Below are 142474 nucleotides of genomic sequence, written 5' to 3'. Positions count from 1 at the left end.
TACATATACATATACATATACAATATATGTAATTATATATAAATAATAAAATAAATAATACATAAATAACTAACTAAATAAAGAAAATTTAAAAATTATAAAAATATAAATTATACATATACATATACATATACATATACATATACATATTCATATACATATACATATACATATACAATATATGTAATTATATATAAATAATAAAATAAATAATATATAAATAACTAACTAAATAAAGAAAATTTAAAAATTATAAAAATATAAATTATACATATACATATACATATACATATACATATACATATACATATACATATACATATTCATATACATATACATATACATATACATATACAATATATGTAATTATATATAAATAATAAAATAAATAATACATAAATAACTAACTAAATAAAGAAAATTCAAAAGTTATAAAAATATAAATTATACATATACATATACATATACATATACATATACATATACATGTAATTATATATAAATAATAAAATAAATAATACATAAATAACTAACTAAATAAAGAAAATTTAAAAATTATAAAAATATAAATTATACATATACATATACATATACATATACATATACATATACATATACATATACATATACATATACAATATATGTAATTATATATAAATAATAAATAATACATAAATAACTAACTAAACAAAGAAAATTTAAAAATTATAAAAATATAAATTATACATATACATATACATATACATATACATGTAATTATATATAAATAATAAAATAAATAATACATAAATAACTAACTAAATAAAGAAAATTTAAAAATTATAAAAATATAAATTATACATATACATATACATATACATATACATATACATATACATATACATATACATATACATATACAATATATGTAATTATATATAAATAATAAATAATACATAAATAACTAACTAAATAAAGAAAATTCAAAAGTTATAAAAATATAAATTATACATATACATATACATATACATATACATATACATATACATATACATATACATATACATATACATATACAATACATGTAATTATATATAAATAATAAAATAAATAATACATAAATAACTAACTAAATAAAGAAAATTTAAAAATTATAAAAATATAAATTATACATATACATATACATATACATATACATATACATATGCATATACATATACATATACAATATATGTAATTATATATAAATAATAAAATAAATAATACATAAATAACTAACTAAATAAAGAAAATTTAAAAATTATAAAAATATAAATTATACATATACATATACATATACATATACATATACATATACATATATAACTAACTAAATAAAGAAAATTTAAAAAATTATAAAAATATAAATTATACATATACATATACATATACATATACATATACATATACATATACATATACATATGCATATGCATATACATATACAATATATGTAATTATATATAAATAATAAAATAAATAATACATAAATAACTAACTAAATAAAGAAAATTTAAAAATTATAAAAATATAAATTATACATATACATATACATATACATATACATATACATATACATATACATATACAATATATGTAATTATATATAAATAATAAAATAAATAATACATAAATAACTAACTAAATAAAGAAAATTTAAAAATTATAAAAATATAAATTATACATATACATATACATATACATATACATATACATATACATATACATATACATATACATATACAATATATGTAATTATATATAAATAATAAAATAAATAATACATAAATAACTAACTAAATAAAGAAAATTTAAAAATTATAAAAATATAAATTATACATATACATATACATATACATATACATATACATATACATATACATATACATATACATATACATATACATATACATATACATATGCAGGAAATCCCGCTGCACTCGCTGCTGCCTTCACTTGCAGCCGCAACTCCGGGAAAGTTTCTCCCGAGTTTCTCTGCCGGATTTTACTGCATTGCGTCAAAGCAGCGCCTGGACGCTCCCGGGTGACTCTGCAAGGTGAGCCGAGGGCTGGGGCAGGATCCATCCCGCAGCCCTGGGAGCACCAGCAGCTCTCCCAGCTCCTGCCTCAGCCCTGCAGGGCTGCGGGGCATTAAAAACAGCCCCGGGAGCGGCCGGAGCTCTGCACAGCGAGCTTCCCCTCCCAAACACGCAGAGAAAGGGAAAATAAGGCAAGAAGGAGGATGAAAATTTGGGGTTTGGAGAGTTCAGGCTCAGAGTGCTTGGGGGAAAGGCAGGGTTTGATAAATCGTGGAATGGGGTGGGTTGGAAGGGACCTTAAAGCTCATCCAGACTCACCTGTCGTGGGCAGGGACAGCCACTGTCCCAGGTCACTCCAAACCCTCTCCAGGGCACTGCCTGGGGTCCAGGGCAGCCTCAGCTGCTCTGGGAATTCCATCCCAGATCCCCTAAGTGAAGAATTCCTTCCCTGTATCCCATCAGTTTGAAGCCATTCCCTTTGTCCTGCCCCTCCACCCATTTTCTGTGTTCTCTGTCCAGCTCAGCTCTGCCTTTAATGGTCCTGATGGGTTTTGCCAACGGGGCTGGAAAAGGATTTTCCCCCTCAGGAGCAGCCCCTGTGTCCCAGCTGAGTGCCAGACTTTGGGGAATTGCCCAGAACCAGCTCTCATTTCTCAGAACCAGCTCTCATCTCTTATCTCTGAGCAGCAGCCCCAGCAGCACGGGGGGAGCTGGGGCTGTCACACCCCACAGGAGCAGCTCTCTCCATCCCCCTGCAGCTCTGGGAGCTCTCTGTGAAGAGCTGAAAGTTCCCCCAGCTCTCCTCAGCACTGTCCTGGAGAGGGAAAATCAAATCTCATTTCTAACAGCAGCTCTGCATAAACACAGGGAGAAAAATCTCCATTAAAAACAGGAGGGAAATGTAAAAGTAAAAAATTAAGAGGTGTTGTTGAAGAAAGTGAAAATTATTTTACTCGTTTTCCTTCTGGTTCTCAAAAGCATCAAAGTCCCAGGAAAGTAGGGAAAAAAAAATTGGGAATGATATTGGAACTCGGTTCTGGAATTCCTGCTTTTCTGGAAGGTTTGAACAAGCTTCTTTTTCTTCCTCTTGCTGCTTCTCTTGGGAATGTGGAAGAAAAGAGTAATTTTAACTGATGGCTTCACCCACCATAATTTTTTTAATCACCCTTTGAACACTGAAAAGGGAGATGCTTTTAGTCCCCCCCTAAAACTTGTATAAAAAAAGAAATTTCCTTTCTCTCTGAACAAAACTCAGAACCAACACAAACTGATACCACACCACCAGTGCATAAAATCCAAAGTTACCCCAAAATCCTGTGCAAAAACTCATCCAGACAACCTTCCTGTAATGTTCAGTGCAGCCATTAATGCCTATTTTAACTCAAATTTCTGTGGGTTTTATTTAAACTGGTTTCATTTGCAGCATTAGTACAAGGTTGAATTTTTTGTGTCAGCTTTAGTTAATTGAACACTGACAGGCTTAGAGCACAGGAGCTTGTGGAATTGCCAGGCTGGTGAGATGCTCCTTTTTTGTGCTGTCAAAATTTTAGAAGTTTTGGGAAATTCTCAGAAGAAAAGGAGCCTCTGCAGCCCAGAGAGGGTTGAGCTCAGGCAGCTCCTTCCCCCACACCATCCATCCTTCTAATTGCTCATCATGGTTTGATTTTAATGTCATTTTTTATTATATTCTTTGTTCACCCACACCCTCCATTGTTCTTCCCTCTCCTTACTGATCCCCCCCAGACACTGAACAATTTCCTGCCACAGTTTAACAGCCACATTTGCCTCTCTCCTCTGGGTTGGTTTGATAAAATTCTCATTTTTCAGAAAGGAGTTTGTGCTTCAGCCAGTGAGACCATCCCAGCCACCACCACACCCCAGGGGATTTTTATGAAATGTGTGAAATGAGATTTTTTTCCCACCACTTCTCATTCACAAGATGAGCAGGATAAACCCCTTTATTAACCCTTTAAGGGCATCAGTGACTCAGGACACACCCAAGGAATCAGTGTGAGCATTTCTGAACTTTATTGACAGCTTTATTGCACGTACTTAATGAAGCCTCCACCATTTCCCCCACCCACCGTTTCCAGAATTATTTTAAATGCAAGTTACAGTTAACCTTTCATTCCCACCACTTATTTTTTATTTTTATTTTTCCCCTCCCATTTTAAATGTTGAGGTCCTGGTCAGCCAGGCAGGAGCCCTGAACTCAGCCGTGGAACCATGCGGCACTCGGGGAGCAAGCCTTGGGTGCTCTGCAAGCAAACTCAGACTCTGCAGGGGAGAAACATCAGAAATCATGGGCTGGAGCCCCAGTGGGCCCTGGATTAATGGGTGAGGCTGCAGCTGTGCTCAGCTCAGCTGGTCAAGCTTTCTTCTTGCCTTCGCTCTCTTCCTTCCCTGCTGCTTCCTTCTCCTCCTTCTCCTCCTCAGCAGCTTCCTCAGCAGCTTCCTGGGATTCCTCCCCTTCTTCTGCTGCTGTTTCTTCCCCTTCTCCTTCCTCTTCCTCACCCTCTTTGGCTTCCTCTGACTCCTCCTTAGCACCTTTAAGGACAGAAAGATATTTCACATTCCTGATCCCAGCTCAGGGGGAATCCCTTTCAACCCCACAGGTTTTGGCAGCTGCTACAACCAAATTTCTCCTGAATTTCAAGGGGAGTGAAACAAATCATGGCCTTGAAAAATATCTGGACTCGGTGCTCAAAGTGAATAATCCTTCACAGCTCCCCAATAGCTGTAATTTCACTATAATTAAATTTTTCACTAATGGAGCCCTCACAGTTCAGGGGCCTCGCAGAGAGGGGAGGTTGCCATGCACTGAACCCACCCCACGCATCACCTGGTGCTCTCATTATCTCAGGCTGCTCTCTGGGAATTCATTTTTAGCTCAGGATGTCCTTGGTCCTGATTTTTGAGGATCTGAACATCATCTCTGGGTTTTTTGAAACCTTTAATCTGCCTGATTTGAGCACTTGACCTTACCTTATTCGATATTTAGACTTTCCTGGGAAATTCCACGTGCTTAACACCACCACCCTTTGCCTCATGGGAGCAGAAAAGGGCTTTAATAATTGATTTAGTAATTGGGATTTAATAATTGGGGTTTTTAATAATTGGGGTTTTTAATAATTAATTGGGGTTTTTAATAATTAATTGGGGTTTTTAATAATTAACTGGGATTTGATAATTGGGATTTGATAATTGGGATTTGATAATTAACTGGGATTTAATAATTGGGATTTAATAACTGGGATTTGATAATTAACTGGGATTTAATAATTGGGATCTAATAATTAACTGGGATTTAATAATTGGGATCTAATAATCAACTGGGATTTAATAACAATTGGGATTTAATAATTACTGCGATTTAATAACTGGGATTTAATAACTGGGATTTAATAATTAACTGGGATTTAATAACTAACTGGGATTTGATAATTGGGATTTGATAATTGGGATCTAATAATTAACTGGGATTTAATAACAATTGGGATTTAATAATTACTGCGATTTAATAACTCAGATTTAATAACTGGGATTTAATAATTAACTGGGATTTAATAACTGGGATTTAATAACTGGGATTTAATAACTGGGATTTGATAATTAACTGGGATTTAATAACAATTGGGATTTAATATTTAATACTGCGATTTAATAACTCAGATTTAATAATTGGGATTTAATAATTAACTGGGATTTAATAATTGGTATTTAATAACTGGAATTTAATAACTGGGATGTCTGGGGTGTAATCCCAGGGTACAGCACGAGCAGAAGAGATGTTCACGTACCTTCCTCCTCCTCTTCCCCCTCTTCCCCCTCTTCTCCCTCGCCTTCCTCCTTCTCCTCCTCCTCGCCCTCCTCTGCAGGAGCTGCCTTGGCTTCTGCTGCCTTGGCAGCCTCGATGGTCTCCTCGATCTCGACCTGCTCCTCCTGCACGTGGCTGGAGTAGTAGGAGGGGAAGGGGCGGCTGCCCAGCAGGTAGGAGCTGGCCTGGAGGCCGCTGTAGGCGCTCCTGCCGAAGCTGGCGCTGCTCTGGCTGTAGCCACTGGTGATGCTGCCCACGCTGGTGAAGCTCAGCCTGGTCTCTTCGCCTTCCAGGAGTTTCCTAGCAGCAAAAAAAAAAAAAAAAATTAAAAGTGAAAAGAGTTGGTTGTGCTGCAGCAGAGCTCGGCACTAAAAGCCCTGCAAGGTGCACGCGTGGTTATTAATTAATTAAGGGTTGGGTTTGCACTACCCTGTTTTCTTGGAATAATTTCTTCAAGCACATCCATTATTAATTAATTAATATTTTTTCTTGCTGGAGGAACAGGAAAACCTCTCTAGGCTCAGCTTTCCCTGGCAGGTGAAGCCAGAGGTGCATTTTGCCACCCTGCAGGACAAGGTTTGGAGCTGCTCTCTCACTGTTCCCCCTTGTGGCTTCTACAGAAATTCTGTTCCAGCAGGGAAATCTCTCAGTATCTGAGACAAACCATCACAGTTATTTAGCAGCAATTCTGCTGGAAAATATTTAATTTGTAGATTTGTAATTTAGAAAAAAAAAAACAAAACAAAAACAAAAACCTATTCTTGAAGGATTTCATATTTTGAGAGTGAGCCATTCTATTGAGGAATTCCATTTATCCAAATCTCTTTACAGAACAGGGATTTTATCTGTAAGGATGGACAGCTGAGATCATTTCTTGCCAAGCTAAAAATTCTGTGTGCACACAGAGAGGAACTGATTAAAGTCTGCCACAATTTCTGCTGGGGGAGTGATAAATAACCTGAATTCTCCTGAAGAGTTGTGGCTCATTAAAACATCCCCCACCGTACCTGTAGGCTGCAATTTCGATGTCCAGGGCCATTTTCACATTGAGCAGGTCCTGATACTCCTTCAGGTACCGAGCCATCTCACTCTTGGTGGTTCTCAGCTCATTCTCCAGTTTGTTGATTGTATCCTGTTGGATGGAATGATAATGACAGCATAAAATTCTGTTCTCTCAAATCCAGCAATAACCACAAGGAATTTCTCCAATCCTTTTAATTTAATCCCGCTCTAGCAGACAGAAATTGCTCAGCTCCCACTCCAGCCTCAGCCAAAAAGCATCACTTAACACCTTTAAAACCTGGCAGGTTTTCTACTCCACATTATTCCAGCCCTATTTAACACACAGAGACCAATTTTCTGGTACCCAAGTGCCAAAGCATCCGTGAAATTTGTGCATTGTTTCATTTTGATTTTGGCTTTTATGTGCTTTTTCTAATTTTAGCTTAGGGATATCCATTGGTGATCCTTGTGGGTCCCTTCCAGCTCGGGATATTCTATGATTCTGTGATTTTTTAAATTTTTTTTTTGTATCAGGCTGTATCAGTACATGGACACATGATATTGGGCTTTATCAGGGGCATTTTGAATTCTGATTTTATAACTCCTCACGCTTTAGATAAGCAGGACCAGAAGCAGTGTCCCCATTTCTGGGATGATTTTGGTAATCCAGATGTGGGTCTGTATTTACACACCACACCCTGTACAGCTCTGTGCCATTCTGCACTGTGATTTCAGGGTGAGTTATCTGCAGCCCAGGCACAGCACAAACCAGGAGTGATGCTTCCAACAACCCCCCAAACCTCATCTGTGAGGGGCTGCAGAGCCCAAATCCCCTCAGCAAATCCTGAACCCCCTTTACTGCAAACCCCAATGTCCACCTCTTCACCTGCAGAGCCCAGAAAACCCCAAAATCCATCTGTTCACCTGCAGAGCCCTTCAAACCTTGAACCCCCTCACCTGCAGAACCCTTCAAACTGCAACATCCACTCCTTCACCTGCAGAACCCTTCAAACCCCAAAATCCATCTTTTCATCTGCAGACCCCAAAAAACGCTGAGACCCCTCACCTGCAGAACCCTGTAAAACCTGACCCATCACCTGCAGAACCCTCCAAACCCCAACATCTCATTTTCAGAGCCCTCCAAACCCCATCATCTCCTCATCTTCAGAACCGTCCAAACCCCAGCATCTCCTGACCTGCAGCATCCTGCACACCCCAACCTCTCCTCACCTTCAGAACCCTCCAAACCAAACCATCCCCTCATCTTCAGAACCCTTCCAACCCCAACATCGCCTCATTTTCAGAGCCCTCCAAACCCCAGCATCTCCTGACCTGCAGGACCCTCCAAACCAAACCATCCCCTCATCTTCAGAACCCTTCCAACCCCGACATCCCCTCACCCGCAGGACCCTCCAAACCCCGAAATCTCCCGACCCGCAGCATCCCGCACGCCCCATCATCCCCTCCCCGAAGGACCCCGACCCTCCTCCCCTGCAGAGCCCCTTCCACCCCCCGCCCCTCACCTGCAGCGCGGAGATATCCGCGCTCTGCTTCTCTTCCAGCTCCTGCAGCTGCTTCTCCAGCGCCTCGTTCATGCCGCGGGTGGCCTCGATCTCCAGCGTCTTGGCTTTGAGCAGGCGGCGGCTCTCGGACACCTCGTCCTTGGCGGCTCGCACGGCGTCCGTGTTCTTGGCCGCGCTCTCGCTGAGCACGGTGAAGCGGCTGCGGAACCACTCCTCGGCGTTCTGCATGTTGCGCGCCGCCAGCTTCTCGTACTGAGCGCGGATGTCGCGCAGCGCTGCCGACAGGTCGGGCTTGGCCGACACGTCCATCTCCACCGACAGGTGAGCGTACTGGATCTGCGCCTGCAGCTCGGCCAGCTCCTCCTCGTGCACCTTCTTGAGGAAGGCCAGCTCGTCCAGCAGGCTGTCCACCCGCTTCTCCAGCTCCGCCCGCGCCAGCGCCGCCTCGTCCGCGCCCTTGCGCACCTCCAGCAGCCGCGCCTCCGCATCCTCGCGGCTCAGCACCTCCTCCTCGTAGCGAGCCTGCAGCCCCCGCAGCGTCTCCTCCAGGCTCTCCCGCTCGCCCTGCAGCGCCTGCTTCTCGCTCGTCGCCTCCTCCGCGGCCAAGCGCAGCTCGCGGATCTCCTGCTCGTACAGCGCTCGGAAGCGGGAGGGCTCGGCGTGCTTCTGCCGCAGCACCAGCAGCTCGGCCTCCAGCACCTTGTTCTGCTGCTCCAGCTCGTGGACGCGCTCGATGAAGCAGGCGAAGCGGTCGTTGAGGTCCTGCAGCTGCGCTCGCTCCTGGCTGCGGATGGACTTGAGGTCGTTGCTGATGGCGGCCACCTGGCTGAGGTCCAGGCTGTCCACCGAGTGCAGCAGCGAGCCCGAGGCGCTGGAGGTGGCGTAGCTGCGGCGCACGGACACGGAGGACACGGGCGCGGACAGGCTGGAGTACGCGGAGCGCGCAGAGCCGAAGCCGCCGCCGCTGCGCACCGACACATGGATGCGCGGGCTGTCCGCGTAGCGCCGCTTGTAGGACGGGAAGAACGGGTCGTAGCCGTACGAGCTCATGGCTGCGGGGGCTCCGGCGGCTGCTCTGCGGCGGGCGCCGCCCGCACCCCGCTATTTATGCGCGGGGAGGGCGGGCGGAGCGCGCTCCGGGCGGGGACGGGGCGGGGCGCGGCGACATCGCTGCGGGGAGGTGGCGGGAGGAGCGGTCCAGGCATCCTGCGGAGGTGGCGAGAGGAGCGGTCCAGGCATCCTGCGGGAGGTGGCGGGAGGAGCGGTCCAGGCATTCCCTCACTGCTGTGATGCCCTGAGCGGCGCGGGCCGGACCTCGCCCGGTGATGCCCGCACAGCTCCGGGTATTTTGGCAGTGAGAGGATGTCTGGACAGCTCTGGGTATTTTAGCAGTGAGAGGATGCCCGCACAGCTCCGATTATTTTGGCAGTGAGAGGATGCCCGCCCAGCTCTGGGTATTTTAGCAATGAGAGGATGTACGGACAGCTCTGGGTATTTTAGCAGTGAGAGGATGCCCGCACAGCTCTGGGTATTTTAGCAGTGAGAGGATGTCTGGACAGCTCCGGGTATTTTAGCAGTGAGAGGATGCCCGCACAGCTCCGGGTATTTTAGCAGTGAGAGGATGCCCGCAGAGCTCTGAGTATTTTAGCAGTGAGAGGATGCCCGCACAGCTCCGGGTATTTTGGCAGTGAGAGGATGCCCGCACAGCTCCGGGTATTTTAGCAGTGAGAGGATGCCCGCACAGCTCCGGGTATTTTGGCAGTGAGAGGATGCCCGCCCAGCTCCGCTATCCCCGCGGGCACGGTGTCTGTGTCCTGCCCGCTCTGGAACGTCCCCGGCTCGGCCCCGCCTCGTCGCTCCTTGGGCACAGCCTCGGACCCTCCCGGGCCATCTCTCGCCCCCCTTCAGGCTCTCCTTTCAGATCCAGCTCCCCGCAGGTCTGTCTGCACCCCCCACCCGCCCAGGCTGTGTTTTACACCCTCCACAGCTGCCCCGGCAGGAGTTCCAGGAATGTGCTGCCAGCCCCAGGCTGTGGCTGAGGTCACCTCGGGGAGGTTGGGGACACCCAGCTGTGTAAATTGGATATTTCTTTCCCTTCAGTTTGCCGTTTTCACCAGGCATGGGTGCTCTTTGAGCCTCTGCATTCTCCCCACGTCCTTTGTTACAAGTGGTCCCTAATAACCAGGTAATTATGGGATCCTGGAATGATGGAATGGTTTGGGTTGGGAGGAACCTCACAGCTCATCCAGTGCCACCCCTGTCCTGGCAGTGTCACCTGTCCCAGTGCCACCCCTGCCATGGCAGGGACACTTCCCCTGTCCCAGTGCCACCCCTGTCCTGGCAGTGTCACCTCCCCTGTCCCAGTGCCACCCCTGCCGTGTCAGTGTCACCTCCCCTGTCCCAGTGCCACCCCTGTCCTGGCAGGGACACCTCCCCTGTCCCAGTGCCACCCCTGCCATGTCAATGACACTTCCCCTGTCCCAGTGCCACCCCTGTCCTGGCAGTGTCACCTCCCCTGTCCCAGTGCCACCCCTGCCCTGGCAGTGTCACCTCCCCTGTCCCAGTGTCACCCCTGTCCTGGCAGTGTCACCTCCCCTGTCCCAGTGCCACCCCTGCCATGTCAATGACACTTCCCCTGTCCCAGTGCCACCCCTGTCCTGGCAGTGTCACCTCCCCTGTCCCAGTGCCACCCCTGCCATGGCAGTCACCTCCCCTGTCCCAGTGCCACCCCTGTCCTGGCAGGGACACCTCCCCTGTCCCAGTGCCACCCCTGCCGTGTCAGGGACACCTCCCCTGTCCCAGTGCCACCCCTGCCCTGGCAGTGTCACCTCCCCTGTCCCAGTGCCACCCCTGTCCTGGCAGGGACACCTCCCCTGTCCCAGTGTCACCCCTGCCGTGTCAGGGACACCTCCCCTGTCCCAGTGCCACCCCTGCCATGGCAATGTCACCTCCCCTGTCCCAGTGTCACCCCTGCCATGGCAATGTCACCTCCCCTGTCCCAGTGCCACCCCTGTCCTGGCAGTGTCACCTCCCCTGTCCCCCCCAGCCTGGCCTTGGCCCTTCAGGGGAAGCCTGGCAGTTTGTTTTGTGTCATGGCACAAAAGCAGCAGCAGCAGGCACAGGGTGGTTCCATCCTGGCAGGGCACACTGGTACCTGGATACTGGAGATTCCCTGGAGCCAAGTCTGCCTGAGACATGGATCACAGGCACAGGATATTTATCCTTGTCTAGTCTGGCTGATGCAGAGATTAAATTGGACAGCTGCATTGCAGCTACCCCTGGGCCAGGCTGTTGCCACTGGTGGATTAAAGCAAAGCAGGTTTTATGTAGGAGAGATTTATCAGAGGTAAATTAGAGATGTGTTGAGCACAGACTGCATGGGAGGTTTAGATAGACAATGAGAATTCACCCATTGGAGTCAGAAGGGCAAATATATCACAAAACAGACTCTTCAAAGCTTTCTCAAGGAAGGAATGACAGTCAGTACAGACATTTAATGGACAGATAAAATGCTGAGGGGCTTCCCAGAGAAAGGAGAAGGACTTAGTAATGTGCATTAATTAATGTTCCTGTCACTAATTGCAGTGCTGTTGGGTATTTCTGGCACAAATAAATGTTTGTTTAATGGCAGCATTTTTAGGGAAGGCAGAGCAGGGTGCATTTGCTGTATTTCCTCACACTGAGCATCACCTGTGGTGTGACAGCTCCTCCTTAGGTCTCGGGGTGTGCAAATATGGGGATCACTGGGCTGTGAAGGGCAGAGGCACAGAGCTGCAGTCCCTGCTCCTCTGAGCTCCTTCTGCATGGAGAGAGCTGCACCCAGAGCTCATAAAGGCTGGAGTGTCCCACACATCCCAGCAGAGCTTTACTGTGCAGATCTGCAAGTCCTGCTGAGGATCAGTGCAGCTGCTCTCACTGCAAACCCATCTGGATTCACCATTTCTTCCTTAAATTTGAGCTGTGGCTGCACTCAGGCATGCCAGAGCAGCCATCCATTATTCAGAACGTGCAAAGAGCAGCACAGGTGGAGTTTTCTGTGCTAATCTGTTTTATCTTGAGCAGGGATTGGGCTTGAAAGGGGAAGGAATGAGGAATAGAGTCGCTGTGGGTTCCCAGCATGCTGGTCAGGGATTCAGGGAGATGATATTTCTGGGATACTCAGCTCCTGCAAACTGCAATACCTCATTCCATGCCAGTGGATTTATGCAAATCTGCCCTACAGCAACCTGAGCACAGGATTTAATTATTAATGCTGCCATTATTTTAATGCCATGTGCTAATAAAGGAATGTACAGCTTGTAAAAACCACTGAGCTTCAGATCCCAGCAAAACCAGCCTGGTAACTGCAGGCTGTTAAAATTCCTGCTCACTTGTTTTAGGGGTGGGAAACATTTTTTTTTCTGTGTGCCAGGAGGATGAGGAGGAGGAGATGGGTGTCTGCTCCCCGAATTGTGTTTGCAGACAGATCCCACCCCTCCCTTTGTGTCCTTTGTGCTGCTTTCTGCCATAATGCAGAGGGTAGCCAAGCCCTGGGTGTGCTGCTGTTGGAAAAATCAATATTGTGAGCAGAGGAGAGGGATGGAGTGGTGCCACTGGTGTCACCTGCACAGCTCAGCACTGTCCCCCTTTGCCCCTGCTGGAGCTGGAGCTGCTCCTTACTGGTTTAACTGGGTGTGAGCATCCCCAGCCCATCAGCACTTCAGGCAGAAAACCCCAAACCCACCTTGGGAACGTGAGCTGAATAAAGCAAATTATTCTAAAAGGCAGCAGTGCCCATCCCTGGCAGGGTCCCTGGGAGGTCCCTCCCCACCCAAACCATTCCATCAATCCAAACCCCACTGGTTTGGGAAAGCAGCAAAACAAACATCCCTGCTCCTCCCTTTTCCTCTGCTGCAGCCATAAATCATAAATCACAAATCCTGACCTGCAGCTGGTGTTTCCTCAGGGGAAAACCCCCCTGAAAATTCTGAAACCCAGAAATTATCTGAATGCACCCTGTAAACTCTTTTTTTTTTTTTTTTTATTTTTCATTTTTTAATCAAAGAATTTCCCATCAGAAACTGCAACGGGGTGGAGCCTTCACTGTCTGCTGCTGCTTTTATTGCAGAAGCACAGAAGGAGCTGCTTAGTTGGGATTTACACAGAAATCAAGCAGTCCTGAGTTAAAAAAAAAAAAGCAAAAACATCGGTTTTCTTTAAAAAAAAAAGATTTTTACCTCAGCTCTGGGGGAGTGGGGAATTGGGCACTCCCATTGCTAAAAATATTCAATAGCTCTGATGTCAGGTCTTATGTATTTCTCTAAAATTATATCAAAGTCTCTGGATGAGTTGAATTAAACCAGGCAAAAAGAAAAATGCTCTGATCTATTTTGATGAACTGCAACAAAATCTCACATTTTAGGAATTCCTCTCCCTGCATTCCAAACAGTCCTTTTGATATGAGGCAACACTCCCAGGAATTCCCAAACCAAAGCAAAATTTTGTCTGCAAGGACTGAACTACAATGTCTGGGAGACTCAGAAAAATGCAAATAAAGTTTAATTTATCTCCTTTGAAGCACTGTTTGCTTTGTTGGTGCCACTGCCTGGGCAGCTTTCATGATTTTATTATTATTTACACCAATTTCTGGGAATAAAAAATAAAAAATAAAAAATATTTCTGCCCACAGTAGCAGCAGTTTGCTCCCTTTGAGTTTGTCCTGTCTCTTGATTACAGGAGCTGCAGGGAGCAGGCAGCCAATTCTTTCATCTCAGCTCTATCAGGGAATGCTTAATTAGAAGATTCATTAATTAGCTTTGTTTAATTCTTGGTTCAGGCCTCCAAACTGGGCTGCAACATCTGATGGCAGATCCCAGGCTTGGTTCTTAATCTCAATTAAAATCAATTAAATTCGTGTTCTGCTTTTGGATCCAGCAATTAAACAACTGAGAGGGTTTGGGGCCAAATCTTGGAGTGGTTTGGGTGGAAGGAACCTTAAAAAAATTTATTTTTCCACCCCTACCATGAGCACCTTCCTCTGGTGCTCCAGCCTGGCCTTGGGCACTTCCAGGGATGGGGCAGCTTCTCCTAAATCAAATAAAACTCCTGAAAAAAACCCTCCCAGCCCATTTGGAACGAGATAATTAATCAATTATTGCTTTAATTGGCTTCCTGCCCATGTGATGAGCAAGGGTTGGACCCACCAGCCCCACACTGAGCTGGGTTCAGCTGGTCCTGACTTTAGGCCTCACTGCAGTCCCCAGTTTAAGGCAATCTCAGTTAAGCTGAGCTTTGTTGCCCTAAAAAGCTGCTCTGGGGACCAGCCCCATCCCTGCTGCAAAGATTTAATTGGCCTCTAGCATTAATTCTATTTTTGTGCTGTTGGTTGAGGGCTGGGTGCTGAAGGAACATGAAGTGCAGCAGGAAAAATTGAATTTCCCTCAAGTTTTGGGATTTTGGATCCTCATAGCAGCAGCAGCATCCAGAGGGAAGCACTGGGATATTTCCCTTTTTGCCCATTTTTGCTGTGCCAGTCCTGCTGGTGACAGAGTGAAGAGAGAAAATTGCATTTACAGCACAGCTGAGAGCACATGAAACTCACAATGCAGCAATTTCCTCCCCAAAATTGTCCAGTATGAATGAAAATAAAAATAAAACACGGGTCCAAACAAGCATTTGTGGGCTGGGTGGACAATTAACAAGCAGAGAGATTTTAGAGTTGTGCTTTTATCTGCAGGGAGCTGAAGAGGAGAATTCCAGGATTTGCTTCCTTTGCTCACAGAGAGAATGAGCTGAGGAATTATTTTTCTATAATTCAGTCATTTCAATCTCTGCAATATTTTTTTCTCCCCTTTGCTGCAGAGGCAGCAATAAAATCCAGGTGGGATATTTAGAAATCCACCCTGCAGTGAGTGAATCATCTCCCCACACATACAAATGAAAAGAATTTTTTGGGAAGGTGTAAAAATCTCTTTTATTTCCCAGTCTGGCAGGAGCTGCTGCCCATAAAACACAAATAAAGAATTAAAGCTGTGCTGCAGTGAGGTGGCTCAGGGCAGCTGAATGTGCTCAGCTCTGCAGTCTGGGAATAAAAAATTAAAATTAAATTTATAAAAAAAAATGCCTGAATTCTGCAGCCAGAGCAGCCCTGCAGGAGCATCCTTAGGGGTGGAGCAGAAGCTCCCCCATCACTCTGGATTGATTTTAATTTGGAAGGTTTGCAGCAGAATCCTCCTCTCCATCTCAGCTCTGCCATCCCTGGCATTCCTCCTCCTGCAGAGAAAAGGGCTTTGCACCACTCTGAGGCAGAGTTATCAATTAATTATTCATTTCCCAACCTCTCATGGAGGGAAAATCTGATTTTTTTATTGCTGATCACTGAAGTTGCTTCTTTTAATTTTATTGCTTGTTTTAATTTTATTTTTTTTTACAGAAATATTTATTTATATTTTTTCTCCATGCAATTTTTTGACAAATATTTCCATTTAAACTGCAGTTGGGTTTTCCCCTTTTTTCCCTCTTTAACATCTCTTTGTCCTTTCTATAACCCTTGATAAAACCTTAAATGGTAAAAAATTTAAGTATTAAAACTTCTGTTTCAGACATTTTATTTGGATCCTTTAATCATGAATAAATCTTTACCAATTCTTTTCTTGATCATCAGAATCATAATTTTCTGGTTTGTTAAATGTACATTCATTATTCTTCCCACAATATTTCCTTCTGTCCAATCCCATTCCCAGGGTTTTATTTAATTAATTATTTAATTTTATTTATTTAATTTAATTAATTTAATTAATGCCAAAATGAGTTCAGAGCCTGTTTGGTTGCCTGGTTGCCAAAAAGGGCCATGAGAACTGCCTGGGAATGGCTTTAATTCTGCTTTTCCTAGGGAAAAAAAATTTAATTCTGCTTTTCCTGGAGAAAAAAACTTTAATTCTGCTTTTCCAGAACAACCTTTAACTCTGCTCTTCCTGGAGAAAAAAAAAAATTAGTTCTGCTTTTCCTGGACAAAACACTTTAATTCTGCTTTTCCTGGACAAAAAAACTTTAATTCTGCTTTTCCTGGAGAAAAAAACTTTAATTCTGCTTTTTCAGAACAACCTTTAACTCTGCTCTTCCTGGAGAAAAAAAAATTAATTCTGCTTTTCCTGGAGAAAAAAAAAACTTTAATTCTGCTTTTCCTGGAGAAAAAAACTTTAATTCTGATTTTTCTGGAGAAAAAAACTTTAATTCTGCTTTTCCAGAACAACCTTTAACTCTGCTCTTCCTGGAGAAAAAAAAATTAATTCTGCTTTTCCTGGAGAAAAAAAAAAACTTTAATTCTGCTTTTCCAGAATGACCCTTGAATTTACTTTTCCAGAACAATCTTTAATTCTGCTTTTCCAGGAGAAAAAAAACTTTAATTCTGATTTTCCAGAACAACCCTTGAATTTACTTTTCCAGCAAAATTAACTCTGCAGAGTTACCAGGCAGGGGATTGGGAAGGATGAATCAGATTTCATCCTTTATTTCCCATTTTCCTGTTTCTCCCCTTGGGATCCATGAGAGGCTGTGAAAAGGACATTTCAAAGGCTGAAGGATTTTTAAATTTCAGAAAAAAAGATGCTTTGCTTTTAACACCCACTTCACATCATGGAAAGCAATTTCTTCAATACTTTTTGAGGCTTGTTTCATTTTTTTTTTTTTTTTTTAATTTAGCTACAAGCATTTTCCTTTTTTTTTTTTTTTTTGGTTTTTTTTTTTTTTTTTTTGAGTGTGCAGCTGAAGAGAGAAAAGAGGAATTTTTCCCATTCTCCAGGGACATCTCTGTGAGGCTGTGATGCTCCTTCTGCTGGATTTATTGAAAATCACCTTAAATTTTGGGAACACCTGAATATTTGTTTTAAGAGCACAAAAAACCACACCAAAAAAAAAAAATTTAACAACCTAACAAAAATCCCCCCCTCAAAAAAAAAACACAAAAAAAACCACAAAAAAATCACACCATAAAAAAAACAAAACAAAACAAAACAAAACAAAACAAAACAAAACAAAACAAAACAAAAAAACCCACCCAAACAAAAAATAATAATAAATAAAAAAAAAAAAAAAAAAAATCCCAAAAAAACAAAACAAAAAAACCCAAAACTAACCAAAAACCTCCTGCAGATTTCATTTGGGCTGGGCAAGAACATCCAAACCCCTGGGGGAAAATTTGGGGAATTTGGGGCTCCTCCAGCGCCTCCTTCTGGGAATTCTCCCCCCAGGCAGCTGCGATTTGGGGGATGGGGGAGGGCAGAGAGAGAGCAGAAAATCCTTGTGCTGGAATTTTTTGAGGGGGAAATCTCCTGCAGGAAATCCTGGATGTCAGGAGAGCAAACCAGGGCTGAGTGTCTGTGCATCCTTAGGGAGGAATGGGATGGAAAAAGGGATTTGTTTTTTTTTTAATGGGAATATGGGGGGAAATTCCCCTACAGGAAATCCTGGATGTCAGGAGAACAAACCAGGGCTGAGTGTGTGTGCATCCTTAGGGAGGAATGGGATGGAAAAGGGGAATTTGGATTTTTTTCCATGGGAAAATGGGGGGAAACTCTGCAGGAAAACAAACCTGGGCTGAGAGTCTGGAGGAATTGGATGGAAAAGGGGAATTTGGATTTTTTTTAAAGGGAAAAGGAGGGGAAACTGGAGGAGAGCAAACCAGGGCTGAGTGTCTGTACATCTTTAGGAAGGAATTGGATGGAAAAAGGGATTTGGATTTTTTTCCATGGGAAAAGGAGGGGAAACTCTGCAGGAAAACAAACCTGGGCTGAGTGTCTGTGCATCCTTAGGAAGGAATGGGATGGAAAAAGGGATTTGGATTTTTTTCCATGGGAAAATGGGGGGAAACTCTGCAGAAGAGCAAACCAGGGCTGAGTGTCTGGAGGAATGGGATGGAAAAGGGGATTTGGATTTTTTTTAATGGGAAAAGGAGGGGAAACTGCAGGAAAACAAACCAGGGCTGAGTGTCTGTGCATCCTTAGGAAGGAATGGGATGGAAAAGGGGATTTGGATTTTTTTAATGGGAAAATGAGGGGAAACTCTGCAGGAAAACAAACCTGGGCTGAGTGTCTGTGCATCCTTAGGAAGGAATGGGATGGAAAAGGTGATTTGGCTTTTTTTCCATGGGAAAATGGGGGGAAACTCCCCTGCAGGAGCCCTTGGCAGTGCCCGTTGCAAACCCCAGGGAGGTTTGGAGCTGTGGGGAGAAGGGGCTGTGCCAGCCCAGCCCAGGGACAGCAGCTTCTCCTCCCGCCTGTCCCCTCCTCCCTCCGTGGAGCTGCTGCTGCTGCAGGTCCAGCTCCTGGCAGAAGTTCAACGCTGCAGCAGCCTGGAAGGGAGGAGAGTCCTGCAGAAAGGAGGAGCTCTGCTGTTCCAGGAAAAAGCTGCAAAAAAATTCCCCTTCTCCACCAGCAATTCCTGCTCTGCCCCACCTTCCAGAGGGCTCACCCTGAGAGCTGCAGTTTGTGTTTTATATCCTGAAAAACTCACCCAAATGAGCCAAAAATGCTGCAGCGAGAGGATTGGGGTGTCCATGGCAGCAGAAGGGTTTTGTCCCAGGGAAGGTGGTTTGGTTTTTAATTAGAGAAGGGCCAGGTAAAATTGGATGAGGGGGAAAAAAAAAGTTTATTTGCACCCTAAATCAACAAGTGAGGAGGAAGGATAAGGAATAGAGAGGTAGGATGGGAACAGATGGAAAAGCAAGAGTGGGTTTGCAGCAGCCTCGGGGATTCTCTGTCTCACTCCTGACACCTTTCCCAAGCTCTGACACTCGGCAGAGCCACCAGGAGCTCCCCCACACCCCGCCCAGGCTGCAGGAACTGTGCCCTTCCCACTCCTGCTGCGGGACTGGGACCAGCTCCCACTGTGGGGCTGGGATCCCCTTATGGGACTGGGATCCCCAATATGGGACTGGGATCCCCACTGTGGGATTGGGATTCACATTGTGGGACTGGGATCCCCAATATGGGACTGGGATTCACATTGTGGGACTGGGATCCCCATTATGGGACTGGGATTCCCATTATGGGAATGGGATCCCCCTTATGGGACTGGGATCCCCTTATGGGACTGGGATCCCCACTGTGGGATTGGGATCCCCAATATGGGACTGGGATCCCCATTATAGGACTGGGATCCCCACTGTGGGATTGGGATCCCCATTGTGTGATTGTGTGATCCCCCCCAATATGGGACTGGGATCCCCGTTGTGGGACTGGGATCTCCATTATGGGACTGGGATCCCCATTGTGGGCCTGGGATCCCCATATGGAACTGGGATTCCCATTATGGGATTTGGATTCCCATTGTGGGACTGGGATTCCCATTGTGGGATTGGGATCCCCATTATGGGATTGAATTCCCCACTGTGAGACTGGGATCCTCATTATAGGATTGGGATCCCCAATATGGGATTGGGTTTCCCAATATGGGACTGGGATTCCCATTATGGGACTGGGATCCCCTTATGGGACTGGGATCCCCACTGTGGGACTGGGATCCCCACTATGGGACTGGGATCCCCTTATGGGACTGGGATTCCCATTATGGGACTGGGATCCCATTATGGGACTGGGATTCCCTTTATGGGACTGGGATCCCCACTGTGGGACTGGGATCCACACTGTGGGATTGGGATCCCCAGTCAGGGGTCCCAGGGGTGGTTTTGGGGGGCGCTGCTTTTGGGAGGGAGATTTTGGGGCTGCCACGGGAGGGGGGTTTGGTGTGGCCGGGGGAAGGTCCCGCAGGGATTGTCCCTGGAAAAGGGCAGGAGCTGCCCCGGCCACACTTTGCTGCAGGAGGAGGAGGAGAGGGATGCTGAGGGGGGGAGGATGAGGATGATGAGGAAAGGAGGAGGAGGAGGAGTAGGAGGAGGAGGAAGATGAGGAGAAGGAACAGGATGCTGAGGAGGGGGGGAGGATGATGAGGATGCTGAGGATGATGAGGAGGGGGAGGATGCTGAAGAGGAGTAGGAGGAGGAGGATGATGATGAGGAGGAGAAGGAAGATGCTGAGAAGGGGGAGGAAGATGCTGAGGAGGATGATGAGGATGCTGAGAAGGAAGAAGATGCTGAGGAGGGGGAGGAGGATGCTGAGGATGATGACGATGAGGAGGAGGAATATGCTGAGTCACTCCCGCAGCTCCCCGCCCCGCCTTTCCCGCAGTGACAATGACTGGCTGAGCTCAGCTCAGTTCAGCTCAGCTCAGCTCAGTTCAGCTCAGCTCAGCCCAGCCCAGCTCAGCTCAGCCCAGCCCAGCTCAGCTCAGCTCAGCCCAGCTCAGCCCAGCCCAGCTCAGCCCAGCTCAGCTCAGCCCAGCCCAGCTCAGCTCAGCTCAGCTCAAACCAGCTCAGCCCAGCTCAGCTCAGCTCAGCCCAGCTCAGCTCAGCTCAGCTCAGCTCAGCTCAGCCCAGCTCAGCTCAGCCCAGCTCAGCTCAGCCCAGCTCAGCTCATCTCCCGCCGCTCCCCCGACACTTCCCGCTGACTTTTCCTCCTCTCCCCTCTCTCCTCTCCCCTCTCCCTCCCCTCTCCCGGCTGGGGCTGGCAAAAACTTGATTTTTTTTTTCCATTTCTTGCAGGAATTGGCAGCAATAAAAAGCTCTGTGCTGCTGCCTGGCACTGCGTGTTGTACAAGCTGCTCTTTAACCTCTTTTTCCTCTGGGATTCCTGCAAGCAGAGCTCAGGAAAACTCTCAGAAATTATCCAGTGTGCGGCTTTGGGGGAAATAAAGGGAAAGATGCCCCGGGCTGGGAGGAGCAGCCTGGTCGGGGAAGGTTCCTGCCCAAGGCAGGGGCTGGAACGAGGATTTTGGGTCCCTTCAAACCCAAACCTGCCTCAGATTTCACTCATTGCCTCCAGCTCTGTTTTAAATCCCACTTTCATTTGTTCAGAATTTCTATATATAATTAAAACAAAAAAAAAAACCAAAAACCCCCCCCCAAAAAACCCCAAAAAACCAAACCCAAGCCTAACTTTTGCCATATAATCTCTTTTTTTTTTTTTTATTTTGAAATGCAATAATTATGAGCATTATTGCACAGTTGCCTTGTTTCCCTATGACAAAGTTTTTAATTGTGATAATACACTTTTTTTTTTAATAATTTTTCCAGAGCATTTTTAGATTTATACAATGGGCTGAAGTTTATGTATTGACTATTTAATCCTCTTTCTGTATTTTTAGATTTATACAATGGACTGAAGTTTATATATTGATTATTTTATCCTCTTTCTGTACTTTTAGATTTATACAATGGACTGAAGTTTATATATTGATTATTTTATCCTCTTTCTGTACTGTTTAACCCCATGGAGTGTTTAAAAAAACACCTTTAATTTTCCGGGTGTTTTTTCCACTGTGATAAATAATAAATAATTGTAACATGCTTAAAATGGTGAAATAGGTGCAAAAAGAAAAAAAAAAATTATAATTTGACAAACCAGTTTGTCCTCAATTTCAGGACCAGCCAAGGAATAAAGTAATAAATTGGGATTTTACCCCACGTGCAGCTGCTGCAACGTTTTTAATTCAATTTATTAAAGGATATAGACACCAGCCCTATTAAATTTCCTGCCCATGAGCAATGGGGGATGCAGGGACCATTAGCAAATGGATTTTTGACCTCAGCCTGGCCAGGGAGGATGAGTGATGAACAGAGACACATCCCCCACTTGTGGTCAGGGAATGGGCTCAGATGTGATGGATATTCCTAATTTCAGCCCCAAAAAAAACCTGAAAAAAAAAAAAAAAAAAAATCCCTCAGCTGTCCTGGCTGCAATCCTCTTCCCTCACACAGCAAAACTCTCTAGTTAATCCTTCCCTCCCAAAAGCTGGCAGTAAAATCCACATTTATTAAGATTTTTTAGATAAATCAGATTTTTTTTTTTTTAACCACACATTTTGCCTGGAGTGTTGCAGGCCTGTGCAGACCCTGACCTTGCTTTGTTCCCAGAGATCTCTGATGCTGCCCCCAATCCTTTTTATTTTTTTTTTTTTTTTAGGGATCACATCACTAATGCTGCCCCTCCCATCCATTATTTTTGGGGATCAGATCTCAGATGCACCCTCCCAATCCTTTTTTTTTTTTTTTTTTTTTTTTTTTTGGGATCAGATCTCTGATGCTGCCCCCCCAATCATTTTTATTTTTTTTTTTTTTGGGATCAGATCTCTGATGCTGCCTCCCAGTCCTTTTTATTTTATTTTGGGATCAGATCTCTGATGCTGCCCTCCCAATCCTTTCTTTTTTGGGATCACATCACTGACTCTGCCTCCCAATCCTTTTTTGTTTTTTTGGGATAACACCTCTGATGCTGCCCCCAATCAATTTTTGTTTTTTGGGATTACATCTCTGATGCTGCCCCCCCATCCATTTTTGGTTTTTGGGATCACATCACTGATGCTGCCCCCATCCATTTTTGGGGGGATCAGATCTCTGATTCTGCCTCCCAATTCTTTTTATTATTTTTTGGGGATCAGATCTCTGATGCTGCCCCCCCATCCATTATTTTGGGGCTCAGATCTCTGATTCTGCCTCCCCATCCAATTTCTTGTTTTGGGATCAGATCTCTGATTCTGCCTTCCCATCAATTTTTTGGGGGGTCAGATCTCTGATTCTGCCTCCCAATCCATTTTCTTGTTTTGGGATCAGACCTCTGATTCTGCCCCCACATCCATTTTTTTGTTTTTTCTTTGGGATCACATCACTGATGCTGCCTCCCCATTAATTTTTTGGGGGCTCAGATCTCTGATTCTGCCTCCCAATCCTTTTTTTTGAGGTCACATCACTGATTCTGCCTCCCCATCCATTTTTTGTTTTTTCTTTGGGGATCACATCACTGATGCTGCTTCCCCATGAACTTTTTGGGGATCAATCTCTGATGCTCCCTCCCCATTAATTTTTTGGGGGCTCATATCACTGATTCTATCTAACAGCCCGACCTGGGGTGCACCAAACCACTCGAAATAAATAAATCCAACCCAGGTAAAGAAATACATAAATAGATAAATAAATAAATAGATAAGTAAATAAATAAACCCCTGGTAAATAAATAAACCATAGACAGATAAATAAATAAATAAATAAATAAATAAATCCCAGATAAAGAAATAAATAAATCCCACGTAAATAAATAAAGAAATCAACCCCAGATAAATAAATAAACCCTAGATAAATAAATAAATAAATAAATCAACCCCAGATAAATAAATAAATCCCAGATAAAGAAATAAATAAATCCAAGATAGATAAAGAAATAAATAAATCCAAGATAGATAAATAAATAAATAAATAAAGCCAAGATAAATAAATAAATAAATTAATTAATTCCAGGTAAATAAATAAACCCCAGATAAATAAATAAATAAATCAACCCCAGATAAAGAAATAAACCCTAGATAAATAAATCCCAGATAAAGAAATAAATAAATCCCAGATGGATAAATAAATAAATAAATAAATCCCAGATAAAGAAATAAATAAACCCCAGATAAATAAGTAAGCAAATAAATAAATAAATAAATAAATAAATAAATAAATCTCTGGTAAATAAATAAATAAAAACCAGATAAAAAAATAATAATGGTAATGATACAATAAATCCCAGATAAATAAATAAATAAATTTCAGGTAGGTAAATAAATAAATAAATAAATAAATCCCAGATAAATAGTAATAGTAATAGCAATAGTAATAATAATAATAAATAATAGTAAATAATAATTCCCAGAAAATTAAATAAATAATAAATAATGCATTAAATCCCAGATGAATGGTACAATAAATCCCAGAAAAAAAAATTACCAGATAAATAATACAATAAACCCCAAGTAAGTAAATAAATAAATAAATAAACTCCAGACAAATAAATAAATAAATCCCAGATAAATAAATAAATAAACACCAGATAGATAGATAGATAGATAGATAGATAGATAGATAAATAAATTAATAAATCCCAGGAAAATAATAATAATACAATAAATAATAATAAAATAATGCAATAAATAATAATAAAATAATGCAATAAATAATAAAAAATACAATGAATCCCAGATAAATAAATAAATAAATCCTAGGTAAATAAATAAATAAATAAATAAATAAATAAATCCCAGATGCAAAATAATACAATAATACAACAATACAATAATACAATAATACAATAATACAATAATGCAATAAATAATAAATAACACAATAAATCCCAGATAGACAGATAAATAAATGAATCACAGGGAAATAAATAAATATATAAATAAATCACAAGTAAATAATAATAATAATACTATAATACAATAAATGATAAATAACACAATAAATCCCAGGTAAATAACACAATAAATCCCAGATAGATAGACAAAGAAATGAATCCCAGGGAAATAAATTAAAAAATAAATAAATAAATAAATCACAAATAAATAATAATACTACTATAATACAATAAATAATAAATAACACAATAAACCCCAGATAGATAAAGAAATGAATCCCAGGTATATAAATAAATAAATAAATAAATAAATAAATAAATAAATAAACAACAAATAAATAATAATAATAATACTATAATACAATAAATAATAAATAACACAATAAACCCCAGATAGATAAAGAAATGAATCCCAGGTATATAAATAAATAAATAAATAAATAAATAAATAAATCACAAATACATAATAATAATACTACTATAATACAATAAATAATAAATAACACAATAAATCCCAGATAAATAAATGAATCCCAGGTAAATAAATAAATAAATAAATAAATAAATAAATCACAAATAAATAATAATAATACTACTATAATACAATAAATGATAAATAACACAAGAAATCCCAGAGCCCCCTTAGGGTCTGTGGCACCTCCTGCACACCAGGAGTGGGAATTGCAGAATTTCCTGCTCTGGGATGTACCCAAGGAAGAGCAGCAATCCCAGGGAACGTTGGTGAGGGATAAATGGATTTATTTTGGTGATCTGACACAGATTCTTATCCTGGAAGGAAATTCAGGTCAGCTGGGGAATGAGAATCGCAGAGATTCCTTTAGGAGATGTTTGTGATTAACTCCAGCAAATTCCACTTTTGCTTCATCCTTCTGGCCAAAAGTCTTTCCTGGAGCAGAGCTGGATGTGCAAACAGCTGTTTCCTCACCTGGGAATTTTCAGTTTCCCACATAAACCAATTTTCCCACTTTTTGGGGAAATTGCAGAGTCATTCCTGCCTGGTGGAGGAGCTTGGATTCCCAAACTGGCTGCAGCAAGGAGAGAAAAATAAAAAACAAAAATCTCCTTTCCATGCTCATCTGCTGGATCTCAGAAATCTGAATTTTATGAGATTTTTTCTGCCACTGCTTTTGACCTAAAGCCTTAAAAAAATTTCTAAATTTAATTAATTAAACTAAAATCACAAGTATGGAGTTCAATAAAAGCGTGTGATTTTACATAGCAAAAAGTTTTAAGTTTAAAGTTTTTGTAATATAATAATAAATATAAAAGAAAATAAAAAATGATTTTAAAATAAATAATAAAATAAAATAAAATAAAATAAAATAAAATAAAGTAAAATAAAATAAAATAAAATAAAATAAAATAAAATAAAATAAAATAAAGTAAAATAAAATAAAATAAAATAAAATAAAATAAAATAAAATAAAATAAAATAAAGTAAAATAAAATAAAGCAAAATAAAGTAAAATAAAATAAAATAAAATAAAATAAAATAAAATAAAAATAAAATAAAATAAAATATAATATAATAAGATAAAACAAAATAAAATAAAATAAGATAAGATAAAAATAAAATAAGAATAAAATAAAATAAAATAAAATAAAATAAAATAAAATATTTTTTTCAATATTCATCTTCCATTTTTTCCCTTTTTCTCCATAAGTTTTAAATAACAGTTTCTCAATATTCATCTCTTTTTTTCCTTAGGTTTTAAATACCAATTTCTAATTAATTCATCGATATCACACTAAAAATCATAAAAAAATCTAATTATTACATTAAAAAAATAAATAATTTAGATGTTAATTTTTTATTTTTAAGAGACCTTTCTTGCCACACGCACATAAATATTGAAATTTAATTCGGAGGGAGGAGGCAGAACACAGATCTCTGCTGTTTGGAGCTGCTGCCTCAGGAGCATTTTCTTGTTCTTGATTGGAGAGCAGAGCTGAGCTCCGGGTTTGGTGCCAGCGCTGCAGCAGAGCTGAAGGGCAGCAGCGAGGACGTGCTGCAGCTTTTCCTGCTGTGCTGCAGTCCCTGCTGCAGCCAGGCCCCTGCTGCCTCACTTTTACATAGCAAAAAGTTTAAAGTTTAAAGTTTTTGTAATATAATAATAAATATAAAAGAAAATAAAAAATGATTTTAAAATAAATAATAAAATAAAATAAAATAAAATAAATAAAAATAAATAAATAAAATAAAATAAAATAAAGTAAAATAAAATAAAATAAAATAAAATAAAATAAAATAAAATAAAATAAAATAAAGTAAAATAATACCAACCAATAAACCAATAAAGTCCAATAATACCAACCAACTGCGGTCATGTCATCCCCAGACACAGAAAAATCGCTCTGGACCTTGATGGGAAACAGAAATTGTGGAGGGTGGGAAAGTTCTGCCAGCACTTCCCCAGATCTGGCAACACCCAGCCCAGGAGCTGTCCCAAATCCTGTGATTTAAGGGTTAAAAGGAGCCCAGGAGCTGATCCTGTGATTTAAGGGTTAAAAGGAGTCAGGATCTGTCCCCAATCCTGTGATTTAAGGGTTAAAAGGAGCCAGGATCTGTCTCCAATCCTGTGATTTAAGGGTTAAAAGGAGCCAGGATCTGTCCCCAATCCTGTGATTTAAGGGTTAAAAGGTGGCAGGATCTGTCCCAATCCTGTGATTTAAGGGTTAAAAGGAGCCCAAATCTTCCACGTGATTTTTTGGTGATCCAAATCTTCCATGGGATTTTTTGGTGACCCAAAACTTTCCATGGGATTTTTTGGTCACCCAAATCTTCCATGGGATTTTTTGGTGATCCAAAGCTTTCCATGGAATTTTTTTGGTCACCCAAATCTTCCATGGGATTTTTTTGGTGATCCAAAGCTTTCCATGGAATTTTTTTGGTCACCCAAATCTTCCATGGGATTTTTTGGTGACCCAAAACCTTCCATGGGATGTTTTGGTGGCCCAAACCTTCCATGGGATTTTTTGGTGATCCAAAGCTTTCCATGGAATTTTTTTGGTCACCCAAATCTTCCATGGGATTTTTTGGTGACCCAAAACCTTCCATGGGATGTTTTGGTGGCCCAAACCTTCCATGGGATTTTTTGGTGACCCAAAGCTTTCCATGGAATTTTTTTGGTCACCCAAATCTTCCCATGGGATTTTTTGGTGACTCAAAGCTTTCCCCAGTCCCCTGAGGGCTCGTTCTCTTTATATCAAACCAGCCATTTCTGACATTAAAATCCTGAGGAATTTGTTTATTCTAAACCCGGTAGACAGTGTTTGCAGTTATTTTTAGAGACATTTCCTCAGCACATTTGCAATTCCTCGCTGCTCAGACACAAAGTGCTGCTCCCAGAACAATCCCAATGTCACCAGCAGCACTCGCTGCTCCAAATCTCATCCTTTTTTAATTGGGGTTTTGATCACAAAATGCATCTGAGATTTCATCTTCTGAGAAGCTGGAGATATGTTTTTGTTTTTTTTTTTTTTTAACCTAAATCTGAGAGTGATACTTAACCACAATAAAACTGCAATTTTTTAATAGCAATGGGGATGTGTGGGATTCAGATCAAACCTCCCTGACAGGGCTGATTGTGGCACAAATCCCGAATTGGGGCAGGGCAGACCCCAAAAAGGGGCTCAGTGTCCTTTTGGCACTGGGGGAGGGAGAAGCTGTTCTGTTCCCTCTGGTGCTGTGAAAATCCCCAGTTCTGAGCCGGAGGGGGCTGCAGGAAGCAGAGATGTTTCCCCCAGGATCAGGCAGAGGAATGGCAGAGCCAGGATTGGGAGCTGGGGGCTGGGACAGAGCGAACCCAGCGAAAATCAGCAGGGAAATGTTGCTGATTCATCCCTGCTGCCTCTTCCCTTCCCTTCCAGGACGAGCTGTGGTGCCACCAAGTGCCAGGAAGCAGCCAGGAGCCAGCCCTGCCCTCCTGACTCAGCTCCCAGCTGAAAAAACTGAATTTTTTGAAACTGAAAAAGAAAAAAAAAAGACAAAAAAAACAAAAAAAAACAACCCAACTGCTGGAGCTGGTGCAATTCAGCAAAGCTCTGCAGTTCACCAAAGTTCACCATCCTTAGCCAGTGTAAAATATTCCACGTTTTTATTCAAAAGGAATCAAAGGACTGAAAAAAACTGAATTTTTTGAAACTGGGAAAAAAAAACTCCAACTGCTGGAGCTGGTGCAATTCAGCAGAGCTCTGCTGATGAGAAAAGAACAGCAGGAGTTTCTATTTCTGTATTAGCTGAGCTCTGAACCCCAGGCTCTTTTGGATTTATTTATTCCCAGAGCACAGCAGAAGGACGAGCCTGGATCACCTTGAGCAGCAGAGAACAGGAGCCAAGCAGCACAGAGAGTGCTGGCAGAGCCTCCTGGGAGCCAGGAGCGAATCCCAAAAATGTCCCAGCTCCAGCTGACGTCAGTGCTGCTCCCTGGCTCCTGACACTGCAGAAACCAGAGCATCCCCTGCGTGTGCTCACCCAGAACAGCTCTGCCACAATTTAAGGCTGTGCCTCCCCTCCTTTTCTGCTTCCATTTGGATTTTAGAGGCCAGCAGAATTCTCTTTTTTCCAGCTCTTTCCCTGGGTGTAAAATCCAGCCCAGCACCCCCAGGGCCTCGTTTGTGCTGAGCTCAGGGGAGGAGGAGGAAGGACAAGCTCAGGGATGAACATCTGGCACCTTTTTGGGTCTGAACTGTGCTGCAGGATCCACATCTGCTGTGCCAGCTCCTGAATTGTTTCTGGCATTCCAGTCACCACATCTGAGCTGAGAACGTGGCTAAATCACTTATTGATGTGGCTTATGGCTAAATCACTTATTAATGTGGTTTATGGCTAAATCACTTATAGCTGCTAATTTGCAATCAGATTTAAGGCCCTGGAAGAATCCATGGGGTCAATGCCCACTTCGAGTCTCCCTAGTGCTGTTTCAGGGTTATTTTATTTTATTTTACTTATTTTATTTATTTTATTTATTTTATTCCCACAGATCTCTGCATTCCCTGGGAAAATCCATGGGGTCAATGCCCACTTCGAGTCTCCCTAGTGCTGTTTCAGGGTTATTTTATTTATTTCATTAATTTCATTTATTTTATTTATTTCATTCATTTATTTTATTTATTTTATTCCCACAGATCTTTGCTGGGATGGGGGAATTTCCCCCCACAGTGGATTTTCTAATCACTATTTTCACTGACATTTCCCAGCTCAGTCAGGACTGGGAGCAGCCACAGGACAGACTCTCTGAATTTTCCTTTTCTGCTGAGTCCCCTCACTCTCCCCAGGAGCTCATTCTGCTCCTGCAGTGCTGAACAAAACATTTCCATGTTCACAGGGCTGGTGTGGGAGACTCCTGGATTCTGTGTAGGGTGCAGGACAAAACTCAAACTCTCTGTTATTATTATAAAAGAGCCTGTTGGGGGCTGCCCAGCACAGCCAGAGCAGGGAAAAGAGATAAAGGGGGGACAGAGAGAGAAGAGGGAGGGTAAAGAGAGAGTAAAGAGAGAGAAAAAAGGAGAGAGTAGAGAGAGTAGAGAGAGTAAAGAGAGCGACTTCCCATTTGTGATACAATAAATCTTTTTCCATGATGAATATTCTAATTTCCATTTGTAATACAATAAATCTTCTTCCATGATGAATATTCTAATTCCCACTAACCAATCTAACACAAAATACAAATTCTACAGCATTTACACGCAGAATCCTTATATTAGCACAGTGTGTTATATTTTAAACTCTAAGATCTGATCTTTGGGCCCTGGCAAGTCTTTTGTGACCTCTGGAGTTTCTCTCTGGCCGAGGGCATTGTTCAATCAAGAGGGGATTACCTTCAGGGGCCATCCCATTGTTTCATGGTAATTCAGTAATTAGGGCTTTCCTGTAACATCTTCCCTCTCCCCAACTCTTCCCCAACAGGCTGGGGATCATCAAATGCCCCCCTGCAGCATCCATGGTGGGGCTGAGCCTGAATCAGCCAGCCCTGAGCCGGGTCTGAGCCAGGTCTGAGCCTGAATCAGCCCTGAGCTGGGTCTCAGCAGGGTCTGAGCCGGGTCTGAGCCAGGTCTGAGCCTGAATCAGCCCTGAGCTGGGTCTGAACCAGGTCTGAGCCTGAATCAGCCCTGAGCCGGGTCTGAGCAGGGTCTGAGCCTGAATCAGCCCTGAGCTGGGTCTGAGCTGGGTCTGACCCTGAATCAGCCCTGAGCTGGGTCTGAGCAGGGTCTGAGCCGGGTCTGAGCCGGGTCTGAGCCTGAATCAGCCCTGAGCTGGGTCTGAGCAGGGTCTGAGCCTGAATCAGCCCTGAGCTGGGTCTGAGCTGGGTCTGACCCTGAATCAGCCCTGAGCTGGGTCTGAGCAGGGTCTGAGCCGGGTCTGAGCCGGGTCTGAGCTGGGTCTGAGCCTGAATCAGCCCTGAGCTGGGTCTGAGCAGGGTCTGAGCCTGAATCAGCCCTGAGCTGGGTCTGAGCAGGGTCTGAGCAGGGTCTGAGCTGGGTCTGAGCAGGGTCTGAGCTGGGTTTGAGCTGGGTCTGAGCAGGGTCTGAGCCGGGTCTGAGCAGGGTCTGAGCAGGGTCTGAGCTGGGTCTGAGCCGGGTCTGAGCTGGTCTGAGCTGGGTCTGAGCCGGGTCTGAGCTGGTCTGAGCAGGGTCTGAGCCGGGTCTGAGCAGGGTCTGAGCTGGGTCTGAGCAGGGTCTGAGCAGGGTCCGAGCAGGGTCTGAGCCGGGTCTGAGCTGGGTCTGAGCTGGATCTGAGCTGGGTCTGAGCCGGGTCTGAGCAGGGTCTGAGCTGGATCTGAGCAGGGTCTGAGCCGGGTCTGAGCAGGGTCTGAGCTGGATCTGAGCTGGGTCTGAGCCGGGTCTGAGCAGGGTCTGAGCTGGGTCTGAGCCGGGTCTGAGCTGGATCTGAGCAGGGTCTGAGCCGGGTCTGAGCAGGGTCTGAGCAGGGTCTGTGTCTTTGAGGAACACTCAGAGGTGTCTCCTTTCCTCTCCAGTGCCCACCTGGGGTCAGTAATTAGGGGCAATGTTATTTTCTGGTAGCACAAAAGGCTCCATCCTCTTTGTGAAGTTTTTTTCCCTATTTCTCAGCAGTGATATCAGAGTTCACACCCCAGGCTCCCATCCCTGCCCCTCTCTCACCTCACAGGCTCATTGAGGAACGTGCCAGGACCTCTCAGTCTGATCCTCCCCCTGATCTCTCCTCAGTCTGATCCTGCCCCTGATCTCTCAGTCTGATCCTGCCCCTGATCTCTCAGTCTGATCCTGCCCCTGATCTCTCAGCCTGATCCTGCCCCTGATCTCTCAGCCTGATCCTGCCCCTGATCTCTCAGTCTGATCTCTCAGTCTGATCCTCCCCCTGATCTCTCAGCCTGATCCTGCTCCTGATCTCTCAGCCTGATCCTGCCCCTGATCTCTCAGTCTGATCCTGCCCCTGATCTCTCTGTCTGATCCTGCCCCTGATCTCTGTCTGATCCTGCCCCTGATCTCTCAGCCTGATCCTGCCCCTGATCTCTCAGCCTGATCCTGCCCCTGATCTCTCAGCCTGATCCTGTCCCTGATCTCTCAGTCTGATCTCTCAGTCTGATCCTGCCCCTGATCTCCCAGTCTGATCCTCCCCCTGATCTCTCAGCCTGATCCTGCCCCTGATCTCCCAGTCTGATCCTGTCCCTGATCTCTCAGTCTGATCCTGCCCCTGATCTCTCAGTCTGATCCTCCCCCTGATCTCTCAGCCTGATCCTGCCCCTGATCTCCCAGTCTGATCCTGTCCCTGATCTCCCAGTCTGATCCTGTCCCTGATCTCTCAGTCTGATCTCTCAGTCTGATCCTCCCCCTGATCTCTCAGCCTGATCCTCCCCCTGATCTCTCAGCCTGATCCTGCCCCTGATCTCTCAGTCTGATCCTGCCCCTGATCTCTCAGTCTGATCCTGCCCCTGATCTCTCAGCCTGATCCTCCCCCTGATCTCTCAGCCTGATCCTGCCCCTGATCTCTCAGTCTGATCCTGCCCCTGATCTCTCAGTCTGATCCTGCCCCTGATCTCTCAGTCTGATCCTGCCCCTGATCTCTCAGTCTGATCCTGCCCCTGATCTCAGTCTGATCCTGCCCCTGATCTCTCTGTCTGATCCTGCCCCTGAGAGCTGCTGCTGTCGCTGTGCCTGGCACTGGTCACGCTCATTAGGAAGCAGAAATAAAACCCAGCCTTTCTCTGCAGCTCTGGTGGAATTGCTGTGCTAGAGAGAACTTCATTTGGGTGAATTACTGAATTATTGACAAGCTGCTCCTTACCTACACCAAACTCAGTCATGAAAATCCCAACAAACGTGAAGAGAAGTTTTCCTCACCCTCTACAGCGAGGTACAAGTTGCCAGAAAGTAATTCTGGTTTTTTTTTTTCACTTTCAGGTTGGTTTTTAGGAATGGAGATTTGGCAGGAATTCTCCCTCAGGCAGCTCCTGCAGGCACAGCTGGGCCCCACATTCCCTGGGTCTGGCTGGATGGGGGGTGATTAATAATTAGTGATTGATAATTGGTTTCAAAGTACATCAGACTCAAGGTTGTGAGATTTAGAGAAACAAGAAATCAGCCATAGCCAAAGTGGTCATTTCTTCATTGCAAGAAAGAAATCTTCATCTTCATCTTCTTCATCACAAGGCCATACATAACATTTTAATCCAATGTAAAGGGAAATAAAGTAAAATAAAATATAAAATATAAAATATAAAATATAAAATATAAAATATAAAATATAAAATATAAAATATAAAATATAAAACAAAATAAAACATAAAAATAAAATAAAATAAAATATAAAAATAAAATAAAATAAATAAAATAAAACGAAATAAAATTAAAAATAGAACAAAATATAAAAAATAAAATAAAATATAAAAATAAAATAAAATAAAATATAAAAATAAAATAAAAAAATAAAATAAAAATAGAACAAAATATAAAAAATAAAAAAATAAAAAAATTAAATAAAATAAAATGAAATAAAATAAAAAATAGAACAAAATATAAAAAATAAAAAATAAATAAAATAAAATTAAATAAAATGAAATAAAATAAAAAATAGAACAAAATAAAATATAAAAATAAAATAAAATATAAAAATAAAATAAATAAAATAAAATAAAAATAGAACAAAATAAAATATAAAAAATAAAATAAAATAAAAAATAAAATAAAATAAAATACTACTGCTTTTAGAAAAAGGATGGATTGATTGCCATCTGCTGAAGACACATCCCAGGAATTACTGGGAGCTCATTTCCAGCCTTGGAAAGGATGATTAAATCTGACACAGCACCCTCTGCTGAGGACACTTTCGGGAACAAGGCATTAAAGATGCAAGAGCTGCATTAAATAGAAAATAATCAATACCAGCCCCAGCTGTGATGGACGGACACCACAGGCACCTCCTAACAGGAACTTCGGAATTAGCCCGGGGTAATTAATGAAAATCCTGCGAGAATTTCATACTCTTAATCCTCCCCGTGACTGGGGAGGGAGGAAAGGACTTACCGCACAGAAAGGAAAATGGGAATTCAGGCTGGAATTCTTGTTCGGGCTGTGAGTGCTGGGGAGGAGCAAAGCTCGTTTTTAACTCTGACCCAACTAACAAACCCAAACCTGAGCGATTCCCGGGAAATTCGCCGTTCCCGGGCTCCTTTCGGCAGGAATTTGGGAAATTCGCCGTTCCAGGGCTCCCTTTGGCAGGAACCCGGGAAATTCGCTGTTCCCGGGTTCCTTTCAGCCGGAACTTGGGAAATTCTCCGTTCCCGAGCTCCTTTTGGCAGGAATTTGGGAAATTCGCCTTTCCCGGGCTCATTTCAGCAGGAACCCGGGAAATTCGCCGTTCCCGGGTTCCTTTCGGCAGAAATTTGGGAAATTCGCCGTTCCCGAGCTCCTTTCAGCAGGAATCTCGGAAATTCGCCGTTCCTGGGCTCCTTTCAGCAGGAATTTGGGAAATTCGCCATTCCCGGGTTCCTTTCAGCAGGAACCCGGGAAATTCGCCGTTCCTGAGCTCCTTTCAGCAGGAATTTGGGAAATTCGCCGTTCCCGGGTTCCTTTCGGCAGGAATTTGGGAAATTCGCCGTTCCCGAGCTCCTTTCAGCAGGAATCTCGGAAATTCGCCGTTCCTGGGTTCCTTTCAGCAGGAACCCAGGAAATTCGCCGTTCCTGGGATTCCTTTCAGCAGGAATTTGGGAAATTCACCGTTCCTGGGATTCCTTTCACCAGGAACCCGGGAAATTCGCCGTTCCTGAGCTCCTTTCAGCAGGAATTTGGGAAATTCACCGTTCCTGGGATTCCTTTCACCAGGAACCCGGGAAATTCGCCATTTCCGGGTTCCTTTCAGCAGGAACCCAGGAAATTTGCCGTTCCCGGGTTCTTTTCGTCAGGAATTTGGGAAATTCGCTGTTCCCGGGCTCCTTTCAGCAGGAACCTTGGAAATTCGCCCTTCACGGGCTCCTTTCGGGAAATTCTCCGTTCCTGGGCTCTTTTCGGCAGGAACTTGGGAAATTTTCCGTTCCCAGGCTCCTTTTGGCAGGAACTTGGGAAATTCGCCGTTCCCGGGCTCCTTTCAGCAGGAATTTGGGAAATTCGCCATTCCCGGGCTCCTTTCAGCAGGAATTTGGGAAATTCGCCGTTCCTGGGCTCCTTTTGGCAGGAATTTGGGAAATTCGCCGTTCCCGGGTTCCTTTCAGCAGGAATTTGGGAAATTCGCCATTCCCGAGCTCCTTTCAGCAGGAATTAGGGAAATTCACCGTTCCCAGGCTCCTTTCAGCAGGAATTTGGGAAATTCGCCGTTCCTGGGCTCCTTTCAGCAGAAATCTCGGAAATTCGCCGTTCCTGAGCTTCTTTCAGCAGGAATTAGGGAAATTCACCGTTCCTGGGATTCCTTTCACCAGGAACTCGGGAAATTCGCCGTTCCCGGGCTCCTTTCAGCAGGAATTTGGGAAATTCGCCATTCCTGGAATTACTTTCAGCAGGAATCTCAGAAATTCGCCGTTCCTGAGCTCCTTTCGGGAGGAACCCGGGAAATTCGCCGTTGCCGGGCTCCTTTCAGCAGGAACCCGGGAAATTCGCCGTTCCCGGGCTCCTTTCAGCAGGAACTCGGGAAATCCGCCGTTCCTGGAATTCCTTTCAGCAGGATTCCAGGAAATTCGCCATTCCCGGGCTCCTTTCAGCAGGAATTTGGGAAATTCGCCGTTCCTGGGCTTCCTTTCACCAGGAACCCGGGAAATTTGCCGTTCCCGGGTTCCTTTCACCAGGAATTTGGGAAATTCGCCGTTCCTGGAATTACTTTCAGCAGGAATCTCAGAAATTCGCCGTTCCTGAGCTCCTTTCGGGAGGAACCCGGGAAATTCGCCGTTCCTGGGTTCCTTTCGTCAGGAACCCGGGAAATTCGCCGTTCCTGAGCTCCTTTCAGCAGGAATTTGGGAAATTCGCCGTTCCCGGGCTCCTTTCAGCAGGAATTTGGGAAATTCACCGTTCCTGGGCTCCTTTCAGCAGGAATTTGGGAAATTCGCCGTTCCCAGGCTCCTTTCGGCAGGAATTTGGGAAATTCGCCGTTCCCAGGCTCCTTTCGGCAGGAATTTGGGAAATTCACCGTTCCCGGGTTCCTTTCAGCAGGAATTTGGGAAATTCGCCGTTCCTGGGCTCCTTTCAGCAGGAACTTGGGAAATTCGCCGTTCCTGGAATTCCTTTCACCAGGAACTCGGGAAATTCGCCGTTCCTGAGCTCCTTTCAGCAGGAATTTGGGAAATTCGCCGTTCCCGGGCTCCTTTCAGCAGGAATTTGGGAAATTCGCTGTTCCCGGGCTCCTTTTAGGAGGAATCTGGGGAATTCGCCGTTCCCGGGCTCCTTTCAACAGGAACCCGGGAAATTCGCCGTTCCTGGAATTCCTTTCAGCAGGATTCCAGGAAATTCACCGTTACCGTGTTCCTTTCACCGGCAATTTGGGAAATTCGCCGTTCCCGGGTTCTTTTCGTCAGGAATTTGGGAAATTCGCCGTTCCTGGGCTCCTTTCAGCAGAAATCTCGGAAATTCGCCGTTCCTGAGCTCCTTTCAGCAGGAATTTGGGAAATTCGCCGTTCCTGGAATTCCTTTCACCAGGAACTTTGGAAATTCGCCGTTCCTGAGCTCCTTTCAGCAGGAGCTTGGGAAATTCGCCGTTCCTGGTATTCCTTTCAGCAGGAATCGCGGAAATTCGCCGTTCCTGGGCTCCTTTCGGCAGGAATTTGGGAAATTCGCCGTTCCTGGGATTCCTTTCGTTAGGAACCCGGGAAATTCGCCGTTCCCGGGCTCCTTTCAGCAGGAACTCGGGAAATTCGCCGTTCCTGGGTTCCTTTCGGCAGGAATCTCGGAAATTCGCCATTCCCGGGCTCCTTTCAGCAGGAACTTGGGAAATTCACCGTTCCTGGGTTCCTTTCAGCAGGAACCTGAGCTACTTTTGAATTCCTTTCACCTTTAAGCACCTAAACCCCTTTACAGATCTGTCCCCAGCAAATCTCCTGTTTGAATCCTGCCATTTTTTTGGTAGTTTTACACAAAATCAACAACTTTTCCAGGAGCACAAATCCAATTTCCAGCTGAGATCTGTAACCCACAGCAGCTCTTGCATTGCTGCAGGATTTCTGTCTCCTGCAAAACCATTTCAAGGTTTCACCTTCCTGCAGGGATGCAAAAAAAATTATTTCTTTACTGGAAGAAACAAGAATTTTTCTCTCTGCAGATGGGAACAATTTGTCCCACCTTGGCTCCATCAGAGCTGGGTTGTGGTGCCTGTAAATTAAGCTGTAAATTCAGTTTATTTAATGAACTTTCCCTTTCTCACAGCTTGGAGGGAGCCAGGAGGGTTGGTAGCACTCAGAGAGAGGTTCTGCTGAACAAAATGTTTATAAAACACCCCAGGCACCTCCAGAGAACACAAAACGAACTGCCAAGAGGGCAATGCAAACCGAGGGACAGAACCAACATTATCAGACCATTGGGTAACAAAATGTGCAGTGGAACATTCAGACAGAGCAGATCTGGGCAATGAGGCTGTCAGATAATATCTCACACATTGTTCCATGATAAAACAAGTCCAGGCAGATGGCTTCTCCTTTTTTCTTTCTTTTTTTAAATTTTTTTTGGAGGGTATTTGCATATTTAATTACCCACCCTACTCTGCTGCTTTTTCTGGATGGTTTCTGCTGGGGATTGAAAATTAAGAGTTCAGTTCTTATCAGACCTGATCATTCATCTTCTAGAGGGACTGGCTAATTACATTAATGAGCAGATGGCTTTTGTTGTGGGAGGTTTTTTGTTGGCTTCATTATTTTATTTTTTTTTCCTCCAGTTTTCATGTCGTTTCTCTTGTTAAAATACAAACTGGTTTATTCTTTTCTGTTTGTACATGCACAGAACCTGGCTTGAGAGGATCCAGACTGATCCAGGAGAGTTCTTACGTGCTATCCCAGAAAAAAAAAAAAAAAAATCCCATTTTTTTTTTTTATTTTCCCATCATTTAGTGACACTTTAACCACCGTAGGTTTGATTTGGACACAGGAGGGCACCAGAATTCCATTCTCAAATTTCAGTTGTGCCACAAAAAAAAAAAAAAAATAAATTCAGCAAAGTCTGTCAGAACGAGGCATCTTTTTAATGATTAACTTCACATTTAGAAGCTCAGGGACATTTGGAAATTTAGAGAAAGGTTTTATTTTTGCAGCCTGATCGTTTTCTGCTCTTTCAGCCATAAAGGATCCAGGAGCAAAATGATTTTTAGAGCACTAAAAATGTGGGTGAAGCTCAGTCACCCAAATCCTCCCCAGCTCTGACCTCAGAACTGGGGGTTTGATGTGGCTGAGGGTTAATTTCTGCTGCAGCCTCAATTGGAATTCAATTATTTATCCTGCTTCTGCTCGGGGCAGAAAAAAACTGGCTCCCCATCAATGAAACAAGAGAGAAAATGAGAAGGAAAACATGGATTTGGTGATAAAAAACAAAATAAAAAACTTTCTGAAGTAACTCCACCTTCCAGTGAGAGCTGAGCTTGCTTCCTGACATTTGCAAATCCTGATATTTGCTGGAGCATCCCCCAGTTCCCCACTTGGGTAAAACCAGCACTCCAGTTGCTACTTGCCTGCCTTTCATGCTCTGCTCTGGTTTTCATTTGCTGCCAAGAATTTGTTCCACCTGGGCTGGAAAAACATTGGCACAGCTCAGGCTTATCTGAAAATCAGAATCTGACAGTAAAATCAGGGTCTGGGCTGTCAGCTCCACTCCTGAGCACTGAACTGGCAGCCAGGATTCAGCAGGCTCTGGAAAAGATCCATGAAAAGTTCATTTCTCTCCATGAAAACTTTATTTCTTTAATGATCTCAGCAGGTCTCTCCTGTCCCTTACAGCACATGAAGCTGTTTCTCCTTTTTTTGGGGGTTGTGCTGCAGAAATCAACGTGCAGGGCAAGTAAAATAGAGAAGGAAAGGAAAGGAAAGGAAAGGAAAGGAAAGGAAAGGAAAGGAAAGGAAAGGAAAGGAAAGGAAAGGAAAGGAAAGGAAAGGAAAGGAAAGGAAAGGAAAGGAAAGGAAAGGAAAGGAAAGGAAAGGAAAGGAAAGGAAAGGAGGAAGAAAGAAAGAAAGAGAGAAAGAGAAAAAGAGAGAGAGAAAGAGAAAGAAAAAGAGAGAAAGAGAAAGAAATAGAGAGAGAAAGAAAGAAAGAAAGAAAGAAAGAAAGAAAGAAAGAAAGAAAGAAAGAAAGAAAGAAAGAAAGAAACAGCTGGTTTTGTCCAACTGAGGAAAAACTTTTTAAGTGATTCTGTGTGTTTTCATTCCAAGCACTGAATTCTTTACAAGATTTAACACTTTGTGGGTTGTTCCATCAGCCTGCAGGGGTGGTGGGTGTTGGATGGAAGGGGATGCAGAGTGATCCAAAAATCCCCATCCTCTGCTTCTCTTGTTGCCACACACTGAAAAAAAAAAAAAAAAAAAGACAACATCCCAATCCTAGCAGGGAATATTTCGAAATCCAGGTGGTCCCAAATCAGACCTAGAAACTCATGGTTAAATTTACTCCCATCCCAGTGACACTGTGAAGGCCTCAAAGCCCTTTCAATATCAAATTTCCATTTATAGAGCCTGGCTGAATCTCAGATTTGCCAAACACATCCATAATTTCCCTGCACACTCTGGGATGAGCAGAGGGGACCTGGCAGGGTCTGTGCCCCCTGTGAGCCCCCTGGCACCACCCAGCCTTCAACCAGAGCACCTGGAGCTTTTAACAAGGATTTCCTGTGCCAGAACAACCTCTGAGCCTGGCTGGCTGAGCTGAGTTGTTGATTTTTATATAAATAACAAATGAGTTCAGCAGCTCCAGCTTGCAAATCTTGTTTCTTTTCCTTCTGTCCCTCCCTGCCATGCTCTGTCTGAGCCTCAGGTGCTGCAGCAGCACCTTGAGCCAAGTCCAGGGAGCATCTTGGGACCTGCAGCCCTTGGGACAAGACCCAAAGGTGGTTTCAGGGCAGGGTTTGGCTGGGTGTGAGTGTGTGTGACAAAGCCAGCTCTGTGCTGGGAGGTGACAGACCAGCAGCACTGTGACAAAAACCAGGGACTGGCTGAGTGACACTGAATGTCCTGGGTGCAGCTTTCTGCTTTGATTTGGATTTATTTGTCAGAGCAAATTGCTGGTAATTAATTCTTATTTATGCTGCTCTGCCCCTTCCAGGCAGCAGCGAAGAGGAAGGAAAACTGAACTTACTGGAAACACAGGTGAGAGAGGAGGGAGCATGGAAATCTCCTCCTGAGCACCTGAGCCAGGCTGGAATCAGAGATCCAAAGAGCTGAGCAGTAACTCTGCCCTGGTGCCTCTGTAAAATAATCACAAATGGGATGATGTCTCCAGACCTTCACACTTTAATGCAATTAAAGTGGTCAGATGTTAAAATTGTTCTCTTTATGAGACAGAGGTGTCCTGTCCATGGCAGGGGCTGGAAGGAGAGAAGATTCACTCCAGCCCCACTTTTCCAGGATTCCCTGGGCACCAAGAGACCAAACCCACTCGGGACAGCCCTGGAGGGATGGGGAGAACGCGGATCCCCCAGCCTGGCCCTAGGGCTGGGTGAACAAAGTGATTTAACAGCTCTGAGCATCGCCACACACCCAGCCAGGACCCAGCTGTGCCCAGCTCCAGGTGTTGAACCCACAGCCCAGCTCAGCCTCACCCAGAGCAGTCTCCAGAACATCGAGTCTCCTCGAGTGCAGCCCCGTGACCATTCCCAGATGCCTGGAGTGCTTTCCGAGGAACCTCCTTGTTTTCTTAGCTATTAATGAGTTACTTTGAACAGCCAGCAGCCCCGGAGCAACCCGAGCTGCTGGAGGGGGCTGGGATGAGATGAAGGTCCCTTCCAATCCGAACCATTCTGGGATTCTGGGAGGGACCCGCTGGGATCACTGAGCAAGCCCCTGGCCGTGCACAGACACCCCAAAATCCCATCCCTGGAGCAGTGTCCAATCTCTCCTGGAGCTCTGGCAGATTTGGGGATGTGCCCATTGCCTGGGGAGCCTGGGCAGTGCCCAGCACCCTCTGGGGGAAGGACTTTTCCCTAAAATCCAACCTTTCCCCAAAAATCCAAACTGTCCCTGATCCCCAAACCTTTCCCTGATCCCAGCCTGTCCCTGACCCCCAAACCTTTCCCTGATCCCAAACCTTTCCCTGATCCCAAACCTTTCCCTGATCCCAACCTGTCCCTGATCCCCAAAACTGTGCCTGATCCCCAAAATTTTGCCTGATCCCCAAAACTGTCCCTGATCCCCAAAACTGTCCCCAATCCCCAAACCTGTCCCCGATCCCAAACTTGTCCCTGATCCCAACCTTTCCCTGATCCCCAGCTTTTCCCCAAAATCCAACCTGTCCCTGATCCCAAACCTTTCCCTGATCCCAACCTGTCCCTGATCCCCAAACCTGTCCCTGATCCCAACCTGTCCCTGATCCCCAAAACTGTGCCTGATCCCCAAAATTTTGCCTTATCCCCAAACTGTCCCTGATCCCCAAACCTGTCCCCGATCCCAAACCTGTCCCTGATCCCCAAACTGTCCCCGATCCCAAACCTTTCCCTGATCCCCAACCTTTCCCTGATCCCCAAACCTGTCCCTGCTCCCCAACCTGTCCCCGATCCCAAACCTGTCCCCGATCCCCAAACCTTTTCCCGATCCCCACCCTGTCCCCGATCCCCACACCTGTCCCCGATCCCAAACCTGTCCCCGATCCCCAAACCTTTCCCCGATCCCCAACCTGTCCCCGATCCCCAACCCTGTCCCCGATCCCCAAACTGTCCCCGATCCCCAAACCTGTCCCCGATCCCCACCCTGTCCCCGATCCCAAACCTGTCCCCGATCCCCACCCTGTCCCCGATCCCAAACCTTTCCCCGATCCCCACCCTGTCCCCGATCCCCTCAGGCGGGCAGGGACCCCTCATTCCCAGCCACACCGGGGCCATTTCTGCGCGCTCACACCCGAACCTTCGAGCGCAATAACGGAACCAGGACCCGGCTCCGTCCCGGTGCCGGGCGGGGCCGTGCGGGGCAGGTGCTGCCGGCGGGGCGGGGAGGGCAGAGCCGCCTCCTTCTCCTCTTCCTCCTCCTTCTCCTCTTCCTCCTCCTTCTCCTCTTCCTCCTCCTTCTTTCTCTTCTTCCTCCTCCTCCTCCTCCTCCCCCCGCTCGGCGCGCCGGGGGAGGCTGCCGAAAGTTGGGCGTGTGCCGGGCAGTGCTGGCAGCGAGTTGGGGACGGAGTTTGGGATTGATTTTGGGAGCGGAGCATGGCTGAGCAGCCCGGGCTGCCCGGCCCGCGGGGCCGCCGCGGGGCTGCGGCGGGCGAGGGGCGGCGCTGAGCGACCCCCGGGACCCCCGGGACCCCCGAGCCGCCGGCATGGCCCGCTGGATCCCCACCAAGCGCGAGAAGTACGGGGTCGGTGAGTGAGTGCCGGGACCTGTGCGCCCTGCCCGTCCTTTCCAGAATTTCCCTCTTTCCCTTCTCTCCTCCTCCATCCCATCCCTTTCCCTTCCATCCCTTCCCTTCCCGGAGTTTTCCCCCCAGAGCTCGGGCGGTTTCGCCCCTGGTACCCCCCGGTACCCCTGAGCATCCTTTTAGGGTTCCTGTCCCCGGTGTCCCTTTAGGGTTTCTATCCCCGGTATCCCTTTAGGGTTTCTATCCCCAGTGTCCCTTTAGGGTTCCTGTCCCCGTATCCCTTTAGGGTTCCTATCCCCGGTGTCCCTTTAGGGTTCCTGTCCCCGTATCCCTTTAGGGTTCCTATCCCCGGTGTCCCTTTAGGGTTCCTGTCCCCGTATCCCTTTAGGGTTCCTATCCCCGGTGTCCCTTTAGGGTTCCTGTCCCCAGTTTCCCTTTAGGGTTTCTGTCCCCGGTATCCCTTTAGGGTTTCTATCCCCGGTGTCCCTTTAGGGTTTCTGTCCCCGGTGTCCCTTTAGGGTTTCTGTCCCCGGTGTCCCTTTAGGGTTTCTGTCCCCCGTATCCCTTTAGGGTTTCTATCCCCGGTATCCCTTTAGGGTTTCTATCCCCGGTGTCCCTTTAGGGTTTCTATCCCCGGTGTCCCTTTAGGGTTTCTGTCCCCGGTGTCCCTTTAGGGTTTCTGTCCCCGGTGTCCCTTTAGGGTTCCTGTCCCCGGTGTACCTTTAGGGTTTCTATCCCCGGTGTCCCTTTAGGGTTCCTGTCCCCGGTATCCCTTTAAGGTTTCTATCCCTGTATCCCTTCAGGGTTCCTGCCCCGTTCCCCGTTCAGCGCTGACTTTTATCATTTTGCCTCTCCGGCATGTTTTACACTGAAAAAAAAATCTCTAACACAGCAGAAAAAAAATAATTTACTGGTGTGTCTGGAGGGAGGTGTGGTTGGAAAAGGATGAGGGGGAGGTGACATCTCTGCCAGGGGCTGGAAATCCTGATTTAGGGTGAGGAATGAGGAAAGCTTGACTGGAAGTGTCCCAGCCAGGTTGGAGCAGCCTGGGACGGTGGGAGGTGTCCCTGCCATGTCCGAAGTGAAACTGGGTGAGATTTAAGCTCCTTCCAGCCCAAACCTTCGGTGATTCTGTGTCTGACACCCCTCCCCTGCTCTGTTTAAAAGGATTTTCCCGAGTGCTGGCTCGCTGCTCTCTGACAGGAACAGAGCCCTGCGGTGTTGCTGATAAAATTCCGCTTTGCTTGAGGGTTTTGCACCCGCAGTTTGGAGGTTGGCGGTGAGAACCGGGCAGGGAACAGCTGGCAGGAAGCCACTGATGACACAGAGAGCTTTCGATAATTTATTTTACTGCCAGCGATCCTCTGTGCCACTGGCGCTCAGCAGCGCGTTTCTCCACGTGTGAAAAATTTACTAATTCTGTTCTTGCAAAGTGCTCATGGCCCCGGCTCCCACTGTTTGGAGGTGACAAACCTCACCCTGCTTGATTTCCACAGCGAATCCCGCTCCGGCTCAGCGTGGCTTTGCAGGGTGCCCTCAGCTCCGAGCTGTTTCATTTTCCACCACTCAGCCTTATCTGGTTTCTCCAGGTAACAGGGTGTGGAGCGCTGCCACCATGAACTTTGTTTCTTGCTGTTTATCCATGGAAGCGTGCGCAGGGCATCCTGTAATTCCCAAACTTCGCTGGGTAAGCAGATAACCCGCGCTGGAGTTTTCTGAGCACACCTTTGAGCCCGGCTCAGCGTGGCCTTGGGCTGCAGATGAATCACGGGCACTCCTGGCTTCCCTTTCCTTTATCACCTTCCGGGGTGAGTTTTGTGTGCTGGCCTCAGCCAGCTGCTCCTTGTGACAGCTCCTCTCACACAAGAGGCTGTGAGTAAGCAGGGTGGAGGGAAAAAATGCCTCTTCCTGCGTGTTTCCACTCAAAAAGTGTCTGCTGAGACACCCTGTGACTCCTGGGTGATCAGCTGGGTGAAAAAGCTGATTTTTTAATTATTTTTTTTTTAATTTTTTTTTCCCCAAGTGTCCTACTGCAGCTCTGGGGTTTAGTTTGCAGCCAGGGTTGATAAGGTTGATCCAAAGGCAGTGGCAGAATTACTCAGGCAGTGTTTGACTCACCTGCACTGTAGTTTTGTCAGTTTGGTGTTTGCAGCCTTGCTGGGTTTATCTGCTCAAGGGCCCAGCTCTCACTGGTCTGGGGTTATTTTGGAGGGGCTGAGAGGGAGGTTTGACATTTTGGGCTGGGACTTTACCAGAGGTGAAGTGGCTGCAAGGAAGGGAATGCTCTGGTTTGTGTGGGCTTGTGGCAAGTGAAGTGCCAAGACACAACTTGTGTTCAGGAAGAAAAGAAAAAAGACTGAGAGGGGATCTCAGCAATCCATAAAAACATCTCCAGAGGGTGCCAGGAGGGTGCCAGACCCTTCCCAGGATGGCCAGAAAATAAAACACAACTTCCATGAGGAAGAATTTTTTCCTTGGAGGTGGCAGAGCCCTGCCCCAGCTCCAGGGAGGGGCTGGAATCTCCTTCTCTGGTGACATCCCAAACCCGCCTGGATGAGCTCCAGGGGTCCCTCCATCCCTAAATATTCTGGGATTCTGCAAAACAACACCCAGACTGCAGTGTGATTCAGTGTCACCTGTCTGATTTCTGCCCTGGGTTATTTTCACTCATCTGTGGATTGTGCTTGCTGGGTTTTGGTTCTCTCCTGAGCTGGTTAAAGCTCCACAGGTGACAAAGGTTTGGAGAGGCAGCAGCAGGGAGGGCAAAACTGGGAGTTAAGGTGTTTTTTGGGAAAAGCAGCTTCTCCCTGGCACTGAATTCCCAACCAAGTGACAGGTGGGGTTTGGGGGGGACAGAAACGTCTCCCCCTGAGCCACAGGTCTGGCACTGAAAGAGCATCTTCGTGGGAAGCTGGTCAGTTTTTGGGCCACACTCAACAAAATAACCTTTTCTGCTCGTGTGCTTCTCAAAAAAAAAAAGGATTTGTCACTCACAGAAATCCTTTCACAAAGATTCTGCCCAGTAAAAAAAAAACTCTGCTTTGAGAGAAATAACATCTGGATGAATTCCCAAGATTTTAAACTTTCCTTATCTATTTGTCCTAAAGTAATTAACTTAGATCACAAGGAGCCAGTAATGTAATTCCTTTCATTTTCTGCTGGATTTGCACTTTACCTCAAGTGAAACACCTGGCTTGTAAAATCAGCTCTATCTCTGCTCATCTGCTGTTCCTCACTTTTTGTCACTGGAGTGAGATCCTGAATCAATCTGTAATAAATCCATTCTGAACAACCCCCCAGGTGCCTTTTGCTGGGGCCAGGCTGGTTTTGGTGATGGATTGGCCACAGCAGGTTCTTGGGGCACCCCAACAGGATGTGAAGTGTTTGTTCATCCTCCTGCAGCCTGAGCTGAAAATGCTCCAACTGCTCAAATCTGAGCGTCCAGAGTCAGGAATTATTAACTAGGTTTGGCTGGAGGAGCTGTGAGGTGTGAAAAGCAGAATAATTTGTGTTTTGGTGGAGGTGCTGGCCTGCACTGGGAGCACTGGGGGAATCCCAGTGCCCTGGGGGAGCAGCTGGAGCTGAGCCAGGGGGTTTGGGGTTGGATTTTGGGAATTTTGGGAATGGGCAGGAGGCTGCCAGAGCTCCAGGGCAGTTTGGGCAGAGCTCCAGGAATGCTCAGGGTGGGATTTGGGACCTTTGGATCAGGGATTCTCTCCATCCATGATTCCTTGGCTCTCATTTTTGGGGCAGTCCCACAGAGTTTGTCTGGTGGGACTGGGAGATTATCCTGGAATTGCCCCTGCCAGCCTTGGTGGCCTCTCACAGCTGGGGCTGCTTGATTTAAAAATGAGCAAGAAAAAATAAAAAATCTTTCCTTTGTCAGATCCCACAGGGATCTGGGCTGCACTCAGGCTCAGCATTTCCCAAAACAATTCCTGGATGAGCAGGACCTGGGTGAGTGATGGAGCAGGGAGGAGCTGCAGGAGCAGGTTTGGATTTTGGTGGCTCCTGTGATCTCCTGGAACAGAGACTGGATAGAATTAGGGAATAAAATTATTAGGGAATAAAATTATTAGGGAATAAAATTAGGGAATAAAATTAGGGAATAAAATTGCAGAATAAAAGGAAAGGAAAGGAAATATTTCCCCAAGTGTTTTGGGACTTCAGTTTGTGACTGAACTGTCCCACAGTTCATATTTTGAACAATTAAATTCCTTTCTGGAGGTTCTAGAGAGGTTTCCAGAGCTGCTGGGCTAAAAATTTTCTGATGGCAACACCAACAAAATTCCCAGTGGGGAAAAAACAAAACCTTGGCATTAACAGCAAAGAATTAAATCTTCCAATTTCTGATTTAGGTTCTCAGATTTATTGCTGTGTCTGCAGTTGGTTTGATGTGAAATTTGGCACTGCTGCTTCTTATTCCAAAGTTCTTTCTATTTTTTTTTTAAAATCCATATCAGGGCCTGTCCTCTTATTTTTGGGGATTTCTGCTCCATTCTTTAAGTGTGAAATTAATCCTGTGGACTTCAAAGGCATCTCACTGCCAGGAGCAAGACCTGTAAATATTCCTTATTTTGCTCTTCCTTTGAAAGGAAATATTCCCCCAAGTGTTTTGTGATTCAGTTTGTGACTGAACTGTCCCTCAGTTCATATTTTGAATAATTAAATCCATTTCTGGAGGTTCTAGAGAGGTTTCCAGAGCTGCTGGGTGCTTCTGGAGCTGATGAAATGTGGATTAATTGTTCTGATCTCATAGAATTCACATCAACTCTGGATTATTCTGGTGGTTCTTCCTCTGGCACAGCTGCAAATGGGAAAACTTAAATATATTGTTCAAGAAAGAGTGATTATATTAATGTATGATATTATCATAATGTGTAATAATTATTATTATTCAGCTGTTAAAAAATGCTCACCCCTCCTACCTGCAAACTTTTAGTGAAAATCTGAATTTTTTTGCTTTTCAACTTGCATTTCACTTGCCTGGTTGGACATTTCTCTCAACTTTTAAAGGAAAAAAAAATAAAAAAAATCCTATTTCTGCCAGGACATTTAACTGAAACCCACTGCAAACCTGTGCTAATAAAACCTAAAAATCCAAATTTAAACAGCTTTTTTTGGGGCTGGCAGGCCTTCACAAAGTGATGATGTTGCAAACTTTTAGTTGGAGGAGTTGTTAAAATGATAAAAAAAAAAAATCTTTTTGGGGCAGTTCAGGCTGTTCTTCCCAGGGAGGGGGAAGTATTATTTAAATAATTAATTTAGAATAATTCTGAATTAATGTCTGGCAGTGCTGTGGGGAGGGTTCTCTGCTCCCTGGCAGAATTTTTGGGAGGTTTTGGTGCCATCCAGGTGCTCCTCATCCTGAGACAACAATTCCTGCTCTTGGGGGAAAAAAAAAAAAAAAAAGAAAAAAAAGGTGCTTTTTTTTTTTTTTTTGCTTTTTTAGCTTTTTTTGCTTTATTTCAGCTTTTTTAGCACCTGATTCTTGCAGCATTTCCATCCTCCACAGGAATTTCAACTGCAGAGAGATGGATTTTGATGGAAAGGAATAAAGTAGGAAAAGTTTCAGTGGTTAATTCTTCATTTCCTGGATTCTCAGGCAGTTTATTTAAAACTTATTGCAAATTTTGGAGCAGTTTGTTCTTCATTCTTGTTGGCAGCAAAGGATCAATTTTCTTGTTGGGATTTTTGCTTTTAGTATAAGATCCCCTCCATCCCCAGCCAAGATTTCCTGCTCCTCATTTTAATCCTGTTCCTTCATTTCTTGTAACCTGGGATAGGTGGAAAATTTGGAATTTTTTTGGAAAATTTGCATTTTTCTGGGGAAGAGGAGCTGTGAGTGTAGCAATGAGGAACAAAATGGAAATTCAGGAAAAATTTTCCATAAAAACTCCCTGGGAAGTGAATCCCAAATTTCCCCAAATGAGTTTTCCCTCAGATTGTGGGAGAGCTGCTCCATCTCCTGAAGGAGAGTATTGGAGCTTGTCACAAATCCCCAGCTCTGATTTGGGATTTATTTTATTTTATTTTATTTTATTTTATTTTATTTTATTTTAATTTTTATTTTATTTTATTTTATTTTTTGTTTATTTTGTTTTATTTATTTTATTTTATTTTTTGTGTTATTTTATTTTATTTTATTTTATTTTATTTTATTTTATTTTATTTTATTTTATTTTATTTTATTTTATTTTATTTTATTTTATTTTATTTTATTTTATTTTATTTTATTTTATTTTATTTTATTTTATTTTAATTTTTTGGCAGTTGATAAAGGGGGGTCACTCAGCTCCAGCCTGGTTTTGGTGTTAGTTGTGTTGATGGTTGTGATTTTGGGGTGATTTAGGTGAGATTTTGGGGTGGGTGTTGGGATATTTGGGTGAGATTTTGGGTGAAATTTTGGGTGGGTTTTTGGTGAGATTTTGGGTGGGATTTGGGATGATTTAGGTGAGATTTTTGGGATATTTGGGTGAGATTTTGGGGTGATTTGGATGAAATTTTGGGGTGGATTTTTGGTGAGATTTTGGGGTGGGATTTGGGATTATTTGGGTGAGATTTTGGGGTGATTGGGGATGTTTGGGATGATTTGGGTGAGATTTTGGGGTGATTTGTGTGAAATTTCAGGGTGGATTTTCGGTGAGATTTTGGGTGGGATTTGGGGGAAATTTAGGGTGGGATTTGGGATATTTGGGTGAGATTTTGGGATGATTTGGGTGAAATTTTGGGGTGGATTCTTAGTGAGATTTTGGGATGAGATTTTGGGGTGATTTGGGTGAAATTTCAGGGTGGATTTTTGGTGAGATTTTGGGTGGGATTTGGGAAATTTTGGGGTGGATTTTGGGATATTTGGGTGAGATTTTGGGGTGGAATTTGGGATTATTTGGGTGAGATTCTAGAATGATTTTTGGGATAAATTTTGGGGTGATTTAGACGAGATTTTAGGTGAGATTTAGGTAAGATTTTGGATGAATTTAGGGTGATTTTGGGGTGATTTGGGTGAAATTTTGGGGTGGATTTTTGGTGAGATTTCAGCTGGGATTTGGGATAATTAAAGTGACATTTTGGGGCAGACTGTGGGTTGAAATTTGAGCTCAGGAACCTTTCTGGCCCCTGAATTGGAACCATTTTACTCCAAAATTTCACTCCTTATCCCCCTGGAATGTGCAGAACTCATTTTGGGAGCACTCCTGGGCATTCCCCACTTTTCCCACTCCCGTTTGATCTTTTGCCCAGTGAGAACTGGGACAATAATTTCAAGCCAGTGGCAAATTCAATTAATTCTTTAATTAACTCTTTCAAGTTGGAAACGAGCTGAGCTGTCCAATTTGTGGAGTGGTGGGGTCTTGCTGTTACAAATTTAATTTGAAAAGTTTTTTGGTTTTTTTTTTGTGCTTAAGGTGTATCCAAGCACAAATTGCACTTTTAGCTCAGAGGGAAAAAGGTAATTACAGAAAAACTTGGTAAAATCCAGTTGTGGGGGTGGTGTAAACAAACTCTGCATTTTCACAGGATGTAAAAATTCAAATAAAATCAAGGGTTGTTTCTGTGGGATTTGGTTTCAGAGCTCTGCAGGGGTGTGCAGGTGTTAAATCAGAATTAATGCCACAGGGCTGTGGGGTGCAAACCCCTCCTTGGGGGGTTTGGGATATTTGGGTGAGATTTTGGGGTGGGATTTGGCATTATTTGGGTCAGATTTTGGGGTGGGATTTGGCATTATTTGGGTGAGATTCTAGAATGATTTTTGGGATGGATTTTAGGATGATTTAGGTGAGATTTGGGGGTGAACTTTGGGATATTTGGGATGATTTGGGTAAGATTGAATTGAGATTTTGGGGTGGGATTTGGGATTATTTGGGTCAGATTTTGGGGTGGGATTTGGGATGATTTGGGTGAGATTCTAGAATGATTTTTGGGATGGATTTTAGGGTGATTTGGGTGAGATTTTGAGGTGGATTTTTGTGAGAGTTTGGGGTGATTTGGGTGAAATGTTGAGGTGGATTTTTGGTGAGATTTTGGGTGGGATTTGGGATGATTTAGGTGACATTTTGGGGCAGACTGTGGGTTTATTTGGGTGAGATTTTGGGGTGGGATTTGGGATTATTTGGGATGATTTGGGTGAGATTTGGGGGGTGGGATTTGGGATGATTTAGGTGAGATTCTGGAATGATTTTTGGAATGGATTTTGGGGTGATTTAGGTGAGATTTTGGATGGATTTTAGGGTGATTTTGGGATGATTTAGGTGAGATTTTGGCATGGATTTTGGGATATTTGGGATGATTTGGGCGAGATTTTGGGTGAGATTTTGGGGTGGGATTTGGGATTATTTGGGTGAGATTCTAGAACGATTTTTGGAATGGATTTTGGGATATTTGGGATATTTGGGTAAGATTCTGGAATGATTTTTGGGATGGATTTCGGGATGATTTAGGTAAGATTTAGGTGAGATTTTAGGGTGGGATTTGGGATTATTTGGGTGAGATTCTGGAATGATTTTTGGGATAAATTTTAGGGTGATTTAGGTGAGATTTTAGATGAGATTTAGGTAAGATTTTGGGTGGATTCTAGGGTGATTTTGGGGTGATTTGGATGAGATTTTGAGGTGGATTTTTGGAGAAATTTTGGGGTTGATTTGGGATGATTTAGGTGACATTTTGGGGCAGACTGTGGGTTGATTTAGGTGAGATTTTGGAGTGGGTTTTGGGATACTTGGGATGATTTGGGGTGGGATTTGGGATGATTTGGGTGAGATTCTGAAATTATTTTTGGGATAAATTTTAGGGTGATTTAAATGAGATTTAGGTAAGATTTTGGATTTTAGGGTGATTTTGGGGTGATTTGAATGAGATTTTGGGGTGGATTTTGGGATATTTGGGATGATTTGGGTGAGATTCTAGAATGATTTTTGGGATAAATTTTAGGGTGATTTAGGTGAGATTTAGTTAAGATTTTGGGGTTGATTTGGGATGATTTAGGTGACATTTTGGGGCAGACTGTGGGTTGATTTAGGTGAGATTTTGGGGTGGATTTTGGGGTGATTTGGGTAAGATTTAGGTGAGATTTTGGGGTGGGATTTAGGATTATTTGGGTGAGATTTAGGTGAGATTTTGAGGGTGGATTTTAGGGTGATATGGGTGTAATTTTGGGGCAGATTTTGGGTGAGATTTTTGGGCTATTTAGGTGAGATTTTGGGGTGATTTGGGTAAGATTTTGAGTGGGATTTTGGACAAGGCAATTTTGGGATTACCTCAGTAAGATCTTTGAGGCAGATTTTGGGATGATTTAGGTGAAATTCTGGGGAGATTTTGGGTGGGATTTTGGGATAATTTCAGCTAAGATTTCATGGTGGGATTTCAGGATGATTCATCTGAGATTCCAGGGTTGATTTTGGGCAGTTTTGGGGTTCCCTGAGCAGCTTCTTGGGTCCCAAATCTGAGCCCAGAGCTTTGGCCACCAGCTGGGCAACCTCAGGGGGTGAAAAAAAAAAAAAATCAAATCCCAGCCTAGATCTGCTTGGGTGCTGTAAATTGAGGAGCACTGATTTATTTCTCTTTTATTTTCTCTCTGGCTCACAGCACTGCCTCTCACTCCAGACAGGAGCTGAGACAGCTCATGTAGATTAATCCCTTATCTGAGCTCAAAACCCCCAAGGGCATTTCAGAGTGAAAATAAGAAAAAGGAAATGGAGAGGCCAGTGAGGAAAATGACACAGCAGAAGGTTTGTGTGAGTGTTCCTCGGGTGGAAAATAAAGCAGAGTGTCTGTCAGGATCAGGGCATGGGGGCAGCTCAATTTTGGCTCCTTCCACCCCGAGCACACTCAGATAAAACAGTTTGTGCTGAAATCAGTGCTGGTGCCCAAATCTGGGTGTTCTGTGAGCAGTTCAGATGCACTCTGAGAACTGAATATTCTTTATTTTGACACAGATACTGTGATATAAACACTTTGCAACAAATATTTGAGGGTGAGGTGACTGGTGGGGGTTCTGGCCATGAAAATGTGGATGTTATTTTTTTTTTTTTTTTTTTTTTTTACATTACAACCAGTGTATCTTGGCTGTCCTGAGTTTGCCAGGTTTGGATCTGAGAAGCTCTAATTAAAATCCAGGGGCTGATTGGCTGCCCCAGAGCTCTGCTGGGGGAGTTTGGGGGTGTTGGAACCATCAGAGCTGTGGGATCATCCCTGTGAGTCCTTGTGTGACCCCAGAGATCCCATTCCCAGGGGCTGGGCCATGGGGATGTTTGTCCTGAAGCAATCCAGGCTTTAGGAGATTAAACCAAGCCCAGGGTCTGATCCAGCCCTGGTGGGGAGTGAGACAGGATCAGCCCAGAGATGATCAGGGCATGGCTGAAACCCTCCCCTGCTCCCAGACCAGAGAACAGAATCTGCAAAAACTCTGATTGTTTTCTGTCCCACTCCAAGATAATCCATCATTCAGAGGAAAGCAGGGAAATCTTTCAGACTTTGATCATTTGTGCATCAATTCCTTGTCCCTGGGGGTGAGCAGGGGATACCCTCAGTTGGGTTTAATCCTGGAATAATTCATTTGGGTTTAATCCTGGAGTAATCTGGGAGTGTTGGAGGGCTGTGGCTCTTCCTGCTTTTTTTTTGAGTGTAAAACCAACAGTTACAGCATCCAGATCAGAAGGGTCACATCCCATCCTGCAGAGGCAGGTGATGTCATTTCTCAGTTGATTTAATGCTCATTTTCGAGATAAAACAATTTAAAAATGGTGAGTGTGTTCATTGTGTGAGGTCAGCCTGCACCAAGGTCCTGGAAGTCCTGAAACCACAGAATTCCAGGGAGTTTGGGGTTGGAAGGGACCTTAAGATGCTGGTTAATGAGGGCTGTTAATGAAGCATTTCCAGCTGCATAATCCCCTTCACATCTGGGCTCCTGACACCCCAAATGCCCAGCACTCACTCAGAGCTCTTGGAACTGACCTGAATGGCAGCAGCCACCACCCAGGAGTGGGAATTCCTCATAGCAGTGACTAAAAGTCTGTATTTCCCACTTTTGAACCATTCATTTTATTTTTTATTTTTTTTTAAACAGAAGTAGCCTGACATCTAAATCCTAATTATGCCCTTCTCAGTTTGTCAGACATAAATTCCTGGGAAGTTACCAGAATGTTTTTTGCTCCAAACATAAAAAAAAAGACTTTGTTCCTCTGAAGAATCAACTCCTTGGGCAGTTCCTTGTTTTTTAAATCAAGGCACTGTTTTTTTGGCTGGATCTTGGCCCTGGGACCATCCCAGCCCTGCAGAAAGGCCAGTCAGATCAGCCTGGCCCTGTGCAGTGGGGCTGGAATGAGCTGGAGCTGCAGAGCCCTCAATGGGATCTTTGTTCCCCCAGAGGGAGGGCAGGAGCTGCCTTTGGATGGGGTGGTTGTGTTTTTGTGGTGGGTGGGGTTCAGAGCCAGCTCCAGAGATAATGGATCTGTTTTCCAGGCCTGTAATCCACATTTCCACACTCATGGAGGGGAAGATTCCGTTTCCTTCTGATCTGGTTGGTGTGTGGCAGCTCTCTTTTCATTTAGAGGTGTTTCAGCTCAGCTTGGCCTTCAGGGCAGTCTTGGGAAGGAGTTGGTGAACAGAAATTTGGGATCATGGGATGGTTGGGTTGGGAAGGACTCTAAAGCTCATCCATCCCACCCTGCCATGGCAGGGATTCCTTCCCCTGTCCCACATGCTCCAGCCTGGCCTTGGACACTTCAGGGATCCAGGGGCAGCCAGAAATTCTCAAGGAATTCCAGACACCCTCCCAGGGAGGATCTCCTTCCCAATATCCCATCTGAATTTCCTCTCTGTGGCTTTGGAGCCGTTCCCCCTGAAAATGCCACATCTGTCCCTGGCTCTGCTGAGCCCCACTCAGGCTCCTTCAGCTGCTCACAAGCTGAGCCTTCTCCTGCACCAAGTGGAGTTTTGGGGGTTTTAAAGTGAATTTTGGGATTTTTTTTTTTAATTTGCAGTAGAATTTTAATTCTTGTTTTGTGCCCTCTGCCTGGCACTGAGGCCGTGCTGTGTGGGTGTCACTGGGGGTGTCCCATGGCTCAGAATTAGGGTTGGGATTAACTAAGCCTGACCTGGGCTGTGTCCTGGGCAGTGCCAGAGCCAGAGCTGCTCCCTGAGCCCAGGCTGGGCCAGGTTTTTTGGGTTTTTTTGTTTGTGGGGTGAAATTGGAGCAGAGCATCCCCTGGGGTTGTGCAATGTCAGGGTTCCTCTGAGGCATCACCTCTGCCCTGCAGCAGGAGAATTGCTGCTTATCTTCCCCTTCCCTGCCATAAAATCAACTGCTGGTGGAATTACCTGCTGCCCTTTCCAATCCTGATGGATTCCACAGGCTGGGGGCACTGGGAAAACAAATTCCTCACCTTTTCACCAGCACTGAGCCAAGCACGCTGCCTGGAAGAAATGATCATTAAACAAACCCAGGCTCGTGTTTTCCACCTCTGCCTCTTCATTTGGATTACATTTCCTCAATTTCAACGCTGCTTTTCATCTGGGGGTGATAAAAGGAGCAGGACCAACACTCTGAAGTGAATTTCAAAGGACAAAATCCCAGCTGAAGTTTAGCTCGGAGCAAAATGACTTAACTTCAGATACTGCTGCAAATTTGAATACAAAAGTCTCTGTATTATTTTTCCTCCTCCCTTTCTTGCTGCTCTGTCAGGGTTGAAGTGGAGGGGGTTTTATTTTTTATTTTTCCATGTTTGTGATGTGAAGCTTCCCTTTTTCCTTTCAAGTTGGTGAGAGGTCACAAATCCCTGCAGAGGGGATGGGCTGGGGACAGCAGCAGGAAACATCACTTGGGAAAATATGCCAGCAATTTGTCTTTGATAATCTTGTACATAACCACGGGGGAGGAGGTTTCAGACAGTGACCCTCTGTTCTGGCTGAGTTCAGTCTGGCAAGGCGAGGAGTGATAAAATTGATTTTTTTTTTTTTTTTTGTTTTTTTTTTTTGTTTTTTTTTTAGTTGGTTGGTTTGGTTTTTTTTTAGATGTATTTTTTTGATGTGGGAGTTCCTCCAGGTTGTAAATGTGTTGGGATGTGAAACCTGCCTGGTGGAGCAGGGAAGGGGAGTGCAGGGTTTGGTTCTGTCTTGTGGCTGCTGTGATCTTTAGAGAGGGGAAGGGAACAGGCTGAGTCCTCCCTGCTGCTCTTTGGGCTGAATTAACTCTGTGTTCCCAGCAGAAAGGCTGAGCTGTGCCCACCCACTTTTTTTTATGGGAAAAAATGCAGCCTGGTGTTTGTATAATGAGTGATTGTCCCAGAAAAACCCGGGGAATTGTGAGTGGGAATCCCTGGGTGTGACAGGGACCTGCAGGGAATTTGGGGATGCTCTGGGGCTGGGAATGTTCAGCTGGAGAAGGGAAGGGTCCAGGGAGAGCTCAGAGCCCCTTCCAGGCCCAAAGGGCTCCAGGAGAGCTGGGGAGGAACAAGGGGTGGAGGGACAGCACACAGGGAATGGCTTCCCATGGAAAAGGGGAGATTTGGGGAGGGAATTCCTGGCTGGGATGGAATTCCCAGAGGAGCTGTGGCTGCCCCTGGATCCCTGGGAGTGCCCAAGGAGAAGTTGGAGCACCTGGGGCAGTGGGAGGTGTCCCTGGGATGGGATTGAAGCTCCATTCCCACCCAAACCATCCCAGGTTAAACCATGGGAGGCAAAGCTGTGATGGAGATTTGGGATCAGGGAGGGACAGGATGGGGGGAATGGTTTGAAATAAAAGGGGGCAGGGTTAGGTGGGATATGGGGAAGAAATCCTTCTCTGGGATGGAATTCCCAGAGCAGCTGTGGCTGCCCTGAATCCCTGGGAATGTCCAAGGCCAGTTTGGAGCACCCTGGGTTAGTGGGAGGTGTGGGACCAAATAAATTTTGGGATCCCCTCCAACCCAAATCAATCCAGGACTCCATGTGTTGGTTTGGATGGGATTTTGGGAAGGAATTCCTGGCTGGGATGGAATTCCCAGAGGAGCTGGATCCCTGGGAGTGTCCAAAACCAGTTTGGAGCACCCAGGGACAGTGGGAGGTGTCCCCATGGCAGGGGTGGCACTGATGGGATTTAAATCCCAACCCAAACCTTTCCACTCTTCCCATTCAGCTTTGACCATGAACATTATCCAGGTTTTTCTGTTAGAATGTGAATTGAATTTTTACTCCTTGGGAATTTTTAATTCTGGGCTCTTTGAGGTGTCTGAGCTGCACACCCAGCTCACCAGCCAGCTTTAAAATCCTGATTTTTACAGGAATGTGTAAAATCCCTGTAAATTTTACAGGAGGGTGCAGAAGCAGCTCTTAGGAGCAGAATTGCAGTAAAATTCCTGTGGAAATGATGGATTCAGTGTCTGTGGCATGAAGTGGAAGTTGGTGGGAACAGAGGCTGCCCTGCAGCACAGGAAGGTGTCCCTGCTTGGGATCAGGGATCCTGCAGGGGTTCACATCCCCAGCCTGCTCCTGCTGGATATTTATAGCCACAAAATTGTCAGGAAAGCTCAGACTGGAGAGAGAATTTCCTGTGGTGAAACCTCCAGGCTGTGCTGGAGCCAGGCCAGGAGCCAGAGCACCTCATCCCAACTGGAATGGGAGGCATTTTGTGGGAATTTCCTGGCAGAAGAGCTCTGATTTATTTATTTATTTATTTCATTCCCAGTCCATTTTATTTATTTATTCCATTTCCACAAACCTTGGTAAGTCCCAAGAGTTCTTCTATGTAATTATTTGGGTGATATTTTTTTTGCTTTTTTAAAAAAACAAATGTGGTTATTCCTCAGTGAATTTGCACAGGGATATGTAAATATGTGAATTTTGTGCTTGGGAAAGTTTCATTGTTGCATTTAGGATGTGATCTGTTCTTAAATCATTCAAATAAATATATTCAGAGTTTTTCAAATAAATCAGGAGGTCTGGGTTTGGTTTGCCCTGACTTTGCTGATCAATCTTTGAACCACAGCAAAGCATTTCGCTGATTTTATTATTTTTTACTCAGTTTAAAAGCAAATTTGGTTTAAATTTCCTCACCTGGTCCTGGGGAGGGCTCTGCTTTGCCCAGTGAAGTCCCAGGGAAAAGAACTCCAGGATTGTGGCTCGTGCACTTAATCCTATTCCCCCTGGAAATCCCATAATTATCCATCTTAACTTTGTCTTTGGGAGGGATTAAACTTGCCCAGAATCCCAAGTTTTGATGCTAAAATTGGTTCTTGGCTGGGCAGAGCCTTTAGCAGCAGATAAGTGTGTAATGGTTTTGAAAGCAAAACCAGTAAGAGATTCCAAGTCAGAAATACAATTTAATAGGAGAAAAAAGAGAAAAATAAAATACATGCAGTAGTACAAACGGAAAAAAAACAAACCACTGCCAGAGTCAGAATAGAACCTGACACCTGCTAGGCAGGGTGGTGGCAGCAGTGCAGATGAAGTGGCTTTGTTGAAGCAGTGATCCTGTAGAAAGCTCTGGTGCCTCTTGTCCTCTGGAATCCAGTGGAAAAGGCTGCTCTGGTGTTCCAAATCTTAGATTTTAAATTAGCAATACAATATTACACAGAACAATCCCAAACCCTGCCAGAGTCAGAATCCAAGCTGACACCCGTCAGTCAGTCAGGGTGTTGGCACAGTCCCATTCAATGGTGGCTGCATCCTCCTGCAGGGGCAGATGTGGTTCAGCTGGAGCAGTGCTCCTGGAGAAGGTGCAGTTTCCTCTGAAGCTCCAGGGATGATGTGGAAGGCTCTGGTTTTCCTCTGGAATCCAGTGGCAAAGGCTGCTCTGCTGTTCCAAATCTCAGTTTTTATCTGGGTAGGAAATGTTTGGCTCCTCCCCTGGCTGGAGCATCTCCCAGTGGGATGATGGAATTTTATCAGTCATGCCCTGGGACTCACTGGCCATGAACAGGAGATATCTCCTGGAGGGAGGATGGGCTGTGGGAAGATAAAGATGTTTGCCCAGCTGGTTTAAAGATGGCCCATTAACAGGAGATATCTCCCATGGAGATAAAGAACAGTGCCCCAGCTGGTTTAACAGCTGGTGACAGAATCCAGATTTTGGGCACAGCTTTACATTGTAACCTAGGACAAAGTGGGATTTGGTTTGGAAATGAGCGTGGCTGAGTCTGATATGGGGATATCATTTCTGATATTTCCTGGTGCTGGAGTTACTCTGCAAGTAAAGACTAAACAATGATAATCATGGAATTGATGTGCCTGAGGTGGGGGTGACCTCTTGGGCAGGATTTTGGCAAAGTGAGAACGAGCAGTTCCTCCAGAAAGTGTCACAGGCCTGTCTGGAAGGCAAAACCCCTCCTTTGTCTGTTATAATAATATTCCTATCTTATATTAATATTAATATTTAATTATTATTTAAATAATACTTTCCATTTAATTTCTATTATCTATTAATATGTCTATATAATATTTGTAATATTTCTTCATTATAAAACTTGGAAACAGATTCTTTATATCCTTTCCTAAGACAACTTAATCACTTTATTCCTTTTCCCAAACCCTCCCTCATGGCCCTTTGGAGACTCCATTCCCAAACCTCATTCCCTCATTTTTTTTCCTCTTTTTTTCCCTTTTCTCCCCATTTTTCAGCCATCTACAACTATGAGGCCACACAGGAGGTGGAGCTGTCCCTGCAGGTGGGGGACACCGTTCACATCCTGGAGATGTACGAGGGTAGGTGCAAATCAAGATTATTTTTCAAATTTTAGATCTGTATTTTCAACTTTTGTTACACCCCAAAGCACAGATTCGGTGTGTAGTGGTTGCTTGATTTTTAAAATATTAAAAATTATTATTTTTAAAATGTTAGAAATGCAGAAATGCAGAGGGTTTCTCATCTCTGTGCTGTTCCAGGCAGTTTATCAAGGTAAGGTTTCACCAATATCTCAAGGCAGCACTAAAAGAGAAAGAAACCTTTAATTCTGGTTTTAATTTTAAACATTTAATTGCTGTATTTACCCCACACCTCTTTGGGCCAGGCCAGGCACTGTGCTCATGGGATCAACTTATCCTGGAAAATAAGAATAATCATTTAAAAATGCCCATAACTTTTAACCTGAGGTTTGTTGTTTTTTTTTTTTTAATCTGAGTGGATGCCAGAAAATGAGAGGGAAGGGCTGATTAGTTCATAATTAATGATATTTTGAGTTGTAATATCAAACTGGCATTAAATGTTCTTAAAATGCTCCAGTCATGGAGCTCCCATGCCCTTTTTAGGCTGTTCCTCCCAATCCTTCCCTTGGACATTTTTTTATAATACCTTCATATAAACCACAAAGAAAACAAAATTCTTCTTTTAAAGATTAAAATGACTCTTGAGTGTTTCAAATCTCCCTATAAAATCTATCTCTTGGACAAAGATTTCAATATTAAGGCTGGACCAGAGCCATTTAATCACTTTAAGGAATGCTCTGGTCACTGATTTTTTTTTTCTCCAAAACTTAAAGGTAAAATATAAATCAAATTATTTTCACAAGCAGCATCGATTTGAAGGGAAATTCTGTGCCTGGGAACTGGGAGCTGCTTCTTCAGCAATTTGTTCTTGATTCCTTTTCCATCCTCTGGACCTGGGAGCAGCTCCCAGTCCTGGCAGATTCTGTCGTGTTTTGGGGAGAGAGGGGAAAAAGGGAAATATCCCAGTGGAAATCGCTGATTTGTGACCTGGTTCTGCACAAAGACACAGGGAAGAGGGAGGAAAACTCCTTGGGGAAAAGAAGGCATTTGTGCTTCCCAAAATTTGGGGGGTGTTTCTTCTTTCTCCCTATTTTTAATTTTTTTATCATTGTTCACTATTTCTAATTCCTATTTATTGTAATGAGCTCAACAGGAATAAATGCATAAATGGCTTTTTTTTTTTTTTTTTTTTTTTTGGCCTGAAATTTCCCAGTTTGGAGTTTTGTCAGGAGAAAATTGCCTGTGAATAGTTTGGGAAGGACGTTTTGGATGTTTTCATGTGTGAAGGGATTGTTCTCGTGAGCTGAGCCGTCAGTGGGGAACACAAATCCGTGGCTGAGGCACCTCAGAATTCCTGCAGGGCAACAAAAATCCCTCAAAAATCCCTTTTCCCAGAAGGAGCAGCCAAAAATCCAGGCCAGACAGTTGTGAGGGTGCAGGAGGAGATGGTGACTCTGCTGTGGGTCTGATTTCCCAGAAATTCACCTCAAACCCTCCCAGTTCTGATATTCTGCCTGCCTGGTGTCTTCGCAAATCTCTTTTTTTTTTTTCTTTTTTTTGGGGATTTCAGCTCACAGAGTGTTCCCAGCTCTCTGTGGGTCTGGTTTTGAGGATAAATGTTCTCACAAGAGTTTTTTTTTTTTTTCCTGCTCCTTTTCATGCTAATGCAGCCCAGCTGATAAAAACGGGTTTTGTTCTCTAATCACTGCTCTTATCTGGACACACAAGCCTCAACTTAGGAAAAGTTTCCATGGAACCAGGGCGGGGGCTCTGGGGGAGGAAGGGCTGGAGATGCCCTGTGGAGTCGTTTTTGGGGCTGGGAGATTCCCCATGAAGTCATTTTTTGTAGGGTTGGGACATGCCCTGGGGAGTAATTTTTTTGAGCTGGAAATGCCCTGTGTATTATTTTTTGGGGCTGGGAGATTGCCCATTAAGTCTTTTTTTGGGAGCTGGAGTGATTTTTTTGAGCTGGAGATGCTCTGTGGAGTCATTTTTGGGGCTGGGAGACCAATTTTTGGGGTTGGGGACCACGGAGACCATGAAGTCATTTTCTGAGCTGGGAGATTCCCCATGAAGTCGTTTTTTGGGGTTGGGACATGGCCTCTGAAGTAATTTTTTTGAGCTGAAGATGCTCTGTGGAACAGAGATGGAGACACTTCCAGGGGTGGAGACACTTCCAGGGGTGGAGACACTTCCAGGGGTGGAGACACTTCCAGGGGTGGAAACACTTCCAGAGGTGAAAACACTTCCAGAGGTGGAGACACTTCACTTCCAGGGTTGGAGACACTTCCAGGGGTGGAGACATTTCCAGGGATGGAAACACTTCCAGAGGTGAAAACACTTCCAGAGGTGGAGACAATTACTTCCAGGGGTGGAGACGCTTCCAGGGGTGGAGACACTTCCAGGGATGGAGACGCTTCCAGAGGTGGAAACGCTTCCAGGGATGGAGACACTTCCAGAGGTGGAGACACTTCCAGAGGTGGAAACGCTTCCAGGGATGGAGACACTTCCAGTCAGGAGACACGTCCAGGGATGGAGACGCTTCCAGGGATGGAGACGCTTCCAGGGATGGAGACGCTTCCGGGATGGAAACAATTCCAGGGATGGAGACACTTCCAGAGATGGAAACGCTTCTGAGGTGGAGACACTTCCAGGGATGGAGACACTTCCAGAGGTGGAAACACTTCCACTCAGGAGACGCTTCCAGGGATGGAGACGCTTCCAGGGATGGAGACACTTCCAGGGATGGAGACACTTCCAGGGATGGAGACACTTCCAGGGATGGAGACACTTCCAGGGATGGAGACACTTCCAGGGATGGAGACACTTCCAGGGATGGAGACACTCCAGGGATGGAGACACTCCAGGGATGGAGACGCTTCCAGAGATGCTCCTCTGTGCCAGTAACAATCAGTGCAGGACCCCTGCGAGCTCTCAGATCTCTCCCCGTGGATCCCTTTCCCGTTTAACCAAGCCCAGGGCTCTCAGTTCAGGCCCCACACTGCACAGAAAGGTTTTATTTCCCCTCCTCTCTGCCTGCAGAAGGACACGAGCTCTCTGTGCAGGATTCCTCCCTCCCCTGATAAGAAGAGCAGTGCCTGCTCCTCCTGCCCAGGAAAAAAAGGGAAAATTGCTGCCTCCAGGATTTTGGAGCCTGTCCTCGAGCAGGGAGCTGGGGGGACACTTTGCTGCTGAGGGAAAACTCTCCTAATCTGCAGGATTTATCCATTATTATTGTTAATTGCAGCGTTTCAGGGGAAAAGCCAAGCTGTGGGTGGAAGGAATGTGTGCACTGTGACCCCTGGCAGGTTCTGCTGCTGCTGAAAGGAATTTACCTTGAATTTGTTGTGGTTTGAGTCACCCCTGAGGAGGGTGAAGCAATGCCCTGGGTGCTGTGGGATGGGCAGGGCCCCTCAGAGGAGGAGCAGGGACCTTGTGCTCCCACATGTGACTGGCCTTGCATCACCAGGGAGAGCTTCATCATCCCTGGACTATTAGGAAAAAATATTTCTTTTCCATACTGCATAAAATCCACTTAATGAGGGGTAAAATTGAGGACTTGATCCATTAAAAAAACACAAAGCCAGCAAAATAACAACTCCAAATTTTCAGGCATTTCTTTGCAACTCTCCTTATTTTTTGGTTTCGCTCAGATTTCAGTCTGAGTGTTGGAGCAGCTGAAATTTCCCATGTCATCATCAACTGCAAAACCTTCCTCCATTTTCAGCCCATCTCAAGCATCTCTCATTCCTCTGAAGATTCAAGCAGATTTTGGAGTTGTTTTTTTTTAAAGAAAAAAAATGTTGTAATTAATCAACCCCTGCCCAAAGATTGATGTTGCTGTTCAAGTGATGGATAAATGTCATTGAAAATGGGAGCAGAATTCCCACAGAAGTTGCACGAGGTGCCTGCAGAAACATCTTTGCACAATCAGGCCCAAAATGTTTTTATGCAATGATTGCAAAATATTTGACAGGAATGGGGGGAAGGCCCAGGGGCCTCTGCAAAAGGAGGAAGTTGTGCTAGTGAGTGTCAGATGGGATCCAAATCCCTCCTGGTAAATTCAGCTCTGTCTCCCACCCTGAGGAATTTGTGCTTTCCCCTTCAATTAATGACAGCTTAGATTAAAATAGAACTTAAATCTTCTCATCCTTAATCCAGGACCTCATCCATGGCTCCATGAGCAATGGGTAATCTTGTTTTCCTCCCGTGGAAAGAAATGGAATTTCTTCTTTCCTCTGAATTTATTACTGGAGTATTGGAGTTTTTGAGTTTTTGGAGTTTTCTCCCTGTTGCTGGAGAAAGGCCCGAAACTGCATTTCAGAAAATAAATAAATGGAAATACAAACACATGCACATAAAAATCCTCAATAAAACACAAATTAAACCATTCTAAGCTCTAATTTATGGCTGAGGAGTGTCACATCCATGGTTCTTTATGGAACCTTCTTTGATAAATACAAGAATACGGGGGGAACCAACAATAAAACCACCGAAAAAAAATTTAAAAACAAACCCAAAGAAACAATTCTCCCCTCCTCTCTTCTTTGCCTGATTATTCCCTTAAACCCCTTTGGCTTCTTGATGCTGCCACTGAGCTTGACTTAATCTCCTTGGATGGGTTTAATATCCCTCCCAACCCAACCCAACCCATTCCATGGAAATCCTGGTTAAACCCCAGGTGCCCAAGAGAAGATAAAAGTTCTCTCAGAGATGTTTGATCATTGTTTCTATCTTAAAATTTTCCAATCAAAGGCAAGATTGATAAACAGGATTGTTTACAAACAGAAGTGTCTTCCCAGGAGTGGATCCCAAATGGGAAGATCAATAAATTGCTGTTGTGGAAAGGTGGTGGGGATTGCAATTTGGATTTGTTATAAATAAATAATAATTAATAATTAAACAATGGAATATTAATGTGTGTGTTTGCTTTGGCAGGCTGGTACCGAGGATACACGCTCCGAAATAAATGCAAGAAGGTACAACCTCAATTTTTGGGTTATTCCCATTTGAATTTCACACCTTGCCAGCCCCCATCTGGTGCTGAAAATTCCTGAATTTTTTTGTCTGAACATCAAGCAGGACTCCTGAGCACTCCAGAAATCAGTGACCTTGAGCTGAAAATTCAGAGAATTGTGTTGGGTATTCCTCCACTGAGGAATGCAGTTGGAAATCCAAAATTTCCTGTTCCCATCTCCATATATGTTTATTGTTTAATTGTGATGCTCTGGGATCTGTGCACATCCAGCATTAATTCTATTTAATGGCAATATCAAAATATTCCAGACATGACACATCCCTGGCTCTCAGCCAAGCTGCCTGGACATCTGGGTTCCCCCAGGAATGGGAACATCCCCACATCTGGTTTTGGGGTTAAAGAAGAGAGAAAAGGGAGCAGGAAAGGATCCCAGCAGTTCCAGAAGGTTTCTCTGTACCAACAAAAATTTGGGAATTTCTGGTGGTGGGAGCACGGGGTGGCCTGACAGAGGATTCCAGCAATATCTCATGGCAATGACTGATAATTTTCAGGAATTTTCAGCATTTCCTGCAGGAAGATGAGGGTGATCAGAGTAAAACAAGGAATCAGCTTCTCTGAACCTGCTGCTCCTCCCTGTCCTTTTTTCCTGGGATATTTCTTACTCCTTTCCCCGCTTTTTTATTAAATATCTTCTTGTCCCCTCCTATTCCACAGTAGGATTGATTTATTTCATTTCTCTCTTTATTTTCAGGGCATTTTCCCAGAAACTTACATCCATTTAAAAGAGGCCATTGTGAAGGACCGGGGGTAGGTTGGCATTTCTTGGGCAGCAAAATCCAGAAAAATTAATTCTATTTAAACCCAAAAAAACTAATTTAAGTAGCTGTGTTTTGTTGAGTAGTTGTTGTTTTTTTTTTTTTTAATTGAGTAGTTGTTATAAAGTTATTTATTGTAAAGGTACATTAGTTTTGAAAGGGAAAAGGTTTCAAGCATTAAAGTTTATATTAAAAGATTTTAATACAGAGTTTTAATAGAAGTAAAGTTTTAATTAGAAGTAGAAGCTGTTTTTTTGTGAGGCCTCAGGAGGGCTGAAGCTGTAGTTGAAGTTTTTTTTTTTTTGGGGTGTTGATGATGGTGTTGAGGAGAGAGAAGAAAGAGTGATTTTTAGATTTTTATGCACAAATTATTCAATAAGTTAAAAACATGAATTTGAATCAATGTTTTTCTTCAATGTTTAGATTTTTATACACAAATTATTCAATAAGTTAAAAACATGATTTTGTATCAGTGCTTCAATGTTTAGATTTTTATATACAAATTATTCAATAAGTTAAAAACATGAATTTGAATTGGTGTTTTTCTTCAATGTTTAGATTTTTATACATAAATTATTCAATAAGTTACATGAATTTGAATCAGCTTTTTTCTTCAGTGTTTAGATTTTTACACACAAATTATTCAATAAGTTAAAAACATGATTTTGTATCAGTGCTTTTCTTCAATGTTTAGATTTTTATACACAAATTATTCAATAAGTTAAAAACATGATTTTGAATCAGTGTTTTTCTTTAATGTTTAGATTTTAATACACAAACTATTCAATAATGTAATTATTCAACTAAAACCACAAATTTGAATCATTTTTTCTTAATCTATATAATTTTAGTTTCTTAGCATGCTAGTTTACATATAAACTATATATATAATAAATCTCTCCTATCTAAAAAATACAAGGAATATTTTTACCGTATTTTTATTGCATTTAAAACTACATTTTCACAGAGACTTATTTTCAAGACTAGTTTTCTACACTGATATCTGGGATGTTTTTCAGCTCTTACTGCAGGTTTATTTTTCTCTCTGAGGAACTCAGAGTGGTTGTCTCAAACCCAGGGTCCCTCCTGTGCTGGGCCAGCACTGCAAAATTCCATTTTTCGCAGCAGTCGGGGCAGCAGGAGATGATTTGCAGAATGAAGGAAATTCTGCTGGAGCAGAATTCAGCCCAGCTCCTTTGGGGACTCCTGCACGTCCAAACAGACTGGTGCTGGCAGCCAAGGGCCCAGCAGGAGCACGGATTCCTTCCTGTCCTGGAAAACTCTGGAGGAAACGACTCCTCCGTGGATTCCTCGAGCTGGAGCTCGTTAACTGAGAGCAAAACAGAGGAAGGAACTTTATAAAACACTATTTTTTTTTTAAACTCTTATTTTCAAGTGGCTGTTGCCATTGTGAGTGGGGATTCTTCCAAACTTCATTTCTCTCTTTGTCCTGGGTTTGGGATGGATCCACACGCGAGGAGTGAAAGGAGCTTGAGGCATTTTGCATGAAGGATGGATGGTGGATGTGTGCCTTGAGAGCAGCTCGAGGGTCTTGATATTAATTGTGTGAAATCAACTCCTCTGCAGTTTCCATTTATACATTTATAAGAAAAGGGTGTTTTCCATGCAGTGTAACCCCGAGTGTGAAACCTGTGGCTTTTCCTTGTGCCCGCAGGCAGCACGAGACGGTGATTCCCAGCGAGCTGCCGCTGGGGCAGGAGCTGGCGGCCACGCTGCGCGAGTGGGCGGTCATCTGGCACCGGCTCTACGTGGTGAGTGCTGGGCCTGGCCTGGGCCTGGGCTGGGCTTTGCTGGGCCTGGGCCAGAGCTGGGCTTTGCTGGGCTGGGCTCAGCCTAGGCTCTGCACAGGGCGACTGTTCTCTGGGGGTGGAGAATTGGTGAGTGCTGGGCCTGGGCCTAGGCCTGGGCCTGGGCCAGAGCCGGGCTTTGCTGAGCTGGGCTCAGCCCAGGCTCTTCACAGGGCGACCGTGCCCTGGGGGTGCTGAGTTGGTGAGTGCTGGGCCTGGCCTGGGCCTGGGCCTGGGCCTGGGCATTGCTGGGTTGGGCTCAGCCTGGGCTCTGCACAGGGCAATGGTGCCCTGGGGGTGCAGAGTTAGTGAGTGCTGGGCCTGGGCCCGGGCCTGGGCCTGGGCCAGAGCCGGGCTTTGCACAGGGTGTCTGTGCTCTGGGGGTGCAGAATTAGTGAGTGCTGGGCCTGGGCCTGGGCCTGCGCCAGAGCCAGAGTCGGGCTTTGCTGGGCCAGAGCCAGAGCCGGGCTTTGCTGGGCTAGGCTCAGCCCAGGCTCTGCGCAGGGCGTCTGTGCCCTAGGGGTGCAGCGTTGGTGAGGCCTGGGCCTGGCCTGGGTCTGGGCCTGAGCCGGGCTTTGCGCAGGGTGTCTGTGCTCTGGGGGTGCAGAGTTGGTGAGTGCTGGGCCTGGGCCTGGGTCTGGGCCTGAGCCTGTGCCCCAGCCTGGGCCCGGGTCTTGGCCAGAGCCGGGCTTTGCTGGGCTGGGCTCAGCCCGGGCTCTGCACAGGGTGTCTGTGCTCTGGGCGTGCAGAGTTGGGGGGTGGAATGGGGCTGTGTCACCCCAGCAATGTCACCCCCAGCAGTGTCACCTGAGCAGTGTCACCTCAAGTGTCACCCCTGCAGTGTCACCCCAGCAGTGTCACCTCAGCAGTGTCACCTCAGCAGTGTCACCCCACTAATGTCACCTGAACATTGTCACCCCAGTGTCACCCCAGCAGTGTTAACCTCAAGTGTCACCCCAGCAGTGTCACCCCAGCAGTGTCCCCTCAGCAGTGTCACCCCAGCAGTGTCACCTCAGCAATGTCACCTCAAGTGTCACCCCAGCAATGTCACCCCAGTGTCACCTGAGCAGTGTCACCTGAGCAGTGTCACCTCAAGTGTCACCCCTGCAGTGTCACCCCAGCAGTGTCACAGCCAAGGCACTGCAGGGATTTAAGGATTCTCCTCCTGTTGCTGCTCCTTGCTCAAACCACAGCGAGTTCCTTTATTTTAAAAACACTTTAAAGCATCAAACTTGATTTTTTATCCGAGCAGGAATGAGCTCAGCCTGCACAGAATGTGCTGCAGTGCTTTAATTAAGAAGAGGGAGTGAGTTTAAATGAGCTCTGATCACCCAGAGCTTGGAAATCTCACCAGTTGTGTTTGTGTGCCACAAAACCACAAGAATTTGTTCCACCCTCTCAATTTAACGAGGAGCTCTACGTGATGCTGCTGCTGTGTGAGAGTTTTGTTCTCTGCATTTTTTATTCCTGAATAACTTTCAGATCCCAGCCTCACAATCTTTTTTTTTTTTTTTAACAAGCAGAAATCTTTCATGTTCTTGTGCTTAACCACTGTAAGTCTTAAAATAGGTTTGGAAAACTCTGTGGTTTAAAATGGATTTGAGTTTATTTTATTTTCCCTGCAGTATATATTAAAAGAAATTTTAAAAGGCTAAAAGAGGAAGAAGGCATTTGAGGAGAAAAAGGAAACATGAGGGGATTTTTTATTTTGGCAGCATTTAATTTCACTTCTTTAATTTCTGTGGGTTTCATTGCAGCAGTGGCTTTATCTGTACTGCAAAATAAATACAGAAGTGGGGAGAGTTTTTAATTGGTTTGATTAAAAGGAATTAGCTGTGGAGCTAACTCAGGTCAAATTGAGGTCTGGTCTGAAAATTCAGACAAATTCCCTTTTTTTTGCAAGTGTTTTAGGTAAGAACATGCTTTTTCTTTTTATTTTTTTTTTATTAAATATGTATTTAATATCCTTTCTACAGAGCTAAAAACTCAAGCAGCTCCTGTCAGCACCTTGGTGTTCACCCAAATTAGAAGGGAGATTGTTTCCATACCTTTAAATTTGAGGGAAATACGAGTGGTTTATGGGGAAATAATTGCAATTAAGTTCTTTTTGTGCTGTGATAGAATGATAGAACTGGGATTATGGGTGTGTTGTTTGAATAGAATGTGTAATATAACATGGGGCGAAATTTAGAATTTAAAGTTTTAGAATATAGTGATATATGTGTATCAAGATGGAGGTTTTAGGGTGAAGGTTTCATTTTTCTTCACTTTCTTCTTCGTGGGTTTGGGTGATTTTGTTTAATTGGATAGAAAATTCTGCATTGAGGGTGATTGGTTATTGGGTTAAAAGTAAAAATAATTAGACAATTGTCCTTGAAAGGATTTGTAGAGACAGATACATCTCCATTTTTAGTTTGTGAGTTTGAAATGCTGTAGAGCTCACTGTAATACAGATAAGAATTAATAAACATCTAACAAACAAGAAATATCATCTGGGGCTTTGAATCCTGACCCTGGCAAAAAGAAGATAAAATGTGACCCAAACCAAACTGGGCTTTGAGCTCTCAAACCCTTCATGCAAAACCAGGCTCTGAATTAGGCTTGAATTTTTTATTTGGAGCTGAAAATCTCATCCCTGTCCCAGTAACTCCAAATTTGTGGCACTTCTTGTGAAAAGAATCAGAATTCTGCCAGGAATGAAGCTTGGGCTCCCTTTTTAATGGTTTCAATATTTTCCCTGACACTTTTAAAAACTTATTTACTTATCTGAGCACAAACAGGGTGGGTTCTAACAGATCCATGTTTAATTACAGCCTTGGAGCTGCAGGAACAAGGTGTGGGAATGTGATTTTATGGGAGTGGAACCAGTGAAGGGCAGGGGAAATGTTTTCATTAATTAGAGATGATTACAGAAGGAATGGCAGGTTTTGGTGTCTTGTTCAGTCTCCTTGATTTTCTCTGTCCCTTTTATGAAAACCTCCATCAGAGCAGTCTGGAAGTGCTGGAAAGCACCAGAGGTTTATTTTTAGTGGGTGAGGTTTTTCTGAAATAATGTCCCAGGGAAAGGTGAAGCACTTCAAGATCTTAAAGGCACTTAAACCTTGGCAGTGCCAAGTGCTGCAGAATTTCCTGCATGGCTCTGATCTTGTGCAGTCACAAAGTATTTTTATTTCAGTATTTATATTTATTCAGGTACTTTTAGTTCAGTAAAACTTTAGGGTTCTGCAGCTGCACACATTTCACAGGGGTTGCTGAGCTAAGGTTTCCAGGTTTTCCTTGATTAAAATTGAATTAAATTAGATTTTTTTTTTTTTGCCTCAGAACAACAAAACCACGCAGTTCAGGCACGTCCAGCAGCTCACCTACAGCCTGATCGAGTGGAGATCCCAAATCCTCTCTGGCACCCTGCCCAAGGATGAACTGGCTGAGCTAAAGAAAAAAGTCACTGCCAAGATTGACTATGGCAACAGGTGAGCTCCAAACTCCACCTGGAGCCCCCCAAACCCCAGGGGAGGCTCAAAGTGCAAAACCAGGCCCTGAGTTAGGGCTGAGTTTTCCCTTGGGAGGGGTGAAGTGGCAGCTTTGGGTCCCCAGGACAGGCTGGAGCAGTCGGTTCTGGATGTGCCTTGGCAGGAATTCTGCTCTCTTCATTCTGCCCAGCTCCTGGCAGGGTGGCCTTTCCTGGGAGCACAGTTTGCACCTGGGTTTGGATGCTGGGGGGGAATTCTGTGCTTTAGCAGCAGCTGAGGGCAGGATTCCATGGACTGCAGCCCTCAGTGGTTTGCAGGCTCCAGGACTCATTTCTCTGCCTCTGGGCTCTGATTCACATCCAGTAAGTGAATTAAGAAGCAGCTTGTGGCAAAGAATAACAACCAGCTGCAATCCCTGAGCTTGGTTCCATTCATCCACCTTTGGAGCAGAGCCATCTGAGCAGGAATAATGGAGATGTCACTTCAGGATTGAGTTACCTGCCTAACTCCTTCTTCCTTGAATGGGAAAATGGAGAGAGAAGTTTTTGGAGGCAGGAGAACCAGCAGTGAGTGAGGTTATTCCAAAGAGTGGGATGTTGAGCACTGCTGGCCCCAGGCAGTGATTTCCTCTTTGCTGCTCCCACATTCTGTTATTTTATTTTATTTTATTTTATTTTATTTTATTTTATTTTATTTTATTTTATTTTATTTTATTTTATTTTATTTTATTTTATTTTATTTTATTTTATTTTATTTTATTTTACTCCTATTCTATTCTATTCTATTCTATTCTATTCTATTCTATTCTATTCTATTTAATTTTATCTTATTTCATCTTATATTATCTTATTCTATTCTATTCTATTCTATTCTATTCTATTCTATTCTATTCTATTCTATTCTATTCTATTCTATTCTTTTTTGTTCTGTTTTGGTTTATTTTTTTTTCTATTTTATTCTATTCTATTTTTATTCTATTCTATTTTATTCTATTCTATTTTATTCTGTTCTATTTTATTTTTGTCTCCTGGGGCTGTCCAGGATCCTGGGTCTGGACCTGGTTGTCCGAGATGACAACGGGAACATCCTGGACCCGGATGAGACCAGCACAATCTCCCTTTTCAAGGCCCATGAAACTGCATCCAGGAGGATTGATGAGAGGATCCAGGAGGAGAAGGTACCCCTGGGTCCCTGATTTACCCTCCTCAGTCTCTGCTTTGTGCCCACGTTTTTTACAATGACATGTTCTACATTCCTCTTAGTGCTCCTTTGGCAGCATTAAATTCTCCTGTGTTTGTTCATACAAAACTGAATGGAAATGTGAAATTTTTGCAGTCCCTGCAGCAGAGTTTGGACCTCAGGGGGCAGCCAGTTTTCAACTCCACGCACACTTACAGCCTCTACGTGAACTTCAAGAACTTTGTCTGCAACATTGGGGAAGATGCAGAGCTGCTGATGAGCCTCTACGACCCTGACCTCTCCAAATTCATCAGGTTGGGGATTTTTTTTTTGGAGATCCTTAAGCAATTTAGTCATCAGGGTCATCATTCTGAAGAAGTCAGCAGGTTAGAAAGATCCAGCAAATATTTTCCAGTTCTGTTGGGTGCTGCCCCAGTGGGGGAAAATTAATTCCAATTATTCTGGAATGAATTTGAGAGAGGTAGGAAGTCCAGGCTCTCCTAAAGCTGGGTATTGATCCCACATTGTCTTTTTATATTTTTAATTTTCCCTGCTGTGGCTGCAAGCCTTGATTAGGCATTTTGTGAATTGTTTCCCAGTAAATCCTGGATTTAAATGGTGTTTGCTGTCCAGTCAGGGCCAGTTCACATCTGAAGGGTTGGGGAGGATCTGAGGAATTTATCAGGGAGGCAGTTCTGTGTCTGGAACCTTCTGTGTCCATCTCTGCAGTTATCAGGTGTGGCCATGCAGTGGGAATTGTCCAGGGCTCACCCATCCTGCCTCCAGTAAATGAGTCACTTCAGAGGCATTTTGGGATAAAAGATTGGACAAATATTCCTAAAAGATCAAAATGCTTTTGGGCTTTTGCCAGGAAATGGAGATGACAGGTGCTGATTTGTTAAAATTTACTTTTTTCTCCCTTTCTTTGCAGTGAAAATTACCTGGTTCGTTGGGGCAGCAATGGGATGCCTAAAGAAATTGAGAAACTGAACAACCTCCAGGCAGTGTTCACTGTGAGTTCAGAGAATCCCAGAACATTTTGGGTGGGGTTGGGAGGGACCTGAATCCCACCCAGAGCCAACCCTGCCATGGCAGGGACACCTCACTGTCCCAGGGTGCTGCAAACTGATTTTGGGCACTTCCAGGGATCCAGGGGCAGCCAGAGCTCCTCTGGGAATTCCATTCCAGACAGAAATTCCTTCTCAAAATCCCATCCAAACCAGCATATGGAGTCCTGGATTGATTTGGGTCGGAGAGGATCCCAAAGTTCATTTAGCCCCACCTTGGGTCCTGCACCTCCCACCACCCCAGGCTGCTCCAGCCTGGCCTTGGGCATTCCAGGGATCCAGGGTCAGCCACAGCTGCTCTGGGAATTCCATCCCAGCCATGAATTCCTTCCCAAAATGCCATCCATCCCTGCCTGTGCCAGTGGGAGCCATTCCCTGTGTCCTGGTGCTAGAAATGTCTCCATGCCCCTCGTGGTCTCCCTCTGGATCTAGAAGATCACAACTTTTATCTGTGTATATCCCAAAAACCCCCTTCTTCCTTCTCTCCTTCTGTTCCACTCAGAAAGGACATTGATGGACTTGATATTAACTCTTTTTGTATTTATTTATTTTTTTAGGACTTGAGCAGCTCTGACCTGATCCGGCCCAGGATCAGCCTGGTGTGCCAGATCGTGCGGGTGGGGCACATGGAGCTGAAGGATGGCAAGAAGCACACCTGCGGTCTGCGGCGGCCCTTCGGCGTGGCAGGTGGGCACTGGGGACACCAGCACGGCCCAAAAACCCCTGCGGGGCACTGGGACACTGTCCTGTCTGCCAATAACGGCAGAAGCTTCTCTTTGAAATGGAGAATGTAAACCCCCTAAATCCAAATTATTATTATAATTGTGAAATTAAGGGGCTCTCAGGCAAAGATATGGGAATAGGAATAACAGTTCTTTACTAGGAAAATGAAAATAGAAATGCAGTATTACACAGAACAATCCCAAACCCTGCCAGAGTCAGAATCCAAGCTGACACCCGTCAGTCAGTCAGGGTGTTGGCACAGTCCCATTCAATGGTGGCTGCATCCTCCTGCAGGGGCAGATGTGGTTCAGCTGGAGCAGTGCTCCTGGAGAAGGTGCAGTTTCCTCTGAAGCTCCAGGGATGATGTGGAAGGGTCTGGTTTTCCTCTGGGATCCAGTGGCAAAGGCTGCTCTGGTGTTCCAAATCTCAGTTTTTATCTGGGTAGGAAATGTTTGGCTCCTCCCCCTGGGTGGAGCATCTCCCAGTGGGATGATGGAATTTTATCAGTCATGCCCTGGGACTCACTGGCCATTAACAGGAGATATCTCCTGGAGGGAGGATGGGCTGTGGGAAGAAAAGATGATTGCTCAGCTGGTTTAAAGATGGCCCATTAACAGGAGATATCTCCCATGGAGATCAGGGTCACTGCCCCAGCTGGTTTAACAGCTGGTGACAGAATCCAGATTTTGGTCACATCCTGTATTGCAACCTAAGACAGACACAAGACTGGCAGCTGAGAACTGTGTGCTGGAAATGCCAGAGTGAGATTTGCCCTTCAGGACTCACAGGATAAAGCTGGAAGTTTGCTGAACCACACTCCTAATTCTTATTTTATTCCTGAGATTTTTTTCCTGCTGGAAATCCTTGGTGGAAATCAATTTCCAAAGAAGCAGCATTTGAATATAAGTGGAATATCTTTGCCTTGAAATTCCCCAGTCCCCTCTGTTTTTTCTCAGAGGTTATATTTTATCGGAGTATTTTATCAGTGTGTATTCAGTATATTCATACTCACTGCTATGGGCTGACTTGCACATGAATATAAATGTGCTTTTAAAAAAGTTTAAATGAGAGTGATGCCTCCATTGCTGTCAGAGAATCACAGATTTTTTTGGGGGGTTGGAAATAACCTTAAATCCCATCCAGCTCCACCCCTGGAGATGACCAGGACCCCTCCCACTATCCCAGGTCACTCAGAGCCCTTGTTCTGATATTGGCCCAAAATAATCCCGGGTTTCCAGGGGTTTCCAGGTTACTGATTTCCATTCTAAGAGGGAGAAGCTCTGTCTGGTTCTTGGCAGCTCTGAGTGGTGCTCTGGTGTCATTGCAGTGATGGACATCACTGACATCATCCATGGCAAGGTGGACGACGAGGAGAAGCAGCATTTTATCCCCTTCCAGCAGTGAGTACTGAACCCAAAACTCACATTTTATCCCCTTCCAGCAGTGAGTACTGAACCCAAAACTCAAATTTTATCCCCTTGAACCCCAAAACTCACATTTTGTCCCGTTCCAGCAGTGAGAACTGAAACCAAAATTCACATTTTGTCCCCTTCCAGCAGTGAGAACTGAACCCAAAACTCTCATTTTATCCCCTTCCAGCAGTGAGTACTGAACCCCAAATTTCACATATTATCCCCTTGAACCCCAAAATTCACATTTTATCCCTTTCCAGCAGTGGAAATTCACATTTTATCCCAAAAATTTTTGGGGGGTTGAAAGGCAGGATTTTCAGGGACACTTTCAGGATTTTCAGACCCAGCTTTTTGTCACTGCTGTGTTGGACCCTGTGTGCTGCCCCTCCCTTCCCACATTTCCTGGGCAGGGTCAGTCATTTGGGATTTCTCCTCTTCCTGGGGGAGGAATTCCAGCCCCAATGAGTTCTGCATTTCTGCTCTGAGAGTGGGACTTGTGTGTCTGTTCTGCTCTGATCTTTCTGGCACGTTAGAGTAACAAAAATGGAGTTTGTTTGGGTAGACCCAGCCTTGTTGTTACAGCCCTAAATAGAGCAAAGCATTGGCTGCAGCCATTTGTTATTCCAGGGTATTTTCAGGGGAGATTTGGGTTTGTTCTCCTGCCCTTTCAGGGCCTGGGAGGATTGCTTTGCACAGTAATGTTAGTCTGCTACTTTTTTTTTTTTTTTTTTTTTTTGGTGGGTTTGATTGGTTATTTTTTTATTTGTTTAGGGGTTTTTGTTTTGTTCGTTCATTTTTAATTGGTTTGGTGTTTTGGTTTTTTTTCTTGCTTGTTTGATTTGCTTTTTGTTTTGTTGGTCTGCGAGTTTTTTCCCATTTTTCTTCTGCTCTAATGAGGCTGAGTTCAGACCCCCAGCTGGACACCAGGATGTGGAGATCTCATTTCTCCCTCCTTATTGATGCTGTGGCTACAGGAGTGAAACCAGGGTCAAGATCCAAACCTCAATAGTCTTATTTGTGACTAGGGCTGGGTTCATCACTTAGATGTTTCACATCAGTCATTAATTTATATCAATTTATATTAATTTATATTAATTTATATTAATTTATATTAATATATAGTAATTTATGTTAATTTGTATGAATTTGTATTAATTTATATTAATTTGTATTAATTTGTATTGATTTATATTATTTTATATTAGTTTATATTAATTTATATTAATTTATATCCGTTTACCAATTTAATCTGCATAGGGACAGCTCTGAGGCAAACCTGAAGTCAGGGCTTGAATCCTGAGGTCAGTGTTACTTACCTTAGGCCTGAGGGATAAACTCAGGGATAAATGTGATGTAATTTCTAGTGTGAAGGTTCAAAGGGATTTTGAGCAGGTGAAGGAGCGAAAATCCCCACGGAATCCTTGAAAAAACCCACATTTATTTGGAAAACAGCAACAGCCCTCTCCTTGTACGTGGCTGGTGTTGCTCTGTCCCAGTTTCTGACCCCGTTTTTGTGTTTCTCCTGCCCAGGATTGCCATGGAAACCTACATCAGGCAGCGCCAGCTCATCATGTCCCCCCTGATCACCTCGCACGTCATCGGCGAGAACGAGCCCCTCACCTCCGTCTTCAACAAAGTCATCGCTGCCAAGGAGGTCAACCACAAAGGCCAAGGTGCAGCCTGGGGGGAGCTGGGGAATTTAGGGGTGCTGAGAGTCCTGAGATCAAGGTTTAGGGGATTTAATCCCTTCCCTGAGCCCAGTGCTGTGGTTGTCACTGTGTCCCTTCCCCAAGCCCAGCGCGTTCTTTGCCGTGGTTGTCGCTTTGTCGCTTTGTCACCCCGTCACACTCAGAGGTAAATCCAGATCAACCCAGGCCAAACCTGCATGAGAACAGCTCCTCCAGCTCCTCGCTTGCTGACCTTATGTTTAAGGTCAATATTTTTTAGCACCTTTACAATTAAAGTGTTTTATGGCTGTGAAATATTTGTGAGTGGATGCGTGTCCCAAATGGCTTTGGGGTTAAATCACATTATTCCAGAATTTTCTGGTTTTCCTTGGCTCAAAGACACTTGAGATTCATCCCTGAAAGTTTGGGGTTTACTTCAGAGAATCTTCTTGCCCAGTAAAGTCTTACTCAGGTTCAGGGACGTGGAGACTGGGCAAGAGAGAGCCAGGTGTGGACACGGAGTTTTCATGGATTTTTAGGAAGCACAGGCTTAAATTTCACCGGTTTGTGCCTTTTTGTTTTCAGTAACAAGTGTCATCTCTCTTTTCTTAGGTCTCTGGGTGTCCCTGAAGCTGCTCCCTGGGGATCTGGCTCAGGTTCAGAAGGATTTTTCCCACCTTGTAGACAGATCCACTGCAGTGGCTCGAAAAATGGGGTTCCCTGAGATCATCCTTCCTGGTAGGTCCTGTGTGCTCCTCCATTCCATGGAGTGAAAGAGACACCTGAAATTCTAGAATTTCTGTCACTTTTTTTTTTAAAAGATTTATTTTTATCTGGAAACTTCTTATTTTTATTCAAATTTCCATGTTATTTTATTTTTTTGTCACAAGAAGTTGAAAACATGAGTTTCCTTTCTTATGGCAAAGTGATGGTTTATGGAGCTTTTTTGGAAGAAAATGTCTCTTTAGTAAAATAAATTTTTGTTGCATATGGCTTTGACCCACCCGTTCAGAGTGGATTTAACACTGGAGACCTCATTAAATTAAAATAAGAAACATAAGGCTTGTAGAAAGGAAGGTGGTTCATTTTAGATGATTTTGTGTAATTTGAGATGGAGTTGAGGAGGTGTGGTGGTGGGTATTTGTTGGAACCCTGGAAACTGAGAGTTCTGAGCTTGCTGTGCTAACAAACCCACGTTGCAGGTCACAGATAATTAGTTATTAAGTTACAAGTAAAAATAATTGAAGTGGCATTTCTTAATTGGACCATTTAGCCTTAAAAGACCTTGTAAAAAGAAAAACACATCTCCATTTTTGACTTATTGACTAAAAGTACTGTAAAACTTACTGTAACATAAATAACAATTAGTGAACGTCTAAGTCTGAATAAAAAATTCCTTCTCTCGTACATTCAGTCCCGACCTTAACAAAAAAAAAAAACAAAACAAAAAACCAAAAAACAAACAAACAAACAAAAAAAACCAAAACACAAAAAAAAATATAAGAAAGAAAACCTAATGAAACAAACAAAAAAAAAAAAGCAATAAAGTGGCGCCCCATGTGAGGAACGAACTCACGACCTTCAGAGATTTTTAATTAAAGGCTAAGAGGAGAATGAGGAGAAGGTGATCCTCTGTCACTGTCTGTCTCCTGGGCTTGAGATCACCCACAGCAGGACATCTGGTGGTTTAGAGTTCAGGTTTTCCCAGATGTGCACCAAAGAAGCAGTCACAGGCTGTTTTCTGAGGTTTCCAAGGTTGTTTATTCTTTCTTATCTAAAGAATTCTTTTTCTGACTAACAGAGGTCCAATTAGCTAGTCACACTGCCTGCCCTTGGGGCAGGACTTTTATCTTTTATATATAAATTACATACCTAATATTTACAATTATTTTCCAATACATAACACATTTATTACACTGTCCAGCTTTCTCCCAAACCAATCCAGTGGTGCCATCCTGGCCCAAAGATGGATGGCATGAAGAAGAAGAAAGAAAAGACACACCACACCCAAAATCCTCCATCTTAGCTTTAAACCCCCTAATACAAACATTTCTAAAAATTCACTTTTCTAATTTATACTCTACTTATTTTTTGTGACTTTTGTCATTCTTCCTGCAATGAGGGTGATTTTTCCCGGGGGCTTCAATCCAGTTCCCAGGGGTCCTGGGTACTGTGCCAAGGCCTCTGAGACCCTGCCAGGCGGGGTCTGGAGGCATCCAGGGGAGCACCACAGGGTGTTAAATTGCAATGTGACCCCTTTTTGTGGGAGCCCAGCTGATGGAGCTCTGGGCATTGCAGGTGACGTCCGCAACGACATCTACGTCACCCTGGTGCAGGGCGAGTTCGACAAAGGCAAGAAGAAAACGCCCAAGAACGTCGAGGTCACCATGTCTGTGCACGACGAGGAGGGCAACCTGCAGGAGGTGGGACAGCCCCTGCCACCCTCAAAATTTACACCACGAAATTCTCCGTTTTTACCTTTTTTTTTTTTTCCTCCTTTTCTTGCGTTCTGCCCAAAGAAAGCCATCCACCCCGGGGCTGGCTACGAGGGAGTCTCCGAGTACAAGTCTGTGGTTTATTACCAGGTCAAGCAGCCCTGCTGGTACGAGACTGTCAAGGTACTGGTCATTAAAACCAATATTTTCACACTTTTCTGACACTCTAGGCACCATTTGTTGGGTTGTGGTGTTTTCTTTAATGCAGCTAAGCAGCTGATGATTGTTATAAAGTCGTTTATTGGAAAGGTACATCAGTTTAAAAGGCAGAGAGTTACAAGTGTTAAACTGTGTTGAGTTTTGGTAAAGAGTTTTAAATAGAGGCAGAAGCTGCTCCTGAGGGTCCCAGCAGGGCTGATGTTGCTGCAGCAGCTGTTATTTTTTTGGGTGATGATGATGATGATAAAAGAGCAGGAACAAAAGTAAAAGGCAAAGTGAAGCAGAAAAGGGTTTAGCTCTCCCCAATGGATTTTCATACAGAAACTTTCTAACAAGCTAAAGACACAAACTTGAATTATTGCTTCTTTACCTATTCAAATTCTAGTTTTTAGCACGTCAGGTTATGTATAAACTACACATATATTGTTTATCTTGTTTTATCTGAAAAATGTAAGCAATATTCTTAACAAAGTTTTATTATGTCTGAAACTGTGTTCTTGGAGCCTCCACAGGAATCTAGGATTGTGTTTTTCAATGTTCACTTGAACTTTTACTCTGGCATCTGAAACCTTTCACTCACTAAAAGCACTTAAAGCTCCTTCTAAAACTTATTTACTTACTTGCTTACTTATTTTAAAATTTAAATAAAATTATGAGTGTGTAGTTTAAGTAGAAGTGTGTGATATTACATGGTAGAGAACTTAGAATTTAAAGTTTTATAATATAATAACATACTATAAAAACTCCCAGAGTTTCAAGGCAGAAATTTGTCCTTCTTCTTCACCTCCTTTTTCACAGTAATATTTTGCAATTAAATTTGTAATAAAATTTTAAGTAATATTTTGTAATTAAATAAAAAAGTCCACATTGCAAGCCATGGATAATTAGTTATTAGGTTAAAAATAAAAATAATTTAAGTATTATTTCTTAATTCAAGTTTGCCCTTAAAAGGCCTTGTAAAAAGAAAAACACAGCTCCATTTTTAGATCATTAGCTCAAAATACTATGAAACTCACAGTTTGTGAAATAAATGAATATAAATGAATATAAATATATAAAGATAATATATAAATATATAAATGTATTATATATATATTTATATATAAATATATAAATATAAATGAAATAAATAAATAGAAATTAATAATCATCTAAGTCTGAACAAAATATACCAGGGTTGATGTAAAACCACCAGGATGTGCTGGGGAGTGGCTGGGCACAGGAGAAGTGCTGAAAATCCTGTGTTTTCATCCAGAATGTTGTGTTTTTATCCAGAATCCTGTGTTTTCATCCAGAATCCTGTGTTTTCATCCAAAATCCTGTGTTTTCATCCAGAATGTTGTGTTTTTTATCCAGAATCCTGTGTTTTCATCCAAAATGTTGTGTTTTTATCCAGAATCCTGTGTTTTCATCCAGAATGCTGTGTTTTCATCCAGAATGCTCTATTTTTATCCAGCATGTTGTGTTTTCATCCAAAATGCTGTGTTTTTATCAAAATTCTGTGTTTTCATCCAATATGCTGTGTTTTCATCCAGAATGTTGTGTTTTTATCCAGAATGTTGTGTTTTTATCCAAAATCCTGTGTTTTTATCCAGAATGTTGTGTTTTCATCCAGAATGCTGTGTTTTATCCAAAATGTTGTGTTTTTATCCAGAATGCTGTGTTTTCATCCAGAATCCTGTGTTTTTATCCAGAATGCTCTGTTTTTATCCAAAATGTTGTGTTTTTATCCAGAATCCTGTATTTTTATCCAGAATGCTCTGTTTTTATCCAGGATGCTGTGTTTTTATCCAGAATGCTGTGTTTTTATCCAGAATCCTGTGTTTTCCTCCTGGTTTGCAGGTGGCCATTGCCATAGAGGAAGTCAGTCGCTGCCACCTGAGGTTCACGTTCCGGCACCGCTCGTCCCAGGAGTGTGAGTTCCAGGAGGGGACACCTGCAGCATTTCTGGCCTTCCTCTGAGTCTAGAACCTGCATTTCTATTTATTCACAGCGTTACAGATTTTTTTCTTGCTCTGTTTGCTTATTCCCAACTTCGTGGCAAGCAAAAAACCAAAAATCGTTCTGATTTTTTGCACCCGAAGTTTTGGTGTTGGTTTTGTCCTGAGGCTGATATGGAGTAATAGTTTATCCTCACCAAAAGACAATTATCAATATTTGTTGCTGCTTTTGGCTTCTCAGTGTTGCTTTTGATTTATTTCACAAAATTCACTGCAAGGCCTGGTGGGCTTCTAATTATCTTCCTGTAGGAGGATTTAATTGGGCTAATGAAAAGCTAATGAGAGATTTGGAGCCAGAAGTTCCATGAAATCACTGCAGAGCTCTGAAATGAGATCAATAATGTGAGGTCAGCCTTTGAAAGGCTCTCAAATGTAGTGACATCCTTCCAAATCCTCAGCTCACAAACCAAAATTCCAACCAAAATATCTGCAGGATTCTATATCAGAGGATAAAATGTCAATAGAATTCTGTATCAGAGGATAAAATATCAATAGGATTCTATATCAGAGGATAAAATGTCAATAGAATTCTGTATCAGAGGATAAAATGTCAATAGAATTCTATATCAGGATAAAATATCAATAGGATTCTGTATCAGAGGATAAAATATCAATAGAATTCTATATCAGAGGATAAAATATCAATAGAATTTTATATCAGAGGATCACTGAATTGTTAAGATTAGAAATGAGCTGGAAGATCAAGGAGTCCCACCATCAATCAGACAGAACCCACTGCAGCTGTGTGTGGGACGTGCTCCAGGAGGATGTTTGTGTAGTTACCCATTAAATAATGCTGCTGCTGAGGTCAGAGGGCTGCATTTTGGACTGTGTGGGCACAAATAAGACAAGTGGTGATGAAGATTTCTCCTGTTTGCAGCCAGGGACAGGTCTGAGAGAGCTTTTGGCATGGGCTTTGTCAAGCTGATGAATGCAGACGGGACCACACTGCAGGATGGCAAACACAATTTGATTGTTTACAAGGTAACCTGGGCATTTCCAGCCTTGGCTCCTGTTTAAATCTCTCCTGGCTGATTTTCCAAGCAGTGAAAAGCTACAAAATGTGTGTGTAGGGTGGGAAATCCTAAACTCTGTGGCTTTGGAAATATCTCAGTTAATTTATCACTGAAATTAGAAACTCAAACAATGATAAAGATGAAGAAGTGTTTCAAACCATTCTGGCTGTCACTGTGGGATGCTGATCTCTTTCCCTTCTCTTTCCCTTCTCTTTCCCTTCTCTTTCCCTTCTCTTTCCCTTCTCTTTCCCTTCTCTTTCCCTTCTCTTTCCCTTCTCTTTCCCTTCTCTTTCCCTTCTCTTTCCCTTCTCTTCCTCTTCTCTCAACAGGGTGACAACAAAAAAATGGAAGATGCCAAGAGTTATTTGAGTCTTCCTTGCACCAAGATGGAGATGGAGGAGAAGGAGGCTCCCTCAGGGAAAAACCTGAACCCTCTGGGCAGCTTCACCCCCACGAAGGACAGCACAAAGGACAGCTTCCAGATTGCCACTGTCATCTGCTCCACCAAGCTCACCCAGAATGGTAGGGCTCCTGCTGGGGCTCTGAAATGCAGAGGGCATTTCCTTCAGGCAGCTTTTCCTGGGTGGGCAGAGAGCAAACTCCCAGAATGTTTGTGCAGCCCCTAGAAACCCTGTCACACAAATATTCCAGTGTTAAACCCCACAGTTTTGTTGTTTGAAAACATCACCTGCCAGTGGCAGTGTGTGTGTTGTGTCAGAATTTGAAATATTTCAATATTTGCCTTCTTCCCTCTGCCTGTTCAGAGAGCAGCAGTTGGGGCTGAGCTCCCCAGGGTGGTGATGTGAATCAACTCTGCCAGAGGCACCAAAATGAAGAGTGAGGTGTGAATGAGTGCTGGTCAATGAAGGGAGACTTCCACTGCTCTGGGAGGCTCCTGGGCTAAGTCATGCACTTCAATAAAATTCCATAAAATCCCTGCAGAGTGGTTTATCTCCAGATCAGGTTTCCATTTATAGCAGAGCTTGTCTGGCTGGCCAGGACAAAGCAGCACCTCCGGGTAGCACTCTGTACCTCAGGGTGACTTTTCCTTGTGCTGGCTCTGGAAATAAGCCCAGCCTTGCTGAGCTCTGAGCTGGGCTTGCTGATGCTCTGTGTCCTTGCAGTTGACCTGCTGGGTTTGCTGAACTGGCGCTCCAGCCCCCACAACATCAGCCACAACCTCAGGAAGCTCATGGAGGTGGAAGGAGGAGAAATTGTGAAGGTATTCCCAGTATTTGAGCATCCTTGGGGCTCAGACTCTGGTGTTGGACCCAGCAGGGTCTGGCTGCTGAGCAGTGGGACGATCATCAAATCCTAAAGTGGTTTGGCTTGGAAGGGACCTGAAAATCAGCTTTTTCCACACAGATTCCACCAGCCTTGGACACTTCCAGGGGTCCAGGAGCAGCCACAGCTCCTCTGGCAGCTCCACCTCCCTTTAGAGGAATCCACCAGAATTAGAGAAACTAAATATTACAGAATTAAATATTACAGGGCTCAGGGAGAGGGCTGTGACTTTATTTTCCCCCTATGAAATAAGAGATACATCCAAAGCCTGAATTTTAATTTTCAACTCCTTTGTGAACGAGGAGGGACTTGCTGTGAATCTGGGAGCAGAGACAGCCCAGAGACCTCATGGACCTGAAATGGGGAGAATTCCCAGAAATCAGGAATTGAAGGATTTGGGGAGATGATAATGACAAATCCTGTGTGTAGCAATGTTCTGAACAGTCTGGACCATAATCTGTAACAAATGCACCAGCCAAACTCTGTTTAGCTGCTTTTCTGCATCTTTTAGTTTAAACCAATATTTATAACAAGTACACTAAATAAACCATTTTTCAATGGAACCCAACTTGTTAAAACTCTTCAAAACTGCTAAAACATGAATTATAGTAAATAAAGAAAAAAAAAACTAACTAAAAATTAAAAAACCCAAACTAAAAGTAAACAATAAAGTTCTAAACAACAACCAATCACCACACCTAAAAAAGCACATAAACAACATAAAAACACCAATCAAAAAATACATCATCACATAAACAATAGTCTTAAAATGAATAACTAAAACTGAAAGTGAACAATAAATCAGCTTCTGCACAATCATATTAATTTATTATCCAAAAGTCAGGGCTGGGATCCCTTTCCCCACCCTTTGATTTTTTTCTTTTTCCCCTCCAGTTTTTGCCTGACACCCTCGATGCCCTTTTCAACATCATGATGGAAATGTCAGAAAATGAAACTTATGATTTCCTGGTCTTTGATGCCCTGGTGAGTGAATCTTCAGATTTTGTTTTCAGCCACGTTTCCACTCTGTTCCTGGTGATTCCAAATGAGCAGTTGGTATTTTGCTCTAGAAATAAATGCTATTTATTTAATATGAATATTGATAGTATTGATTGATAATACATGACATTTTATTTAATATTAATATCATTTATGATATATTTATGATAGGATGTGATATATTTATTATGTGATATATTTATGATACGATATATTTATGATGTGATATGTTATATTTATGATATTAAATAAGTCTCAAGGCATTTTCAGGAGGAAGGAGTGAAATAAGTAATAAACATAATAAATGAATAAAAACATCAGGTTTTTAGTAGCCATAGTAAAAATAGTAATAAACTGCACACACACAATATTTAGTGACTGTTAGAACATGAATAACTCTCTGTAGCATTAATGCTGTTGATAAAACAGCAAAATAAATGGAATTATGGACTGTTCTGTTACTGTGCATCTGGTTTTTTTTTCTGGATTTCTGGCAGGTATTTATTATTTCTTTGATTGGAGACATCAAATTCCAGCATTTCAACGCTGTGCTGGAGACCTACATCTACAAACACTTCAGTGCAACCCTGGCCTATGTGTGAGTGTTGTGTCACCCTGGGGCTGGGCTCAGCTCCTGGTGATGTTTGGTGAGGTCATTTTTGATGATGTTGATGTGATAAAGAGCAGAGTTTCATCCCTTCTCAGCTTCCAGGAGAGGAAGAATTATTCCTGTTGCTCTTTTTTGTAAAAAATTCTCTTGTGGGATTTTTTTTTTTTATGTCAGGACAGACAAAAAAACCACTTCTGTCATGGATTTTGGCTTTTCAGCCCCTTGAGCCACCAAAGGTCATCAGAAGTGAAAAGTTAAAACTGAGACAAACAGGGAGGGCAAAACCAGAAACAAAACTGCTTTTCCTCTGAGAAAAATATCTTAATTTTTACTGATCCATCAATTCCTGGTTGTCACCCTAAAGGAAACACAATTTAGGGAAAACACCCTAAAAGAAACACAATTCCCCATGGATTAATTCCTGGCTGTCACCCTAAAGGAAACACAATTTAGGGAAAACACCCTAAAAGAAACACAATTCCCCATGGATGGATTTCTGGCTGTCACCCTAAAGGAAACACAATTCCCCATGGATTAATTCCTAGCTAATACTCTAAAGAAAACATAATTTTGGGGTAACATCCCAAAAGAAACACAATTCCCCATGGATGGGGGATGGATGTGGATTCCTGGCTGTCACCCTAAAAGAAAACACAAATTAGGGGAAATACCCCAAAGGAAACCTAATTTCCCATGGATAGATTCCTGATTGTCACCCTAAAAGAAACACAATTTAGGGAAACACCCCAAAGGAAACACCCCAAAGGAAACCCAATTTCCCATGGATGGATTCCTGGCTGTCACTCTAAAGAAAACACAATTTAGGGAAACACCCCAAAGGAAACCCAATTCTTCATGGATGAATTTCTGGCTGTCACCCCAAAGGAAACCCAATTTGAAATCCTCTTCTCCTGGAATTCTTCCTTCCCTCTGCCACACAAGATTCCATTTTCTCCTGCTGCTCCACACTTGGGAATTCTCCCACGGGGATAATTCAGTCCCTTCCCTTGGGATTGGGGTTTGAGCTTCCTGCACATTTCCTTTCAGAGCAAGAGGGTGACACCTGCAGACTTTCAGCCCGGGATTTCAGGAGGAGCTGAGAGCTGTTTGTGGTTGTGCAGCTCCTCTCTGGGCTGAGGAGCACAGCAGCTGAGCCCTGCCTGCACTGGTTCCTCTTTCTGTTTTTTTTCTTTTTCCCCAAAGGAAGCTCACCAGAGTGCTGAACTGCTACGTGGGGAGTGCTGAGGACTCCAGCAAGACAGAGCTGCTGTTTGCAGCCCTGAAAGCCCTGAAATACCTGTTCAGGTTCATCGTGCAGTCACGGGTGCTGTACCTGAGGTGGGTGCCTGCCCTCCCTGGCAACCCATGCATTCCTTCCAGTAAATACCACTGGAGGGAAATTCTTCACCAAATCCTCCGTCACTGACTGATTAACAGGTTCTTTCTGTGGCCGGGACAATTAAATTGAGCAAAAATTAAAATATCACATTAGAAGGGAGGAAAGCCTTTTAGTCCCCCCTAAGCAGCACACAGTAGAGCTGGAAATGAACCCAGTGTTTATTTTTATAAAGTAAAACATGGAATTTCCTCCTCATTTTCAGAAACTTTTAAGAAATAAATACACAGATATTTAGATTACTAGATTATTCTCCAGTTGGGATAAAATCAATGACAGTGGTTTAATTGCAGCTTAAAACATCTTTCCAGAGATTCCCAGTGAGGGTTTGAAACCCTTCATTCATGTCCATTCTGGATTTTTTTTTCCTGTTTCATGCTTGGAACCCAAGCAGAATTTGCTGCAGTGGCAGCATAAAAAGTGGAGTTTTTCCCCTATAACAGGTCCCAGCAGGAAATAGCTGCAAAATCTCCAATTTCACTTTTACCCCCATGTCTGTAGAAGGAGATGACATTAAGATGTTGTTCCAGGGGATGAAACCCTTTTTCAGCTGCTGGGTTTTGTGTGTGACTGTTGTTTGCAGTGTTTATGGGAAGAGTGAGGATGGGAATGAATTCAACGATGCAATTCGCCAGCTCTTCCTCTCCTTCAACATCCTCATGGACCGGCCCCTGGAGGAGGCTGTCAAGATCAAGGTGGGCACAGTTTCCAGGGAAAAGTCAAAATCTTTAATTTGATCAGCTGGTGCAGTTGTGAAGGGGCTGGGCCGGGAAAAGGAATGAGAGAATTAATCATTAATTCCTTCTCCTCCACTTCCCCACCCTGCTCTGCAGATCTGGGCTGGCTGGAGGCTCTGTGGATGCAGAAATGTGATTTTAAACCAGTTCTCTGCACTTGTCCCCATATTTGCTTTTGACAAGAACTGGGTTTCCCATGTGCATTTCATGTCCTTGCTTTCTTTCTTCTTTCAGGGGGCAGCTCTGAAGTATTTGCCAAGCATCATCAATGATGTCAAGCTGGTGTTTGACCCTGTTGAGCTCAGGTAGCTGCTTTAAGTTTGTTTGTCCTCTAAACCCAGCTCATCTGGTGGGAGGACTGTTGGAAACTTGGCTGAAAACAGCTTTTTTTGGTTGTGATCTGGTGGTGCAGATTCTGTTCAGGGACTTGAGGAAGTCAGTGCAGTCCAAAGGATTCTCTGCATCCCAGTTTTTCATTTTGGGAGTGTCCAAGTGAGGTTGGACAGGGATTGGAGTCACATAGTGGGATGTGTCCCTGCCCATGGGTGATTTTAGGGTCCCTTCCTACCCAAATCATCCCAGGATTCTGAGATCCTTACAGCCACCCTGAGATTTTACTGAAAAGCAAAATCTGGGGGGCAGTGAAACATTGAAATCTTGTGCAAGTTCCCACCAGCTCTCCATGAATGATCCTGAAAAGTGTGGCAAAGGCAGAGCCTTGGCTGGGAAACCAAAAGCTGTGCTTATCCAGGGAATTCTCAGCCCTGTGGATTCCTCAGAGCTTTGCCCAGAGCTGCCCAGCCCTGTCTCCTTGTCCTGACACAAGTGATTTGCTGGGAAGCAGCAGACAGGCAGCAAATGCCCATGGAATTTAATTTCAGGGAATCTTGGGTTGGAGTGAGTCATCAGTGCTGATGGAAGGGGCATCTGGAAGGAGGATGTGCCCTGGCTGTTCCAAGTTTCAAAATGAATTCAGAATGAATCTTTCCCAGCTCCTGCTTTTCCCTGGCTGTGGCAGCCAGTGTGATTATCCTGGCACTGGAGGGACACAGCAGTGCCTGTCTGGGGGTTGTGATGGACCTGCTGTGTCCTGGAATAAATAAAAGTCTCATTTCAAAAAGTTCAAGCCTGCAGTTCCTGAGCACTGCTGGGTTTTACTTCAAATCCTGTGCTCAGTTTGTTGGAAATAAGTCAGAGCTCTGTAGTAATTTGCCTGTTGGATGGAGTTCCCAGAGAAGCTGTGGCTGTCCTGATACGCAGAAAAAACTCTGAAACTCGTGAGAAATGAGAGTTACAAAGGAGGTGTGCATTTATTCAGAGCTGAGGTGCAGGGGGATAATTCCTCCCAAAGCATGCACAGCAAAACTTCAAATTACTGCTCTGTTTATTCCCTAAAAACCTGGGATTACACAATAATACATATTCATGATACATATTCATGTCCTAGTCCCACCTACCCATGCTTTGGATTCAAAGAACCATCTCAGCCCCATCCCTGGGAGTGTTCCAGGGCAGGTTGGACACCCTGGAGCAGTGAGAGTGTCCCTGCCATGGCAGGGGTGGCACTGATGGGATTTGAGTCCCTCCCAACCCAAACCATTCCATGATTCCATATTGAGATGGGATTTTGGGAAGAAATATTGAGAAAGGGGCTGGGATGGAATTCCCAGAGAAGCTGTGGCTGCCCCTGGATCTGTGGAGATGTCCTAGGGCAGGTTGGACACCCTGGGGCAGTGGGAGCTGTCCCTGCCATGGCAGGGGTGCTGTTAATGAGCTTTAATTCCCTTCCAGCCCATCCCATCGTGGGATGCTGGCTCCATGTCCAGCCCAGCACAGTGTCCATGTGGGGTGGGTGGGAGGTGCTGCTGGCACTGCTGACCCCCTGCTCCCTCTGGGCTGCACACAGTGTCCTCTTCAGCAAGTTCATCCAGAGCATCCCTGACAACCAGCTGGTCCGGCAGAAGCTGAACTGCCTGACCAAGATCGTGGAGAGTGACCTGTTCAAGCAGGCTGGTGAGTGGCAGCCCTCCAAATGAATTCCCCTGCCAGTCACCATTAAACCCACCCCTACATCCAGCTCTAGGAACATTTCTTGCCCTGGAAGGACTGGAAGAGTTTGTTTTTTTTTTTTGCTGCTCAGTCCTTATGCAATGTGCAAAATGTGGGATGCTGAGCCAGGGTGGTGATGTGGGAGGAGGGAGAGGTTGTGTGCTGTTAGATGGGATATGCAGGATTTATAAATGAAAGGGGGGGTTGGGTGGGATGTTGGGGTGGAAGGGTCTGAGGGGCTGGGATGGAATTCCCAGAGGAGCTGGGAATTCCAAGGCCAGGTTGGGATAATCTGGGACAGTGGGAGGAGTCCCTGCCTGGGGATGAGAGGATCTTTCTGGTCCCACCCAACCCACGCTGGGATTCCATGCCCCAAACCAGAGCTCATTTATCACTCTCTGCAGTGGGTTTGTTGTCACTCCAGTGCCTTTACCGAGTCCTGGAGCCCGTGCTGAGGCTCTGCTCTGTCCCTGTGTCCCCTTGCAGAGTGCAGAGATGCCCTCCTGCCCCTGCTCATCGACCAGCTCAGCGGGCAGCTGGATGACAACTCCAGCAGGCCTGACCACGAGGCCAGCTCCCAGCTGCTGAGCAGTGTCCTGGAGGTCCTGGACCGCAAGGATGTGGTGAGCACGAGCTCTCAGGGCTGCCAGCCCAGCTCAGCTCTTCCTCTGAGAGCTCCCAGCAAAGAAACATCCTCATCTTGTGCTTTAATGAGTCAGAATTATGGTGTTTGTAGCAGCTGTGATGCTTTGCTGGGCAGCTCTTCGGAGTGGATCTGTCTGAAAAGGAGCCAGGAAAGGTTGAATTGGTTGTTATCAGTACTAGGAGCATTTATTTCCCTTTCCAGACAGCAAAATGTCATCCCAGCTGCTTTGGTGGCTTGTTCAGTAATTTGGAGCAAGTCAAAGAAGGATTAAATGGTATAAAACTGCACTTCCCACTCTGGCCATGGGAATTGTTCTGAGTGAACAGAGTGGTTTGAACTGTTCAGAGAAAACAAATCCAAGCCCCAGGATGAGTGGCATTGAGAAAAAGCATTTTTTAATGGATGAAAAAAATGTTTGATTTGAGTCAGGAGCCAGAAGAGGGAATGAAGATGGAAAAGAAAATCATTTATCCTTGTCTGGCTCTCACTTTGTCTTTATCTAATTCTTTCCCCTCCTTTGAAGTTTTAATTTAATGCTTGAATCTTGCTGTAGTGGCAGCAATTCAGAAAGTTCCCAAAATATTAAAAATTCACATTCCCAAAAACTCTGAAACCAGGTGAAACATCACATTGCTCAGGGTTTTTTTTTTTTTTCTGCTTAAAATCAGCAGATTTTCCCCCAAACTCCCCCAAAAACGGCCCAAACTAGTATTTTAGCAACACAAGAACTGCTTTGGTGGCTTGTTCAGTAATTTGGAGCAAGTATTAAATGGTATAAAAATGAGGAGCTTGCTGGTTCTGTCATGGAATAGGGACAACACTCCCTGTTCAGGCAGAAAAATGCACTTCCCACTCTGGCCATGGGAATTGTTCTGAGTGAACAGAGGGGTTTGAGCTGTTCAGAGAACACAAATCCAAAGCCAGGATGGGCTGGTGCAGCTGGGACAGCCCCATCAAGGGAATTCTCCACCGAGTGAATCCCAGAGCGTGAATCGATCCCTCCTGCACTTAAATCTCCTTTTCCCACTTCCCCTAATGACACCTGGGCCCCCCAGGGCAGTGCTGGCAGGCGGCTGTGCCTCAGGGGTGGTGTCCAGTGTCCCTTGCTGTCCCCAGGGTGCCACGGCTCTGCACATCCAGCTGATGATGGAGCGGCTGCTGCGGCGGATCAACCGCACGGTGATCGGGATGAGCCGGCAGAGCCCGCACACCGTGAGAGCCCCCGGGCCCCTGCAGCCCCTGAAACCCCTGAAATCCCTGAAATCCCTGAAATCCCTGCATCCCTGAAATCCCTGAAATCTCTGAAATCCCTGAAATCCCTGAAATCCCTGAAATCCCTGCATCCCTGCATCCCTGAAATCCCTGCAGCCCCTGAAATCCCTGCCATCCCTGAAATCTCTGAAACCCCTGAAACCCCTGCAGCCCCTGAAATCCCTGCATCCCTGAAATCCCTGAAACCCCTGAAATCCCTGAAATCCCTGAAATCCCTGCATCCCTGAAATCCCTGAAATCCCTGCAGCCCCTGAAACCCCTGAAATCCCTGAAATCTCTGCAATCCCTGAAATCCCTGCAGTCCCTGAAATCTCTGAAATCCCTGAAACCCCTGAAATCCCTGCAGTCCCTGAAATCCCTGCCGTCCCTGAAACCCCTGAAATCCCTGCATCCCTGAAATCCCTGCATCCCTGAAATCCCTGAAACCCCTACAGCCCCTGAAATCCCTGCAGTCCCTGAAATCCCTGCATCCATGAAATCCCTGCATCCCTGAAATCCCTGAAATCCCTGCATCCCTGCAGCCCCTGAAACCCCTGAAATCCCTGAAATCTCTGCAATCCCTGAAATCCCTGCAGTCCCTGAAATCCCTGAAATCCCTGCAATCTCTGAAATCCCTGAAATCTCTGAAATCCCTGCAGTCCCTGAAATCCCTGCATCCCTGAAATCTCTGAAATCCCTGAAATCCCTGAAATCCCTGCATCCCTGAAATCCCTGAAATCCCTGAAACCCCTGAAATCCCTGCATCCCTGAAATCCCTGAAACCCCTGAAATCCCTGAAACCCCTGCAATCCCTGCAGTCCCTGCCATCCCTGAAATCCCTGAAATCCCTGCAGTCCCTGAAATCCCTGCAGTCCCTGAAATCTCTGCAATCCCTGAAATCCCTGCAGCCCCTGAAATCCCTGAAATCCCTGCATCCCTGAAATCCCTGCAGTCCCTGAAATCTCTGCCATCCCTGAAATCCCTGCCCTCCCTGCCTCCCCAGGGCCTTTATCAGTGGGGTTCATTCCCCTGGGAGCCCTTTCCTCCTTCCCCAACACCTTTCATAGTGGGATTCATGTCTGTGAGAGCTCTCTCCTGCCCTTCCGCCTTTCCTGCACCTTTATCAATGGGATCCATTCCCCTGGGAGCCTTCCTGCTTCCCCTGCACCTTTATCAGTGGGATTCATGTCCCTGGGAGCCTTTCCCAGCACCTTTATCAGTGGGATTTAAGTCCCTGGGAGCCTTCCCTGTTCCCTGCACCTTGATCAGTGGGGTTGATGTCCCTGGGAGTCTCCCCTCCTCCCCATCCCTCCCTCCCGGTGGATTTTTGTCCCTGGGAGCTCTCAGTGCCTGCTGAACTCCCCTCTCTGGGTTCTGTGCCCCCCAGCCGTGGCTGCTGGTGTTTTTTCTGAGGGTTGGGATTCATGTTACCCTGAGCTGAGTCACTGGGGATGATTTCATTTCCTTTCCCTGTGCACAGCATTGTGTGTCAGTGCAGTGCCTGGCAGGGGATCTCTGCTGCATTTTGTCACCTGGGCTCAGGAGGATCAAATGCTGAGGGATGAGACCCCTCAGGGCATCTCTGACCCCTGGGGTGCTATAATTCCCCCTAAATTTTGTGTACAGCCAGGAGCTGGGGGTTTACCTGATTTTTGGTAGCTCTGGGGTCACTTCAATGTTCCACCCATGAGAACTGCAGCTGGCCCTGTTAATCTGAAAAGCAGAGATTTGTTTTGCAGAAGAGCCAGCTTGCAAAAGACCTTGAAGATCTGGTGGAGTGGATCAATAGATATAAAATAAAATCCTGTGTTGGGAGGATCTGTTTCCATGGGGGGAGGAAAAAGCAGCACCCAGATTTCAAACTTGAATTTTAGGGATTCTTGACTCATTTAGAGGAAGAAACAGTCTCAGGTTGATTTTGGGACAGAGATGGGGAGAATTCTGATCAGTGATATTTGATGACATGCCACAGTTAGAAATCACAATAAAAATAACCCAATATTTTGTGTTTTTCCCATTCCAGGCAATTTTTGTGGCCTGCATGACAGCCATCCTGAGGCAGATGGAGGATTTCCATTACAGCCATTACATCAACACTTTCAAAACCAGGCAGGACATCATTGTAAGCCAGGCTGGGGAGTGACCTCAACATCAGCACACTCTGCTCTGCTGGGTCATTTCTGTGCTGCCTTGGGCTGGTCAAACCCTCAGCAGTGGCTGCTGGGGCCAAAATTTATGGGAATTTAAATTTATTCGTTATTTAATTTATTTATTATTACATTTAAATTTATTTGTGTCACCCTTGCTGGGCACTGGGGGGGTTGCTGATTGTGCAGAGCCCCAGAACAGCATTTGTGGCATTGAGGAAAAATATATTTAATGGGTAAAAAAATTTGATTTGAGTCAGGAGCCAGAAGAGGGAATGAAGATGGAAAAGAAAATCATTTCCCTTTGCCTGGCTCTCACTTTATCTAATTATTTCCCCTCCTCTGAAGTTTAATTTAATGCTTGAATCTTGCTGTAGTGGCAGCAATTCAGAAAGTTCCCAGAATCTTAAAAATTCACATTCCCAAAAACTCTGAAACCAGGTGAAACATCACATTTCTCAGGGGGGTTTTTCTGTTTAAAATCAGCAAATTTTCCCCCAAACTCCCCCAAAAAATGGCCCAAACTAGTATTTTAGCAAGACTGCTGCACAACACAAGAACTGCTGGAGCTTTTGTCTCTTTATTCCTTATTTTGCCCCTTTATTCCTTATTTTGCCCCTTTATTCCTTATTTTGTCACTTTATTCCTTATTTTCTCCCTGTATTCCTTATTTTGTCTCTTTATTCCTTATTTTGTCTCTTTATTCCTTATTTTGCCTCTTTATTCCTTATTTTGCCCCTTTATTCCTTATTTTGCCCCTTTATTCCTTATTTTGTCACTTTATTCCTTATTTTCTCCCTGTATTCCTTATTTTGCCCCTTTATTCCTTATTTTGCCCCTTTATTCCATATTTTGTCCCTTTATTCCTTATTTTGCCCCTTTATTCCTTATTTTGCCCCTTTATTCCTTATTTTCTCCCTTTATTCCTTATTTTGCCCCTTTATTCCTTATTTTCCAATTGTTTATTGAAACAGCAGCTGGGGTTGTGTTGTTCCTGTACCAAAACCCAGCAGGAGGTTTGTGGTTCAGTTTGGGGAGCTCTTCTCCCTCTGTGCAGTTGGAATTGCAGAATTTCACAGAAATTCTCTTGTAAAAAATCAGCTCCTGAGGCAGCATGGAGCAACACAGCCACCTGCAGGTGACTCACTTCATGTGAGGTTAGGGCTGGTTTTATCCTGGCCAAATGGTTTGTTAGAAAAAGGGAAAAAAAGGGGAAAAAAGCAGAAAAAATGGGGAAAAGGGGATTTTCATACTTTTGTTAGTTTGGTCCATTTGCATTTTGGGGTTAGTCTTTGTCTTGGTTTAGTTTAGGTTTGCCCATTTTAATATATTTAATTTTTGTTGTGAGATAGGATTAGGAGCAAGAACAAGGCAGGGAATTGGAACCTTCAAAATTACAGATTTTAAAATCTTCAAATTTTCAGCTCCAGGTGATGAAGTCCTTTACCCCAAATTTGCTTTTTCAGTCTTTGGGTGGATTCAGCACAGATTTGGTTCATGTTCAGTCCTTTAATAGCACAAAGTGCTTTGAATTGACAGCAAAAAAAGTGTTTTAATTAATGAGGATTTGGGATGGAAAAAAGGAAAAGGAAAAAGGAAAGGAAAAAGGAAAGGAAAAAGGAAAGGAAAGGAAAGGAAAGGAAAGGAAAGGAAAGGAAAGGAAAGGAAAGGAAAGGAAAGGAAAGGAAAGGAAAGGAAAGGAAAGGAAAGGAAAGGAAAGGAAAGGAAAGGAAAGGAAAGGAAAGGAAAGGAAAGGAAAGGAAAGGAAAGGAAAGGAAAGGAAAGGAAAGGAAAGGAAAGGAAAATCAGGCAGATTGAGGAATTCTGGAAGTGTTCATCCAGTGAGAAAATTTTCAGGAGAGTAATGGAAAATAACAATTTCTAATCTGATTTTTTTATGCACCTTTAAATGCACAGAATCAAACCTGCCTTTGTGGTGGTGTGGTAGTTGCTAATACCAACAGAAAATTCTCTTTTACTGCCATAACTGCTTCTATTTTTGTTGTTCACTCTTGGGTTGTTGTTGGGTTTTTTTTCAGTATTGGGTTTTTGTTGTTCATTGTTCTGCTGCTATTTCCAGCCCTGGCATCATTCCCTGGTTAGCTGAGCACTTTTGGGAGTTAATTTATATCTCCAAGGTGCCCATGTCAAGTCCAGCCCTCTCCATCAGGCTCTGATTTAATTCTGCCAAAAGGATTTTTGCTGAGGCAGCACCAAGTGCTCCTTTTCTCCATCAATATCTTGCCAATCCTTTCAGCCCAAACTGTTCAGCTCAACAGATTTTTTTTTTTTTGCTGGTGATCATTTCAAGGGGACAGCTCCTCCTGTGACCTTCTTTGTGTCCCTCTCATTTTTGAATATGAATGTGCTGCTGCAGAGGATGGGATTGATCTGAGAGCTCAGAGTGGCTTTTGTATCTGCAGAGACCACAAGGAGGAGATCAATATTCCTGATTTTCCTTTCTTTTGCTCATCTCTGCTCATTTTTTTTTTTTCCTTTCTCACCCTGCAATTCAGCCTTTTTTTCCAAGTTTGAAGTCTTGTTTGGAAGGTGTTTGTGCAAAAAGTGTCTTTAATAATGTAGAATAATTCTAAATCACATCTCTGGTGTTATATTCACTGCTTCTCCTTAACTGGACCAGGAAAGATGTAACTAATTAGTGAGTGAAAATTTAGTTTCTGGGTGATTCTGTTGCATTGTCACCACTCACAGCTTTGGGAACAAATGCAATTTTGGTTTTGCTCTCTAATCCAGCTCGTGCACCCAGCACAGCTTAATTCAAAACAGCAAAGACAGATTGAATTAAACAGACCAACATTCTGTGGAATTGTTTCTCCTTGTGCAGCTGGATGGATGGGATGTCAGGAATAATTTCATTATTGGGCTGCACCCACTCAGTGGGAGCCCCTGTTAGGCAGGGCAGGGCATTGATTGCCAATCACTGTGCTCATTAATCAATGCAACCCCAAAAAATTTGCATTTCATGAGGTCACCTCCCTGCAATTCCATGGATTCAGCCTGAATTCAGAACTTTTATTTCCAACAGGACTTCCTGATGGAAACATTCATTATGTTCAAGGATCTGATTGGGAAGAACGTGTATGCAGCAGACTGGATGGTCATGAACATGATGCAGAGCAGGTACTGGCTTAATTCTGGCTTAATTCTGGCTTAATTCTGGCTTAATTCTGGCTTTGGGGCCTCCTGGACCTCAGAGGAGGTCACACAATGAGGTTGATTTTTTCCAGTGTGTTTAAATCACATTTCAGCCAGTTTTAGCCCCTGTGTGTTTGCACTGGTGGAACTGGGAATTTTCCTCCTGCCCAGAAGAGCCCTGGGGGATTTTTTTACAATTTAAACCAGAGAAGCCTTTTTGGTCTCAGTTCTGGGGGAATCACATGGAAAACTTAAAGCCAGAACTGGAAATTTTCCCTGATATCCAACCTGAGCCTCTCCAGTGCCTCTTGAGGAATTATTTTGCCTGAATATTCCCTGAATTATGGGAATTCCTGCCTGATTTAGAGGAATTCCTCTCTAATTTAGAGGAATTTCTGCCTGATTTACGGGAATTCCTCTCTGATTTAGAGAAATTCCTGCCTGGATAAGAAGAACTCCTGCTTGGTTTAGAGAAATTCCTCCAATTCAGAGAAATTCCTCTCTGATTTAAAGGAATTCTCCCCTGATTTAGAGGAATTCCTCTCTGATTTAGAGAAATTTCTTCCTGATTTAGAGGAATTTCTTCCTGATTTAGAGACATTCTTCCCTGATTTAGATTAATTTCTCCCTGATTTACAGGAATTTTTCCCTGATTTAGAGGAATTCTCTCTGATTTAGAGGAATTTCTCTCTGATTTAGAGGAATTCTTCCCTGCTTTAAAGAAATTTGTAATTCCTCCCTGATTTTGAGGAATTCCTGCCTGATTTATAGAATTCCTGCCTTTTTTTGGGAGCATCTCTTGCTGCCTCCTGAACTTCCACATAGGATCTGCAAACCCAGAGCTGCAATGTCATTTATTTTATTTACAGAATCACCTTTATTTGATGGATTTTTTTTAATTTTTTTAGGGTTTTCCTGCGAGCAGTGAACCAATTCACCTCCGTGCTCAACCACTTCTTCCTGGATCAAAAACATTTTGAGCTCCAGGTAATTTTTTTTTCTTCTGGATCCCAGACCTGAGAGAACAATGAAATCCCATTTTTAGCAGGCTGGAGCTCACTCTGGTTCCCCTCTGCTCTGGGTTTTTGGTGCCTGTTGTTGCTTTTCCTTTGAATCCTCCCATTTTCATCTCATTTTCTCTCCCCCAGCTCTGGAATAATTATTTCCACTTGGCTGTGGCATTTCTCACTCATGAGTCCCTCCAGCTGGAGAATTTCTCCCAGGCCAAACGCAACAAAATCATCAAGAAGTGAGTTCACATTTCTTAATTTCACATTTCTCAAGTTCAAATTTCTTGATTTCATATTTCAGCCTTTTTTTTTTTTTTTTTTTTTTTTTTTTTTTGCTGTCATTTGGGCTGTTCCAGACACTCCTAGGGTGGGAGGAGGTGCTGTGGAAATGCTGATTCAGCCAGAGTGACCAGGACAGGATGTCAGGGCTGTAAATTGAATTTTTTGCTGGTTTTCAGTTTGGTCAGGCAGATCTTGAACTGTTTTAGCACCTTGCCAGGATTCTGTCCACTGAAAATTCCCTTCTGCAATTCCTCAGCTTTTATGGAAGTTGGGTCAGGGGAATCCTAAAAACCCTCCAGCTTTTTAATCCCCCACCTTTTACTTTTTTTTTTTTTTTCAGAACCATTCATAGTCCCAAACCAGCAATTTTTAATCACTGAGCAGCTTTTACCTCTTCATTTCCTTAGAATCAGTTGCCTGGATAATTCTGAGCATCCTGACACAGACTTTTTGTTTTTTCAACTTTTTTCAGCATCATTTCAGTGCTTGGACCTTTCTCATCTCTTCCTTTCAATCCTTTTTCCAGGTATGGGGACATGAGGAAAGAAATTGGCTTCAAAATCAGGGATATGTGGTATAACCTGGGTGAGTTCCATTAAAGAATTCTCTTTATTCCAGCTCTCAAGCTGACTTTTAAAATCTTTTATTTCCTTATAAATCTGCACGTGTTTAATGTGGGGAAATGCATTTCTAGCTCAGCACAAAAACCTCTTTTTTCTGTGAATAACTTGGAAAAGCTGATTTTTTTTTTCACATCAGCTGCTGAGATAATTTCTTAGATTCCCTCTAAAGGATGTTCTGCCATGTAAAGGATGAGTGGGATTTTTCAGAGAGGTTTTTTTTTTGTGATTTATAATTCAGCTCCATTATTTCCTTGGGTTATCCCTGAATTTTGGAGCTGTAATCTGTTAATTCTTCTTTAGGTATTATCCACATAAAATCCTCATTCTGAACAGAGTGAATATTTTAATTTATTGTGTGAATAATGTTCTTAAAACATTGGGAAATCCAAATCCTGCCACTGGATGGATTTGACTTGAAATTTCTTGCAGGTCCCCACAAAATAAAATTCATCCCATCAATGGTGGGGCCAATCCTGGAGGTGACCCTGGTCCCTGAGCCTGAGCTGAGGAAAGCAACAATTCCCATTTTTTTTGACATGATGCAGTGTGAGTTCAACTTCAGTGGGAACAGGAATTTCCACATGGTAAGGGATGCCAAATATAAAAAATAATATTTTATATATATATATATATATAAAATTTTAATTATTATATATATTTATTATATAATATAATATACTTTTTATATATATAATATATATAATATAATATAATATATAGAGATATTAAATACAATGTAATATAGATGTAATATGTTAAAAACAGATTATTTAACAAATAATATTAATATATAATATCATATACAGTATAATATTACATTGTATATTAATATTCTAATTATATACTATATTATAGTATATAATATATGTTATAGTATATAATATATGTTATATAATATATATTATATAATACATGTTATATTATATATAGATATATAATGTATTATATATTATATAGAATTATATTAATAGAATATTATATATACAGTATTATATATACTGTAATCTTATATTCATATATATATGAATATAAAATAATATGTATATAAAGTAATATATAAAAATATACTATAATACATGTATTTGTAATATCTACACAATACTTGTATCTTCACTACAAATTGTCCAAGGGGCAAAAGAAAAATAAAATATTTTAGCAAAACCAAAGTTTCCAAGGAACTTGGAAAAGGCTTCCAAGGTTAAATAATAAAAATAAAATCATTGGTGTGTGGTTTTAAATAAAAGTGTGTAATGTCACATAGTAAAAAATATAGAATTTAAAATTTTTAAATATTTTTTTTGAAATAAAAAATTGTAAAGCAAAAAATTCTTTTCCATGAGTCTAAGTACTAAGTACTTATAATTAAATAATTAAATAAAAAGGTCAGCATTGCAAATCACAAGTAATTAATTGTTAAGTTAAAAGTAAAAATAATTTAAATATTAATTCTTAATTCAACCATTCTTAAAAAAACTTGTAAAAAAAAGATAAATCTCCTTTTTTAACTTGATAACTAAAGTGCTGTAAAAATCACTATAACATAAATAAAAATTAATAAACATCCAAGTCCAAAACAAAATTCCATCTCTTGCACATTCAATCCCAAATCTAAGCAAAAACAATAAAAATTGAAAAAACAGCACTGAGAACATCCTGACCTTGGCCTGTGAACCCAGGGGGGGTTTTTTTGCCTTTCCAGTTTAATTTTTTTTATTTTTTATTATTTGCCTTTCCAGTTTGTTTTTTTTTTTTGCTTTTTTTTTTTTTTTTTTTAATTTATTATTCTTTTTATTTGCCTTTCCAGTTTGAATTGTTTTTTTTTTTTTTGTTTTTTTTTGCCTTTCCAGTTTGAAAACGAGCTGATCACCAGGCTGGACCAGGAGGTGGAGGGAGGCCGAGGGGATGAGCAGTACAAGATCCTGCTGGAGAAATTGTGAGTTTTATAAAGCACCTGCGGGCTCTTTTTATTGCTTTTTAAAAAAATTTTATTGACCTGCTTTTCTAATGCCAAGAAGCCCTAATTCATCAATTATTCCAGTGGGCAGGGAGCTGGTGCAGCTGCAGTGATCCTGGTGCTGTGCAGGTGTTGTGGGGCTGATTGCCCAAAAATAAGAAGTTTATTCTGCACTTTTACCTAAACTGGAGATGGAATTCACAGTCGGCTGCCACACTGGGGAGAGGGGCTGCAGGTGGAAGAGAAAAAATTTAAAGCAAAGTTGGAGCTTTTAGCAACAAAACTCAATTTTTTTTTTGATCAAAAAGTGCTGCCTGAGTTGGGTGTGTGAGTGTGTGTGTGTGTCCTGGTTTGGAGGACAGGTGTCTGACAATGAAGGCAGAAACTTCTCTTTGAAATGGACAATGTAAACCCCCTTCCTCCTAATTATTATAATTGTGAAATTAAGGGGCTCTCAGGCAAAGATATGGGAATAGGAATAACAGTTCTTTACTAGGAAAATGAAAATAGAAATGCAGTATTACACAGAACAATCCCAACCCTGCCAGAGTCAGAATCCAAGCTGACACCCGTCAGTCAGTCAGGGTGTTGGCACAGTCCCATTCAATGGTGGCTGCATCCTCCTGCAGGGGCAGATGTGGTTCAGCTGGAGCAGTGCTCCTGGAGAAGGTGCAGTTTCCTCTGAAGCTCCAGGGATGATGTGGAAGGGTCTGGTTTTCCTCTGGAATCCAGTGGAAAAGGCTGCTCTGGTGTTCCAAATCTCAGTTTTTATCTGGGTAGGAAATGTTTGGCTCCTCCCCCTGGCTGGAGCATCTCCCAGTGGGATGATGGAATTTTATCAGTCATGCCCTGGGACTCACTGGCCATTAACAGGAGATATCTCCTGGAGGGAGGATGGGCTGTGGGAAGATAAAGATGATTGCCCAGCTGGTTTAAAGATGGCCCATTAACAGGAGATATCTCCCACAGAGATCAGGGTCACTACTCCAGCTGGTTTAACAGCTGGTGACAGAATCCAGATTTTGGTCACATCCTGTATAACCCAACACAGAGTGTCCAGCACTGAGTGTCCATCCAGGTTGGGGTTTTTGGGCAATTCACACCCAGATCCCCTGGGGTGTCCCTGCAGGCTCCTGGAGCACTGCAGGAAGCACAAGTACCTGGCAGCCCCGGGGGAGGTGTTTGCCCTGCTGGTCAGCAGCCTGCTGGAGAACCTGCTGGACTACAGGACCATCATGCACGATGAGAGCAAGGAGAACCGCATGAGCTGCACGGTCAACGTGCTGGTAGGGGCTGGGGACACCTGTGGGGGGCTGGGGACACCTGTCCTGAGGCTGGGGACACCTGTCCTGAGGCTAGGGACACCTGTGGGGGGCTGGGGACACCTCTCGAGGGATGGGACACCTGTCCTGGGCTGGGGACACCTGTGGGGGGCTGGAGACACCTGTCCTGGGCTGGGGACAGCTGTCCTGGGGCTGGGGACACCTCTCTAGGGATGGGACAGCTGTCCTGGGGCTGGGGACACTTAGCTGGGGCTGGGGACACCTCTTGTGGGATGGGACAGCTGTCCTGGGCTGGGGACACCTCTCAGGGCTGGGGACACCTGTGGGGGGCTGGGGACACCTCCCCTAAACTTGGCACATCTCCCCTGGACTTGGAACCCCTGCCCTGGACCTGGGGCCCCTGCCCTGGGCTGGGGACACCTCCCCATGGCTTTTCTAGACCCCCTTGGAATTATTTTTGGTCTAGGGGAGGATTTTAATGAGCTCCTCCCCTGATTAATTCCTCGTGCCATTTTTGGTGAATGATGTGCCCAGTTCAGAACAGAAAGTTGTGCAGTCCAAAATCCAGTCACTGATCCTCCAGCCTGGGGGTGCCTGGCTGAGGGTTGGGATCCCTGTTCCCCTCAAACAGCCTGTTCAACTTGAAACAAGATTTCTCTGATTTGGCCCTTTTTTGGAGGTGCTGGTGCGAGGGGAGGGTCCCAGGGGTGCATCCACCTGAGCAGCCAAAATGGCACCAAAAATCCCTGAATTACCTAAAACTGCCCAAGTTACTTCTCTGGAGATGATTCTGGTGCTGTGCATTGCCAACGTTGGATTTTTCTGTTGTTGGCAGAACTTTTACAAGGAGAAGAAGCGAGAGGACATTTACATCAGGTGGGCTGTGCCCCTCAGAGCCTGGAGAAGCTTTTGGTGCTGCCTTGGCCACAGGAGCTTCACAGGAAGGAATTGCTTTTGCTTTGCTCAGGTATCTCTACAAGCTCAGGGACCTGCACACAGACTGTGAGAATTTCACAGAGGCTGCCTACACCCTGCTGCTGCACGCTGAGCTGCTCCAGGTATGCAGGGTTGGGATTTCAGTGAGGCACAAACAGCTCACAATCACCAAAACACTTTTTTTCCCTGTTTTTAATGTGATTTTATCACCTTACAACCATCTCCCTTGCTTGGCTCTGTAAAATGAGGCTGATGATTGTGGTGGATAGAGCTTTGAGACAGCTGCTGCAGCATTCTCCTCCTGTTGTTTGTGTACATAGATACATGTAAATATAAAATAAAATTAAAAAAAAAATCCCAGGAAAACCCAATAACTTTGAAACCTGTAGGTACCAGTGGTCATTCAGGGGCTTCAGATTCCACAGCAATATAATTATAATTACAATATCTATCTATATATCTTTATCTATATCTAAATATAAATATAAATCCATCTATATCTCTATCTCTATCTCTATCTCTATCTCTATCTCTATCTCTATCTCTATCTATATCTATATCTATATCTATATCTATATCTATATCTATCTATATCTTTATCTATCTATATCTAAATCTATATCTATAATGATATAATGATATATAATAATATAAATAATATAATACAAAATAATTATATACATATAATACATAATAATGGTATATTGTAAAATATAGAAATATTATATATTATATATTATTATATTTATGTAAAATATGTAAATAAGTAATATTAACTAATAATGATAAATTAATAATAATAAATATAATAATGATAATTTAATAATGATAAAAGTTATGATTAGCATCAGTTTGTTGCATCCTCCTGCTGCAGTGAGCTGGGGGAGAATGTCTCAGGTTTGTATCTCTGCTTTTGAGGGATGAGGGATTTGAGTTTCCCACTGTAGGATTTCTGGGAATGTGCCAGTGCTTTCACTTTGCCTTTCCCTGTGCAGTGGTCAGAGAAGCCCTGTGTCCCTCACCTGCTGCAGAGGGACACCTTCTGTGTCTGCTCCCAGCTGGAGCTGAAGGAGAAGCTCTACCAGGAGATCATTTCCTTCTTTGACAGGGGCAAGGTGAGTGCCTCCCCCTGTGCCCCAGCCCTGCCTTGGCAAGTTCTCTTTGCTTTGCTTTAGGATTTCCTTGCTGGGAACTCGTGGCTGGAAGCAGCTGTGGCTCCACAGCAGGCTGGGGGTGGGCCAGGGGTCCCTCCAGCAGGGCCTGGAGATGTTTAAATCCTGAGTCTGGGCTGGCCCAAGGGTGTCTGGAAGGTGAAGCTGTTGGAGGGAGGGAGCAGGGCAGGTGTTTTCCTGCCTCCCCCTGGCAGTGGCTCCTGTCAGGATTTTGGGATTGCAGGGACAGAGGATTCCCAGGCTGGCCCTGACCCTGGGAGCTGCAGAGGGTTCTGCCAGGGCTGAGTGGCTTTAAGCTGAAATGAGGGGAATTTAGAGGGGATTTTGGGAAGGGATTCCATCCTGAGAGGGGCTGGGATGGAATTCCCAGAGGAGCTGTGGCTGCCCCTGGATCCCTGGCAGTGTCCCAGGCCAGGCTGGAGCACCTGGGACAGTGGGAGGTGTCCCTGCCATGGCTGGGGGTGGGAATGGGCTTTGAGTTTTTCACCCAAAGTTTGAATTTTCCACCCAAATTCTCTGATTCCATGATGGGACAAACCCAGGGACCCCCTGTCCCAACCCAGGACCCCCTGTCCCAGCCCAGGGACCCCTGTCCCAGCCCAGGGACCCCTGTCCTGCTGCTCCTGGAGGACAAGAGCACCTGATTTTCTCTCCCTGCTCTCCAGCCCTGTCCTTCCTCCTCCCAGTTTGTCCTGTCAGGATCTCAGTGGAGACCTGGCTTTGCAAACCACTCTCAGATCTCCAAATCACAAGATCTGTACGACTGTAACAATCCCTGCAAATAAAAACCAAAAAATAAATAAATGCACAGCAGAGTCTGAGAGGGGAACCTGGCAGAGCATGAAAGCAGTGCCTGAATTAAAATCAGCTGCATTTTTGTTTACCTAGCTGTGCTAATGAAGGATTTTAACTGAGTCTTTCATGTTGTTTGTGCTCTTCTTCCCCCTCCTGCCTGTCCTCACCCTCCGTGGAGATGTGGGAAAAAGCCATTGAGCTGAGCAAGGAGCTGGCTGACATGTATGAAAACAAAGTTTTTGACTATGAGGGAATTGGAGAACTCCTGGTAAGGATTTTTTTCTGCATTTCCAGCAGGCTGCTGACTGCTTGAATTAATACTGTTCAAGCAGGATAAGCCTAAAATAAATTTATGTTAAAGACAAACAAACCAGCTTAACCCCCTGGCTTTGTGAAGGTTAGTAGGAGAATAAACATCTTCTCAGTTTCTTTTGACCTCCTAATTAACATGATAATACCACGTGCAGATGTTTAGAATTCTTGGTTTTTACCAAATGAAGTGACAACCAAGGGGTGTTTCCAGGCTCCATAAATCTCCTCACCTTGTTATTTCTGTGGTGAAAGTGCTGGGCATGAACACACAGCTCTAAAATCCTCTTGGCTCTGAATTCTGCTTTTTAGTGGTTAAGGGTGGAACCAGATGGTCTTTATGTTCTCTCATGGCAGAATCATCTGCCCAGCTTTATTTCTGCCAGTTCTCTGACATTTGTCACCATTTGTGTCTGCTCACTTGCAGAATATATTTATATTTGTTTTCCCCCCAGTGAAGGATTTCAAGCATCCTTCTGGAATCCTAAAGCCATGGCATTGTCCTCATGCCTGCAGACCAGGAAATGGGAGTTGGTTCTGGCCCAGACAAAGCAAATATTTAATCAAGTAAATGGACAAGGATGAGAGACTGCATCAAAAAGCAATTCTGTGTGCTGAGGGCAGAGCTCAGGGATCAGGGAGTGGGGGCTGGCAGAGCTCAGACTATTCCAAAGTGAAAATGTGATTTTTTTTTTTTTTATTTTCCAGAAAAAAAGAGCAACATTTTATGAGAATATCATGAAGGCCATGAGACCCCAGCCTGAGTACTTTGCTGTTGGATACTATGGGCAGGGTTTTCCCTCCTTCCTGAGGGTGAGGATCCTTCCCCAGCCAGCCCTGCCCTGCTGCACACCCTCAAAGTCACAATTTCTGCACAGCTCCCAGGAAAATTCGGTGCCAAACTCCTTTTCCTTTCAGTGGCACTGCCAGATCTAAATCCCAGGAGTGCTTCAGAGCATTTCAGTGTCTAAAATGAGACAAGTCAGAGGTGAAATTTTTTATTATCAGCTCAAGTGGAGTCAGGGTGTTAAAATAGGTTTTTTTATTATTCTTTTATGTTCTAAATTCTTCTGTGGATTTAAGCAGAATTTACCTTTTATATTTGCAAATTATACAAAATTGAATTATTGATCAATATATAATTTGTGTATATATAAATTATATATACCTCTGAAATGTGATTGCTGCTGTTAGAAAATGTTCAGAATGAAGAATTAATCCCATTTCTTTTCAATCAACCAAATTTTCAGGACAGGGATTATTTCAATGATCAGGGAGAGTTTGTCCCACAAAAGAATTCAAGTGCAAAGGTGTTTCTTATTTAAAACAGCTGCTGGACCTGTGTGGAGGACAGGAATTGCTCAGATCCAGGGTCAGCAAGGCTGAAAATATTCCTGTTATTTAAAATTCATTTTTCCTTATCAAGCCTGGAGCTGTTTGAAGTTCTGGTGTTCAGTGGAAGAGCTTAAAAAAAGAGAAGAATGTTAAGTTAGAACTGTGTGAGGAGAAGGCATGGAAAGCTTTCAACTTCATATTTTGGAATCCATCCCTTCCAGAAACCACTGCCAGGTGGAAAAATAACTGGCCATGGTCTGGTGTTGGGTGTGTAGATATTTTGGATATTTTGGTCAGGAATGGGACTGAGGTAAAATCCTCACCTGAACCCAGGGAATTCACAGCAGGGGCTGGCAGGCAGCAGGCAGGTCCCTGAATTTAGGAATTTCTGGGCACATTTATTTTGTTGTTAAAGTCAGCTCCTGGCTGAGATTCTGAGCCCTGGCAGTGCTGGGTGACTCTGGGATGTGTTTGTTGGACATCAGCACCTGCTGGAGGCTGTCCCTGCTCATTGCAGGTGGCTTTAAAAAAAAAAAAAAAAAAAAAAAAAGCTCCTTCCCAGCTCCCTTTGGTGATTCTCTGTGGATAAATTGATTTTTTGGACAAACTTGAGGTTCTGTACCCTCATTCCATGTCCCTCCCTCACCTCTCCTTCCAGCTGGGATCAACCCTTCCCACAAACCAGCTCTGGGAAGGTTTGGAAAACTCTGTCCCACTGCTGTGTTAAATTTAAATTCCCTTTTCCCACAGAACAAGATTTTCATCTACCGAGGCAAGGAGTACGAGCGGAGGGAGGATTTCAACCTGAAGCTGCTGACTCAGTTCCCCAGTGCTGAGAAGATGACCAGCACTGCCCCTCCACCCGAGGAGATCAGAGCTTCCCCCAAACAGTGTATCTTTTGGGTTTGGGGTGTTTTGGCACTCCCAGAGCAGTGGTGATGAGTGAGGGGTGTGGGGGCAGCACTGGCTGGGAGGTTTCCACCTCCAGAGCTCTTGGCTGGGTTATCTCAAACAAGCAGAGCAGCTGATAGTTAAAAAGGTGATTTATTGCCAAGCACATCTTATTACAAAGCAGTCTCAGGAGGCAATGGCAAAGCAGCAGCAATAGCAAATTCAGTGGCAATAAGTGAATGGTTAAAAGCCACAATGGCTAAAATCACCAACTCTCCCCAGTACAAACTCTTATATGGGATTTTTCCAACAAACTAAGACACAAACTCAGACCACCACTCCTTAACCTATTGGAATTCTGGTTTCTCCACCACTCCTTAACCTGTTAGAATTTTAATTTCTCCACCACTCCTTAACCTGTTAGAATTTTAATTTCTCCACTACTCCGTAACCTATTAGAATTTTAATTTCTCCACCACTCCTTAATCTATTAGAATTTTAATTTCTCCACCACTCCTTAACCTGTTAGAATTCCAGTTTCTTAGCACACCAGGTGTTATGTATAGAGCTACTCATACAATCTGTCTTGTTCTATATAAAAAATGTCAGCAATATTCTATTATAGCTCTGTTATGTCTAAGTCCTGTCTACAACTGTGGGCCTGGAGCCTCCACTGAAAATATCAGTATATTTCAACCTTCAGTAGAACTCACTTTGCTACTGTGGAATCTAAATCTTTCACTTACTAAAAGCACTAAAGCTCACCCTAAACTTACTAACTTACTTAAATGTGTGAGTGGCTGAATATAAACAATCCATCCAAAGGCTTTAATTCAATCCCTGCACTCTGATTCCTCCCTGAAGGATTCAGAGAATCCCCCAACTCACTGACTCCAACAACTGGGTATGAAAATGGGGCTCCCCAGAGTTGTAAGGGTGGGTCTGAAGGTGTTGGGAGTTAAACAAGTTGCTGTCAGGGTGAGGAGCAGATTGCAGGGAGGATTTCCTGTGGTGCTGACTGCTCCAGCCATGGTGGGACCCAGTTTTTATTTCTGGGTGAAAATGTAAAATGCAGGGTATGAAAGCAGGGTGAAAAGGGAAGGGCTCTGCCTTGCTCCTTGCAGTGCTTTGCCATTTATCAGCTGCTGGGCTTTGTGTGTTTTATTCCGCTGAAAGTCCCTTTGTGAGAAAGTTGTTGGGTGCAGAGCCCTTACTATTTTTTAATTCTGATTTTCCCCCTTGCTGGTGGGACTCAAGCTGTGTCCCAAGCTCCCCATCAGGCTGAATTGGGAGTGTGAGCCAGTGGAGCTGCTCCAGATTGCTGCCAGTGGCTTCAGGCCGTGGCTCCTGGAGGATGCACACCAGGAAAAGCCAAATTCTGGGCTTGCAGCCTGTGCTCAGCTGGCCAGGCTGGACAATCTGCAGGTCCATGTTGGCCCCCAACCCCTGTGCACAAAGCCAGGCAGTGACAGCAGATGCTTCCCCTGCAATCCTCCTGCCAAGCCTGAATCCACAGAGGAAATTAAATCCCATTCACACTCGGTAGCAGAAATGCCTCTTCTGTTGCTGCTTTGGTTCAGCTGCTTCCTTTGCATCTGTTTGTGTTTGTTCTGGTGAGCCTGGCTCAGGATGAGCCCGAGCTGCAGGGTTGGGATGGGATCTGAACCTTCCCAGAGTTTGGGGTGTTGGGCTCTGGGATCAGCCCGAGCTGCAGGGTTGGGATGGGATCTGAACCTTCCCAGAATTTGGGGTGTTGGGCTCTGGGATGAGCCTGAGCTGCAGGGTTGGGATGGGATCTGAACCTTCCCAGAGTTTGGGGTGTTGGGCTCTGGGATGAGGGGAGCAGCTGCAGGGTTTGGGTTTGGGACAGGCTCTCCCTGCACTCCCCAAACCCCTCCTGAGAGGATGAGCAGTGCCCAGACCTCTGCTGTGTCAGGCTGACCTTGCTGGGCTTGGTTTTATTTCCAGGCTCCTTTAACCTCCTTTGCTATTTTTTTTTTATTTCTTTAGATTGTTTTTTTGCTCTTTTATGACAAAACACCTCATCATTTTGGTGTGCTGAGCCCCAGGGGTTCCCTGCACCCCAGAAAAGCCCAGTCCCCCCCAGCTGAGCACTGGGAGCTGTGCAGGGCTCAGCAGGGCACCAAGCCCAGCCTAACAGGCTCTGCTGAGACCCAGTTCAAGCCTGGTCTAGCAAGGCTCTGTGGTTTTGGGCTCAGCTTTGGCTGCTGGCTCCTCACTGCAGGCAGGGTGGCTTTGCTCTGGCTCCCCAAACACTCTCCAGAGCTGTCTCAGTGCATTAAAGGATGTTTGGGGGCTGCCTTAGCCCCCCACTGAAACATTCCCACTTCAGGGCATTCACAGAAATCATCTCCCAATGGGCTCAGGTTGGCCAAGCTCTGCTTTTCCAGCCAGGTTTTGGCTCCTGTAAAGCCTCAGCACGGTCCTTAAAGCAGAATTTTGGAGGAACAGAAGTGCTTGGGGATGCAATTTCTGAGATATTTTTTTTAATGTCTGTCATCACTCACAGGTGCAAAAGCTGAGGGTGAAGCAATTCCTTTGTTCAGTTGAACCATGAATTTAAAAAGTGAGAGGGAAGGAGCCTCTGATAAATAACTGTGAGAGAAGAGTCAGATGCATCCACAGAACCTCCTGCAGAACCTTGTTTCCCTTTTTTCTTTTTCTCCCAAAGTGGAAATCAGTGGTGCCCAGGATTCCCAAACATTTTCACCAGGAATTTCAGCAGCTGGGAGTGTCCAAGGAGCACCCTGGGGTGGCCTGAGGTGTCCCTGCCATGGCAGAGGTGGCACTGGATGAATTTCAGGTCCCTTCCCATCCAAACCATTCTGGGATTATTATTTGCAAATATAATAAATATTTTATTTTTGGGTTTTTAATTCACAAGGATGCAACATAATGCCTGTGATTGGTGATGAATTAGTCAGGTTTGAAGAAAAATGTTTAATGAGGGCACAGGGAGTTGTGGAAAAGTCTGACAGTGGAAACAGGAAGGGTTTTTCTCTCCCTCTCCTGTTTTCCCAAAAGGGTTCCTAGTTTTTCATCCTTAACCAGATGTGCTCAGATGTGCAGTGCTTCATTGTAAAGCCTGTGATGAACCTGCCACCTAATTACAAAGATAAACCTGTTCCTGAGCAGATCTTAAAGTAATTTATTTTTCTTTTCCCTCAACATTTTCTTTGTGTTTTCCCCACTAACTTGGGCACAAGGTGCTGTGCCTTTGTGCCTCGTGTAAATTGTGTAAATTCATCCCCACAAACTGTGAGGAAACCCTTGAATGTTTGAGTGGGGAGGATGGGAGTGAGGAAAAATCCCTTTTTTATTCTGCTTCTTCCCAGCTACTACAGAGCCAACGAGGTGCAGCAATTCACCCACTCCAGACCTGTCAGGAAAGGAGAGAAAGATCCAGACAACGAGTTTGCTGTGAGTCCTTTCCTTTGGTTTGGTTTGTTGGTGGCATTTTGACCAAAGTGTCACCTTTTCCCTCTCCCTGTGCACATGGAGACTATTCCCTATAATAACCACTGACATTACTAAATTAATGTTACTATTTCTAATCACCAAATTTAGTGTGTCACAGTTTAAGCTAGAAGTTGTTTTTTCAGTTTTCTTGCATAGGAAAATTCTGAGATATTTTCTTTACTTGCAACATGTATTTTTGTTTGTGAAAATCCTTCTGCTTGGTAAAAATATCTTTTGTTTGAGGTGGATTTATTCTTTGCTTTAAGTCATAAAAACTCCTTCCAACTCACTTTGCTCTCTTAGTTACCCAGTAAGACTGGCTCAGCAATTCTTTTCTTCTATATCAAAACTTGTTTTCATTTCTATTCCTTCTTCAGATTCTACATTCAAAGATCTTTCTGTGATAAATATCTGTGAGACCCTCCTGTCACATCCTTATCCTTCCCAACAGGGGGTGATTCCAAGAGGCTCCAGAGCTGGGGTTTGAACACTCAGCATCCATCAGAATCCAGGAATGTGGGGCTGTGTGAGCCCAGCTCCCCCATCCCAGTCAGGGAAAGTGGGAATGGCTGTGGAGTCTCTTCCAGCCTCATTCCACACAGGAGAGTTGAATTGCAAGACCAATATTTTCCTTACATCTTTTTTTTTTTTTTTTTTGCCTTCTCTGCCCAGAACATGTGGATAGAAAGGACAACCTACACCACAGCTTATTCATTTCCAGGCATCCTCAAGTGGTTTGAGGTCAAGCAGGTCACCACGGTGAGTTCTCCACGGGGGATCTCCTCCTCTCCAATCCCTCATGGAATAAAGCCTTGGAACACTTGGGAATGCCAGTCCTTCCACTGCACAGATAAAAGCAAAATGTTTAGTTTCTTACTCAGTGGAGAGGAATAAATCACGGAACCGTGGAGTCCCAGATTGGTTTGGGTTGGGAGGACTTAAAATCATCCAGTGTCCACCCAGGGACACTTGAACTGTCCTTGGGCGCTCAAGGGATCAGCTCCTGTGGGAATTCCATCCCAGCCCCTCCTCACCCTCACAGGGAAGGATTTCCTCCTAAAAGTCGAACGGAGCTTTGAAATGTTTGTTCTGTGGCTCTGAAGAAAGGTTCCTTCTGTTTCTGCTGTCCCCCCAGGAGGAGATCAGCCCCCTGGAGAACGCCATCGAGACCATGGAGCTGACCAACGAGAGGATCACCAACATAGTGCAGCAGCACGTGTGGGACAGGAGCCTGCCCGTGCACCCCCTGTCCATGCTGCTCAGCGGCATCGTGGACCCCGCGGTCATGGGGGGCTACTCCAACTATGAGAAGGTGCCTGGGGCCCCTCTGCAGGGCTGGGGGTGCTCAGCACTCAGGGAGAGTCTGTGGGGTTCTGTGTATGGGGGGAGACGGTGCGGGACAAAACTCAAGCGCTCTGTTGGAGCTAAAGGTGACAGTTGTAGTTTATTAAAAAAGAGCCTGCCAGGGGCTGCCCAGCATTGCCCCAGAGCAGGATAAAGAGATGAAAATAGGGAAAGAGAGAAAAGGAAGGGGAAGGAGAGAGATTTAAAAAAAGGAGTGAAAGAGAGCGACTTCCCATTTACAATACAATAAATCTCTTTCCATGATGAATATTCTAATTTCCAAGAACCAATCTAATCCAGGATACAAATTCTGTAGCATTTACATGCAGCCTATAGGAATCCTTATATTAGCACAGTGTGTTACATTTTAAACTCTGAGATCTGATCTTTGGGCGCTGGCAAGTCTTTTGTGACCTTTGGAGTTGCTCTCTGGCCGAGGGCATTGTTCAATCAAGAGGGGATTACCTTCAGGACCATCCCATTGTTTCATGGTTATTCAGTAACTAAGGCTTGGCATCTCAAACGTGGCTTTCATTTCAATTTCATTCATGGTTTCTATATTCCCAGAATCTGAGCATTCATATTTGTAAGATTTTACTGTTTCATCTTTTCCAACAAGAGTCTAAAGGGGCTCCAGGAGAGCTGCAGAGGGATTTGGATAAGGGATGGAGGGACAGCACATAGGGAATGGCTCCCCCTGGGAAAGTGGAGATTTTAATGGGATTTGGGAGGGAATGAGGGTGGGGAGGGGCTGGGATGGAATTCCCAGAGGAGCTGTGGCTGCCCCTGGGTCTCTGGAGGTGTCCAAGTGTCCAGCCTGGTCCCTGAAGTCCTTTCCATTCCAGAGCACTGCAGGACTCTGTGAGCTGTAGCTGCTGCTGGAGCTCTGCTGTGTGCAGGGCCCAAGCAGGAGCTGGGAAGTTCAGTTCCATGTCCAGTTCCATTTTTAGTTCCATGTCCACTTCCATTCTCAGTTCCATGTCCAGTTCCATTCTCAGTTCCATGTCCACTTCCATTCTCAGCTCCACATCCAGTTCCATTTTTAGTTCCATGCTCAGTTCCAGGCTCACTTCCATATCCAGTTCCAGTCTCAGCTCCCTGCCTAGTTCCATTCTCAGTTCCGTGTCCAGTCCATTCTCAGCTTCATTCTCAGCTCCTTGCCCAGTTCCATTCTCAGTTCCATGCCCAGTCCCTTGTCCAGTTCCATTCTCACTTCCACAACCTGTTCCCTGTCCAGTTCCATGTCCAGCTCCATGTCCAGTTCCATGTCCAGCTCCATGTCCAGTTCCATTCTCAGTTCCACATCCAGTTCCATTCTCAGTTCCATGTCCAGTCCATTCTCAGCTCCATTCTCACCTCCATGCCCAGTTCCATTCTCAGTTCCATGCTCACTTCCATGCCCAATTCCATTCTCAGCTCCTTGCTCAGTTCCATTCTCAGCTCCCTGCCCAGTTCCATGCCCAGCTCCACATCCAATTCCATTCTCAGCTCCATGCCCAATTCCATTCTCAGTTCCATGCCCAATTCCATTCTCAGTTCCAATTCCAGTTCCATTTCCAGCTGTCCCAGGCACGGCCCTGCTGGGTCTGTGTGTGCAGAGCTCAGACAGGAGCAGGAAAGGACAAGGAGCAGAGGTTTGCACTGGCACTGAGGTCAGAGCTCACATTCAGGGCTCTCAGGGCCAGAGGAGGATCCAGCTGTTCTGGGCCTCCTTTGCAGTGGGAGAAATCAGAGTCCTGCATTGTGGCCACAGTGACCCCTGCAGTGCTCCAGCCTGGGGATGGTGTGGCTGGACAGTGCCCAGCCAGGGAGGGACCTGATGGACAGCAGGGTGGACATGAGCCAGCAGCGTGCCCTGGTGGCCAAAGGCCACTGGAACCTGGCCTGGATCAGGGATGGTGTGGCCAGCAGGAGCAGGGAGGTCATTCTTGCCCTGTGCCTGGCACAGGTGAGGTCAGTTCTGTCCCCTCAGTTCAGGGAGGACATTGAGATGCTTGACCAGAGGAGGCAACGAGGCTGGTGAGGGGCTTGGAGCACAAACCTGTGAGGAGCAGCTGAGGGAGCTGGGGGTGTTCATCCTGGAGAAAAGGAGACTCAGGGGTGACCTGATCACTCTCACAGCTCCTGAAAGGTGGCTGTGCTCAGTGGGGTTGGTCTCCTTCTCCAGGCAGCACTGACAGAAACACAGGACACAGCCTCAAGCTGTGCCAAGGGAAAAATAAGTTGAATATTAGAAAAACGTTTTTCACAGAAAGAATAACAAAGTAATGGAAGGTTGGAGTCACCATCCCTGGGTGTGTTTAAATAAAGCCTGGATGTGGCACTGGGTACTGTGGGTTAGTTAAGGAGTTAGGGCTGGGTTGGACTCAGTGATCTTGGAAATCTCTTCCAACCTGGTGATTCTGTGATTGTGTGGTAAGAACCTGCTCCTGCCTTGTGGGCAGCCCAGGTAACAGAGAAAAGCCAAAACCTGGCATTTCTCCCCTGTAGATTGGAAATTAAAAAACAAAAGAGGTTTTCTCTTGCCAGCAGCTTCTGTGTCTTTGAGTCTTGCAACAGAGCAAATAATTCGAGAAAAAAAGCAGCATTTCCTGTACAGGTTTACTCAGCTGACTTCACTTGAGCAGTGTAGGTTGTTCTTTTTTGTGGTGTTTAACTCATGCTGTTGGTTCCCTCCACCTAATGATGAAATTCCCAGCACAAAATGCTCTGCTTGTTTCCACAAACCGGGTGGAATGTGGTAAAACAGATTTAATTCTCCTCAGCTGTGTCCCAGTCCCGTGAAATGAGGGGCACACGTTAATTGGGAGAGGGGCTGCTTGTTCTGGGTCTAAATCTGATTCCAGAGGAGTTTGGATGCTTTCCCAAGGCTGGATTTGGCCTTGAATCCTCCCACTTTATGAATTAAGGTTGACATCAAGTTTAGAGTTACGAAAGTGGGAAAGCAGTTAAAACTAGAAAACACAAAGTCTCTGCACCCACATCTGGAAATACTCATTTCTGGTTCATATTTTCCTATTTCAGCTGCAGATCAGTGCAGAACATTTGGCTTTTGTGGGAGGCTAAAACCTGAGTTTTAATTGTTTCACTTTAGCCAAAAACCAAAGCTGGGTTTTTAACATCTTTCCTCTTGAAATAATTAAGCACTTTCAAGGAAAATCCTCTGGGACTAACCCAGAGCCCTTTCCCAGGCTCACTTCCATCCTGGAGGATCAAACCCCCAACCCTATAAACTTGTACCACAGTCCAGTTTTACAGAAGTAAAAAAAATATTTTCAGAGGCTGAAAGAGCTCAGAGATGCAAATGAAAAACTTATTAGGGGGTTTATCTAGCAATAAAAAAAAAGAAAAAATATTCTGACCAGGAATTGAGATCCATTTCAATGGGATACATAATGGGAATTGGCACAATTATATCTGCTGGGTCTTTGTAGCCAGCCCCAGGTGAAAAGCAGGGATTTAAGGGCTGAAATCAAGGGAATTGCAGCAGGAGCTGCTTTGCTGTCCTTGGGGCAGCTTTGGGTGTCCTTGTGGGCTGTGGGACACTCACTGCTGAAAAATAAAGAGGTGAAGTCAGAATTTGAGGTTTTGGGTCTGCCACTCATATTTAAGTGAGAAGTAGAAGTGATGGAATCTCAGTTACTCAGATTTTAGTGCTGGTTTGTGAGAAGGGGATCAGGACAGAGGAAAACCTTCTGATACAGTAACTTTTTCACTGGAAAAAAAATGTAATTTTTTTTAAATAAAAAAGTGGGTTTTCTTCCCTTTTCCCAACAAATAACCTTGGTTCTTTGTCCCTCAGTTTGGTGCCAGCAAAATTTGGGTTTAATACGAGAAATAACAGCAGTGAGTTGCTTTTAAAGGAATTAAAGTGTGTCTGTGTCACCTTCTTTCTGTGCTTTCCAGGCCTTCTTCACAGAGAAATACCTCCAAGAGCATCCTGAAGATCAAGACAAAATCGAGCTGCTCAAGCAACAAATTGCTATCCAGGTGTGGAATTGGGCAAGGGCTGGGGGGAGTGGGGAAGAGGGAATCAGGGAATCTTGGAATGGTTTGGGTGGAAGGGACCCTAAATCCCATCCAGTGCCACCATTCCATGGGCAGGGACACCTCCCACCATCCCAGGTTGCTGCAAATCCCATCCAGCTGGGATTTGGGGAAAATGTTGGTGTTTGTTCAACACCAAAGTCCCCTCGGTGTCACCGGCTCTGAGTGAGAACTGAGCTCCCTCGCTGTGTCACTGTTTATTTTCCCAAACCACAATGATTTAAATCCTTTATATCTGAGCAGTGCAGCTCACACTCTGGGGAGCAGGAGGGCTGGTTTGTGCTCCTGCAGCTCATTCTGCTCCTCCTCAGATGCCTCTCCTGGCAGAGGGGATCCGGATCCACGGCGAGAAGCTGACGGAGCAGCTGAAGCCGCTGCACGAGCGCCTCACGTCCTGCTTCAGGGAGCTCAGGAGGAAGGTGGAGAAGCAGTACGGGGTCATAACTCTGGTGAGGGAACCTGGTTTATCCATGTTTTGCTCCTGATTTACCAAAATAAGAGTATTGGTCTAACTGTGACAGACCAAAGGCTCTGTAACAATTTAAAGTTAGGAAGTGAATGTTTATTGTGAGGTAATCCTCTAATACACGCTGCAAAATCACAGGTGATCACAGAGTCTGTTTATTGGCAAAGGATTCAAACAAATACATACTCATAATTACAGCCCCTCCCATTCCTCACTTCCTGTGGTAATTAGCTTGAATTGCTATTAAGCATTGATTGACTTCTTAAATTAAGTCTGGGGTCGTTTTTGTGGGGAGGGGTCTGAAAAGGAGGAAGTAAGGCGAGTCTTCCTCACCCTAAACTCTCAACCCTTTTTATCAATGCCAATACAAATGATTTCTAGGGTTAGTCCAATTTTCCAAAGAATGGGTTTCTGGTTGCATTGTCTATGTTCCTTTGGGTCTGGTCACTAGTTTCATCTTTTCCCATTGTAAGCACAGCTGAGCAAACATAAAATGACAGACAACCAATTATTTAAGTTTCAGATAACTACTCCCTTCTAACTTCTAACTTTTAATTATTTTCAGCAAGGTAACTAAAATTATAATTTTCTAAGATTAGTGTTTCACTCCAGAGGGAGCCTAATTCTCCCTTTTTCCACCCATGGGTGAGTTTGAGGTGGTGTCGCAGAATCCCAGAATTGTCAGGGTTGGGAAAGAGCTTTGAGACCATCGAGTCCAAGCTGTGCCCAACCCCCACCTTGTCACTGAGTGTCACCTCCAGGTGACACCTCCAGGGTGCTGTGATTCCAGTGGATCACAGGGCAGCCCCACGTTGGGCGCCAACTGCTGTGATTCCCTTCCCTCTCTCTGGCCTTCCCTGGGTCAGAGATGGAGGAGTTCCCATATGGACAGAGCATCAGGTCCTTTTGTGTCCATCCCCTGTCCCCAACCTGCAGGACCCTCCTGTCCTTGGATTGAGCCCATGAAGCCTGTCCAGGTCCCTGTGCAGAGCCCTCACTCTCTGCCAGCTGCACATCTCCTGCTCTCTCAGGGCTGTGAGCTGTTACACAGTGATTTGTGCATTATGGAAATACACCATGGGATAAATATAAACAGGAATAGTGAACTTAAAGTAAACCATGGACGTGAGACAAAGGAAAATATAATTATTTCATTATATTTATTTCAATCACTCTGCTGTGAATTGCTGGCTTTTGCTGTTACGTATTTTTTTTTTTTTTTTTTTTTTTTTTTTTTGTTGTTGCCACTCTAATTGTGAATTATCTCCACTTTTTATGTATAAGGAAAATGCAGGCTTATACAAACATGAAAAGGCTTCTAACAGCAGGTAACAGCAGTAACAAGGCTGGTCATGTTCACACAAGTCCCTGTTTCCCTTATACATAAAAAGTGGATATAATTCATAATTATAGTGGCAAAAAAAAAAGAGAAAAAATACCTAACAGCAAAAGGCAGCAATTCACAGCAAAGTGATTGAAACAAATACAATGAAATCATTGTATTTTCCTTTGTCTCACATCCATGTATTACTTTAAGTTCACTATTCCTGTTTATACTGATCCCATGGTGTGTTTCCATAATGCACAAACACTCTGTAATATTTCACACTTACCAAGGAATGAGTAAGTGGCTTTATTGGCTGACCCAGCCGATGGTGTGGGTGGTTTCTAACAGAGCTGTGTCCCCCAGCCCCCAGCGCTGACTGAGAGGAAGCCCAGCAGGTCGGGCTCGGTGGTGCTGCCCTACATCATGTCCTCCACCCTCAGGAGGCTCTCGGTCACCTCCGTGGCCTCCTCCGTGGCCTCCACCTCGTCCACCTCGTCCGACAGCGCTCCCTCCAGGCCGGGCTCGGACGGGTCAGTGACTGAGTGTGCCTCAGGCAGCGTCAGCTGCTCTGAAAATCAAGGTTTATTCTGGGGAAATTGATGTAGGGGTGTGGCTCTTCTCTTTTCTCTTCTCTTCTCTTCTCTTCTCTTCTCTTCTCTTCTCTTCTCTTCTCTTCTCTTCTCTTCTCTTCTCTTCTCTTCTCTTCTCTTCTCTTCTCTTCTCTTCTCTTCTCTTCTCTTCTCTTTTCTCTCCTCTCCCCTTCCCTTCCCTTCCCTTCCCTTCCCTTCCCTTCCCTTCCCTTCCCTTCCCTTCCCTTCCCTTCCCTTCCCTTCCCTTCCCTTCCCTTCCCTTCCCTTCCCTTCCATCGCCTGACTGGTGTCTTCACGTTACCTTCCCTTCCCTTCCCTTCCCTTCCCTTCCCTTCCCTTCCCTTCCCTTCCCTTCCCTTCCCTTCCCTTCCCTTCCCTTCCCTTTATGCCTCACAAATTTATCACTGTTATTTTAGCTTTCCTGTCAAACCAAATTGTAATAAATTTCTGGTTTACATTTCTCAAATTATCAATTAAATGCTTCATGAAGGACCACAAAACAGGACCACTTCTAGGACCATCATTTGAACTGTAAAATTTAATTCAAGCCAAAATTTCCTTTATATATATTAGAAAAAAAACATATTTCTCTATAAGCTCGATTTTTAAGGCTCAAATTTACTTTCCCTATTTAATTTCAAAACCATTGTATTAAACCATTATTGTGGGTATTGAAGCCCCAGCTGCTGCCTCTGGAGGCCCAGTTATCCCCAGTGCATTCCAGGTGCCTCTGATTCCCAGGAAAACGGGGTGTGAGGCCCCACAAATTGGTTTATTTTATTCACCAAGAGGAGAACACACAGCCTGGAAAGGAGCTGCCACAGCTGGGGACATTCTCTGCTGTCCCTTGTCAGTGCAGTGACTTTCCAGAGTTAGGTGGTTTGTCCATGGCTGAGCATGAGCTGCAAGCTGAACACGCTTTACCTTGGACAAAAACCACAAAGTGCTCAGAATTCCAGGGGTAACAGCACAAATCCCACTGAGAAATCCACGGTCCTGCCTCACTTCTTCACAATAATCCCTTACACAAACAGAGAGATCACAGCTTTTTAACAAACAGCCCTTTCCATGGCTGATGGACTCGTGTTTCATGTTTTTCTCACTCTTTTGGACCACAGATCTACCCTGGAGCCTCTCTTGGAGAGGAGAATATCCACATCTTCCAGGAATGAGGAGCTGCCCGTGAAAGATGATGGTGACAACAGGATTAGCAAACTCAAGAGGAAGGAGTGGAGCATTAGCAAGTCTCAGGTTATTGTGGAGAAGGAGCCAGAAACAGAACTGACTTCCAAAATGGTAAAAAAACTCATCATAATAATGACAGCAATAATAAAAGGCACAGCAGGAGCTGAGTGTTTCCATTGCTCTCAGCTGTGCTGGGCAGGGGCAGCTTCATTAAACACTGGGAGGGGTTCAAATACCAAAAAGCCTCGGTCATCTGAGTCATTCTTTTTTATTCCATCTGGAAAATTGGTGTCACAGGCCCAAGTGCAGCTTGGCTGGAGCTCCAGGCTGGGAGCAGGAGGCACTGGTGGCTCAGGGAGGTGCTGGGCAAACCCTGGGTGTTTTAGAGAAAAAAAACTGTGTTACACCTGGGATATTGTCCCAATGGGTGTAAAAACTGTGTCACCCCTGGGATATTGTCCTGATGGGTGTAAAAACTGTGTTACACCTGGGATATTGTCCCAATGGGTGTAAAAACTGTGTCACCCCTGGGATATTGTCCTAATGGGTGTAAAAACTGTGTTACACCTGGGATATTGTCCCAATGGGTGTTAAAGTCGTGTTACACCTGAGATATTGTCCTGATGGATTTAAAAACTGTGTCACCCCTGGGATATTGTCCTGATGGGTGTAAAAACTGTGTCATCCCTGGAATATTGTCCTGATGGATTTAAAAACTGTGTTACACTCCTGGATATTGTCCTGATGGATTTTAAAACTGTGTAACACTCTGGGATATTGTCCTGATGTGTGTAAAAACTGTGTTACACCTGGAATATTGTCCTGATGGATATAAAGACTGTAACACACTGGGATATTGTCCTGATGGATTTAAAAACTGTGTTACACCCTGGGATGTTGTCCTGATGGACTTAAAACTGTGTCATCCCTGGAATATTGTCCTAATGGGCATAAAAACTGTGTTACCCCTGGGATATTGTCCTGATGGATTTAAAAACAGTGTTACACCTGGAATATTGACCTGATGGACATAAAAATTGTGTTACACCCCCAGGCTGAGAGAATTTGGTATTTCAGCACTGGGTATTTCAGTGCTCCTAATCTCACTGGATTTGGCTGCTAATCTGATTTAACCCAGGCTCATTTTTCACCATAGCAAGGAAACACAAATTCCTGTATTTCCCTTTCCCAAGCTCCCAGCTGAGTCTGGCAGGGCCAGGTAATGCTGATCCATCTCCAGGAATTCTGCTCAGGTCTGAGGGATGCTGCCAGCCCTTGGAGGCTGCAGGGTGTTTCTGAGAAGGGGCTCTGTGCTTCCAGGCTGCTGTCATTGGTGCTGACAGCATTTCCAGCCCAGGAAAATTGGGGCTGTGGATGCTGGAGCTGCAGGAGGCCTGGCCCTCTGCCCCTGGAATTGCTGTTGGATGAAAAACTCAAAATCTCTGAAGGGAAGGAGCAGTGCAGGCTTCCAGTCCTGCCTCAGGACACTGAGGAAAAGCTGCTTTTATGGCTGCTCTGCTGCATGGCCCCACAGTGAGCACAGGAGTTGGACAGAGGGATTTTCTGCAGCTCTGGACTGAGTTTCTGGGAGCTGGAAAACCAGAGGGAAGCACAAACTGCCTGGGCTCTGTGTGTTTTATATCCAGCAGTGTGTGGTCCCTTCTGTGCAGAGAGAAATCCTGAAGGGGAAGGGGAATTGACCTCTGAAAAAGAGTTTAATTATGTGTTCAAGTGCCAGCCTGCTCTGAATTAATTAATGAATTAATATTTAAATTAATATTTAAAAGGGACCCAATATTCATTTACTGGACTTTTGGGGACACACTGAGGTGGCCTCATGGTTTGAGTGAGAAGCACAAAGGAAGGAGCTGGATGCAGATTCCCAAATGCAAAGAATTTTTTGCTCTGTAAAGCCTAAAATAGACTCATTTCTCAGGATACCAGCAGCCCTGACCTGCACCCAGAATTTCATTTTTCTTTATTTCTTGGAAATCCTTCACCCTCACCTCCCTCCAAAGTTTATTCACAGAACTGCAGCACTTTTCCAGTGTGGCATCTTCCCTTCTGAATTAACACCCTAAGGCCGTTGAAAGCAGTTTATGCTGCTCAGGAAGTGCCAGGGGAAGCTCAGCTGTGACCTGGGGGCAAAGAGGTGCCTTGGACAAGCCAGGGCAGGGCTTTCACTCCTTTCACCTCTGACATTCTAGGTGTTTGTGTCAGTGTGAGAGCTCTGAGTGACCTGGGTGTGCTCAGAGCTCTGAGTGACCTGGCTGTGCTCACCTGCAGGGTTTGTGACAGCTCTGAGTGACCTGGCTGTGCTCACCTTTCTGTTCTAGGTGTTTGTGTCACTGTAAGAACTGAATTATCCTGGTGTGCTCACCTCTCTCACAGCTCTCAGTGACCTGGTTGTGCTCACAGCTCTGAGTGACCTGGCTCACCTTTCTCTTCTGGGTATTTGTGTCACTGTGAGAGCTGAGTTTTCTGGCTGTGCTCACAGCTCTGAGTGATCTGGCTGTGCTCACCTGAAGGGTTTGTGACAGCTCTGAGTGACCTGTGTGTGCTCACAGCTCTTTTCTGAGTTTGTGTCACTGTGAGAGCTCTGAATTACCTGGGTGTGCTCACAGCTCTGAGTGACCTGTGAGTGCTCACAGCTCTGAATTACCTGTCTGTGCTCACCTGCAGGGTTTGTGAGATCCCTCAGTGACCTGTGTGTGCTCACAGCTCATTCTGGGTGTTTGTGTCATTGTAACAGCTCTCAGTGACCTGGCTGTGCTCACCTGCAGGTTTTGTGATAGTTCTCAGTGACCTGTCCATGCTCACCTGCAGATTTTGTGACATCCCTCTGTTACCTGTCTGTGCTCACAGCTCTCAGTGACCTGTCCGTGCTCACCTGCAGGATTTGTGACAGTTCTCACTTACCTGTCTGTGCTCACCTGCAGGATTTGTGACATCCCTCAGTGACCTGTCCCTGCTCACCTGCAGGTTTTGTGACATCCCTCTGTTACTGGTCTGTGCTCACAGCTCTCTGTTACCTGTCCCTGCTCACCTGCAGGATTTGTGACAGTTCTCAGTTACCTGTCCATGCTCACAGCTCTCACTTACCTGTCCACACTCACCTGCAGGATTTGTGACATCCCTCTGTTACCTGTCTGTGCTCACCTGCAGGGTGTGTGACAGTTCTCACTTACCTGTCCGTGCTCACCTGCAGGATTTGTGACAGTTCTCAGTTACCTCTCCCTGCTCACCTGCAGGTTTTGTGACATCCCTCAGTGACCTGTCCATGCTCACCTGCAGGATTTGTGACAGTTCTCACTTACCTGTCCATGCTCACAGCTCTCACTTACCTGTCCACACTCACCTGCAGGATTTGTGACATCCCTCTGTTACCTGTCTGTGCTCACCTGCAGGGTGTGTGACAGTTCTCACTTACCTGTCCGTGCTCACCTGCAGGATTTGTGACATCCCTCAGTGACCTGTCCATGCTCACCTGCAGGATTTGTGACAGTTCTCACTTACCTGTCCATGCTCACCTGCAGGGTGTGTGACAGTTCTCACCTGTCCATGCTCACCTGCAGATTTTGTGGCATCCCTCATTTACCTGTCCACACTCACCTGCAGGATTTGTGACATCCCTCATTTACCTGTCCATGCTCACCTGCAGGGTGTGTGACAGTTCTCAGTGACCTGTCCATGCTCACCTGCAGGGTGTGTGACATCCCTCAGTTACCTGTCCATGCTCACCTGCAGGTTTTGTGACATCCCTCAGTTACCTGTCCATGCTCACCTGCAGGTTTTGTGACATCCCTCAGTTACCTGTCCATGCTCACCTGCAGGGGTTGTGACAGTTCTCAGTTACCTGTCCATGCTCACCTGCAGGATTTGTGACATCCCTCTGTTACTGGTCTGTGCTCACCTGCAGGATTTGTGACATCCCTCAGTTACCTGTCCCTGCTCACCTGCAGGATTTGTGACAGTTCTCACTTACCTGTCTGTGCTCACAGCTCTCACTTACCTGTCCACACTCACCTGCAGGATTTGTGACATCCCTCTGTTACCTGTCCATGCTCACCTGCAGGGTGTGTGACAGTTCTCAGTGACCTGTCCATGCTCACCTGCAGGATTTGTGACATCCCTCAGTTCCCTGTCCATGCTCACCTGCAGGTTCTGTGTCTGTCCCCAGGGCCCAGCAGGGAAGGCTCAGAGGCCCAAGAGTCTGCAGTTGGGAGACACCAGGCTGACCCTGCTGCAGAGCCCCTCGCTGCAGCAATCCACCTGCAGCCCCCCCCCCATCACCCCCAAAACCCCCCGGACCCACAGTAAGTCCTGCTGCTGGAATATCCTGGGGGAGGGAGGGAGGAGCTGCTCTGAGTTGTATCAGTTGTTGGAAATCTTAAAAAGTCAGGATTTATTCCATGGAAACGCATTTTGAAATGTTACTGGTGGTCAGTGATATTTCATTTAGAGCACAAACAATGGGAATTGAACCCCAGTTCAACTGAACCCCAGTTTCAGAGATTTCAAAAATATGCTGAATGTAAAACAGCACAATAATCTGCTCCTGGAAAAGAAAAAGGAAGAAAAAAAAATGGTATTTTTTGTATATTCAGGAAGTTCTGTAGTTAATTCTGCAGCAATATTTAAATGTGGCTTAAGGTAAAAATAAAAATCTTTGGGCAGTTCACCCCTAGAAATCCCTGGCTGCTGCATTTCTCAATTTACTGCTCCTTTTTGAGAGGAGCAGAAGTTCCTGGGTAGGACCTGGCTGTCTCTGTGTGGGTATCAACTCAGAATCCAGGGCAGATAATGATCTAAACCTGCATAAAATTGTCATGAGAGGATAAAAACAAAACAAATACTTACCAGTATTTATATTTATATTTATATTTATATTTATATTTATATTTATATTTATATTTATATTTATATTTATATTTATATTTATATTTATATTTATATTTATTTGGTATTTAGTATTTATATTTATTACTAATATTTATTTATTTATTTATTTATTTATTTATTTATTTATTTATTTATTTATTTATTATCCTGGGGAGGGGGTGAGTTGGAAAGACAACAAGAAATAAATTTAGGAACTCAGTGAAGGAAGATCTGTGAAAGGAATGTGAAACTTCTCTCTTAGCAAGCGGTTTAATTGCTGGAATCCTTCTGAAGTTTGGGTTTTATCTCCTCCATCAGGTGGAGTTAAAATCAAAGTGAGCCCTGGAACACTCCAGATGTGCTGATTTGAGCAGTTTGCTGCTCTCTGGGGCAGCTCAGAGCGTTTTGGGGAAGGGGAAACCCCTCAGGGCATTGGGAACTGGAGGGGGACCCAGCTGGGACCCAAAACATCCAGGCAGCTTCAGCAGGGAGCTGCTCACAGATGGAAAGCACAGGAAATTTCCCTTAAAATCCGTGTGCAACACAATTTCCTGTTCCTTTTCCATCTTTTTAATTTGTTCTTTTTTGCTCTTGGTTTTTTTTTTTTTTTTCTTATTTTGTTACATTATTTTCTTATTTTCAATTATTTTTCTTATTTTTTCAAATTTTTTTTCTTATTTTTTGGAGTTTTTTCCTCATTTTTTCCTTTTTTTTGTTTGTTATTTCTTCTCTCTTTTTTTTTCCAGGCTTCCCCTCCTTGCAGGCTGATGGATTGGCCACGCCACCCCCTCCTCCACCCAAGAGCAAACCCTACGAGAGCAGCACGCCCAGGAACTCAGTGGAGGTGAGGAAATGGGGGCTGATGGAATTTTGGAGAGCTTTGGAGCAGTGGAATTTTCCAAGCTGCTCTTAGAGTGGTTCTTCTTGAAACCTGTCTCATCATTTCACTGCTTCACTCCCTGAAACCACAAAAGAAGGAAAAAAAATTTCTTTTTTTTTTTTTTTTGCTTCAGGAGAAGGCAGTGGAGTGCAATGCCTTGATAAATCTTTTTTTTCCAGGTGGGAGTTGTGTTGTTCTTGGTCAGGAAAAAGGTGTGGAGGGGTGGGAAGAGATACAAAAAACACAGCAGCAGCAAAAGTTTCAAAAGCATGATCAGCCTAAACAGTGAAATAATTTGGGCTGGAAAAGAAGTGTGGGCAGAAAATCACAATTTTCAGATGTCTCCAGTGTCTCCTTCTAAGCTTGGCAGAATCTGATTTTACATTTATTAGTGAATTTTAAAAGCCTGTATTTAAATCCTGCACTTTGTTTCAATTCCTTTTTCTTGTAAGAAAATCAAACTGTGTCTTTTTTCAGTGCTGTGTCACTCATTTTTCCAGGATAAATCCCACTCTCCCCATTCAAAATCCTTCTTTTCCCACCCAAAATCTCCTTTTTTCACCCCAAATCCAACTTTTCCCACCCAAACCCCCTTTCCTACCAGAAATCTCCCATTTTCTTCCACCCATTTCAATTTTCCAGCCCAAATTTCAATTTTTCCAGCGACAACTCCACTTTTTACACCCAAAATTCCCATTTTTTTTCCAACTGGGAACCTCAAGATGAGCCCAAATCCCAGGACAGGGACAGGTGAGCAGAATCAGGGACTGCCTTGACTGGGATCCAACTGGGAGCAAACTGGGAGTGGATCAGTTGGTGGAGGGTTAGGATTAGGGTCACCCTAAATTCAGTGTTTATTGAGAGCTCTGAGTGACCACTGAGTGACCTCTGAGTGACCTCTGAGTGACCATTGTGGACGTGTGTCCTGGTTTGGAGGACAGGTGTCTGCCAATAAAGGCAGAAGCTTCTGTTTGAAATGGAGAATGTAAACCCCCTAAATCCAAATTATTATAATTTTGAAATTAAGGGGCTCTCAGGCAAAGATATGGGAATAGGAATAACAGTTCTTTACTAGGAAAATTAAAATAGAAATGCAGTATTACACAGAACAATCCCAACCCTGCCAGAGTCAGAATCCAAGCTGACACCCGTCAGTCAGTCAGGGTGTTGGCACAGTCCCATTCAATGGTGGCTGCATCCTCCTGCAGGGGCAGATGTGGTTCAGCTGGAGCAGTGCTCCTGGAGAAGGTGCAGTTTCCTCTGAAGCTCCAGGGATGATGTGGAAGGCTCTGGTTTTCCTCTGGAATCCAGTGGAAAAGGCTGCTCTGCTGTTCCAAATCTCAGTTTTTATCTGGGTAGGAAATTTTTGGCTCCTCCCCTGGCTGGAGCATCTCCCAGTGGGATGATGGAATTTTATCAGTCATGCCCTGGGACTCACTGGCCATTAACAGGAGATATCTCCTGGAGGGAGGATGGGCTGTGGGAAGATAAAGATGATTGCCCAGCTGGTTTAAAGATGGCCCATTAACAGGAGATATCTCCCATGGAGATCAGGGTCACTGCCCAGCTGGTTTAACAGATGGGGACAGAATTCACATTTCTGGCCACATCCTTTATCACAACCCAAGACAATGTGCTACACAGGACAGAGGTGGGACTTCATGGTGTTGGGATGTGTTCATGCCAGCAGTTTATATAGTTTCTAATAACAGCAGCCAGGGATGTTGTGTGGAGCTGTTTTTACTTTTTTTATTTCACACACAGGCACAGACACCTGTTCTCGGTGTCTCCAGGCTGTCTGCAATCCCTGACATGCAAATATTGTGTCAGGATTGTTCCACCTGCCCTGAAATGAAGGTGCTGGTGGTGCCAGGCTTGTTCCTTACCAGTGGGGAGCAAAGCAAGGATCCTTCTGTGACTGTGGGAGGGATGGTGCCTTCCCAAAACCTGTCAGGAATTTTGCCATTGAAAGGGAGGGATTCCTTCAGTTTATGGAGAGGATTTGGGAGTACCTGAGTGAGATAAACTGGGATTTGTCCAAAAAGAATTTGAAGAGTGATCACACTTAACGACTTCAGCAGCACAGGAAGAGAAGAGAACAGCTCATCACTTAATTCTGTGTTCTGACACTGGAATAAAGCCTTGAAATGTGGGATGAGGAGGAAGTTTTTTCTTCTTTGCCCTTCATTTGGCTGGAAGTGGAGAGATCCCAGCTCCAGGGATGCTGTGGGAGTTATGGATCAAGAGGATTAATGAAAAATCCTCCTTCCCTGGAGTCTTGTAGGGAAACTAATTACTGCCTTGTCCTGGCCTGCAGCATCTCCCCTGGCTGGCAGCCAGAGGGAAAGGATTCACAGGAAAGGATTCACAGAAAGGATTCACAGGGCTGCAAAATGAGGTTGTGAAGGATTTTCTGAAGGGTTTTTTTTTTTATTTTGCTGTTGTAAAGTTGGGTCTATCTTCCTTTGGTGAAAACAGTCCTGAAATGTTGAGTTTTGGCTCAAACTCCTCACTCTCCTGGCCTTTCCCATCTCATTTATTTGCAGGATGCCCCTTAAAACAGGCAGAGAGAACTTGAAAAATCCCCCCTTGGTGCATTTTTCTGCAAAAACCACAAACACCCTCCAAGCCCTCTGAAGCAGGCAGGATGTGGTTATTTAATTAGAACCCATTTCAGGCTGTTAAGTTTTGCCCTTCTGATTTGAACACATCTTCCATCCTTTTGGTGCAGCTCATCCAGCCAGCAGGAGAAAAAAAAAACCTGAATTTTGAAAGCTGGAAGGAAATGGGTTTGTTGCTGTTTTAGTGATCCCCAAAAGGAGGGATAAATGCTGAAGTTGGGCTGCAGGTCAGAATCAATTAAATCTATCCTGGGCTTACTTTAACAACTAAAACATTTCAGCTTCTGTTGTTTCCTGGGGATGTGTCCTTGTCTGCCCCATCACGTGGAGCTGAGGCTGAACTCCAAGGTTTCCTCCTGAAAGAACCATCAGCACCTTTTGGGTTTCTCATTTGGTGAAGCAAAACTCCTTCCCCTTGCCAGCAATTAATTTTTCTGTGTGTTTCCATCTCCTCAGGTTGCTCCACCGCTGCCCAGCAGACGAGAGGCCAAACCTCCCCCTCCACCCCCAAAAACCAGGAAATCCAGCGTGGTGTCCTCGGAGCAGGGGCTGCAATGAGGATTTGGGGTCTTGATTTCCAGGCAGCCTGGTGATATCCCTGATTCCACCACTTCTCGTGCAGTTCTCCTGGGAAATGCCACAAAAAAACCCAAAAACTTTGGGACTGGGTTCCCTCCCCTCTGTCTGTGCACACTAATCCAGACATCTCCCTCCTGGAATTCTTCTCTCTCCTTGTGTCCCCAGTTTGCTGCAATCCCAGCAGCTCCTCCCCAGTGGAACTGGGGCTGTTCTCAGTGCTGGGGTCACTGCAGGGCAGTGCTGTTTCCTGCCTGGGCCAGGCTCTCTGCTCAGCTTGTGCTTGGTTTGGTACAAGATCTCATCTTGTGCTTTTTAACAGGGTGGAAAAAATCCCTGCTGTGAGTGTTTGAGGTGACAGGAGCTGCACTTTTGCCAGGGCTGGACTGGTACCAGGCTTTACTGGTACCAGCTCCACAAACAGCTTGTGGCTTTGTTTATTTATCATCAATATTGATGAAGATTTTGCTTTCTTATTGCAGGAAATAATTTTGTTTGTTAATTCTGTCATTTTGCTTCTGATTATCTTGTAGAAGTTGGGAGAGGCACTAAAAGCCTGCTGAGGGTGTTGCTCCCAGCAGGAAATGCAGTAATTGTTGGGCTGGGGGTCCACAGGCCGTTACTGAGCTCCCCTGACTGAAATGGGTTTCTGACCTTGCTGAAAAAACAAAGTTTGTTAAAGCTGATGGAAAGTTTCCTCAGCAAAGGGTTTTTCAAGGAAAACCCAACCCAACAAAACCCAACCCAACAAAACCCAACCCAACAAAACCCAACCCAACCAAACCCAACCCAACAAAACCCAACCCAACAAAACCCAACCCGACAAAACCCAACCCAACAAAACCCAACCCAACAAAACCCAACCCAACAAAAACCCAACAAACCTCAACCCAACAAAAACCCAACCCAACAAAACTCAACCCAACAAAAACTCAACCCAACAAAACCCAACCCAACAAAAACCCAACCCAACAAAACTCAACCCAACAAAACCCAACCCAACAAAACTCAACCCAACAAAAACTCAACCCAATCCAACAAAAAACCCAACCCAGCAAAAACCACCCTCAGGAGGGTTTGTTCAGACTGAAGTTGTCATTTCCTTTTGTTCTTCCCAATTTTTTTGACATCAGGAGCTGCTGTGCTGCCTGCCCAGCTCTGCCAGCAGATTGCTCCTGTCCCAGAGCCATCCCAGATTCCATCAGCTCCAGACTGGGGCTGCTCTGGAGGTGTCACATCCCATCCATCCCAGATTCCATCTGCTCCATTCACATCCCATCCATCCCAGATTCCATCACCTCCATTCACATCCCATCCATCCCAAATTCTGTCTGCTCCATTCACATCCCATCCATCCCAGAATCCATCAGTTCAATTTACATCCCATCCATCCCAGACTCCATCACCAGTTTGGGGCTGCTCTGGAGGTGTCACATCTCATCCATCCCAGATTCCATCACCTCCATTCACATCCCATCCATCCCAGATTCCATCACCTCCATTCACATCCCATCCATCCCAGATTCCATCAGCTCCAGTCACATCCCATCCATCCCCAGCTGCCTCCAGGCTGCTTCTCCTCTGGGGAAATCCTGGGAATCTTCCTGGCCAGGTTTTTCCCTCCCTGGGGCACTGCAGGATGTGTCAGCTCCTGGTGTTCTTGGACACAAACACTGCTTGATTTAAGCCCACTGGGTTTTCTTGTCTTCCCATTTTCTCTCCCAAGCTCTGGGAGCCTCTGAAACTTCACTTCAGCTTTTTGTCTGGGCTGAGAATTTTGCTTCAGGCAGAACAGGATGTGGTCTGAGTTGTCTGAAGTGCATTTTAACAGCACCAACTGTTAATTCAGTGCCTTTCCCTCCTCTGCATCTGCCTCTGGCCCCAGGCTGGGCTCTGCTCTTGGTTTAACTCCTGCAGGGAGGCTGAGGGGGGATCCCAGGAATGGTTTTCCTGGTGTGGACAAACAGACTGAGCTTCAGGTTTTGCTGTTTTGCTTCTAAGTGACTTTGGAGTCCTCTTTTCCAGCCTTTTAATTCTGCTGTAACAACCTTCCCATGTGGAGGTACCTTGTGCATCCAGGATTTTTCCTGGAGAAGGGAAGCACTCCATGCAAAAAAAAACACTCACAGGAGGAGCTCTGACCTTGGGGAGAATTTTTCAGCTGATCTTGAACCAGCTTTTTACTCTTTTATTTGGGGAGGTTTGGTTCTGGCTGCATTTTTTGCAGGATTTCAAACAGAATCTTTGGAATGTCAGTGGTTAATTTTCCCTCCTTGGGGGTTAATTTTCCCTCCTTGGGGGTTAATTATCACTTAAACTTGTCCCACTCCTCCTTCTCCTCCTTTTGACAATGTCCCCAAACTGGTGCCCAGTTCTTTTACCTGCCTGATAAAAGTTGGCATCACTGGCACAGAGGTGCAGGATGGAATTTTTCTGTTCTGTGCCCAAATGATTCAGAGCTTTGGGTCAGTTTTAGGGGGAAAAAAATCACCCAAGTGTCAGATTTTTAAAGGAAATTGAGCATTTAAGTGTGTGAGGAAGAACAGGGCATTCAACTGATTTTAAATAAGTGGAATTAAGTGCCCACTCAGGGGAAATCCCATCCCTGATTTTTGAAGTGTTGGGTACCTGCCTGAGCTGAGTTGTGAAATTTAATTTTCAGAGACAATTCAAGGTGTCTCTACCTCATTTTTTTAAATAAGAATCATCTCTTCAGGTTCATGAGGTGCTTTAGGAAATGCCTCAAATGTGTTTTAAACCAGAGAGTTAAAAATGGGAGTAGGACAGTCCCTGATGATGATCTCTGCAACCACAAATTGCAGCAATTTCTGCCCAATTCGTGGTTTTGAATAAAATCTCAAAACATCCAAAACCTAATCCCATTTCAGAGCCAAGCAGTTCCAAACTGCTGTGAAATTCCAAGCCTTTGAGGATTTCAGTTTTTAACCTTTGGAGAAATGTGCTCAACACTTGTTTTCTGCAGCTTTTAATTAAAACTTGTCATGCTGTGATCAGTTCCTTTAAAAAATGTGACAGCCTCTCATCCACAGGAGGGGAGCAGCAGCTTTGCCTTTGAGTGGATTTTGGGATTAGGAAAGGACACAGATTCCAGGGGGAGCAGCTCTGTGATCTGCACAGCTCCAGGATGGACGTGCAGAGGTTTTTTGGGAAGCTGCATCCCATAAATTCCCTGGTCTCAGCTCAGTGTTTGCTCCAAACTCACACTGAGTTGGACTTGCAGTGACAGCACCCCAGATTTTCTCCTCTCCTTATTTATTTTTTATCATTGTAAATGGAAAGAATAACTTTAAATCTATAATTTAACTAATTTTTTTATATATAGTAAAAACATTCCTGACCCGCTTTTGCTGCTTTCTTTTGATTATTTTTATTTTTTAATTAAAAGCTTGATCTTGTTTTTATTATTGCAGACCAAATCCTCTGGTGAACCAGGGTGAGCTTTTCCAAAGACTACAGCAGGGAGGAAAAATAAACGAAAAAAAAGTGATTTTATGGCACAAGGTTCACCTGATTCTTCTCTCTGAGCATTAATTAAAGCACATTTAGGATGATTTGGGGTTACTCAGAGGTCACTTCTCCTGTTTTTCAGGTCCATGTGGTGCTGGTTTGTATTTTTGGGCAGAGTTGGAAGCCCCAAATTTCACTTCAATGCACATTTTGATTAATTTTTCTCACTGTGGTATTACAAAAGTTTAATCACTCTAAACCCTGGGATGTTTGTGGTGAGTTCAGGAGGATTTGGGTGTTGTGGAAGGAACTTTTGTGTATTTTGGAATTTTGGATTGGTGGTTTATTGCAAACCCACTTTTGCAGACAGCAAATCAGATGTTTGGGTTGTTTTTTTTTCACTCTTGTACAACTGAATCAGTAAAAAATTCAGTTTTAAAGTGTCTGGAGAGAGCAGGAGCTTTGGGAAGCTCTCTGACACTAAATGAGTCACTAAATCTGTAAAGCAAGGTGTACAAATTTTCATTTTTTTTTTTTTTTAATGATCATTGTAAAGTTTGTAAATATATTTTTAAAATAAATGTAGTTTTTATGACTGAAGCAGAAAAAAAAGAGCAGTGAATTCTTTCTTCCATGGACCACTGATGGACAGGGGAGTTCATTCCACAAGTTCATTATTTTATCAAAGTTTCTTTGCTGTTTTAGCCAGAGGGGGAGTGAGATGAGACAAAAATTGTCACATCCAAATTGTCCCTGCAGGGCTCAAAGCAGCTCTGCTGCTCGCACTCTGAAGTTTCCTCTTGCACATAAATAATTTACACAACAATTTCCCATTATTTTAATGCAATTTCAGAGGATTTATTCACATATTGATGCAAGCAAAGACCACTTGAGGATTTATTTTAGCAGCTTTGAGAGCTCATTCTGCCTCTGGGGTTAAATTTTTCTTCTGCCTTCTCCCTCCACCAGCCTCTCCTGCAACCACACACCAAATTCTGGGTTTAGAGAGCACAGAAATGACTTTGAGGATGAAATATTCAGAGTTGAAGCCCTGGGGTGATTTGGATGGAGATGAATTGAGTGAATTTTGTTCTTTGTGCTCCCTCCCACCTTCCCCAGGAAATTCTGATAATTTGAGTTTTTCCATGGGGTGGAACTTTTCCAGCCACTCCCATTTCTTTCCCTGTTTAATATTCCTGTAGCAAACTCCAGGAATTTTTTGGTTTGGGGAAGCTGGGTGTGGAAAAAGCTGCATTTATTTGGAGTGTTGTTAAGCAGCAAGAAATGAGGAGTTCCTGAGTAAATCAGGATCTGGTGGGGTTTGGTCCTGTCAGCTCCACCAAGACAGGCCAAGTTTCCCTCAGTGAGCCAGAAAATATTCATTTCAAATATCCTGATAATTACCCTGGCTAAAATCATCATTTCCATTTAAAAAAAAAAAAATATACATATAATAAATTACTGCTGCTGGAAATCATGGGCCACAATTCCAATACATGTTCAGTACAAATAGGATTGAAGATAAGCTAAAATCATATTTATTTAGGTAGTTTCTGCATGAAAATCCAGGGGAATTGAGGCTCTGCATCACTGTTCCTGATTTCAGGAGCCTTTTCCAGGCCTGGCTGCTCAGTGAGAGGCTGGAGAGGTTTTCAAGCACTCAGAGCTTTGGGGTTTGGCTAAATTCCAAGTGGAGTTGAGATTTTGGGGTGGCCAGGGACACTCCCAGGAGCTGGTGGCCATCTGGCCCTGCCAGGGGGTTGCTGGTGATGAAAAATCACATTTGGGCCTGAGGAGGCTCCTGTGGGTCAGGGCACGGTGTGGGGGCTGGGCAGCCACTGAGGGAAATGGGGCTGCAGGGACGGGGACAGGGATGGGACAGGGACAGAGGGACAGGGACAGAGGGACAGGGACAGAGTGATAGGGACAGGGATGGGACAGGGACAGAGGGACAGGGGACAGGGATAGGACAGGGACAGGGGGACAAGGACAGGGACAGTGCCAGTTTTGGGACAGGGACAGCCCTGGGACAGTTTTAGGACAGTTTTGGGACAGTTTTGGGCCAGCCCTGGGACAGTTTTGGGCCAGTTTTAGGACAGTTTTGGGACAGTTTTGGGACAGTTTTAGGACAGTTTTGGGACAGTTTTGGGCCAGTTTTGGGACAGTTTTAGGACAGTTTTAGGACAGTTTTGGGCCAGTTTTGGGACAGTTTTAGGACAGTTTTGGGACAGTTTTGGGACAGTTTTAGGACAGTTTTGGGACAGTTTTGGGCCAGTTTTGGGACAAGTTTGGGCCAGTTTTGGGCCAGTTTAGGACAGATTTGGGCCAGTTTTGGGCCAGTTTAGGACAGATTTGGGACAGTTTTAGGACAGTTTTAGGACAGTTTTGGGACAGGGCCAGTTTTGGGACAGTTTTGGGACAGTTTTGGGCCAGTTTTGGGACAGTTTGGGCCAGTTTTGGGCCAGTTTAGGACAGATTTGGGACGTGCAGGTGACACGGAGGGACCTGAGCCATGGGAACTCTGCCCTGGGACTGGGAGGATTTTGGATCATCCAACCCAAACCACCCTGGGAATTCACAGAGCTAAACTTCCCTCCCTCCTCCTCCTCACCACCATTTCTCCCTCCCCTGAAATATTTCCTTTAAATTTTCCAGAAAATCCCCATTTCTTACCATGGCTTCCTTCAGATCCCTGATCCTGGAATTCTGGAATTCTGGGCACTCACTCTGCTGCACCTCCTCCAATTTTCCCATTTCATTTGCAACCTGGATTGGAAAAGGAAGTGAAAAACCTTCAGGAAAAGGAGATTTTTCTGCCAAAAGTGACTCTACCCCAGTTAGGGATGGAGACAAAACTACACAACTAAAATTCACTTTTCCTCCCAACCCCCAGGGTGCTGGAATGAGGAGGAACTAAACAAGAAATTCGATTGAAAAGAGAAAAAAAACCATCAGTGGACAGAACATTTGTCATTTAATTGCTGAGCAGCCACCAGGTGCAAATTGCCAAAATTTTAAGGGAAGTGGAGAAATTGTCATAAAATAACTCATGAGAATGTTGGAATTTTGGGAGAGGATGAAACCAGATTGAGCCTGAACCTCAAATTATTCTATAGTGCCTCAGTGGAAGTTCAAAGAGGTTTTATACACAGTGATTATGAAAATATAAAATAACTATTTTTAGGTATTTTTATCTATTAATCTATTTTAAAAGATCTGTATAGATTTTTAAAATATTTTTAAAATTATATCTATATCTATAAAATAATAAAATATCTAAATTTTTTCTCCACACAGTAGTTTTATACACAGTGATTGTGAAAATATAAAATATCAATTTTTAGATATTTTATCTATTAAGCTACTTTAAGAGATCTGTATATTTTTATATATTTTTAATTATAGATATATAATCGATAAAATATTAAAATATCTATTTGATTTCTCCACACAGTAGTTTTATACAAAGTGATTATGAAAATTTAAAATATCAATTTTTAGACATTTTTATCTATTCATCTATTTTAAAAGATCTGTATAGATTTTTAAAATATTTTTAGTATTTTTTAAATTATATCTATATCTATAAAATATCTAAATTTTTTTCTCCACACAGTAGTTTTACACACAGTGATTATAAAAATATAAAATATCTATATTGAGATATTTTATCTATTAATCTATTTTAAGAGATCGGTATAGATTTTTTTTATATTTTTAAAATTATATATATATAATCTATAAAATAATAAAATATCTCATTTTTTTCTCCACACAGTAGTTTTATACACAGTGATTATAAAAATATAAAATAACTATTTTTAGATATTTCATCTATTAAGCTATTTTAAGAGATCTGTATAGACATTTTTTATATTATTTAAATTATATGTAAATATATAAATTATAAAATATCTAATTTTTTTCTCCACACAGTAGTTTTAGACACAGTGATATGAAAATATAAAATAACTATTTTTAGATATTTTTATCTATTAAGCTATTTTAAGAGATCTGTATAGATATTTTTAAATATTTTTCAATTATATCTATATAAAATTATAAAATATCTAATATTTTTCTCCACACAGTATTTTTATACACAGTGATTATGAAAATATAAAATATCAATTTTTAGATATTTTTATCTATTAATCTATTTTAAGATATCTGTATATTTTTATATATTTTTAATTATAGATATATAATTGATAAAATAATAAAATATCTATTTGATTTCTCCACACAGTAGTTTTATACAAAGTGATTATGAAAATTTAAAATATCAATTTTTAGATATTTTTATCTATTAATCTATTTTAAAAGATCTGTATAGATTTTTAAAATATTTTTAGTATTTTTAAAATTATATCTATATCTATAAAATAATAAAATATCTAAATTTTTTTCTCCACACTGTAGTTTTATACAAAGTGATTATGAAAATTTAAAATATCAATTTTTAGATATTTTTTCTATTAATCTATTTTAAGATATCTGTATAGATATTTTTTATATTTTTTTAAATTATATGTATATATATAAAATTATAAAATATCTAATTTTTTTTCTCCACACAGGAGTTTTATACAAAGTGATTATGAAAATTTAAAATATCAGTTTTTAGATATTTTATCTATTAAGCTATTTTAAGAGATCTGTATAGATCTGTATATTTTGGGGGGTTTTTAGGTTTTTTTAATTTTGTTTTGGGAGGTTTTTTTTTTTTTTTCTGGTTTTGGTTTTTCGATTTTTGGAGTTTTTTTGGTTTTTGATTTTTGGTTTTTTTTTTTTTTTTTTTTTTGGCGTTTTTTTGTTGTATTTCTTTTTTTGTTGTTTCTTTTTTGTTTGTTTGGTTTTGTTTTTTGATTTTTGGGGGTTTTTTGGTTTTTGATTTTTGGGGTTTTTTTTGTTTTTCTTTTGTTTTGTTTTGGGGTTTTTTGGTTGGTTTTCTTTTTTTTTTTTTTTTAATTTTTGGAGTTTTTTGGTTTTTTATTTTGGTGGGTTTTTTTTCTTTTGTTTTGTTTTGGGATTTTTTGTTGGTTTTTTTTGTTTGTTTTTGTTATTTTATTTTTTGGGGTTTTTTTTGTCTTTTGTTTGTTTTATTTTGGTTTGGTTTGGTTTTTTGGGGTTTTTTGGGGGTTTTTTTGTTTGTTTTTTTTGTTTTGTTTTGTTTTTTGTGTTTTTATTTGTTTGTTCGTTTTTCTGGTTTTTTTGTGTGTTTTTTTGTTTTGTTTTGTTTGTTTGGGTTTTTTTTGTTTGTTTGGGGTTTTTTTGTTTTTTTGTTTTTTGTTTTTTGTTTTGTTGGGTTTTTGTGGTTTTTTGTGTGTTTTTTTGTTTTGTTTTGTTTGTTTGGGGTTTTTTTTGGTTTTTTGTTTGGTTTTTTTTGGTTTTTTTTTGTTTTTTGTTTTGTTGGGTTTTTTGCGGTTTTTTTGTTTGTTTTGTTTGTTTGGGGTTTTTTTTGGTTTTTTTTTTGTTTTTTTTTTTTGTTTTTTGTTTTGTTAGGTTTTTGTGGTTTTTCTGTGTGTTTTTTTGTTTTGTTGGGTTTTTTGTGGTTTTTTTTGTTTGGTTGGTTCTTTTTGGTTTTTTTTTTGGTTTTTTTTTTGTTGTTTTTTTTTGTTTTTTGTTTCGTTAGGTTTTTTGTGGGTTTTTTTTTTTGTTTTGTTTTGTTTTTTGGGTTTTTTGGGGTTTTTTTTTGTTTTTTGTTGTTTTTTTTTTTTTCTTGTTGTTGTTTTGGGGTTTTTTTTTTGTTTTGTTTTGTTTTGTTTTGTTTTTTTTGTTTGTTTGGGTTTTTTTTTTTGTTTTTTTTTTTTTTTCTTCCTGTTTCAATCAGCACAAAAACCCGAAATCCGCGCCCCCTGCTCACCTCCTGCAGGGGTCCCAGCAGGGCCGGGCCGCTCCTCTTCCCCCCCGGCTGCAGCCCGTGGGACCAGTGCTGGGCCAGGCACAGCCCCGCGGCCACCGCGCACAGCAGGACACTGAACACGGCCCGCCGGGGGGCACCCATCCCGCAGGGACACTGAAAAACTCTGAAATATCCGAATAATAACAATTCCTGTTCATCAGAGAGAGTCTGGGTTTGAATATTAAATATATTGGATAAAAACACGGACCTGGTCCTGCCACCGCCCAGTAGAAAAATTCCATTAATAAAAATTCCTGTTCATCAGAGAAATTCTGGGATTTGAATATTAAGTATATTAGATCTATTAGATCTATTAGATATATTAGATATATTAGATATATCAGATATATTAGATAAAAACATGGACCTAGTCCTGCCACCGCCCTCCTGGGCTCCTCCATCCTGCAGGGACACGGAAAAACTGAAAAATCAGAGTAATAACAATTCCTGTTCATCAGAGAGGGTCTGGGGTTTGAATATTAAATATATTGGATAAAAACACGGACCTAGTCCTGCCACCGCACAGTAGAAAAATCCAATTAATAAAAATTCCTGTTCATCAGAGAAGGTTTGGGATTTGAATATTAGATATATTAGATATATTATGTATATTAGATATATTAGATGTATTAGATGTATTAGATATATTAGATATATTAGATAAAAACATGGTCCTAGTCCTGACACCGCCCAGTAGAAAAATCCAAGTAATAAAAATTCCTGTTCATCAGAGAAGGTCTGGGATTTTAATATTAGATATATTAGATCTATTAGATATATTAGACAGATATATTAGATATATTAGATATATTAGATATATTAGATATATTAGATAAATTAGATATATTAGATAAAAACATGGACCTAGTCCTGCCACCGCCCTCCCAGGCTCCTCCATCCTGCAGGGACACAGAAAAACTCTAGAAAAATCCAATTAATAAAAATTCCTGTTCATCAGAGAAGTTCTGGGATTTGAATATTAAATACATTAGATATATTAGATGTATTAGATATATTAGATATATTAGATATATTAGATATATTAGATGTATTAGATATATTAGATAAAAACACGGACCTAGTCCTGACACCGCCCAGTAGAAAAATTCCATTAATAAAAATTCCTGTTCATCAGAGAAGGTCTGGGATTTTAATATTAGATATATTAGATCTATTAGATATATTAGCTATATTAGCAATATTAGATATATTAGATATATTAGATATATTAGATATATTAGATATATTAGACAGATATATTAGATATATTAGATGTATTAGATAAATTAGATATATTAGATAAAAACATGGACCTAGTCCTGCCACCGCCCTCCTGGGCTCCTCCATCCTGCAGGGACACTGAAAAACTCTAAAAAATCCGAATAATAACAATTCCTGTTCATCAGAGAGGGTTTGGGATTTGAATATTAGATATATTAGATATATTAGATATATTAGATATATCAGATATATTAGATAAAAACATGGACCTAGTCCTGACACCGCCCTCCTGGGCTCCTCCATCCTGCAGGGACACAGAACAAACTCTAGAAAAATCCAATTAATAAAAATTCCTGTTCATCAGAGAAGTTCTGGGATTTGAATATTAAATATATTAGATAAAAACACGGACCTGGTCCTGCCACCGCCCAGTAGAAAAATTCCATTAATAAAAATTCCTGTTCATCAGAGAAGGTCTGGGATTTGAATATTAGATATATTAGATATATTAGCTATATTAGCTATATTAGATATATTAGATATATTAGATAGATATATTAGATATATTAGATAAATTAGATATATTAGATATATTAGACAGATATATTAGATATATTAGATATATTAGATATATCAGATATATTAGATAAAAACACGGACCTAGTCCTGCCACCGCCCTCCTGGGCTCCTCCATCCTGCAGGGACACAGAACAAACTCTAGAAAAATCCAATTAATAAAAATTCCTGTTCATCAGAGAAGTTCTGGGATTTGAATATTAAATATATTAGATAAAAACACAGACCTAGTCCTGCCACTACAAGGAAAACCAGACTAGAAAAAGGAGTTGCAAACCAAGTTGGGTGGAGTGTGGAGTGGGCTGTGACCACATTAAAAAAAAAAAACAAAACAAAAAAATAGAAATAGAAATAGAAATAGAAATAGAAATAGAAATAGAAATAGAAATAGAAATAGAAATAGAAATAGAAATAATAGAAATAGAAATAGAAATAGAAATAGAAATAGAAATAGAAATAGAAATAGAAATAGAAATAGAAACGGAAATAGAAATAATTAAAAATAAAAATAAAAATAAATAAAAATAAATTTTAAAAGCAATCTAAATTTGGATGCAGAAGCAGCTGAGGATTTCTGAGCTCCAGGCATGTCTGGCCCTCAAAGGTTTCCCTGCTGGTTTTTGGCAGGTTTGTCCTGTGGCCTCTGCTCTCATGTCCCTGCTCCTTAAAACTGCCCTTTGCACTCTCTTCTAATATATATTTTAATAGAATCATCTGTAAGCACTGGATAAATAAATTACCTGCTGCCTGAGAGAGGTGTGGAGCAATTCCAGCTCTTCTCTGGAAAATATCTGTAAAAGAACCCTCAGCTCTTTTTATACCCAAAATCCCCAGTGCCACCCCTTCCCCAGCAGGAGATTTTTTCATTTCTCCCTCCCAGGCTGCAATTTTGTTGTTACTGTCACAGTGACACAAGTAAAGCTCATAATTGGAACACCCCAGTGCAGCAATTAAATTCTGCTGGTTCCTCTAAGAGCCATAAAAGCACCAGCCTGGTTTTTGGGAGGTTGTAAATCCCACCCTGGGATCCTGCTGGGAAATACAGGAGATTTCTGTCAGTTCTCTTGTAAAAGTTCTTGGTGAGTTTGAATTTGTTAAGGGTGTGAAATGGGTGAGGAATTGAGATCAGTGTTTAAGTATCCTGGAATATTTTAGCATTTATAAATTTTAAATATATATATATATATATATATATAAAATATATATATATATATATATAATATATAAATATATTTTATAAATATATTTATATATTATATATAATGTATAGAATATAATATTTATTATATATAATTTTATATATTTTATATATATTTATATTTATTATATATATTATATATAAATATATATTATATGTATATATATAAAAAATATATTATATCATTTATATCCTTTGGCCTGTGGCTGCACAAGTGCCCAGAGCAGCTTGAAATCCTCCTTAATATTAAAACTCAGCTGCCTTGGTGTTCTCTGCTCTATAAAATGCCAGGTGGGATTAAACTGGAGGAGTTTATGATTGTAAATGTGTTTTCTATGAGTTTGGGCACTGCAGGTTTATAAAGATTTATTTTTATGCAGTTCAGTTATTTTTTTTCCCTCACCTGGCAGTTCCTGTGCCTTGCTCTGAATGTCTCATGTTCCCTCCAAACTTCCTCTGCTCCAGCTCCTGTGATCTCTTTAATGGATGAAATAATTAAATGGATTAAATAATTCAGGGAGGATTTGAAGGATTTAGCAGAGTCATTCTTCCTGCCCAGTGGGGTCAGGGGGAGAAATGTTCTTTCTGTTTGTGGATTCACCCACTGCCAAAATTAGGTTTTTTTAAAGAAAAATCTGATTTAGTTTGGACATTTAAAGAGAGCTTTGCCCAATAATTGCACCTCATTAACCACCCTGGCTCTGATGAATCTGCTCTCAGCTTGGAACTTTTTCTCCCCAGGTTTCTGGTGCATCCACAGGAATTGGAGTTTTATGATCCTTGGGTATTCCATGATTCTCTGACTATTCTGCCTCCAAATATTTTACTAAGCAAATATGAAGGGTTGGGGGCAAAAAGGCTGAGAAATCTCAGAGAGGAATGACAAACCAAAAACAATTCCATACAAATTCTCCCAATTAATGGATGAAACTCTCACAGCACAGTTGTTTTCTGCTTAAAACCAAATAATTCTCATTCTTATCACACAATCCAGGTAAGATTTGGGGTTTTTATTCAAATGAAGACAACCAAGCCACTTTTCTCTTTCACACTTTTTATTAATGCAACTTAAATAAGCTGGAACCTGCAAATTGAGCACAGGGCTCTTCACACAGCTCTGTCCTGGCAAAAGAAGTTCCTAAAATCCAGCTGTGAATGATGGTGCCACATGCTGTGATTATTCCATAGTGCTTCAGTGAAAGTTCAAAGAGATTTTATACACAGTGATTATGAAAATAGATATATATATATATATATATATATTTCAATACAATAATTTTACTTCTGCCAGCTACAAAATATGATAAAGAAAAATAATTCATTTGTTTCTCTAGCCCTAAGAATCTTCTACTGCAACAGACACAACATTCCCACTGAAAGCCATGAGGTGGGAGAAAGGACCCCAAAGTCACACTGCAACATTTCCCTGGAATTTACAGATTATTTCTCCAAGGATCTAGTGTTGTCCTAGAGCCTGATCCAGAGGGGTCTGCAGGAATTAATCCCAATTCTGACCCTTGTGGCTCTGGGATTTTGAGCCATCACTCATCTGAGTCAAACAACTCAAAAAAGAGGGAGAGTCCTGCAATTCCCCCCAAAAAAAACATCACCACTGATCCTCCCAGACTGGTGGCAAAGCAGCATTTTTGTAACAACAACTGAGACAACAAGATGACAGAAATTGCACTGCAAGGGAGAGACAAAAACCCCTGAAGAACTGTGGAACTCCAGCTGGGATCCACTGGTTCTCACTCCTCCTTTCTGTTTCTACAGCTTGCTTTCCTTAAATTCAAGGTTTGAACTTTGGGGTGGTTTAAGCATCTGAGGTAAG

General features: G+C 43.5%; 4 protein-coding genes and 1 long non-coding RNA gene across 5 annotated transcripts in view; 1 reads left to right on the top strand and 4 right to left on the bottom strand.

Moving 5' to 3' along the window:
• Positions 1–4062: 4062 nt before the first annotated feature.
• On the bottom strand, positions 4063–9520 carry NEFL (neurofilament light chain). The gene is made up of 4 exons (XM_056508690.1): positions 8400–9520; positions 6882–7006; positions 5858–6174; positions 4063–4604 (listed from the first exon to the last, which is right to left on the bottom strand). The coding sequence occupies exons 1-4, from the start codon at positions 9447–9449 to the stop codon at positions 4426–4428; spliced, it is 1671 nt and encodes a 556-aa protein (XP_056364665.1). The 5' UTR covers positions 9450–9520; the 3' UTR covers positions 4063–4425.
• Positions 9521–38941: 29421 nt separating this feature from the next.
• LOC130262021 (uncharacterized) lies at positions 38942–40904 on the bottom strand. The gene is made up of 3 exons (XR_008842052.1): positions 40812–40904; positions 40349–40457; positions 38942–39560 (listed from the first exon to the last, which is right to left on the bottom strand). It is a non-coding gene; the product is annotated as an uncharacterized LOC130262021 (long non-coding RNA).
• Positions 40905–42288: 1384 nt separating this feature from the next.
• Positions 42289–128418, top strand: DOCK5 (dedicator of cytokinesis 5). The gene is made up of 52 exons (XM_056508723.1): positions 42289–42557; positions 59141–59224; positions 64163–64203; positions 64954–65009; positions 66693–66789; positions 70147–70295; positions 71337–71472; positions 71631–71788; positions 72406–72487; positions 73099–73228; positions 74592–74664; positions 76207–76349; positions 76956–77081; positions 78642–78766; positions 78863–78961; positions 80840–80912; positions 81878–81981; positions 82343–82535; positions 83138–83235; positions 84192–84281; positions 84794–84894; positions 86110–86244; positions 86886–86997; positions 87274–87344; positions 88946–89052; positions 89575–89711; positions 90851–90946; positions 93009–93107; positions 96179–96273; positions 97197–97275; positions 97437–97537; positions 98107–98165; positions 98633–98787; positions 100051–100136; positions 101287–101443; positions 102276–102316; positions 102408–102498; positions 103372–103491; positions 104522–104611; positions 105361–105465; positions 106738–106879; positions 109961–110042; positions 110235–110319; positions 111031–111117; positions 111494–111670; positions 115609–115692; positions 116061–116198; positions 117906–118072; positions 119251–119428; positions 123498–123633; positions 124945–125042; positions 128156–128418. The coding sequence occupies exons 1-52, from the start codon at positions 42515–42517 to the stop codon at positions 128255–128257; spliced, it is 5613 nt and encodes a 1870-aa protein (XP_056364698.1). The 5' UTR covers positions 42289–42514; the 3' UTR covers positions 128258–128418.
• A 4261-nt stretch (positions 128419–132679) lies between these two features.
• GNRH1 (gonadotropin releasing hormone 1) lies at positions 132680–137750 on the bottom strand. Its single transcript, XM_056508742.1, has 3 exons — positions 137610–137750; positions 134417–134509; positions 132680–132718 (listed from the first exon to the last, which is right to left on the bottom strand). The coding sequence occupies exons 1-3, from the start codon at positions 137748–137750 to the stop codon at positions 132680–132682; spliced, it is 273 nt and encodes a 90-aa protein (XP_056364717.1).
• Positions 137751–141680: 3930 nt separating this feature from the next.
• Positions 141681–142474, bottom strand: part of KCTD9 (potassium channel tetramerization domain containing 9) — an 8512-nt gene continuing 7718 nt past the window's right edge. Inside the window, exon 12 of the mRNA XM_056508771.1 lies at positions 141681–142474. This exon is cut by the window's right edge and continues 1143 nt beyond it. The gene's annotated coding sequence lies outside the window, so the exon portion shown is untranslated.

This window comes from Oenanthe melanoleuca, chromosome 22 (genome assembly GCF_029582105.1).
Source record: "Oenanthe melanoleuca isolate GR-GAL-2019-014 chromosome 22, OMel1.0, whole genome shotgun sequence".
Classification (NCBI taxonomy): Eukaryota; Metazoa; Chordata; class Aves; order Passeriformes; family Muscicapidae; genus Oenanthe; species Oenanthe melanoleuca.
This window is presented reverse-complemented; position numbering and strand designations above follow the sequence as displayed.

What these genes read in the sequence shown, in the direction of transcription:
- NEFL (XM_056508690.1), bottom strand. Translation starts at nt 9,449, where the DNA reads ATGAGCTCGTACGGCTACGACCCGTTCTTCCCGTCCTACAAGCGGCGC. An exon ending in CGGATATCTCCGCGCTGCAG is followed by an intron (nt 7,007 to 8,399) that starts GTGAGGGGCGGG and finishes TCCATCCAACAG; the next exon opens with GATACAATCAACAAACTGGA. An exon ending in ATCGAAATTGCAGCCTACAG is followed by an intron (nt 6,175 to 6,881) that starts GTACGGTGGGGG and finishes TTTTGCTGCTAG; the next exon opens with GAAACTCCTGGAAGGCGAAG.
- DOCK5 (XM_056508723.1), top strand. Translation starts at nt 42,515, where the DNA reads ATGGCCCGCTGGATCCCCACCAAGCGCGAGAAGTACGGGGTCG. An exon ending in CATTTTATCCCCTTCCAGCA is followed by an intron (nt 74,665 to 76,206) that starts GTGAGTACTGAA and finishes TCTCCTGCCCAG; the next exon opens with GATTGCCATGGAAACCTACA. An exon ending in AGGGAATTGGAGAACTCCTG is followed by an intron (nt 104,612 to 105,360) that starts GTAAGGATTTTT and finishes TTTATTTTCCAG; the next exon opens with AAAAAAAGAGCAACATTTTA.
- GNRH1 (XM_056508742.1), bottom strand. Translation starts at nt 137,750, where the DNA reads ATGGGTGCCCCCCGGCGGGCCGTGTTCAGTGTCCTGCTGTGCGCGGTG. An exon ending in TGCTGGGACCCCTGCAGGAG is followed by an intron (nt 134,510 to 137,609) that starts GTGAGCAGGGGG and finishes TTTCCAATCCAG; the next exon opens with GTTGCAAATGAAATGGGAAA. An exon ending in GGGATCTGAAGGAAGCCATG is followed by an intron (nt 132,719 to 134,416) that starts GTAAGAAATGGG and finishes GTGTGGTTGCAG; the next exon opens with GAGAGGCTGGTGGAGGGAGA.